Below are 116,666 nucleotides of genomic sequence, written 5' to 3' on the forward strand. Positions count from 1 at the left end.
GCAACTATTGTGCAAAACCACATCAAGAACCACTCTGTGTATATTTACACAGCAGCCTATAAAAATTTATTCTGATCTGACATATGAGTATGTCCTTCATAATCTTCCTGTGTAATTTGAAATTGTAGAAGTACAGTTTAATGTATCTTTTTTAGCCCAGAGAACACATTCTTCTCACAGAATTTTGTAAGTTTCTTTGGAAATTTTCCTGAGATATAACTAAGTAGGGATGGGCTAACCTGCCAAAAACAGAAGAAAATTAAAAAAGAGAAAGCCAAGATAAGCAACTTAACACACTTGTCTTTTAAACAATCTGTGTCTGTTTGTGTATATCGGGAAAGTGTAGAACCTGAACCTTTGTATTAAACCAAACTATAAAAACAGTTGTTTCTTCTCTACAGATACTGTGTTGTTAGAAGGGTCAAGGTACAATGCTGGCTGCCAAATCTTTCATACAGAAGAACAATTTGTTCGACATGCAGAACACAAACAAACTTCTCACAGACTTTCCCCTGCACTTTAACAATGCAAGCTTTTCATGTTATTTACTCAAAAATGTTATTGAGGTCCAGCAGGTGGTTTTCCATGGCTTCACACTGCCTAAGAGTCACAGAATTCTAGAAAAAGAGCAACCATCTTGTTCTGAGCTGACACGGTGATATCTTTTGACTGAAGGAAAACATGGCATCAACAGTCCCCATACAAAGTAACTCAAGCACACTCCTCCACACTTGTCAGAATCTATACAGTTTGGCAGATTTGGATAATTTGCTTTGCTCCTCACTTCAGCCTCACCCTTTCCATCCAAGACTGCAATTTTCAGGCCACTGGCTTGAAAGGCTCCGTTGTAGACCTAACATTTATAGCAACCCTTGTGATATATCTAGACAAGACAGGCCTCTCCTCAGAATCTGTAATCTCTCACTTCAGAGCTCATATTTGAAGCCCTTGATTCATTGTGGTTTAAAACAACTTTAAAGCCAAATGCATTCTTTGGCAATAAGGCAACCCACAGGCTTCTGGCCCTTTTGATCAATCTATCTGCTGCCTGGGAAAGCAGAGGCTGTCCTCCACCTTAATAAGCATGTCCCTGAAATAGCAGGCACAGTACACGTTGACCACCTATTTACATTTCAGGAGGACATCAACCAAAAAAAAAACCAACAACCAGGAGACATTGTTTTCAAAGACACAGAATAAGCTACTGCATCTCCTTGAATACCCCTGTTAAAAAAGGAAGGCATTAGACCAGGAGATGCTCTGGCTTCAGGAGAAACAGCTCCAAAGTATCTGTAGCCAAGTCCTTGTACTATAAGTGTTAAGAAGGTAAGACAGACAAATATGAGAAAGTCAGAACCCAGTGGGAAGTATTAAGGCCTTCCATATTTCCGGATTAATGATCAAACTTTATAAAGCCATGGTTTACAGGAATTCTACCTTGAAGTGCTTTCTTTACTAAGAAAGAATCAGATCTCTCTGGAATCATTACTGGGAATGCTAAATGTATTCACTTACAGTTGATACTGCAAAGAAAAATCCAGTTGCCTGTGCAAGGAGCAGGAGTTCAGATTCCTTCTTGAAATTTTTGAAGTTCTCCTTCATGATACCTTTATACAGCATAGGGCAAATAATGAAATTATTATTTCACCCTCGAATGGTATTTTTTAAGCAAGTTTGACATGGATGTTGTAAGGATCTAAATGACACATCTTATTTTTCACATTGAAATAAAGGATATGAGGATGATAGTTTCAGATGCCTTAGAGATTTCAGCTCTGCCAACAAGGAAAAATTCAATTTTAAGTATCTATTATGCAGCAGGATTTGTACCATTCCTGATGGGAATAGCCTGACCTTTGTTTTCGCTTGTGCCCTTTGCAAGTTCTGACAACATTCTCCAGAATGCTGGTCAGTCAGAATACTGAGCTGTTGATGCATCTTCTCCTGTTTTGGTGTATGTACAGGAAAAAAGATCATGTGTTAATTAGGAAGTATATCTGAGCTGGTCAAGGTAATATAAACAACTGAAAAAAAGTATCACTTTTTAGGAACATAGCATATGATAGAGAAGAATAATTCAAACTAAACTGATTAGTAATTGTTACGAAAAATCACAGTGACTTCTAGTAACAAAGACAAGGGAAAACAGGCATTTCAGCAATTAAATGAGATAGTTACAATGAGGCTCCTCCTTTTATTTCCTAGTTTAGATACAACCCCTGTGGATTTGCTGACCATTAGGCAGACAGCCAAATGAGTCATGTATAGTTGTTGCTTTAGGCACCCCAGTTCTGCTCCTAATAGCTCAGTATGCCTGACCATGCTTATTTTTGGCATGACAAAATTTTTCAAAATTTGTTACTTTGCTTAAATGGTGAACTGAAAAGCAGAGGGTTAGTTAATTAAGTGAACGAGGCAAGTATTGAATCATATTACTAAAGATTAGAAAATGGAGTATGGGGAGAGAAGAGGAAGTAACCAAGTAAACTACACCCTATCAAACTGACTTCAATAATATGCAAGATTTTAAAACACACAGCATAGGAAAGAACAATTAACATATCAAGCTAAATGGAAATTTGAAACACTGAAGAGTAAAAAATTATTTTATGTGAAGCAGACTATGTAAGATCTACCTAGTTGTCTTTTTTTTGAGATAAAACCAACTCCTTTTTCTAGTTAAAATAAGCCAAATAAGCCTATTTTTTATGTACCTCATTAAGCCATTCATACAACAGCCCATCAAAAATTAGCCCACAATTGGAAAAAGGCTTCACCATGAGAGAAAATAAGAATTTAGAGGTAGGAAATTAACTGGAATCAGATCAGAATTACAGAGAAAAACACAAATTCCTTGGTGTTGGATGGATTGTGCTATCTCCACTACGAGGGCAAAAATACAAAGGTTCAACCTGTTGCATTGAAAGGGGAAGTGTATGTTTGGAGGAAAGTTACCAGCAGAATTCTCTAGGATTAGTTTGGACACTAAAAATAGTGGATAGTATCATAGCTAATTTTGGTACAGCGTTAAGTGTGTGCTTATGACATTTTCTGATGACAAAGTCTGGAGGCAGTGTCAAACTAGAAAAGGCCTGGGATATCATAAAGGTCATTGAACTTCAGTTACTGAAAGGGGATGAGGTTAAAATGTACAAAGTGCAAGGCTGCACCCTTTGGAATGAATAACAGGAATTTTCTATTACCAGCCAATAGTTCACAGTTTAGAAAAGACACTTAGGTAAAAAAACCTAGCATATTCATCTGCTGCAGCAGAATGTACTACCAGGGAGATGAAGCTATGAAACCCTCCCCACATTCTTCCTATGGACAGGCAAGTGTACCACCTATTATGTAAGAATTTCTTATAACCTTTTCTAAAACAGTGTAAAATGGGTGACAGTCTTGGTAGAAGAGATTGAAAGGATTTAGCTTATTACCTTATTTCCTTATTTAAAGAAAATCTGAGAAAAGGTTTATTATTGTTCCCCACATGTACTGGGATAAAGGAGGATACGAGAAACACTGGAAAGAAAGATCCCTACTGTAGAACTCAGTATCAGCATAAGATCAGCTGAGAAAATTGCCATGAAAATTTATCATGGAGATTATAAAAGTTCCAAACTGTCAGGAGCATAAAGTACTGCAACAGCTTCCCAATGGGAGCATGAAGGCAAAAACTCCAAACCTGTTTTGAGATGAAAGCTTGATAAATTTACAAATGGGATTATGTGACTTGTTTAGCTGCTGCAGGAAGGAACTAGACTCCATAGTTCATGAAATCTTTTCTGATCCTGTGTTCTATTTAGAAAAAAGCAGATGAGAAGTTTTAAGCAATGAAGGAAGCAAAAGGCAACAAGATTTCAGTCCAAAGATAAAGGAACAAAATGTAAATTAAATGCTGCTGTGATCTGATCACCTGGACCGAGGTTAGCTGGCAGTAAGGCAAACTCTTTTACCTGAAATTCTGGAAAACATTACTATTCTGTTTCTTTACAGCATACCCAGATGCTTTTACAACTACAGGTCTGGGTCATTTCCAAATGCTGCTGCAGGAAATAGATTTGTGTCCTCTCTGAGCAGTTCTCCTTCTGTTTCAGTGACAGCAAATGAGAGCCTATTTTCACTATACTGATAGTCCAGAGCCAGAACCTCTTTTGGTAAGGCTCCTGTATACCTCCCAAAAAACCACTTTGCTCCCCAGGGGTATTCCCTGTCTAGCAACAGCTTTCAAGTCTTAGCCGGAGTGTGTCTGGCAGAATAGAAAGGCGTTTCTGTAATTTATGTACCTGTGATACCTTTCTACAGCTGCACAAGCCTGAAGGTTTTGTTTGACCTAAAGCTTAGCTGGTTTTGCTTTTTATTGGACTAACTGCTCTTTTTGGCAATACTCTTCATAAACCTTGCCTTGAGCTTCTTGTAAACCACAGGGGAAAGTCAAAACCTAAAAGCAGTTCTTGGACCACCTTACTTACAACAGAAATGGTTTTCAGAAGTCTAAATAAACTCATAGCCAATTTTTCACCCTGGTCTTGGGTTCTGCATTTTGGTGTCCTTGTTTGGCTGGATGCTCGTCTCTGGTTACAACCCACCTGCCACCGTCACACTGCCTCCATCACTGCCACAAGTGGATCCATTCCCTGATGACAGCCATGCCCTCACTGGAGCAACCTCCCCTCGGACGGTCTTTTCTCCCCAGCCTGGGTGATCCCAGGGCCAGTCGGTACCTGCCTCAGGCTGGAGCCTCCTGCACTCCCACCCCAGGGGCTCCAGGGATTCCCCGCTTGCCTCTCCAGGCAGCTCTGGTGGGCCACGAGCTGGAGTGAACGGCAATCCCAGCGCCTCAGAATTAGCTCGTCACACCTGTGTTGTCCCCAGGCAAGAAAACCTCACCCTGCCCCTGCTAAGTCCAGTTGAAGCCTCCAATTCAAAAGAAAGTGGCCCCTGTCTCCCCACAAAAACCAGCTAGTGTGTCCATGACTCCCCTCTGGGTGTTCCTGCAATTTACACTTTTCCACAGTGGTATTTCACGGTAAGGTCACAGCTTGTAAACTCTTTGGGTGGTTTCCTCAGGCGGCCGAACACGCAGGCTGCACTTTTATTTTAAGGAGAAATGAGAGAAGCCTTTGATTACAAAGGATGCTCAAACGGGTCTCTATAATTTTGATTTCTTCCCTCTTTAAGCTATAAATATAGCTGAAGATTACAAAGGGTTGTAAAGTAAATACCAAAAGACAACATTTACAATTTTCCACACAGCTACGCCCTAAACCGATAATATAAGGAAATCTGTCCAAAACTTTGAAGTGCTATTACAGTTTGTTATATGACAAAACACCGGGGTTTCTGTGTATTTATTTAGCCACCTACCACTCCCTCACCCAGTTTTTAAATCCATTTGACTGCTATATAGAAAAACATAATATTAAGGGGAGTTGTATTTTCAAGTTACTTGTATTACAAAAACATTAACTGAAAGCAAATTCATGCTAACAATGCATCTTTGACTTGTACTTGCATGATAAAATCAAGATCTGCTTTTAATCTGGTGGGGGGTGTGGGGAGGAAGTTTTTGATCTGATACACCTATTTTCTCCAATTAAGGAGAAAATTTTCTTCCCACTGGATGTTCTTCCTATAATTCTAGCAAGAAACTTTTAAAAATAATTTTGACCTTGCGTTCCATTAAATAAACAAAACAAGCCACAAAAAGACAGATTAGTAGTATTATTTGTGCTCATTTGGGAGTGCATTGAAGGCAGCAGTTGTTACAGATTATCTAAATTATTCAAATGATGTAACAGAGCAATAGTCAGAATTAGGAAGACTTCCTTTCCCTATGTAAATTCTCTATCATCTGGACTATAGTTCTTCACGTCTTCCAAAACCAGATTCTATTATTGCAGCTGATGGAATTGTATCTGAATATAAGATATATGTATTTTTTTAGTATGTCAGGTTGCACTGCCTACTTTGTGTTTTAATCTGTTTTTTTGCAAAGTGTATTGCATCTGCAGTTCTCTGTGATGTTCCCAACCTAAGCAAAATTGCACTCTTGCTTTACATAGGCATCCTACATTGTGATTTCCTTTTAGAGCATTATCAGCAGATTTAGTATGAGTTAAATCTCTGATCTCTTTTCATAGTTTGGTCTACTGAAGTTTATGGCAATACCTTGATGGATCTGAATTCTCTCAACAAGGTGCTGGCTGAAGGTTCAGGATGCTTATTTCTCAGGAACAAATGGTAAACTTTTCCAGTAGGAGTGGACTTAATATTTACTGTGTAATGCAGCTTCTCTTCTTTGCTGCATTTATAAGAAAGCCTTTCAGTTTGTATGGGAAAGCTTGAGTAGAATCCACTGAAGTCATGTGTAATTTGGCTGCTAAAGATTTGAGAAAAGCTAAAATAAAACATTTGGCATAAACACGTGGTGTTTGGACTGCAGTGGTGTGTTCTTGGAACAAGAACAAAAATATTTTGCCTCTAAATGAAAATATTTTTAATTACAGGAGAAACCACACTGAGTCTGTGATGCCTGTTTGAACCCTTGTGTCTACAGAAATGCATTAACAGTAAATTTTAAGTGTTTCCATCAGATGGGTACTAGGCATTGGATGGGATTCTTAGTGCAAATAATTCTACAGTACTATATAACAAGTTCTTCCTAATATTAATAGAAGCTATGTTGCCTCATTTTAAACAGTTCTGACAATTACTCAATTGTCTGTGCATCTAAAATTTGTACTATGCATCTAAAAATATTAAATTGCTAGTGCTATGTGCATAGGTGTGTAGCAGCATTGATAGATATGTGCTCCAGGCATTCTGTATGCTGCAAGATAACTGAAGTTGTAAAGTGTAATTTTTGTGAACTTGCTACAGCCTTTTTTGAAAAGGAGGTATTTATAGGCAAGCTAACCTGAAATTTACTGTTTCTGCAATGGAAAGTTGTAACTAGCAAAGAGCACACAAGCTGTCTCTTCTGTAATTTTAGACAAGACAGGAGTAGTACTAAACCAGTTAAAACCGCTAAGCCAACTCCAATTACTGAAGTAATTTACTGAGATTACTCAAGAGCATAAGTGCGGGTACTTGTGAATATGCCTTAGGATTTATCATACCCATAAGGAGTTCTCACCTCAGCTCTGTTTCCAATGAACAGAGTAGAATTTTCCATTGCTTTCCCTATACCATGTATGTATCAGGCTTAACACTGGTTTAATGGAATTATGGCATACTACTAATACTGCATATCAGTTCACTGCCTAAAATTATTGAGGAATATTTGAACCTTTATGACTGTAGCCATGAGGATTAAATGAAGACAACCTTCCATGAAGCGGAAAGAAAGGCTTCAGGAATAATATTGTCCTTCTGTCTTTCAATGTTCTTTGTTAGATACTGAAGAAGGTAGGTTTTTGAGATGTAATACTCCCCCAAATACTGATCCTGCCTAAAAGCTTCTTGACTCCATCATCTGAGCAGCCAAACATTGTGGTGTGTGTGTGCAGGCTGTATGACTTCAAGAACAGTCAAGAAAAATGCTTTGTGTTGGTTCTTTGAAAAACCACTGACAGCAATCCAGATCATGAGTCTCCTCTCAATTCCAAAAACTGAGTGGGTGCTACAGACTGTGAGGAAAAAAATAAGACTATATTTGAAATGAGAGATTGTTTGTTACAGTTCACTAATTTCAGGGCAAGATTATTTTAATTTGAAGCTGTACCTCATTGCCTCTTTCAGGACACAAGAAAATAAACTGCCTTTAACATGTTCTTTGAAGAACCTAGAACTGTCTGATAGAGTAAGATTCATCTCATTTAACTTTAGCTGGGTATGTATCAGAACTAAGCTACTTGCTTGCTCTTCTTCTATAGTTATAAGAAAGAGAAAAGAAATTATTTATCCAAGCTGCTTTTGAATGGAGTGTGTTAATTCTTGTCTTTTTAGATTGGCTGAAGAAAGCATACATGACTTACCAAAATTTTAGAAAGCCAAACCACACAAGATGAATTTCACAGTCTGCAACTTGGCTGCATCTTTTTCATTTAAGTTAAACATTTTGGAGCACAGCTTTAATTTTTCAAGAGTTATCTGCATCAATGTGTGTGTCTATAGATAGGTATTTATTAATAAATAATAAGTATTTAATATGTAAATATTTAGGGGTTTATAGTGAAGAATATGTGGAATCAGACAATCCAAGGGAAGGTTACAATAGGACATTTAAGTCAAATGAGAAACCATAACTATTTGAATAAGGTTAATCTATTTTTATCTTTATAAATGTGATCTATCTAAAGGCAAGTTACATGAGCATTTTGAAAAACTTCTGAAACAGACAAATGAAAAACAGTGGGCTTTGTATTGTCATTATTAACATAAATTGTATTGGTCTCCTCCCACTTTACAGATCTTTCCAGACATGCTTCACTAAAATGGAGGGTGAACAAATACATCTGGATTTGGTAGAGTAATAAACTGAAATCAAACAGTCTAAGCTGAACTCCCATTTTCTAGCATCTAATCTGTTTACCAATTCAACAATACAGCTTTAATTATAGTAACATGATTTGTAATATGTTAAAGCAGGAGGAAACGCTATGCTAGATCTGGAGCAATACATAACAAGAAATTAAAAAAAAAAAAAAAAAAAAAGGAACAATGCAGGTTTTACTTGCAGACTCCAAACGACTCTCCATTGCACAAATTAAAATCCTGGAATGCCTTGAGTGTTTCTGAGAAGTCAATGGTGTTAAGGCATCTTGAGAAACACCTTTAAATTCAGCTGGTTTTAGCTGCTTTAGCACATAATCCCTTTAGAGTCATCATGGAGTAATTGTGCTTTATATGTAAGATTTTTTTCTCAGTAATATACTTAACCTATGCCTCCAATGTCTTATGTGCTATAGAAAATTAATAGAAAAATTTGAATATTGAAAACTGAAATAATATACATTGTAGAGCTGTACAGTTATGTCTGCAGAGTTTTGAAGAGACGCTCAAGCTAGATTCAAATGAGCTAGCTCAGGACTGGAAGCAGCGTAGCCATGGCAGTAAGCAGTTCAGTGTCAGCTGTAAAATCTGCCTGTAAAGGTAAGTAAATATTTGGAAAACTTGCTGGCACAGAGTTCTTGTGCTACAACAGTTGCACTGCTTAGCTACTTTATAGGCTGCTCAGGATGACCCCAGCTTAAGAAGACAGCGTAGCTGTACCTATTGGCTGCTGAATGCCTTGCACAACAGCCTTGGAAGTGCTCATGGCAAGGAAAATAAATTAACAACTATACTAGTTCTTTATGAGCATCTGTGTAGTAATCTCTTAGTTAAAAGTGTGAGACCATGACAGATGCTTATTCCTAGTCTTGAGCTGTCAGCACCTTTTCCCTCCCCGGTACTCAAGTATCCAACATGTTATAGGGGAAGTGATAATAATTATCAGTGTATTCAATGAATATTACCAGGTTTGGTACGTATATGTTTTCTATAAACAATGTGTTTACATATTCATCTAATTACTCAAATGATCACTTTACAAACTTGTTTTTGTTTCTGCACTCTCAAACTGAGGACTCCAGGACAACTAGTGACTTTGGCCAGTACTGTTTCAGGGTGCCCATGCAAGGCCTGAATTCCATTCCTCTTGAAAATTGCAACCCCAGATCATTATCACTGGGTTGCTTTATAGTGCAGCCGCCATTCTGGGGAATATACATGTGGTGAGACACTATTCAATGTGCTGGTGAGTGTTAGTCTCATGCCTCTAGGACCGATCATTTAATATCCACATGGTTTTGTTTCCTGCCCGGAAACAACACAAGCAGGCTAGCACTTCTGGGGCAAAGAGATAGCCCCTTTTTTTTGAGGCCTGTTATCTAAACGTACTTTGCACCACTGCTTCCATAGCCGGTGTCTGAGCGTGGTTTGTACATGGTGATTGAGGTATTATTAGCAACCAAATGATTGTTAGAAATCACTATAGCTAAGCCAGCTGACTTTACAACTCTGCTGCCCTTAAAATGGAGTTCAGTAAAGGTTTTTTTCTAGAATCTAATTTGGTTTAGACATTAATAATTTACAGGCTTCTTTTACAAGACACCACAAAGGATCAATACAGATATAAAACATACCCACTACTGTATATGCCAACTACTGCAAAATGCCACACTGTTCTTTCCAGAGGACAAACTGCAAACATATGCAGCATTCAATAGAGATTATTTTCTTTAAATCATACAAGCTATCCATTAATTCAATAGCTTATAGTGATTTTTATCTTTTATCTTTCTTCTAATTACAAAGTCAGATACCAACCAAAAAAAAAGTTGCTTTCCAGTGCTCAGCTCAGGGAAAAATAATGGCTATTCATTTCTCAGGATTTATTTCTATTTTAAATCTGTGTATGCGTGCTAATAGTTAGAACCTGTGTTTCCATTATGGGGTTAGCAAGGTGTTTGATACATATTTTGTCATTTATGCTTTTATGTACTTATGCACAAAAGGAAATTGGACATCAGAAAATGTGGTTATTTAGATGGGCTATACTTATTTGGCTTTACAGTTACAAATAGGCAAAAAACTGTATAGCAATGCCTTTGTCTAAGTTGTACAAAGTACATAGATCAGTCTTTATACTATTATAATTAGGCTTCAAAAATTAATATTGATGTGAGTTATGATAGCTGGCTTTGTCTAGAATTATTTGGATCTCATTTGAAAGTTCTACATTTGTGACATAAATTTTGTAACATAACCAATTCACATAAACAGAATCCAAGAGAATCTAGAATGTAGTGATGCCCTAGTATATAATCTGAAAATTTAATTGACATTAATATCTGACTGTAATCTAGTTGGTTGATCTCAAAAAGTGGACAAAAACCAGTGTAAGTGGTTAGCTGCCGTAAACAGCAACATCTTAAGATAGATTACATTACCACAGACCCAGCATTTATGGTTTCTAATGTGAAATCTCAGTATTTTTTCCTAGAATATGTATATGCAGAGTTTACCACCCAGCAATATGAGATAACATCATAGTCAAGATTTTCCTGGTTCCAAAACCAGCATAAAATATACATTTCTTTAAGTTTGAAGAAAATAAATATTTAGAAGTTACATTTAGTTTATAATCAAAAAATATGTTTTGCCAAACTCCCGTCTGACAGGTTTTACTAGTTCTTGTCTTCAAGTTTCAGTGATGAACCAACACAGGATTTACCCTTGGGGTAAGCAGTTTGTATAATGTCAAATATGTGACTATGTGGAGTGTAATACAAACTTACCCTTCCCCAGGTGTGGCCATTATTGTTAAAATTTAAATAACAAAGTAATACGTACCTACGCTTTCATTTGACCTTGGCTGCTGGCAGTGTTTTAAACCACATGCCTCTACTGCCTCTGCTCCTGAGAGATTCTCTAGTGCGTTTTATATTCTGGATTAAAACTAATGTTATCCAGATGCCCTTATGTGGGATATTTTTCTGTATAATATTGGAATGACTCAGCACTCCCAGTGCAGGGTCTTAAAACCTAGGCAGCTACCACTAGTATGTAGTCATGTGTCTAACTTGTGCTTTTTCCTTTAAAACTTAAAAATATCCTTCAGAACCATTTGCCAATTTTACTTGTCTCTATTCCCATTATCTACAGTGGAGGGAAAAATTTTAAGAGCCCAGCCTCACTTCTCTTCACTTGGAATACTTTAGTCTAATTAAAGTGTCTGTCTTTGGAAGGTATTACTTAACTTCTTTTTCAGTGTTAGGGGTTCAGAAACAGCAGCAGCTGTAGCAAAGGCTCAGTGACAGTAGGCCACCACCGGCAGTGGCAGCTCTTGTCCCTGTGTTAGATTCTGCATCATTCTGAAATCACTCACTGACCAAAAGCAGTGCACATACCACAGAAATTTCCATTGGAAACTCCCATTCTAAGGACAGAGCAAAAAGTATGCCTTTTGATGTGCCACACCAAAATAATACCTTTTTTTTTTTCCTATTAAAAGGACTATAAATATTTCTAAATACTAGGTATGATAAGACTGGAAGTCTTCAATTTACCCAGCTAGAGTCTTTCAAGAAGTTCCTTAAATCTCACTTCAGCTATGATAAAATGTATTAAATATCTCTACTGTTGCAGCGTGCTAAACCACCTTCTACTAGGATAGTTAAATACAATGCATATAAGTTTGTTGAGTACTGTTTCTTGATTATCAGGGATAAACAATTTCCTACATTTTCTAATTGCAGTGGTACATGAAAGAAATATAGGGAAATGTTTTAATCATTATTAGGCAAATGGACAATTCTTACACAGACTACTGATGTGTCTTTTCATTGTCTTGAAGTTGAATTCTGCTGTGTCTGTTCTGTTGTGATATCTTAATGTTTTCATAGTCGATTTCCTTTCCATGCTTGTGCTTATTTACAAATTATTGTCTCAATTTGTTCTAACATACCATACTTTCTGTTTCTATAGCAATTTATACAGATTTGCACCTCAGGAACTCCCCTTTTTAGGCACTGTGGAGCAGCATGTCTCTAATAGTTAGCCAATTTCCACAAACTTCAAAATGCAGTTCTAATGGTAGCTCACCTTCAGAAGTGAGCTATAGCATCCTAAACTGTAATGGACGTACGTTTCTGGCAGTGTTTCTGTGAGCACAAAAGCAGCTGATCATATTTGCGTGGGTCAGGTGGACAGAAGAGGTCGACATGTCATTTGTCATATACTAGCCAAAAGCAATGGGCACAAGGAGGGTTTCCACACCCTGGGACAAACTGGAGTTGATTCAGCCACTCATACTCTTGCATTAAAGACTGAAGAAGTTGATAATTTAGGAAAAAAATGCTGGAAATAAACATCAGCACTAGTAACGTTGCTTGTTCTCTGCAAATGTGAATCTTCTTTCCATGAACTTGACTTGGATAGCATAAAAAGTAGTCTCAATTTACTAAAGAAAGTTTCTTCCTTGCCTTATTTTTATCCATTTTCATCACTCTCACAGAGAGAACACGAGTACAACATCCTTCTTATACCCCACTCTTAGGGTTTTTTTTCTGACAGTTTAATGTAGTTTAAAAGGGTTTAATCCAGTTTGAAAGTTTGTTTTAACTTGGATCATTTCACTGAGCTGATTTAAGTACCGACACAAATAGTTTATTGTTTTGGAGTTTTTTCTCATAGCAAAGGAAGTATTACATTGTAGCATTTAAGTAGAAGTGAGTACCAGGGGAGGAGGGCTTTGGAGGCGCAGGGTAGCAAAAGCCTCTTTAATTGGCTTTGTCATTCAAGGAAACTGTAATGCCAAATTTAGTTGATGGTATAAAATGCTAGTTCTTCAGAATAAAAGCATTTTTACCCTTACCTTGCATCCAGATGAGAATGTCTCCAGCAACTGACAAACCCTGAGAAAACTTGACAAAACCCAGAAAACTTCCTTATTGGTCCCATGTATAAGGCAATAATTACTGTTAAAACTGAACAATTAAAAAAGTTAAATTGCCTTTTCCTACCTGTACTGTTATCTGCACTTGATGTGTTGTGCAAAGTATACACAAAGTGCACTCAGTTAGCTGTGCTTTCCATTTCTTTTTTCCCACACATTAACATTTTCTCCTGGTGTTTGGTATATGCCCACTTGAGGAAAACTTAGAATCCAAATATTTTTATTTTTAATAAGAAAGCTTATCGGTTATTAAAAGTCAAAATTGTCTATCAGAGCTCTTTTCTTGGCTTTAACTACCTGACAGTATTTTTATATTGTCTAACACAAATAAATTGATCATCAAAAGTGATTAACATTTTGATCAGACAGTTACTAGAGATTTGACATTGGTTAATGTGGTCTGAGGGGTTACTGCTTACGCAGGAAACATGCATTCCTGGCTTGCTGCAATGTTTAGTAAAATGTGTTTGCATAAAATACTATGGAAGATGTTGCAATATCATTTTTTCCTTCATACTGTAATTTATGGTGACGATTACAAATGGGATTAGAAGTAGAAGAGGGAAATGCCAAATATATAGAAGGAGAAAAATGTCCTGGTGAAGAGATTCAGCACTGAAATTTCTTGACAAAAACCCTACGGAATCTACATTCTTGCAGATACTCAAAACTGGACTGGACAGTCCCAAGCAGCTTGCTAGAGCTTTACATTTAGCCCTGCTTTGATAAAGGGTTAGACTGCATGACCTCCAGAGATGCCTTCCAACCTAACCTCTGCTATAATTTACAGTCAACTGCCTGTGCCCTGAATTAATTACATTTCAGGCAGAGGGAAAGATGGAAATACTCTAGGCCAGACAATTTATAATAGAAAATGAATACCCAGTAAAAATTTATGGGTTTGTTTCCACTTGTACTATTTTAAAACTTACTTTCCAGACTGACTTGTTTGAAATATTTTTAATGTGTTTCTAGGCTGAGCTGCTCCGTATTAACTCTAAAAAAAGGCATTTATCACGGAAAGCTTGACCCAGAATTAATTTTAGAGGTGCTAGCAACTGCTGTTATAAAGCCTCTTTTCCTGTTTACGGTAAGAACAGATCTTCTCTTTTTTCTCTTTTTCTTGTACTTATTATTTTGCCAAAGCCAGAGGTCATTAGCAAGGTGAATTTCTGTTCTTTCAATGCTGCTGTCAATATAATGTTAGGAAATACACACAACTGCTGTACAATACAAGTTTTCAGATTTAAACCTATGAAATTTTCAAATAGTTAAAGAAACAGTATTTTAGTTCACGTTTTCTCCATTACTCTTATTGATGTTATTTGAATTTGGTACGAGGGATGTCAAGTCGTTGGGGTTTTTTTAAGAAACTTTATGGGATGTATTGTTGAAACATCAAGAGGTGCCTGCAGTTTCTCTCACACAGTTAATTTCTGTAGACTAAGAAGGGGCTTTCTAAAAGCTAAAATGGTTGCAACTAATATGAGTACATCCATTAGGGCTTTGGATGCTATGTCCCATATCTTAGCTGGGCTAATAATAGCAGTACTTAAGCAACACAAGCAATGTACCTGTATTTTAAAAAACCCAACCTATTTAGTATATAATCATGCAAAACCTTGAGAATTCAATAAATACATAATACTGACAAATTTAACTTTTCACCCATACTCTGTAATATAAGTGCAGACATACAGTCAGTTTTCCAGGTTTTCACTTTTAGGTAAGGATCTCAAAAGTATTTAAAAAAATGGACAGATAAATGGGGAGAAAAACTAGGGGTTTTTCCCCCCAAATGTATGTATAAACTTATTTCAGGGTTTCAAAATACAGTTCCAACCCATCAAAATCTTTGATAGAAGGGGCTGGTCACAGGTCCCTTGTAACTGGGCTGTCAAAGCCCAGTGAAAATATACACAAAATATAATTAGAAGGAACTTGCCCAACATCATAACACAGAGCTGGAAATAGAATTCCAGTCTCCTATTTAAAAATCGTAATATAAACACTAGATTTGTAGTGTTCCCTATCTTCTATACAGCTTGGGATTTATTTTTTTTTTGGCAGGCTAACAAAGTTTAGCATAACACTGTGGGTTTATGTAGCCTTTTTTCCTTCTGTAGCATTCTTGGAACAATGATTATAATATGGTCATGTTAAAAGGATTTTTCCAGCATTTTCTGACTCTGAAATTCCTTCTCATACTTTATATACCAGAAGCCTGATCTATCTTACGTCTGTGCAAGCACACACACAGCCACTCCCCCTATTACTAATACTGTTGCATTCTGGGCTTATTTCAAATGTCTGAGATTTGTTTATTCTAGACACACTAGATTTCCCACTAATAAAAAACAGCGTGACATTGGCTCACAGTATATAGATCAGTTAGCTGAAGTCAGGAATCCTCATCCTGTTTCTAATGTGCAGCTGAACCTTGCAGAAGCCACCACTGTACAATCTTATTTTTATCTGATAAGTGGGAAAATCATACATACCTTCATTTCTAAAAAAGCCTGGAGGCATATGGATTAAAAATACTGTACATTATATTACTAATAATAAATGCTTAGAAAAATCAAGTGAATATTCATTATATATTAATCTTTCAAGGAGGACTGAAAACATTAAAATCATGTAAAATTTATATTGACACTTAAAGGAAACACCCTTATGGTATGTAAAAAGTAACCATGTCTTTATTTTCTTACTGACTTAAGTGTTTAAGTTATTATTCTTCAACACAGTCTTAACTTTTTGTCACCTTGAGAATTATATAAAGAAAAGAATGCAGGTCATACAAACCTTGAATGAAAGCGAAAATATACAGAAAGCACTGCAGCCATTAAATTGCAAAGCACAGGGAAGGAGTAACAGAGGAGGAGGATGAAAATAATAATGAACAGGGAAAGTTACAGTAAATTTAGGCAGAAGAGAAGCAGTCATAGTGTATATGCCTCAAGACTTTGAGTTTGGTATTCATAACTGGTTCAGATTGTACCATCAGTAAGAATTCAGTTTTTTAGAACAGAAGAGTCAATGTGAAAATGAAATATTTGTAACTATACCTAATCTTGACAACTATATTGTTTTCATACTACAGCTTCTATTCTATGTTAAAGACAATGTAAGTAGTTATTTTAAATTTTGCAGAACAGACATTGTTGTTCTCAACCTTTTTCACATTATGCCGAATTACAGAAAAAGGGATATAGGGCTTTCTTCCATTTCCTTTTGGAACCCCCCTCCTAGATCAATATAAAGAAAGAGCTGACAATTATGACCCATCACCTACTTGGCTGCTAAGGACTGAAGTAAAATATGATTCTGAATTTCTCTTAAAAACGTTAAGCCCACAAAAATATTTCTGAATATTTTATCATACAGAAATTTAGTACAATTTCTAGAATTTTATTAGTGACATGCAGAACATGAATTTATGTTAATATCAAAACTTTTAATCCAGTACCTCCCCTAAACACTTTACAGATTCAGTAGATGGTCAGTTAGAGCAGAGAAACAATTTGTCAGAAGCAAAGCCTTAGTGAGGACCTAGCAGCAGCCTTCCAGCGCTTAAGAGAACGTTACCAACCAAGAGTCTGAAGCCAGGCTCTCTGCAGAGCAGCAGGAAATGAGAATGAGAAACAGCAATCAGAAATTGAGAAAGAGAGTTCCAGCTAGTTGTAAAGAAAACATATGTCACTATTATCATATTTAAGCATTGGAACAGTTTCCCAGAGAGAAAGGTTTTCAAGACCCAGCTGGACGAATCTCTGGACAGCCTGGCCTCAATTCAGTGTTAACCTGGCTTCAAGGAAGGGGTTGCACGAAGTGACCCTCAGATGTCCATTCCTGCCAGATTGAGCCTGATTCAATTTGTAGCTAACCCTGGCACTGAATGTGACAACTTTTTAATAGGCAGCATGCAGCACTGCTTAAGAGTTTAGGACAGAAAGCAAGATGTAACTCTGATGCTCACAAGGAAAAATTAGCTAAGTAAAACAAATGTAAGCAAATTGCAGTCCACTTTGGTCCCAGTAACTGAAGTGAAAACCAATGACCATGCTACAGTTTTCCTTTAAGCCTCTTTGGGCAGTCACATGCAGCAGTCTTTGCAATGCGTCTCATTCGTGCCCTAGTCTGCCTGGTATTTTTGAAAGGATGGTGGCATAAAAAATTCACCATGTGAGAAATCCATTAAAAGGACTAAAATGTAATTCTACAAGTAGCCTTTAAGTATTGTGACTGTTTAAGAGAACTATACAGGAAGCAAAAATTATCCCAGGAGTTGATGTCTGCATGATCATAAAGCTGTTAGCATCAACATGTGGACTGTAGTGATGTATAGAAAAAGTCTGGAATGCAAGTGATTAACACTGGCCGCTGGTGGGTTCCAGTTCTGTTCTTGGACTCCTCAGTGTAAGCTAGATCATATCGGTTAGGCAAGAGCTCTCTGGTTCAAAGGCAGTTAATCCCCAAATGATACCAGAGACGTAAGGAGTATAAAACACTTGTATTCTATGCTGCTTCCCAGATTTTATAATCTGGATATTTTTTGCTGTAGGAGCTATCCCATGCCTACTCTCAAAATCTGGTTTTCCCCTCTCTCTGTAACAGGAGCCAGACACACAAACAAGAACATGTGTACTAGGGACTGTCTCTAGTCTGTCCTTCTTCTTGTCTCCATATGGCAGCAAAATAACATTTCCTCATGATGTAAAGAAAGGCATTTTGAATTAAGTAACAGCAGGTTTTAAAAAGAGATTTTTTAAAGTCTAAATACCTCTAAATACAATGTTTAACTAGCTTACAGAATCACTGGAGCGTGAAATCTTCAGGAATCATTACGTAGACTCCACTTACTGCTCTTAGGTGACTGGAAAATACTTCTCCACTATGCTGTGGATTGTGCCATCCCCAGCCTGCATCCGTTCCAGGCCACAGCAGAAAGGCATAGAAAAAGGAGGTCCCAATTAACTAACTCCCAGTTGCCACAATATCCAGTTTAGCCATGACTGCCTACTATGGCACGGTTCTCTGTTGCAATGTATTTCTGTTATTGTCATTAGCCTTTTTCTCAATATTTTTGTGAAAAAATTAACAAAGTTATAAAATAATGTTTAGAATATACAAATATCAAGCAGAGTAGGAATAAGAGATTGGAGTGAGAGCACATACTAGATATTTACAGTGGGTTGGGGGGTTTTCTGCCTTAGAAAAGACCACAGGTACTGCAGGTTTTCCAGACAGACTAGAAAAATGCTTGCCTGGAGTTATTTCTATGAGGTGATGGACAAAGGCTGCTTTTGGTTCAATGAAACATGTTAAAAAGCTGCTTCTTTTCATTAATTACATTTGACCAGTAATTCACAAGGGATATTATTGTAGGGTTGTGGGTGCCAACAGTTTCTCATAGCAGTTATATGATCAGCGGTGTTTCTACAAGTCACTCAGTTATTCCTGAGTCAGATAGGAGCACCACTTTCCAGTCAGAGCATAATATGCTTTTGCTTTCTTCATACTCTGAAAGGAAGCTAAGGATCCAGTCATACGATATTTCTGGTTCTAGTGTAGTTCCTTCTTCACAGCCTATCACCCTGTAGATCTTTATAGTTTTATACTTTTTCTGCCTGCCTCTGAACTGGCACAATGCCAATTCAGCTCAGCGCATAATTAATCAGTTTCAATTATATTCATACTAGATACAAGATTCCCATCAGCTTCAGCTTGCAGAATACTCTTCCATTGCTATCTTACTTTCTATTGCTTTTCCTAGCGTGTGCAACCTTGGAGACATCTATATTTACAACTCCTTGTGATTTATTTATAAAAGCAGAACAAGAATCTCCACTCTTAACAATGAAGACATCTCAAAGGTCTGCCTGCATATAAATTTGTAGTACCTAAAGTCAAGATTATGCTATGGTGTTTTCCATTGAGACATTTCATGGAAAACTGTAAGCCTCCTTATCTGTTCTGAGATCTGCCCCTCTTTTCAAGATAAAGACTTGAGAAGACTCTTCATCTTTTTCCTCCTCAGGTTATAGGAAGAACCCTTCTCCCTGTATTATGACTCACCCTTTCTGCATCCTCCTCCAAATCAATTAAAAAATGTGAATCAAAGGAAAAGACATATTTTTATGACAGTAAATGTACATTTGGCAGGACAAGACACTATCCGGATCCCTTTACTTTGGCTTCATGCCATCAGAAGCCATCTAGTCATATCTGTGTGATGATACATACAAACTGGTATAAAGACTCATCAGGAAGTGCTTTGCAGTCTAAAAAATCATCCATTAATCAACATTTTCTTGACTGGGGCCTTCATGCCAAATCTCTTGGCCATGACTTACCTTAAGTAGAACCAAGGCATTTTGCTCACACGTAAGAATAAGCCCAAAATTACTTCTGGATACATTTCAAATACAGTGCAACACACATCTTGTCACCAAACTCATTTATCTTTTGATTCTCTGAAAAAGAAGACATGTTAAAACCCTGCTAATACACAGAATATTGAAAGAGGCATGCAGTATTTCAAATTCAGAACTGATGTATGAGTCAGCTCTCTCTTTTGCTTCTTCGTATCTCTGAGGTTCATGACTCATTCACTTGAAGGGTATCTGTCAGAATGCCTTTAGCCATTATTTCATAGACAGAGTTTATTCTACAGCCTTGCATAGGGTAATAGTGAGATTTCATCTGAGACTATTTTGTGTACTTTCCAGTATTTTTCCTCAAACCTTTTTAAACTCTTGGAAAAGCAGGTATGGGATTGTATTAAGATCTTACATATTTAAGAAGCATCACAACCCATATACACCCCCCAAAAAAATGCACCAGAAGTAGCAATCTTTTGGTGTTCAGTGCATAACTTCATTAAGCCCTACTTGTTGATTGCTGGTCCTTTTATTTAAAGGAGAAAAAGCATCTCCTCTTATGCTAGCCAGAAAGAAAATGAAAAGTGAGTACTTTGGAAGAGTAAGTAGATAAGCAGCTAGACTAGAAGGATCCTTTACTCCTTTCTGTCCTTTTCCCAGCTTTTATTGATATTTTCATTGTGCATCTTCTGAAGCTTCTTGCATTGCCTGCTACCAGAGCCAGGGCAGCAGATTAGACAGGAGGTTACCCTAGTATGATAGATCTCTGCATGTTTCACATTGAATTTACAATCAGATAACAGCAGTCACTGTTTGGTTTTTTGTTTTTTTTTTTTTAAGTAGGCCACCTGTCCCTCATGCAATTGTGTCAGCTGCTTAGGTTTAAAAATAGGTTTTGCTAAAAAAAAAAAAAAAGTCTTCATACGAATAGAATCCTAAAATATAAGATAATGAGATAAACTTCAGTGGGGAGGGGTAAACCTTAGCAGTTTTGGATTGCTCATTCACATTTCAGTTTTACTTCCTTTTCCCTCTATTTTTTTTCTCTTTTCCCACCTGAGTAAGATAAAAATCTCCTTCACAGCAAAGCACACACATAGAGACAAGAAGAGGTCATCTAGCAAGTCCTGTTCAGCTACTGTTAGTTTGTATTCAAATTCAAAAATGCTTTTTGTTTTGCACTACTGGGGAAAAGCCCTATAAACTTTTTGTTGAAGAGGACAGTTGTTAGCAGTCAAGCGTTTAGCACAACTACTCTGCTTCAGATGGGCCTGCTGCAAAAAATCCAAAGGCTGAGAAATTAGAAGGAAGCTACACAGGAAAGATGGGATCAGAGAAGTTAGAGAAGAAAACTACTCAGGAGCATGAACAGAAGATAAAGTAGATAAGGCTGAGTAGCAAAGAAAATGGGCTAATTCTGCTGTCAGTTGACTTTCTGATCATTGTTACAGCTAAGCAGTCTTCTCTTAGTTTTCATGCATTTAATGTCATACCCAGAAAGTCTTATAATAACCCTTTCCGGCTGCCTGGCATCATTCTTCTGATCTACTAGTTGTTTCTAAAAATGTTACTTCTTTTCTTAAAGAGGTTGAGAATATTTCCCCATACTTCTGCTTGATGCAGTTTCCTAGAATCGCCTTGATTTTCAAACTTGTAGATAGAGACGATAAACTAGAATTTCCTTTTATTGTTCCCTGATCTCCCATTTCCCCCCTGCACCCTTTGTCAAGTAAGTACCTGCACTCTTACTGTTCCTTTGGAAGCCTTGTTTCGTACAAGAGAAGCATTTTTTCAAACACTGCTGTTATGTATAGAAAGAGTTCTGAAGCTGGAGTCAGTGATTTTTGGAGGCGTACATTTTTAGATAGAAAATCAATTTTTGGCTTCAGTCATAAGTGAAACTGGTTTAAAGAAACTGAACCAATTCTCTTACTTCACATCTTCTAAAGCATGTCTGATTTCAGGTAGTTTGAGTACTAAAAGCATTACCAAAATGAAACAAGCAAATAGTCATGTTCCCCCAAACTCCACCCCACAGTAATATCCAAAAGAAAAAAATAGGATAACTTTGCATTCCAGCTTTTTTTGCTTATGTAAGTGAAATATTGAGAAGAAAGTGCAAAGTTTGTTTTCAGTTATTGCTTTGTTAAAAAAAGAAAAAATCCCTGTAATCTAAATCAGTTTTTCTCTTTCCCATGAGGTTTACCAGGGAGTATAAATTCCACAGAGCTTCAGCATTTTTTCCCTGAAATTATCCAAGGACGTTGTCAATAACGTAAGCCTTTGGGGAAACAGTTTGGAAAACTTGGTATCTCTTCTCAGCTTTTCGTTATGGAAACAGCTAATGTAGCAATTTTTGAGAAACGTTAACTGTATAATGTACCATGATTAGGCAAAAGGGAAACAATAATCACAGGGTTTGTAAGTCTCGGGAAGTAAAAGACAGTAGCTGGAAGAAACCCCTACCCTTCAGGGATGCTTCCAGCAGTCCCGGGCTGGACAGGCTGCTCGCAAGGGCAGCCAGAGGCAGCGGAGCTCCGCTCCCCCGCGGTGGCAGCGCGGCCGGCAGGCAGGCAGCCAGCCAGGCCCACAGGCGGGCCCGAGGCAGGCCCGAGGCGGGCCCACGGCAGGCCGAGCCGCGGCCGGGCACCTGCGGGCACGGCGGGCCGGCTCCCTCAGGCCGCCCGCCTGCCATTGGCCTGCCGCCGCTTCCCGCCTCCTTTGAAAGCGTGAAGCGGGGCGGGCGGCAGCCGCGCTTCGGCAGTCGGGCGGCAGGGCAGGCACAGGCCGGGGCCGCAGGTAACGCCGGGGCGGTGGGGCCGGCTGGCGGCGCAGGGCGCTGCCCGGGAGGCCCGAGGACGGGTTCGGTTGGCTTCACTGAGGCTGCTGTGCTCGTGGGTCTTCGTTAATCAAAGTCCCCTGAGTTTGCGCGCTTGGTCTAGTGGTGCTTGTTTTAGCAGCTTGGTGCTTTACAGGAGATGGTATTCTTTTTCTTTTCATATTTATTTGGGTTTGGCTTCTACTGGCTTGTGAAGGTACACTTGTTATCCAGGCTGCTGAGCTTGCGGTGTTCTGAACTAGCAGCGGTGTGTATGAATGTGTTTCTTAGGGTCCCAGCTCCTGCGGTAGGAGGGTGGCACTGTGTGCTTTTGAACTGAGATGTGTATGAAGTAGTAACGGAAAACTTGTTTTATGATTTCTTTTGTGGATTATCTTTTCATCTGCTTTGTTAAGTTGCCAAAAAGGAGTGACCTTAATGGTAAAGCTATAAGGTAAGCTTTTTTTCCCTGTTCTAAATCCCTTGATGATAAAAAAGAACTTGTGATTTTATTAAAATAATGAGCTGGAGATGTAGAATTCATGTCATTGATGAAATGCATTTAATTCCAAGACTGAAACTTTTTGTTAGGTAGTGTTAAGATTCCAGTGAGTGTATGCTGATGAAGAATCTCTTTATGAATTGATATTCTGCACACATTTGGCTTTAGTGCATTTTATTCTTTTGTAATTGCATGTGAATAATAAATCATTCTGTAGTTGCTTCATCTGTTTCAAGGCTGGAGTATGAACTAGCACCTTTGTAGATATAATAGGGCTGCTGTGAGAACCAGGGTACAGAGTATAGTGTTAAGCCTGTGTAAAAGTAGTTTGCAGGATTACCCTGATTTATATGCTACTTGAAGAACAAGAAAGAATTATGAGGGACTGTACTTATGGGGAGGGGGGATACAGGACACTTCAGTGTAAAATACCAGTGTATGTTTTCATCTGCTCTTAACACAGCTGTAATAAAGGCTACAAATGTGTGTGAGCTTGTTAGAACATGCATACTTATGGTTTATTAGTTCTGAAACTACTTAGGCTGAGCACAAGTATAAGGTTCTTCCCTATCAAAGTTCTGCATAGCTATCTGCTATGGCTTGGCTACACAAGTAGGCTTTATTTTTGAACTGCTCTTTACTTTCTCTATAAACTGTAAAGTCAGCTTGAACTAGAAATTCCTATATGGTTCTTGCCCACTACCGTGCCGCCCTGCCCCCGCCCCCCCCAATATTGCAGCTTTAGTTCTATCCCATGGCAGAACTAAGTAGGATTCTGGTGGTAGCTGCCTTTGAAAACTGCCTGTGTGTCTCTTTAGAAATAGTCAGAATTTTAATGCACAGGCTGGCTGTGTTTGTTTATAGAATTACTGTTTCCAATAATATCCCTGCTGGTCTCATGAAAGGGGGAAAAAATAAACAGTAATGAAAAAGATGCTGGTTTTTTTCCAGCTGAAAGGCACAGTAATATTTCCTCTCCAAAACTCTTGTCCTTCCAGCCCATCTGCCTCCCTGCGAGGTGAGAGGGAATGTGACTTGTATGTTGGTCTCCCCGTGGAATTCTGTATGCATGTGAGGCTTCTGTTTCCTCATAAAATAAGCTGTCATTCTGCAAGTCTTAAATCTGCAAGTCTTCCTCATAATTCCTGCCTAAAAAGGGCCTTGTGAAGTTCATCTAAAGTAACGATAAAGAGATGTGCTAATACCTCTGCCAAGTGCTGCCACTTGCTTGCAAAAGTTTGTTGCTATGCAAGACTTGCAACAGTAGTTAACAAAGTAGTTACAGACCATCTCCTGGAAGCTGCCCTCCATAGATGCACCCCTGAGCTCAACAGGAACTCTGTGACCAAATTCTATACTTCCTCAACAGGTCACCTGTGAGAACAGGCTTGTAGGGTTGGATATGAAGTGTGGCCTTGAAGAGAATGAGCTAACATACTCTTACTTTTTTTGCTCTCTCAAATGCAGTGCTACAAAGAATAATATTAAAAAGATGGTGTTTCAGATGACTGTTTTATCTAACTAATTTAGAAAAATGCCAGTAAATTTTCCCTTCTTTCCTTTTAACCTTCCTTAAATAGCTGTTTTAATTTTTTAAAAAAAAAAAGGGGGGGGGGGGCTTTTTTTAGCATCTGCAGTTTCCCACAGATACTTTTTCTACTTTCACTACTACTTCAAGCCTTTGAACTGTTACTCTGTCAGTCATTAACCTCTTCATGTAACGTCTTCAAGTAAAATGCAATTCTGCAAAGATTTGCATACAATTAAGAGTAAGTGTATGCCACTGTAACCAGTTAAAAGCAAATGTCCAGCCTCACCCATGGTACCACTGTCAGTTTTCCAGATTTGTTTTAAAGGATACATTACCCAGTTACAGGAATTGGGGGTGGGGTGTGTGTGGATCAGAGCAGGCAGTGAAGGCTGCTGTGAAGTTCTAACAGTTTTTGATTCAGCATATGTGCACTCACCTAGCAAGAGGAACAACAGTAAGTCTAGCTGACTTGTTTATCTAGTTAAAATATGCTATTTGTATTAAGCCCGCAGGAGAAAAAAGTTAAAATCCTGGCATCCTGTGGATACCAGTGCCCTGCCTGTTGCTGCTGGCTGAGGGTAGAGTCTCCCTGTCCCACAGAACTGTGAGAGTGCAGAAAATGTTTCCACCCTGTACTGGAATGAAGCAGATTCCCCCTTCCCTTCCCCCAAGCTTTTGTGGAAAAAAACAAAAGTGTGAGCATCCCAAGCAGAGTAGGCAATAGCTGGGTGAAGGGGGCTTTCCCGGCATGTAACAAACAGGGAGTCAGGTGCCTTCCTTGAATCCGGGGCAGTGGACCGGGCCTCCTTGCTTCCCTGTGCCCCGCCCCGCCGGAGCCTGCTGGGCGCCGGCACCTGCTGCCTGCCCTTCGCGCCTCTCACACGGGACGGCTCCCAACAAAATCTGGTTGCTACCTAATGGCGGGGAATTATTTTTTTTTTTTTTAAACCAAAAGGCAGGGGGGCACTGTCCTGCCCTTCCCACGCACCCCACCCCCCCCACCCCCCAAAAAAAAGCAACAAAAAACCCCCAGCAACCACCTCTAGCAAAGCCAAAGCTGGGGTGAAATACCCCGAGGAGCAGCGGTTCGGTGACAGCCGTCCTTCGTTTGAGGATGGAGTTCGGGCAACTCGGTCCCCCGCCGAGCGCGGGAAGCCTGTGCCTGCTGGTGCTGGGGGGGCGCTGGGCCTCCCGGCCCGGCACCTGCGCCGGTGCCGCCGCTCTGGCTGCCGGGCGGGGCAGCGCTTACCTCCCAACGCGTGTGCTACGGGTGCGGAGCCGGTATCCCGTGCTGCCAGCTGGCCTAACCCGTGGCCCCCGGGGAGAGACATGCGTGGCTCGGAGAGAAGGAAGGCGGCGGTGGGCATGGCGGATGGGAGGCGGCGAGCAGGGAAGGGAGGCCGAGGGGACCGCGGAAGGGCACCGGCGCCCCCGCATCTGCCAGGACCCGGCGCGCGGCGGCGGCGGCTCGGCAGGGACGGGCGGGGGCTGCCGGCCGCGCGGGGCGGCGGGCGACGCGCGCGCGCGCAGAGGCGCGGGGGGGGGGGGGCGACGGGACCGGGAGCGAGCGGGGCGGGGCCGCGCCGCCACCCACCACCTTCCGCGGCGGGCGGGGGCTCCGCAGAGGTCCTGCCGGTTTTTCTGGCCCTGCCCGTGAATAGCAGCAGCGCCAGGGTGAGTCACCGTTTGGAAATGGAGTGGGCGGGTGTGCGCGCAGGAGGATGAGTGATGTCAGGGAGCTCCGCGGCGCTGGCGGCGGGCATGAGGCTGGCGGTAAACACGGCCCCGGCGCCCCCCGCCGCGGAGCCGCCCTCCGGCGGGGCAGCGCCTCCAGCCGCGGCGCTGCTGAGGGAGCGGTGCGGGCGGGAACCCTCCCTGGGAAAGTGTCGCCTCCGCTGACGCCCTCAAAGCCAGTCGGTCCCTTTCGCCAGGAAGGAGAAGAGTCTGAGGCTGGGAGAGGAGCGGATTGCAGGGGAAGGTGGAGACTGTGGCAAACTTTCTAGCTGCTTCTGCGTGCAGCTACCTCAGCGGTGGGAGTGCCTGGCCGCAAGGAACCGCAAAGCCCAAACCTGAGAGCCCCGAGGCTCCAAAAATAAAAAAAAGACTTCCAGCTGCCTTGGGAGGAGGAACCGCCAGCAGTGCGGGCTTTCGCGTGTGCAGCCGAGCAGGTAAGCTGGGAGCGGCACAGGTGGATGGGCCGCACGCCCGGCGCCGGGGAGCCCCTCCGGCGGAGACCTCCGTGTGCGCTGGGGGGAGCGACCCCGCGGCTCGCCGGCTGCTCCGCTTGTTTTACCTGTGAAATCGGCTCGATTTTACTCGTGGAGCGGCCCCTCTGATCGGGGAGGGCACCCTGCTGGTTTGGTGTCTCTTGGGAACGTGTAAGGCGTGGGGCAGCGACATGGTGTGTGCCGGGTGTGGGTGGCCCCACAGACTGGGCTGGGCGGGAGGGGGCTTCAGGGCGCCTGGGTTCGGCTCGGGAAGGTGCCGGGCTCCTGCAGGGACCTTGAGGTGCTGTAAAGGTGCATTGCTGGAGGGTTCGTGGGGTCTCTTTGTTGCTGTATGTCTGCTCCCTCGACTTCAGCCTTCAACGTCCTGGAGTGCAGCTGAACTGAACTTCTCGACTTGGTGGTGGTAGAGTACGTTTCTGTTAGCGGTGCGTGGTTTCTGACTTAAGTTGAGCTCCGAATACTTGTGAAAAGTAGTTAACGCATGATCTTCTGGCAAGGTAATACAGTTCCTAGAATACAGTGTAGACGAGCCGTTGTTCAGTTTAATCCATTTCTGATCTTTTGACGTGAGTTTTTTTTAAGACCTCGGGAGATCAAATATCTATCCTCAAACCAGTTAACAGCTGTCAATTTATACGCAGTTAATTATATAGGTGGATGGCTCCATACAGGTGTTAGCATAAACTGAGCAGGTGCACAGTATTTTCCGAGACAGGGGCCTTGCAGGAGGTTTGGCAAGCTTTACTGTAAGTTGCATTGATTAAATGCTTTGCCTCAAAACAAGCCACTTTAAACATTTTTTTGTGTACTTGCTTATGCGTTCATGTATAAGCTTATGTGCTTATTTGACAGGGCAGACTTTTGGTGACTGTAGCTTTAGATACTTTTTCTCTACGAAACTAGTAACTCTACTCTTTATTTTTAACTGAAATGCTCTAGGGCTTAATTTACTGGAAGGTCAATGTGCTTGCTTCCATATTATTTCTTTTTTCCCTTTTTGGGTAGGATTTACTTTGCTTTTCAATAAAAACTTATAATCCATGCCTTTAGAGAAACACTTGGAATATTTTTCTGAAAGACAGGCAAAACTAAGTGTTATCCTGGGTAGTATGCACACTTGCAAGGGGTATTTAGATAAATCAGTGTGTGTGTGACTTTTACTTGAAAATGTAAGGTGGTGCAGTAGTATGTAGATATATTTCTGTATTGTCCTTGAGGTGAATTTACACAATGGAGAAAGGAGAACTTGAAGAGAGCAAAGATGGACATTATTTATTTTCTTCCCCTCTACTCTTAGGTTGGGAACCTGAATCTAGAATGACTTTATGTACCCCTAAATTATAAATGGTTGGCATGTTGATGAGCATCTATTCTTCTGGATCATAAAAGCATCTTGTGATCATAATATTGTAAGACACAAGTGAAGTGATAAGGCTTGACAATCTTATTTTCATATACTAGTGTTCTTCTGAATTCAAGACACTGTTCTAAGTAGACATCAGAAGTGTTATATTATGGATGCAGTATTGTGAAAAACTTTATTGATTAAGAAAAGACACCCCTCCTTCTCCCACCTCACTATCTCTGGGAGAGCTGAATAAGAGACTTAATCTGAAGTATTTTTCATTCTAAAAACCAGAATTCTTTATTTACATTGGTTTAGTATACAAAATAAAAGTATGAAGACTGGAAAGTAGTGTATTGATTTTTATTTTTTTAAGGATTAAAAAAAATTAAAGAATTCAAACAAGTGATTGATTTAAAATAGTAGTTTTTTTAAGGACCAGGGAATGTAAAAGAAGGCTTTTGAAGAAATGGCTCATTACTGTTAAGTCGTCTACTATAGAAATGGGCTTTGAAGATGCAGATATTAGTAACAAAACTCCACACATATTCTGTTGGGATTTTTTCCCCCCCCTAATTTTGATGGGCTGTTGGCCTACAATGTTCTTTGATACTGTTTGTGAGGAGTGGACAATACAGATGCTGTGACAGTTGATTTAGTATGGATATGGTATTGCAGTAGTCTAAGCAGATGCTGGGAAGATTAACGTAACACTAGGTCCACTGTCTTCAGAGATCTCTGTCTGCTGGGAGAATTGTTTGTACCATTGGCACCACTGTCCCCAAAGATGCTGCAGACACTAAGAATGTCGGGCATCCAGGCACCACTGTCCCAGCAGATGCTGAAGACCTTAAGAGCTACTGATGGGAAAGTCTTACGTAACACAGATAGCTCTGTCTTGTCCATTCTGCACCTGTTTAAAAGATATTTCTTAACTATACTGAAATCTGTTACAGTGAGGCTCCAGAACTTTAATAACCACAAGTGCCTCCTATATGAGGACACTTGCTTATGTTACCACAGCTTTTCCCCAGAATAGCTCTTGTGTGGAGATACATGTAATGCAAAGAATGAAGTACTTCTTCCCAATATAGTTGGAAGTCTACTTTATAGCTGTTGATACAAATCTTAATAGGACTAAACTGTATACTAAAATGGCTTTAGGAAAACCTGTTACTTACCCTCTAACTAACATACATGTGGTATCTGTAATATGAGGGGACTGCTCTGCCTTGAGGTTGTGCTTGTGGTTGCAGAATAAAACTTCCTTCCTTACTATGTTAAGTCCCTTTCAAAATATGTAGCGTCAGGCGTGGGTCCTTTTGGTTTTTGTAGTCTGATAGCATTAAAAAAAATATTGAATTCTTGTCTGTTGTACAGATGAAGAAATTAAAATAGTTTAACAGAGTATCTGAAGCTGTTGAGTTATTGTAAATAGAATGGTTCTTAATAAAACAGTGTTCAGGTCTAAATATCAGAATAATTCTTGGGCATGATCACTCAGGAAAAACTTCGTGGTATTCACACTGATGAGACAGTTTTCTGGTTAAAAAAAAAGCACACATTCAATATTTAACTACTTAATTTTTCTCAGATGTATAACCCTAGAAAAAGAGAAGATCCTGTTCGCTTGAAGGTACCTGAACAAAAAAGCAGGTGTCTTGCTTTCACTTACCTTCCCCAGTTCATGTAGGTTGACTTGGAACTGCCATGTTTAAGTTTCAAGGACATCCCACCTAGTCTTTAATTTTTGTTTACAAAGTTTATAAACTGTTGCTGGAACCGTGGGGCTTCCAAAAAGTGAGCTTTGCTGCCACACAAAGCAGTGCCTTGCTATTCCTGACTTACAGAGTTAATTTCTTGCTGATCCTTATGTAGTCTTCTGTTTTCTTTTTGTAATATATTCAGATTTCCTTAGGATTCTAGTAAGATTCAGCCTGTGCAGTGCGGTAAGCTTCATACTTAAGTTTTGCACTGAAGTTTTTGTGTGTCTGTGGTTACTGATGCCAAGTAGACTAAGGTTGTACACCTGTTCCTTGAGGAAAAGATGCTGACCCTCTTGGGGCAGCGCAGAATGTTTTAGTAAGTTGCATCAGCTGAATTTAGGTGACTTAAGCTGAACTGATGCAGAACACTTATGGATGCTTTTGCTTAAGAATGGCTTAATTTAAAATTAATTCAGGATTATTTTTGATTTAGCAGTAATTTGAATCTTAAATGGAGCGTGTGGAGTTGAATTCATTTTCTTAGGTAAGACACAAGCGTATCATGGCTGAAACTGAATAGAAAAGTTTGGAGTACAAATAATGATTTAAAGTATATCTTAATTTACAGTAATGTTACTTTAGTGGTGAAAGAGATGGACATCATCAAAGAAATCAAACAAAGCAAGCAAAATAATAAAAAAAAACCCAGGAAGCTAAATATATTGAAGCTGTTCATTCTAATCCCCTGTCTGAGAATGTATAGACTGCCTGCAGCAGTTCGTAATCACTGGTTTTCAGAAGCTGCCCAGACAGTTGGTAATGTTCTTGGTGAAATACGATGTTTCAGAGGCAGGTTTACCTGTTACTTGTTGTACTGTGGTATGACCCATGTGAATTTGTATAAGTTTTATTTATTTGGGGGAGAAGTTTTTTGCCTAGCATCTCTGATATCTTAGGCCCAGGTTGGTCTTGCTTATATTGTGTTCAAAGGCTGAAGTTTTAAGTACTCGTATGGGTTAGATCATACTAACATGCTTATTTGGTCTTCATCTTTATGCAAGTTCTGATGGCAGTGTTGCTGTGAACTAGCAAAACTTATTGGAGTTTGCATTTGTAGAGTATAACTAATGGGAGGGGTGTTCTGGTTTGGTTTGTTTAATCATAGATCTCTGGTGTTCATGCCTGTAATGGTAGAACTTAAATTTGGTTGGTTGGTTTGTTTTTCTTTTTAAAACCTTGATTAACTGTGAAGTATGTGGGAGTTTGTAACTCCTCAGAGTGCAGGAACTTGTCCAGCCTCAAAGAACAAGCCTCTGGCAGAGCCTATCTAGAACTTAGATCTTTTAAGACCTAGCTTAAAGCCTTAAGCAAAAGGTAATGGTTTTCCTTTATTGAAGTGTTATTACAAATGTTTAGGCATGTTACCTCCCCCGACATATCTTTAATAGAACACTTGCATCTGTAAAAGTCCCTTATTAAGAAGTCAGCTGCTCTCACTTTTTCCTGTTGAAATATGTTTGTATTTCTTAGTTTTTCCTCTTTTTAGTGCTTTTATTCAGCTTAGCTTCCTAAGATCTTAAACTGTTGTGTGATGACTGCTGGATGACTTCACACAGTTTTAGTTATGTGAAATGTACTTAACAGCAACAAAATGTTTACTTGTGCACACACCCAAGTTCCTGCTTATGTTCACTCTAATGCTGGACAGTTGGTTAGTGGAACAGTCCTAAATAAGGAGACAAAGTCTCCTTATTTAGATGACATGATTTGCTAAAGAGAAACAGCACTGGAGAAGGTCATGCCTCATAGTTGTTAATTCTGTCTTTCATATGGAGGGCGTGCTATGATCCTGTAGCTTGTTCCTTCTGAGGTGCCATAGTGAACTTGGAACTTACTATGATGACAGCTTGCTGAAGAGTTGAGTGTTATGGGTTTAAACTTCTGTTGGCTGCAGTGACTGTATCCCTAACTATCTAAAATTCATCATCTTGGCATTCTAATACATTTATACAGTAATTACAGCTGATCTGATTTTTATTTTTACTTCCCCCACATCAACCTTGTAAATGGGAAACAGCACTTGCTGTCTGTACATGTTTTATAAGGATGCCAAATACTACTGCCCATGTCTTGGTTTGAGACTGAACACAGACTGTATTAAAGCACACTGTTCCCTTCACTGCCTCAAAAGGACATTTTAAAAACTGGAATGCTCTATCACTGTCTTAACAGTGCTAAAAAGATGCTTAACATAGAATCCTGTCATTTCATCCTCCACTGGTTATTCTGGTTCAAATTTATGTATTACTGTTTCAGTATCAAACTAAAAGCACTTAAACTGAAATTTTGAAGGCAAATATGGTTGGGTTTTTTTTGTTTGTTTAATGCTGAGAGAAATTAATTGATATGGCTGTAGTTTGGATTAGTTCATACTTGCTAGTTCTTACTGGTTTTTCTGGTAACTTACTTATTTCAGGAGTGTGTGGAAACTACTGATGTGTTTCAGCTTAAAAAGTTAACTCTGGTTACTTCTAGTTCCTGTGTATTAGGAGCCTGACAAAACTGCTACCAAATGTTGTGTTTCTTTCTATTTTTGTAACACTGTACTAATTTGTAAGGATGCTCTGTTCTTTACACTGCTATTTTCAGAAGCATGAACTTGTCTTAGTTTGATTTCACGCTGATTTTTATGCCATCTTGGGTGTGTCACTTGACAAGAGTTTGTTCCTGTCTTTTGGCATACCACCTTGATCTTACAGAGGCTCATGAGCACAAAACTTTGCTCTACTTAATAAGTAACGAGGCCAACTTAAGACATTTGCTCAGTAGCAATTGTTGAAGAAGTGCAGGTGCTCAGCCTGCTGTGTTTTCACAGAATTGTTTTGTTTCAGTGCATATGTATACTTTGCATGCAGCTATAGGGAGAGATTTTGAATATATATTTTTTTTTAAATGAACAGCTCTATTTGTGGAAAATGTTCCAGAAAGCTAAAGGTCATCCTCCAAAATGAAGGTGTGTTTCTTTCCATCCTGTGAGAAAGGATTGAAATGGTTTGAATCCTGTATTGACTATTAATCAATCACTAAATCATGCACTAAAATAGAAAACCAACTCTTTTTTTAGTGTTTTTGTTTTCCTAGAAATATATTTCCATGATGGACTGCAGTCTTGAGAGGAAAGGCTGTGGCATCCTGTTTGGCTCTGAAGCAAGAAGTAAAGGCATTCTGAGGTGCCATAGTGAACCTGGAACTTAATATGATGACAGCTTGCTGGAGAGTTGAGTGTTATGGGTTTAAACTTCTGTTGGCTGCAGTGATTGTATCCCTAACTAGCTAAAATTCATCATTTTAGCAGTATTTACCACCATGAAATCGAATACAACATGTGCTGTATAGCTGAATGGCAGTCTCCCTCCAGTGAGGATAGCTTTTTTGTGTGTGGTAACCAGGGTCATTAACTTCCTCTATGCACTTGTTAAAAAAAGAAGAAAACAAAAAAAAACCCCAAAAAAACAACTGGCTAAGCTATTTTCATGTGCATAAGTATTGTAATAAGTAGTAATTTCTTCTGTGTAGAGCTAGTCTATGTAAAGTAGGGTGGCATAATATGTATGTCTGTGGTAAAAGTAACTTATACTGACTTTTAAGTTAGATGGATGAAATGCATCTCAGCTGACCAACCATGGGACAAGGCACAATGCCTGTCAAATATCACAGCTGGAGTAGTTGGGCTAAAGAAATTTTCAGCTCTAACAAAAATCTAAATATTTACACTTCTTGCTGTAAAAGTACTTTTCATTGATGTGTATGTAGTGGTTTTTTTTAATTCTTTTTTAATTTCTAAAAAAAGTTTGCAGGCAGTTTAGAAAGCAGTGTGCACAGGAAAGTATAGTCATTGGACAATCTGAACAAAGTAACTAACTGCCTGGCTTGGTTTTACTCTGCAGGATGAATGTTCCCATAAACCATTTGTTTCTTTTTTCTCTTAATTTGGACTTAAGAGAAAGTTTAAAATAAACTCTTAAACATCATAGGGTTTGGACTAAACTCTTCAGCTGTCTTGCATTAGAGGAGCTCAGTACTGAAAGGCTGAAGTTAAAATGGAACACAATTCCCCCTCAAAGGCCTGGAGGGCAGAGGAGAGTTGCAGGAAAGCAGGAGCTCTGTTCTGTTGTGCTGCATTAAGGGCACACACTAGAACAATGTTCTTTTACCTTACCCGCAACTTTTTTGAGTGTGCATACATGTGCACTTTCTTCCTATTCTCCCTCTGCATCCTGTTGTAGTGAAATTGGACACAAAGCTTTTAGCACTGCAAGCTTTTCTAGAATATGTGTTTAAGGCAACACAGTTTAGTCAAAATTTGACTGCAATGCATGTAATATGCAGAAAAGGTTGTGGCTTATCAAAGTCTGTATTGCAATTATAAGGACACTACAATAGGAGTATTGTATTAAGGCCTCACATAATTTGCTCAAAGAACTACTATCTTGATTGATCTTCCATAACACTTACTATTATCAAAATGCTTACTCTTGTTTTAATGGTTTGTATTCCTTAGCAGGTGTTAAGGCTGATATTACATAGATTATGATTTGGCCATGCATTGCCGAGAATTGAACATGAAAAATCTACTTACACATGCATTTATAGCATTCTGTAGTGTTTTCACATAGCTTTTTTTTATATGCATTCTATAGCATTTTCAGTTAGAATCATGTTATAAACCTGTCTCCTGTCATCAAAAGGCTTGTAAACTGCAGGACGCAGAACTTCTGTTGTTGTGTATTTTGTAACAGTGTGATTCAATGGAGTAAAAGATAGTCTTAGTTGACAGAAAATGTATTATTTAGGATGACTTCTTTGTCTTGTTGCTATTATGACTGTTTTAAAACACAGTTTCCACACCTTTCGTCTCCTCTTTTCATGAGTCCTATAGGTTTAGGACAGTTTGTAGACTGAGTTTAAGAGCAAAGGCAGCCTCTGCTTCCTTTTCTTTTTTCCTGCCAGTGCTGTGTCACTTAATAATTCCAGAGATGTGAATTGGCAGTATATGTACATCTAGAAAACCTCTCCAGTTTGTTAGTTTAGAATTTCCTGGGCATTTTTTTCCACTTATGAAGTGGCTGCTACTTGTTTCTCTGCTAAATCTCACCATGTTTGACACAAATTCATTATGAGCAAAATGTCAGACTTGGTCCAAGGGAACAAATTGAAATGTTTCACCCAAAGCAAGTCTGTCTGGGGAGTTGAAGACATGTAGACCAGATGTACTCATGAATTGACTGCTACCTTAGCTCAGTGGGAGCTTCTTCCTGAGAAGATCAAGGCATCAAAACTTGTTCATCAGTTATGGCCTGAAAGAAAACCTCTGACTACTGAAGTCAAAGTTTTAGGAAGGGGGGGGAAAATAAGTTCCTTGGTTTTGTTTTGTTGTTTGGTTTTTTTTTTTTAAAAAAAACAACACACAAACAGAAACAAAAAAATCCCCAAACCCCAATAACAACAAGAAAACAACCCAAACCCAGAACAACAAAACCCACCCAATACACGAGTAACTTATGATCCGCAATTTTTCTCTATACAGATATGCAAAGGAGATAATTCTATTTAACTGCATGAAGTACAGTTAACATTGACTTTTAATAAGAGTTAAAATGGCATGGCCTAGACTGTTTGCATGAACTAACTCTAATCATTACTGCTGCACTGAGGGGAGTGGAACAGCTTAATGTGGGGTGAGACTTGCTAGTATCCCAGCTGGACTTCTGCTTCCAGCTAAATAAAAGATGCCCTTCTGGGTGGCAGCTTGTATGGCAAGTCCTGAACAAGCCCCATCTTTGTATCTTGTCTTGATAAAACAGTTCTAAGAAATTGCCTGAGCTGGGGTTAGTGTAGAATGTTTCAGGACATCTTCTTGGGCTGCCCCAGCTGTCGTTAGCATTTTAGCACAACTTGGATATTAGGGTTGTAGCTTAATGTACATGTGGCTTTAGTTTTCTTCCTCATGCGTTTGCATTGGTCTAGAGGGCTTTTGTGTCTCTCCTTTGCAGTTCTGTAATTGCTGCTGTGGAGGTATTTCTTATTACACAGTATCTGTCATGCAAGGCATGGTATCGACATGCTTAATATTGTCCTTGTCTCATGAGAGTGTTATCCTCTGTGCTTATTATACAGCTATGAAACTGAAGTTACCTCTTTCTGAAGTAGTGACTACTCAATTGGCATGGTTGACCTAGATCAAGTCCCTATGAGCATTCGCTTCGTGCCCTTTGCTGTCTCTAGAATACGTGTGGTCTTGGGTGCTAGAGGTGATACTGGTACCACAGATGATACTGGATGCACTGGCCTACTCCTGGCAAGACCACACTCTCCTTGAGGAGAGTAGTTAAGCGCAGAGTCGTGTGCAAAAGGCTCTAGCTGCAAAATGGCCGTGTAACAGCAGTTTGTGGAACACCTGATTTTTAGCAGAGGCAGGATTCTGCAGGCCCTTGTGCCAGGCTGTGTTTAGCTAGGTAGGTACCATCGCAAGTGGCCTGGATTGCTGCAGTGCTATGCTGATGAAAGCACTTGAAATCCAAGCAACTATTGTGTCTAGCTTTTAAGTTCAGCTCTAAACAGTCATTTTCTTGGATTATGTCAATTTGCCCTAAAGTTACAAGGTCACTTCTAAAGCCAGTACATGAACTGTCCTTGCTGATACATGCAAATCTCTTTTGGCATAATTGATATTTCTGGGGAAGATTTATGCAGGAGCACAGCAAAAATAGCAAAGTGTAATCGAATCTCCTTCTTCACAAGAAGACACCAGTTGGTAGGCTACAATAATTTTTTACTGTGCCCTAATTTTGCAGAGTTCTGTGTTCCCTTCTTTTAAAACTAATTACATTATTTCCAGTCAACACTTCAGTTCTTACCTTAGACTTTTGTAACTGATCATGTGGAGTTAGTTGACTCACCACATATTTACTGTACAACATGGTTACTTAGCACATTCACAGCATCCCTGATCTTGGCGAGTCTACAGATCAGACTGACTCTACTCTCTTAAACAGTTTTCATTTTTGTTTTGTTGCAGTTCTGGCTGCTACAGTGTGTTTTGAGGGAACACTTCGTAGAATCTGTTTGTCACCTTGTAGTTAGTCTTTCCACATTTCAGCTAGATTGTGATACCTCTTCCTCTTTCCTTTCCTCTCCCAAAGCAGTGTGTATATATAGATGTCTGGTTGAACATGGGATAAGAATGCTATTAAATGCTTATTGAATATTTCTTTATAAAATGCTTTCTCTTTAGTAAACCAGTTTTAGAGCTCTAAGACCACACATGGAAATGTGACTGGGAACCAAGAAATATGTTTGGAAATAACGTTTTCCATATATCCTTTCTAAAACATCTTGTTTGATCACATATTCTTTTCTGCACCATCCCCACCCACCCCCAGTTTCTCATGGACAGTAAGAAAAATGTTAAACTTGGACATTGGTTCCATCTTGTGTTTTTTGCTGCAGAAATAGTATCTTGACTCAAAACTCAGTGTTAGGAGTGTTGGCTGTTCAAGTCTTTAAATAAAGAAATGGAAAACAATATTTGGTTGCAGCACACTGGGCAACTGATACAAATGCCATTTAGCAGGCACTTTGATTGACCAGCTTGTGTTTCCACTTCATTCATGCTTGTTTAGTTTGAGTGATCATTTACTTTCCTATACTTCTAAAGATAACAGGTTCAGTGATGGCTAGAAGCCTTCCTTGGCCATAACAGGTAGCTTACAGAGTGGAAGCTGCTACCTGAGGTATGTGATATTGTGTATTATAAAAGCATTTTATGTAGATGCAGAGTAACCTCAGTACTTTGACACCAGATTTCACCAAATGGTAGGATAAGATCAATGTAACTCTAGTGATTGTGTTACTACTTTCATTTGTACGTTTTTAGTCATGCTGTGTGTGCGTGTACAAGATGTAGATGTTACAAAGCAGTTGTCTAATGCTACAGCGAGAGAATCTAATGATGGCTTTTCTAGGAGTGATGCTGTAGATGGTACTTCGCTGTTTTCTTGCAGGAGTAGTTTTAATACTGCAATTTTAGCAAATGGGAATTTAGGATAAGCACTAACTTAGTTCTTTAAATCCTTTCTGACTAACTCTGTTCTTTAGATCCTTCTAAAAAGCTTTAAAAAAGCAATAAAAGAAACTATTGTGAATGGTAAAAGCCTCTGTACCGAGCCTCATGAGAGCCTTGGCTTAAAAAGATGTTATTGCAGTGGTGTTCAATGCAGAGTTGTTAAAATGCTGGAGGATAGAAAATATTTTTTTACCAAAGGCTGGAGTTTAGCAGGGAATAATGAAGAAAAGTTTGAATTATTTTGGAGATGTTTGGTAAATAATAGCTCTGTGAGAGGAAGTAAAAACACATTAATAGTATCCTTGGCCTCTTCTGACCTGTATGGTGAGGCTCAAATGGAGATAGCAAAATATCTGGGAAAGGTATTAAAGAACTTTGGTGGTATTTGTAATTATTTTCTACTGCTGGCCCAGTGTTAGCATCCTTTTGAAACTTTTATTTAACAATAATACCCAGTGTTGTGGGGAGTGTGCCAGGCAGAAGACGAGATAATAATGCTAAGGATATGTGTGTTCTGTTTGTCAATCTGTGGCAGAAACAAAAATGAGGATGGAAGTGCTGAAGTGCATAATACTTAAATGTGTAGTATTTAAAGCTAGATTCATCTTTCCTAACTAATTAAATAATATAAAAAAGAAACATTTTTTTCTTGTCAGCGTAAGTGGAAAATATTTTTTTCTATCAGTGGAACACCTGGAGCTTACGGAACACTTGAACAAGTTTAAGGAAGACCATGGGACTACATTGGAAGCTTAGGTTGTGATGACTTTTTTTTTAACAGTTTTAACTGTGTAGTGCTTAAACTTGATGGGTAGAATTTCAATGGAAACCCCAGTTACATATACAAAACTTGATGTAATTTTGGTTATTGCAAACTGGAAGCTCAAATAATATACTGTGAGACAATTCTGTGCTGTTGTTCTAATCCCCTGCGTAAACACCTGTATGGAGTTGATCATGGTAGTTGCTGAAATGGCTTGCTAGTCTTAACTTCTTGATGTTAGAATGAAAATTACCTGGGTTTACATCTGAAAATAGCATGAAAAGCTGAGGGGGGGGAAGGGATGTGGCGTGGGGAGAAGGAAGCAAATATTCAGTTTGTGAGCTGGATGTAGGTTTGAGTGTCTGAGCCTGTGAACAAACAGCTTGGAAAAGAGGTCTGAATATTGCTATCTCTATTTCACTGGAGGTGTTGGTTTTGATACCAGAGCCTTGTGCTGTTGCTGTTTGGTAGGTGGTGTTATGAACCAGTGGTTGTGGCAAGAAGGTAGGGGGGAAAACAAAAATAGGGAGCAGATCATATTTCATTTGTGTTTACTGTCAACGATAGAGGATGTGTTAAATCTGTATCATCCTTCATAACTAATATTCATGAAGCTTTCCAGGCAGCTGCATCAGAGTTGAGCAAGCTGAAAACCATCTCTTAAGTTTTTAGGGGGAAGAGAGGAGAAGGTATTCAGTACTTATTTCCTGATTTGTTTGACAGTGTCTAGTGTGCTAGATTTTTAGTGTTGGCACAGAGGGTAAAACATTGATCAGGATACATATACAGGACACCCTAAGGTAAGGGTAGGGGATAGAGATTGGTGTTCCTGAAAAGAGGTTTCTTACTGCTTGAGCCTCTGAACACAGCAAGTGTTGCTCCCATGAAGAGATCTGTAATTTGTCATGTGCCACTCGAACTGAGGGATATGTGAAACTGGCTTATAGGATGATACTGATCAGTTTTAAATATGTCCTTCCTAAGAATTCATGTGGTGTCTTTCTGCTGTCACTAGATGAGGACTACAGTTAACAGTTGACTTTTTAATGTCATGCCTTGCAAGGACTAATGTCTGTATTAGACTTTTGATAAATGTGATTTATGAGCTATGAACCTCTGTGTATACTTCAGTGCCAAAATAGCTTTTGCTTGAGTTGTGCGGCTTGTGCATGTATTCCTTATTTATTATCTGGTAATGTAAAACACTGTAGATTTACACAATTATTGTCTTTAAACTTGTAGGAGGAGGATTCATATTGCTGCAGAAAAGATCGAAGAATGTTCTCATAAATGTGACCTCTTATTTAGGAGTTGGCTCTACTGGGTTTTGGGAGTAGTACAGGGGAAAAATTCTACAGACATTATCTTCTTAATTACTCAAATATTTTTTAGGGTGTATCACTGGTAAACTTACTGTAAGTATGTGACTTCCTCTTCTAGTGACCTGATAGCTGATAAGCTGTAGCAGAGTCACTTTAAAGTACACATTAGTCACCCATTCCTCACCACCCTGTACTGAAAGTGGTGACTAATCTCTGGGTCTGACTTTCCATTATGAAGCAGAACCTTTACCCTTGGTAACTAGGTGGAGGATTGCACAAAACTGTCTAGAAAACATTCCCGCCTTCTGTGCCAGCTGCCACCCCCCTGGCCCCGAGCCAGTAATCTGCAACTTTTGTGTGAGCTAGAAATGGTGTAGGGCATCAGATGTGCTGCTAGGGTCTTTAACAAACCTTTAAACCTTGCTGTCTCTTTGAGAAGAACCTTGCTCTGGATAGTGGCTCTTCAACAGTGTCTGCAAAGCTGTAGCAGAAAGAAAGCAATTAGCAGTGAGAAGCTAGAGACGCTCAGACAACAAACTACATAAAAGCCTGATCCAGAGGTTTCTTTTGGCACTCTTTCAGAATTATTTTGCCTGATAAGACTGATTTAGTACAGTGACTTCCACTCTTTGTAGAATGTTTGTAATAGTCATTTTCTAATGAGTGGAAAGAGGGGCATAAGCCCAACATTTCTTTGCAATGTTACGAAACATGCAGTGCTACAGCACCTTTTTTGCCTTTATTCTGAAACAGAGCTTAAGTATCAATTTAGGCTGGCAGACTTCTCTGTCCAGATGTGAAATACTGAAACAGGCTCATTTTTGAAAGTATGGATTAAGTAGGAAGAAGGCTTATTTTTAGTCTCATTTTTCTGGAGTTGTTGTTCTGAAGAAGTTGTGAAGGGAGTCTTTAGCCTGTTGGAAGAAGGTCGATATTTCTTTTGGCTCTGTTGAGAAGGCTGTTAGCAATGTGCCTTGGCAGTGAAGGCAGCCAACACTGTCCTGAGCTGTGTTTAATAGGAGCATAGCCAGTATTTATAGGGAAGTGATTATTCTTCTCTGCTCAGTGCTTAGGTTTATCTAGAATACTGTTGTCTGGTTTTGGGTCCTCAATCCAGGAGAAACACAAACTTGGAGGCAAGCCCAGTGGAGCAGCCATCAGGGTAGTCAGCAGGCTGGAGCACAGGCACCGTGAGAGGCTGGGGGAGCTGGGTTGCTTCAGCCTGGAGAAGGCTCAGGGGGAGGTCATCAGGAATGTCAAGGCCAGGCTCTTCACAGGGGTGAGAGGATGAGACACAAGGGTATAATTTCTAATAAATAGTAGAAAAAAAGTAGATTTAGAATAAGCCCCAAACATTCACTGTAAGAACAACCATGCAGTGGAACAGGCTTCCTGGAGAGGTTGTGTGTCTTGAGAGTTGTTAAAGGTACAGCGGGATGGAGCACTGAGCAACCTAATCTGATGTCATGGCTCATCCTGGCCAGAGGCCCAGGCACCTCTTGAGGTTTCTTCTAACCTGAACTATTCTGTTGGCACTTCTGATTCTACAGATACGACGCTGACCACTCACCAAACCTCTGTTTTAGGAAAGACTGTTAACCTGTCATAAAACTGTCTCATGTTTATGCCATGTGTATGTGGATTATTGCCATAATGAGTTACTCTAGCACTAAAAGGTAAAAAATAACTGCCACTTAACAGATATTGTGACCTTGGGTCCAAAAGATAAGGGTAAATAACTAGGAGGAAAATCTAAACCTGTCAAGGTGTCAGGATATGAAGTGCTTTTAAAAGGAATCAGGCTCTTAGTTACCAAATATGGTCCTTTGGAGCACGGGGACCAAACAGCTGAAGAGTTTGAAGACGCCTTCACGTGATTAAGGCAAACCTACTCAGCAGTGTTCAGAATAAGGGTTCAAAGATTGGTGGGGTTTTTTTCTTGCTTAGGTCATCACTGGGGTCCTGGTGAGTGCTCTTAAGGAAAAAATGTCCATGTTTTATTTATAATCTGCATATTTACACGTGTTGGTATGAATATTTTTTGTGCTTTTGGGGACTGACTGTTTCAGAAACATGGCACTGTTGTGATGAACACAATGGATATAAATGCCAGGAAAACGGAAACAAATCTTTCTTACTACTAAGAGATGTGAAGAAACAGAATTCCCCAGAACTGGTAAAACTTGGATTGTACAAATAGATAACAAGTAACCTTGAAGCTTTTCCTGTCTATCTGGGTAGGTGAAGGGATTTAGTCCTTAAAACAGCTTCTGTTGGTACATCGGTAATCCGAAGTAAGAGACTTGCAAAATCCTTCTCAAGAGGTAGAGGGAGTATCTGCTCAATTTCTACTACTGAAAACTACTACAGGGTAAGTAGCTAATGCTTTTTATAAAAGTTGAGACTTATTGCAAGTGACTGTATGATGATAATATCAGTTCTGAGAGCATTTAAATAAAATGGTACCTCTGTAATACAGCTTTTTCTTACTTGCACTTCTTTAGCATCACATGAGCAAGAAATGTGTTGGTAGCCTATTAGAGAATGTAGATAAACTTGTAACTGTTAGATAAACTGCAATCCACTTTGTGCATGTATTTATATATATTGTAAGCATAAACATTGTGCAGCTGAAAGATGGACACAGCTCTGAAAATACATTTACTGTAGCGAAATAGTAGTGATGAGCAAACCTATTAAACTCAGTCGTGTTTCTGCACACCTGAATGTACTTTGCATAGATCTGCAGTTGGGTTCTTTGTTGTTTTGTGGGGGTTTTTTTGGTTTTGCTTTTTTTTTGTTATGTTTTCTTTTCTCCTTCTCTGGTGGTCTATATGCTGTGAGGCTAAAATATAGTGTGGAAGAAGGAATACTGTAAAAACAAACTGTGGCCTGGAATGCTTTAAAAAAAATGAAAATTAAAAAGAGAAACTCCTAAAAGCCAGGTTTTATTCATTGCTGTCAAGGTAGCAGAGGCTACCCAACTTCTTTTCTAGTTCTTGTCCTATAGATAGTCCTAAAAACGAGACTGAAGAAAATACAAACTAACTAAAAGTTGTTTCCTGCTAACTGTGATGCAGTCAATGATAGTATAACTTCCTTTCATGTAATCTCAAATTCTGTAATTTTTTTCTGCAGTACTTTATATTTACAGACCCTCTTTCTGCAGCTACCAAATACTAGAATGTATTACAGCTGTATCAAATGTTTGAGCCAACCTTAACAAAAGTGAATGAGATTTAAAAATACTTCTGCCTAGAAACTTTTCCATCTTATATATGAACGTGTAACTTACAGTAACACTGATCACTGACATTTTTAGATGCTCTTGTCACAGTGAGATTGTTCATATTTGGAACAGCAGGTTAAGAACTACTTATTTGGGAAGCCTGTGCAAATTGTGACTATTCACTCCTTAATAAATTAGAGAAGATAAAATATTTTGAGAAATGTTACAGAAGTTCAAAATACTGGATGAGAAACACCAATTGTAAGCTAACTTTATGTGAAATGACCTTTATTTTGAAAATCTGATGACTAACAAGCTAAATAATACTACTTCTTATTCTTAAGTTCTAGCATGAAGAGACAAATGTAGATGTGCGTTCTTAGACTTGTTTCAAAGCTGTATGTGGCCCCCAGTCAGCTGCTTCCTTTTGAATGACTGTCAAATGGGGATGCAGAAAATGAAGGAGCTGTTTGCATGGGAGCAAGTAGAAGCTCAGGATAAGCAGTTAGGACCCCTGCTCTTTTTGCATCTGTTTCACTGTTAATATTTTCCTTGAAATATGTTGTTCCTTGTGGCAACTATGAGTTCTGCTGTAATATTGCTGGTTAAGAAGCTCTGCTCCTTGATGAGGGTACATGTCTATTTTTAGAAGGTATTAAAGTGGTTCCAAAAAGAAAAGTTGTTCTAAAACCTGGATGTAACCCTTACATCCTTTTTCATTTATCCTTTTGGGTTGCTTGGCCAATTTCATGTGAGTCTTTGAGATTTCCCCCAGGGCATGTTCCGTAGCTTGGAGCAATTGGGTTTGATTTTCAGATCCCTACCGCTGGCAAGATGGCTAAGTCAGAACATTGCTGCATGGTTACTGAAGAAGTCTAAGGCTTACTACTAGGCTGTTTATGAGCATCTCCTGTTTTTGGTATGGGGGCATTCCAAGTTCAGCAGAAGAAGCAATAGGATATTTTGCCTAAATTAATGCAAGGACAACATGGAAGCTGAAAGGAATACACCCTTCATGAGGACTTGAATGGATATGTGAAATGGGGACAGGGACTTGGCAGAAAAACCTGCGTACTTCTGAGGAGTTCCTTTTACAGCCTGTACCAGAGGATCATTAGGCTGTTGGTACTTCATCACTTCTCTGGCCAGTCAGATAGGCAGCAAGGGACTGAAAGCTTCAAGCAGAGTATCTTTGTCTTTTTCGTCAATAGAGTTTCTGCTTTCTTATAGAACAGGGGAGAAATGGGTTGAAAAGGTATTATAAAGGAAAACCTTTACATTCCTACAGGTTGCTGATCAGACGATAAGTAGCACCTTGAACTATCAATGTAAACAAAGTTTTGACCACAGTATGCACTCTGCTTGAAATAATCTTGATGAGCCATCAGAAATGGTAGATTGATATGCCTTACAATCCACTTAAAATCAGGAAGGAACAAAACGTTTTCTGCAAGTTGTCAGTATAATTCCTTTGCTTGATAAGTTAATATCTAAACCTGAGTGCCATTCTGCTTCTAGCTTGTTAGGTTGTTGTTCATCTGTAGTTCAGATGCTCTTTAATCTTTAAGGCTGAAATACCTGAACATACCTGAAACCAAAACCTTTTACTTATGTTACTAGCAGTGCTAGGTATCTGTGAAGAAGGAAATAACTGAGGCTATTCCTTGCTGTGATGCTTTCTGTTTTTCAGTAGATGTGTAATTCTAAAAATGTTTCATCTGTGCAAGATATAAAATGTATCAAGTTTTGCTGGTTTCTACATCAGTGACTTATGTATAGCATGATGTTGAGAAGGGGGTCTTGACTTAGTAGGTGAATGCTAGGTAGACTTGACTTCCAAAACTTGAGCAATTAGACTGGTTCAAATCTTTTTATACTGTCACGTGCCTATGTTTAGTAGACAGGGAATAGAAGAATGTGTGCGTTAAGGATTTGAAAGTTGAAATGCTATTCTACTACAGGCTTAAGTAAGGCTATTACTTTTGCAGCTGCTCTAAAAGAATATTGCTAGTTGTATTGAAGCATCACTTCCCATTCTCTTAGGGAAGTGGAGTTTACAGTATGATTAGTAAAAGGGAGAAAAAGCACCTGAAATCACTTGTTTTCTTGGCTGTTGGGTTTTTTGAGAGAGAGTATTCTGAATGTGGTATGTATGTGTAGTTTTCATACACTTGTTGATCAGGGATTTAGAAAAGGTCAACTGATTACAGTGGATTTCAGAAACACTGCTGAGAGGTTAATTTAGAAATGCATAACTACTTCAGTATTATTTGTATGAATCTCACATATTTGGGATCTGAACCTTTACCCCCTTCTCCCTTTCAGCAGTAAGGGCAGTAGTTAGGAAATCAGTGGGACTTGCAGGCTGACTATGTTAAATGTCTTCTCTGTTTGGGGGGGGGGAGGATAAAGGGGGAGGGATCAAAGCACAAATGCCCAACTTTCCAAACTGTTTTAGTTTTAGTTTATCCTTGCTATCAAGAGATCAGTTACTCCACAGGTTTTTCCTGAGCAGGTTGTTTTTCTTTAAGCCAAGTTCTGTGACATGTGGTTAGGGAGACTGGCAGCTCCGGTTTCTGTCCTGATGGCTTAATTGTACATATAGCAGGGCAAAAAGGAGATATCTTTTATTGCTTAGGGGCATTCCATACAATTCAGTATTGCTGCAAACATTAGTTAGTCTTAATTGTGACAACTGCTAAAGCAAGTGCTGTCATGACTGTTGAAGTCTGTGGATCTTGTCCTTTGGTTTTGTGTGGTTTTTTTTTTTTTCCCAAAACACCACACCCAAAAAACTACAAACAATCAAACAAAACCCCAACCAACACCCCCCAGCACCCCAACAAAGCAAAAAAGGTACTAGTTCCCGAAGTTATTCAGTAGGAATTGGCTTGAATTATTTCATGGTACCCACCTGTCTCTGGTTCGCCTTTTGACTGTTTATGTAAGTAGACCTGGATGGAACTTAGAATAAGCATTTTCAAGTATTTAAGAATAAACATTTTGTTCAGTGTCACATTACTATTTCTGACGGTCCTCAGTATCTGTTTTGGTTTTTTTCCAGATGATACAGCTCTAGAGGAAAGAAAGATTTGTCTTCACGATTTGCTTTACAGTATCTGAACAGCAGAAAGCACAATGGACACATTTTAGAGTTGCACAGAAATCAAAAATTATCTAGGAACAAGAACATTGGATTTCCAGGAATAACATACTTCAGAGAGCCCAGAAACTTGTCATTAGTTAACCCAGTTTGGCCATACAGCTTGGGAATGAATACCATTGAGACAGCAAAGCTCGAAGAGCATATGGAGGGTCAAAACAATGACACTTCTAATGGCTACTCACGACCTACTCTCTCAGTCAGTGAAGAGAACAAAAATGGCACTAGCAAACCAAAGGGCTTGTCTAATGGCTTGCGAAAAACAACAAAGAAGTATCCGGATTACATCCAGATTGCTATGCCTGCTGAATCTAGGAACAAATTTCCTCTGGAATGGTGGAAAACAGGCATTGCCTTTGTCTATGCTCTCTTCAATTTGATTCTCACAACTGTGATGATCACTGTGGTCCATGAGAGAGTACCTCCAAAGGAGCTAAGCCCTCCCTTGCCTGACAAATTTTTTGATTACATTGATCGTGTGAAATGGGCTTTTTCTGTATCAGAAATAAATGGAATAATACTACTTGGATTATGGATATTCCAGTGGTTGTTTCTTAGATATAAGTAAGTAGCTATATTTTTCCCTCTGCTGTATGTTTTCAGAATGTGGATTTCAATTGTTCACTTAGAGTAGAAGAAATCTTATATTGCTGCAGGTTCTACCATTGTAGAATTAGGGCTGGCAGTAAAATGACAAATTATTGTTTAGAAAATGCTCCAGTGTCCATGGTGGATACAGAAACACTGGTTTCTCCTGATTATTAAATGATGTTTTTTACATCTGAACTTGACACCTACATTGTACTAGTGAACTTTAATCTGGGATTGGGCTTTTCCAAGTGTATTCACAGATATGACTGTGTTTAAAGAGGGGAAGTCATGATGATGTGAAAAATCTCATCCAGATTTGAGAAAGAACCTCTTGTCCTCTGTAGCTAGACTAGAAGCTATTTCCTTTGTCTTCCTTTGCTTAAACTAGATATATTTAGCTCAAGTACATGGTTATAATATGGGACTGAAAAGAGAAGCTCACTGATTCAAACTGGCTACTCAACTGAGGCCACACTAAATTGATGGGAGCTTTGTGGTAGTTATGTACTATTAATGAGCGAGCAAGACTAAAACTTGAAAGCCTTTTTGCTGTTTGATTTAGAGAAGTGTGTGGTGAAGAAGTGGGCGGTGGGGAGCTGCTCTTTAATTCTAGGGATTTGCCTATCTAATAAAGCTAGAGCTCCATAACTGTTATGTGTATCCTGCATGTGAACTCTGTACTGAATCTTTTCCCCCTCTTCCCTTACTTTCAGATCAATAGTGGGACGCAGGTTCTTTTTTATAATAGGAACTTTGTATCTGTACCGCTGTATTACCATGTATGTTACCACCTTACCTGTGCCTGGAATGCATTTTCAGTGTGCACCAAAGGTAAGAGCTTTTGCTCCCTAATTCTTGCCTGAGTCCTTATGGCTCATTAGAGCAAATAGAACATAATGTTCTAGATGGGGTTAAATAACACAAATTACTTTCAGCTGATGTCTTCAGAAACATAGGTTGTGATAAACCAAAATTTGTGGCATATAGAAAGGGCCTCAAGTTGTTGCTGCAGTTAAGGTGCTTTCAAGGAAGATACCTGTTTTGAAATAGTGCTGCTACCAAATTGGTAAACTTGCTTCTAAGGCTCAAGCTGATCGCTGTAAGCCTGCAGCCATGTTTTGTTTTTTTACATGGTGGGATATCTAAGGCCAGTATTGTAATTCATAGGCTGATAAGCAAGTTTGTGTTGCAATATTTTTTTTTAAAAAAACCACAGTGTTATCACATGCTTTGTCCTCTTTCTCACACTGTTTTGTCAAGAGCTATTGTAATACATGTAGTCAGCTGCCTGTCTCTGCTTCCAACCTGCAAAAGGTATATAAATGTGACTAAAACAAGTCCAGCTATTTAAATGAGCTGATACATGTAGGAACATGTACATGCTAATATTTCTACAAGAATATTTTAAAAATATTGTGACAACTTACTTAGTGACACAAAGGAGTTTGGTTACTGCCACTTCTGGTTACTAATAAAAAGTTGTAGACATGTATTTGCCTTGGAACAGCATTGTATTGTGTTGGCTGTACTGAAGGAACAGTGCACTTGAAAGTAAGAAACAATTGGTTGTGCGCTGAGAAGATAAGCATTTTGAAGCCTAAAAATATTGCCAATTTACTTGAGGGATAAATTTGTCACTTTGTGGCTAGGACCTCATTGGTCTTGAGGTACAGCTTAATGTTTGTTCAGAATTATTCTTTCACATTGAGGCAACTTAGGAACATAATGGATAAACTACTTATGAACCGGTATCGATTTGAAAAAGCTTCATTTACATACGACTGTTGTAAAGACTTAACTGTTTTGTTCTAGTAGCTTGAGGAATTTGTGTGTAGTAGACTGTATCAAGGAGTGGGAAAAGGTAAGCAAAGGAAAACTTAAATACTGAAAGAGCATTTTGCTAGCGTTAAAACAGGATGAATTACTTGAACTCTGGAGAAAATTGATAGCTCTTCTGGACAGTTTCTGTCCTATGAGTATTTTTCTGATTATGGAAAACTCAGTTATCCCTTTATCTTGTTTGTTTTTCCAGAGTTAATCTTTAAACAGCGATGTGAAACTGATTTCTCCTAGATAGTAGGCAAACACTCAAAAGCTGATCTTAATGCATGTTTAAAAAAAAAAAATGCCTCTAAAACTGAGTAAGTCCTGGCTGAATTTGTAACCAAACCTTAAAATTAAGCAAGTTTGAGGTTCTTACCCCGTAAAAACATTGTTCAGGTCTGAACAGAATAACAGAAGCTGTACATAAGGCTGTATTGTATTGCAACCAGTTTTGGATGGGTCTTACCCGTTCTGTCAATTGCTATCGTGAGATACCTGACCTTATAAATTCTGAATGTTTACTTTTCCAGTATATTCTGCAGTTTGTTCTCATACAATGCATATTTTAAAATAGCCTGGGAAAACACAGACAGAATGCTAGTGTTATCAAGGTGATCTTTAGCACCTGTCAACTTTGATACGCATGCTTATTTGTTTAAGAATATGTGAAAAAAGCCAAAGAAAATGAAGACAACTTGTGTCCTTTTCTTGTCTCCCTGACTCTACTTATGTTTGGGCAAGAAGTTTACTCAAGTAACTTATGGTGCTGCTTAAGCTTTTTTTGTACTTTTTTTTTTTTCTGGTGTTTATAGTTGAACGGAGATTCTCAGGCAAAGGTTCAGAGGATCCTGCGACTGATTTCTGGTGGTGGTCTATCCATAACAGGATCACACATCCTGTGCGGAGACTTCCTGTTTAGTGGTCACACTGTGGTACTAACACTGATCTACCTGTTCATCAAAGAGTGTAAGTGATAGTATTTCATTGCACATTTCTTGTTCAGATTTGTTGTACTGGGAAAACACATGATAGAAGTGAATGTAAAACTACTGCCCTCCAAAAGTTACTAGTCAGTCATACACAGTTTGCAGGTTTGAAATATTATAATCGTTTGTTTGAGCGAAAATGGGACGTGGGGTTAGAAGAAGTGGTGTGGGCTTTAATTAAGGGCCAGATGTTACTAGACATGTTATCTTTATATATCTTTATATATCTTGTATCATGTATCTTTATATAAAGTGCTTACTGGTTAATTGAAGCAAGCTAGCTTTTACTTATTTATTGATAGGCTACTCAGATTTTGGGTAAAACATACTGTAGTTAACTATGCAAATTAGCTTTGTACAAGGTGGCTGATATACCCTAGATTTTTAAAGGAATTTTTATGGCTTTAGGACAGCACCATTGCACAACTATAATCCACCCAGAAGCAGTGGTTGGTTGGCTGTACATTAGTTACTGCAAACAATGAAAAGTTGATTCATGTTCCTTGGATGTCTTCTGCTAGTTTCCTACTTGTGCCTCTTGGAGTTGATAAGAATTTGGCAGGCATGCAGAAGATATAGTTGAGGTTATGGTTTCCCCCTTGCTTTACATAGCTTTTCCCCCCATGCCCCATAGCAATCTATGCTGCACAGACAGCATCGATGGAGGCTTTGGAGAATAGCGCCAGCTTCTAAATTTGATGTATGGTAAGCAGTGCTTCTACCCTGGGAACTTGGCTGCTCATGAATGTGTAGTAGGGAGTTCCCTTTCCAGTTCACATGTTTGGAATTGGAATATTCTCTCCTACCGTTGTATCCCAAACTATGCAAATGCTGGCTTGGCTCATGGGAATGTGTAATTCTCACTGAAAGAAAAATAAGACTAGTCAGCATTAGTTGAATGCATTCCTCTTTATTAAAACATAGAGGGAAGGAAGTGTTGCAGCGCTACGTTCTGCCTTAGAAAGGGCTATATAAATATACCTGTTTAATAAGACAAACTTGAAATCTGCAGATGTGAGACAATCTTCGGTGATTTGAGATGTTGATTGTAGTCTGCTGATTCTTAGGCCTAGGTGTCTTGTAAAGTGAATGTTACAGGGGGAATGGCATGTGTAACTCATCACAATTACCAGAACTGTGTTAGGAAAATAGCCTAAAAATAGATTTGCCATTTGCCTCGTGTTGTGTGTTATTGCAGCTTCATGCTGGTCACATACTCTTGAATATCTTTAGTATAAGAAGAGATGTAGATAACCCAGCATTTTTGGGTCTAGTATAGTTCGTTGTTTTATTATAAGGCGTTGGAGGAGTTGTCATACAAATTCTTGTAAAAAGCCTTTTGACTGCTACCTAATTAAGCATCTGTTTTAGTAGAATTGTGTTCTACAAGAGATGCATAGTTTCCCTTTTTCTGCCTCCCATATAATTAGCAAAATGTTACCTGAGCAAGGGCTTAAGCCCTATAATTGCGCTGAATTAGAGGTTGCTTATAGTATTCCTTTCTCTTCATGACATGTCTTCAGTACAAGATGCATTCTGAGGTTTTCATTGTCTCTGGTTTAATGGTTTATTTTATTTTTGCTCTGTTCTTCTCTTCCTTTAATCTTTTGCTGCTGCTTTGCTTATTCTCCCCCACTCCAGTTTTTTTTGTCCCAGAATAGTTATTTACATTTTTAGACTTGGTATATCTGTCTTGCTTGGGGCTGTTTTCACCAGCTTCTTGAGACGACTTGGCTCCTTTTTATTTATTTTCTTTTTCATAAGGAGATAACAGGTTTATCTGCAATGTTTTGGGGAGTGTTAAAAGAATTTACTGTTTTGACACTTCCACCAAAATCTTAGTTGTCCTACAGGAACTATTTTGCACAGGCTTCTCAGACTACTACTGGGTAGGCTTGTTGAGATCAGTAACTTTTCTGCTGTTATTGTGTGAAAGTAAAGGCTGACCATTACCCCACAATGCAGTGTGTGCCAAAAATGTCCCGCTGCGAGTGAAACGGAGTCCATTAGCCTGTCAGAAGTTATGAATGGTCATTGTGACACCCAAGGCGCTTTTCAATGGAGAAAGAAGGGCAGGGAGACTTCCACTAAAATGGCTCAAGTGCATTTTGAAGAATAGCTTCACTCCCATTTGTTAATCCGTAATTAAAGGGTATAAATTCACATCCTGTACTTCCCCATACAGTGTATTGTTTCACAGAACAGAGGTTTCATGAAGTAATTAACTAGAAATTTTAAAAAGTGTCTTTTCCTGTTTAATCTGTGATCTCTGCTCAGGTTAGATAAAATCTAGACATTTGACTTGAGCGTAAGTTTACTAGAGCAGAGACCATAAAAAGAACAGATATTAAATATGCCAGAGTAAAATAATCAGTGTGCATCTTGCCTCAGTTCTGTCTCTTCCCCTGTACCCCATACCCTAGAAGTGATTTAACTGGAAAACTTACTTAATTTGACTTGAAAATGAGAGACAGTGCTGCCTGTTTCTAACTGAAAGCTCATTTTGTGTTCATCTTACAAAGTAAGAACACAGAAACACAGAATGGTTTGAATTGGAAGAGACCTTTAAAAATGATCTAGTTCCAGTCCCGCTACCATGGGACACCTCAGTGAGTTTGCATAATTCTTTAGTCTTGTGTTCTGTGCCAAAACAGGGTTCTTGTATCAGTGTGGTATAAATGAGTTATTTCAAAATTTGTAGCCTTTCTTTTATCTTGTCCCCTTCCCTTTGTGGATTGCTCTGATAACGTGTATGGCTTTGTGTTCCCCCCCTCCCCCCATGTCTCCATTTCACAGATTCACCATGTCATTTCTGGTGGTATCACTTAATCTGCTGGCTAATGAGTGCTGCTGGCATAATTTGTATCCTTGTTGCTCATGAACACTATACTGTAGATGTCATCATTGCTTACTATATCACTACACGGCTTTTCTGGTGGTATCACTCAATGGCTAATGAAAAGGTGAGTGGCAAATACCTTTAGAATTTATGTATAGCTTCCGCTTGTAATACTGCTCAAAATTAGTTCTTAATTTTGAAATAAAAATAGAGGTTCCATATTGAAGTTTAAACAAATTGGGCAAAGAGTTTCACTTCACAGTGGTTTAAATAAATATTTAATGGCTAAGATGTTCTTTTTTGATCTGTGCCTGTTATGAAGTTATTTCAAATCTTTTTTTATAAAGCTATAACTTTGAAATTCCTGATATTTTGGCTTAAAGTTTTTGAAATGAAATTGCTGTAGTTAATATATAGAATTTGTTTGTCTGAGCTTATGATCAAACAGTAGTTCAATAATAAAATTTCTGACCAACCTAAACTACCTAGACCATCATAAAATTCTAGTAACAGTTCTTCTGTAAATGTCACTAAAAGTATATTGTTCAGAAGGTACCTGCTGCAGTTGTTTCAAGAATACTTTCAAGCAGGATAATGGTGCTCAAGCAATTTTAATCTCTTTTTCAACTACTAGTCATCAATGGAATATGATATGCCTGAAAGGACTCGTGTTCAGAAAGACTTGAGTGCACAGTCTTGCTAAACTGTACAGCAATAAAGGATCCCTCTGTGTTAAAGATGCTTAGATGCTTAGTTTGTAGTATACATTTGGACTATGAGGTATATGCTACCTCAGAACTCTGGGTTTTTACCAGACTAAATGCATCTCCTCTTTGCAGAAGTGCATGCAAATACATTGCATTTTTCTAGTTGTCTTGACTCAATGTAATTGACTATAATGCTTGAAACTGATTGTCTGTTTCCTTTTCCTCTTTACCTGCTTGCGCCAATACAGACTTTAAAGGTCTCTTCGCAGACAAATTTTCTCTCTCGAGCATGGTGGTATCCAATATTTTATTTCTTTGAGAAGAATGTGCAAGGCTCTGTTCCTTGCAGCTTTTCCTGGCCAATATCTTGGCCTCCCAGCTGCTTCAAATCTTCATGCAAGAAGTATTCACGGGTTCAGAAGACAGGAGAGGACAATGAAAAATCTACCTGAAGAAGGAAAGCATCTGCTCTGGTTTTTTTTTTACCAAAACATTAATGCTGTAACCAAAGCTCTTAAGAGGACTACACTGTAACTGAAGAAGTGGACCAAGCTTCTGTGCAATTGATTGGAAAGACAATTGTAGGCACACATATTGCCATTTCATATGTTTTCCTATCATCAGGCTGTACAGACATATTCTACTCTTCAGTGCTAACAGAATGCACCACAGATGGGATTTTTTTATTGAAGAAAATGGAGCAGGACTTTGCTTTACTAATGAGATAGAGGTGCCAAAGACCACATTAACACTTTCATTAGTAATTATCACTCATCCACAGAAGCACCCAAAAATCTCATCTTCAGAGTTCTTGAGTGCGTAAGGGCAAAACCATGCTAAAATGTAAAGGCATGATATTGGCGTATTGAGGTATATATATAAAAAAAAAAACCAACCAAAACACTTACGGGAAGTGGTTTGTTACATTATTCTTGCTAATGAAGGTAAGGCCTTTGCGTGACTGCTACAGCTGGAAGAGAGTCTTGACTTTTTTACACTCTGTGGGTATGAATATCTTAAGACCCTAAAATACTACACCACCATTATCTCCCATATATTCTATGATATACCAATTTTTACATTTTTATTAGTAATTTTATATTTAAACTGTTGTGCTACCTGATGACTTTGCAAATTAGGACTAGCTGCTAACATAAGAGCTCAAGGAGCCTAAAACTTTATTTTTAAAAAAGGACACAGTTTCAAAGTCTAAGTCTTCTTGGCCTTGTGCATATAGCTATACAGTGCCTATCAGTGTATGTACATGCATATACACACAAAGCACACACTGTTGTGTAGTTGAACACATTAAAACTGCTTACTGGAAAGAGTGATCATATGGTTCTTAATTCAGGCAAAAGTCCTACAGATCTCACCTGCTTGAGGAATGCAAGGCCAGGTCCAAAATGGGGCTATATTTAAAACTTTTTAATTTTAGTAGCTATCTCTTGCTGAAGCTATGTATAGCAAGTTTGCTTGGGAGCCATACTTCTGCATTGAATTTCTTTTTTACTTGTTGGCATGCATTTCTGTGACTTAAAAAAAAAAGTGCCAAGGTGAATACCTTCAACAGTAGCATTTCTTTAATTACCTAAAACCATTTCATATTAAATGACAGTGTGGTAGGAGTCACATGTGGATTCTTTTTTTTCCTAGGGTTTCAGTCCAACTAAAATACCTATTTCAGCAAGCTGGCTGGGCATGTGGGAAACTACCATGGCATAAACATGTAACAAACCCACAAATTAACAGCTACCTGGTTCTGATGTTTTTTTATTGTTTTGTTTAGCATACCATGTTTAACCCTTTATGCTCTGTGTTAAGTTCTGCAGTTAACTGAATTTTATTTTCAAATCTTCAGTAAAACTTGATAGAAAAGATAAAACTGCATTAAGTGTTGAGGTGATACTAATATAAAGGAAATGCTGCTTATTTTAAGAATGTCTTGAACTGAGTGACAAGTGTGAACATAATTTAATAACTTGTTTTTAAAAAGCCCAGTTGTAGTTATAAAATGCAATAGAGAGTATTCAAATAGGATTTTTTTTTTCAGTTAAGGGGATCAGTTGCTATGAGTTGTACATGAAAATATTATTGATGTGCATTTCAAATATTTTTGTGCATTATCAAAGTAATACAATAAACAATGTTCTTTACAATACATCCTTGGTAAAACTTAGCTAAGAAAAAAATTCTGCTGGTGTTTGGTTTTGTTATTTTAATTACACTTCTTAAATCTTATAACATGCCCCTATAAGTTGTGTGTGTGTGAGCATACCTGTATTTTCATTTGCTTGCTCCTGGCAGACCTTGAGCAGCTAAAAAGCCAGTATCAAAACACTTATGTGAAAGTCCTTTTTCTGTATCATATAAATAAATCTGTTCAATGTCAGTCTGTAAATCTCCCAAGATACTTGTTATATCAATATTACTTCATAGAGCATAATTTTTTGAAGTTGAATTCTAAGATTTGTGATACCTTAAATATCGTAATGTTAAGCCGCTTATTACAATACCATCTTTTAGAAATCGTGAATGCATTTCACTAGTGATAACCATGCCTTGAAAATATGATGATGAAAAGTGTTCCAGTAAGGAGCTTAAACAGTGGTTTGCATCTGGTGGCTGAATAATAAATACTTTGATAGTTTAGATAGCTAATTGTCTGCATAATCACCACTGAGTCTCAGTGGGATTTCTGTAATGTATCTGCAAAGGAGAACTTCTTCATGCAGGATGAGCTGTTTGGTGTTTTTACTTATTCCTGTTTCTGGAAGGAAAAAAATAAGTGATAAAATAGAAGCAAGTAGAGATTATGCTCTTGTTGGGCAATATGAGCTTTCATTCTACTGCTGAATTTGATAGAAACTATTGTAATATAAAAGGAAAGTTTAAATGGCAGCCCTAGCTCAAAATACCTAGCTTAAAAAATTCCTGTTCTGGCTCAGCCTTACCTTAAGTATTTAAATTTTCTCCATTTTATCAAAGCCCTCAAAAGGGTGTGTGTATTTGATTAGCAGAAAAATCCTACTTGTCAACTTCCAACAGGTTTACATTGCTTTTGCAAACTTGGATGCTATAGATGTATTTGAAGACTCTTTAGGCCTATAAGTAAGATGATGAAATGGGGTAAGCAATGGTATATGCTAGTGCTTACTGCTATAGTAGTTTATCCAATACAAACCACAGCTGGTACATAAAATTATTAATTTTAAGAATGTAGTGATCACTGTATATAAACACTACGAAGCTGAAAACCTGGCTTCACCCTAAGGAAAAAGGATTGCAGTGGGTAAAAGAACAGGAGGAACTCAGACTTCACTTTAATGTACTGAACAAGCCTACTGAGTCCAGGCTTATTTGGGCTGTATATGCCCAATGTTTTGCAGTATGCCGCTACAATTACTTTTCCTAGAATTACAATAACAATCTTTCTTACAGATGTCATATGAGCTGCACTTTTACTGTTAGTAGAGAGAAAGAGCATTTTATTTATACTGAAAAGCATTTATATGTTGAACTTCCCAGACACTTAAAAAAAAAAAAATATATATAAGGCACTACACTTGCACAGCTAGTGTATCAGTATGGCTTAGATGCTGTTGGGTGCTTTGCATTTATGAAACAAGCTTTCTTAAATGCCTTTCCTAAATTTAAACCTGGTTTTAAAAGGTTAACTTGAACATTTAAAGAAATGTTCTGCTATGTAGTCATGCTACAGATGCTTCATTCCAATGCCAGAAATGATTAACATACACTTGAAACCACTGTGAACTGACTTTATGGTATGTGCTCAGCACTCCCATGTGGACATAAATGGTACTAAACGTTAATCGTTCTTACTTGCTGTTTTCTTGGAAAGATAACTAGAAGTGGGGCAGTAACATCACTATGAACTCTGGTACTGGATTTGCTTCCCCCCTTTAAAAGAATGGGGGAGGAGAGAAGGAAGAAAAATAAAGTTAAGACTATATGTTAAGATACACTATCTTCACATAATAAATAAAGCTCAGACACAGAACTGGGAAGTATTTTAAGAGATAATTTTCTTAGATTATTGAAAAATCTACTTATCTGTATCTTAAATCAGAATCTGTTCAAACTTTGGCTTTCTCTTATTGTTAGTATCTGGCTAGACGATTCATCCATAGTTGTCTGGTACTAACACAAAACCTTTTTCTCACTTCAGTAGATATGAAGTATGATTTCCATTTCTAGAGGCCAGATCCATTAACTGCAGTGCAAGGTGAATTCTTCCCATTTAAATGAACTTTCCCATGTTGTTTTTTTTAACTTTAAAAAAATACTGTTTTTGGTTGTGTCCAATGAATCTTTATCAGATGTACTGAAATAGTTCTTAACTGGCAGATTTTAAAATCATCTTGATATTTTTGACAAGTATGTGTTTTGGCATCACCTAGAAGTCTTCTATAGACGCACAAAATTAGAGTGATACTGTAGGATTGAACACTTCTGAATGTAAATGTTTGATTTTACAATGCCTGGTATAGATGTCTTTAATTCAGTTATTAAAAAAAAGTTACTCAAAAATACTGCTGTTGGATAACTTTCAAATAAGTGTTGCTGCTGAAGTGCACACAAGAAAAATATCCTAGTGTGCCACTAAAGTAACTTTGCTTATAAGTTACCCTTCATATGCTACTCTGTGGTGCTTCCCAGTGTCCAAAAAAAAAAAATCGTGCTGAGAAACTGAGAATGAAGACAGGCTTTTATTCTAGTATTGACAAGAAAAAGGAAGGAAGAAAAAAACATTTAAGTAGATGGTGATCATATATTGCTTTTTACACGGAACTGAGCTAAAACTACACCTAACTTCTGAGTAATGTAGAATTAAATTGTTTATGTGTAATAGCGCTGCAAATCCTATAAGGAAACAGGCAGTAATAAGCACTTAATTCTACAGTACCGGTGTGTGTCTGTGCTATGGACTGTGCTAGTTCTTGTCCATAACCTACAATATAAAAATAAAAGTCAACGTAGTGAGAGATGCTTGGAGATTGTAAAATATTTTAATATGATTAGCAATCTTCATAAGCTGTTCCTCCAGGCTGTCACTAACAGCTTCTAAAACAAGAACGATGTGTTTTTTCTAGCTGGCTCACGTTTCTATGAATTGAACCACTTGATTACATCTTAACCCAGAAAGATGCACATAAAAAATTCAGGATAGGTAGAGGCAATTTAAATACTGTAGGAAAAAGTGCTGGTTCTGAACTCATCTTTTATTTTGGCAGATAATCTTTCCTAACAAACACTTAAATACCTGAATGATGTTTTAAGGTAAAGTAATGATATTGTGTGGTCTCTAGTGTGTATCTAAAATACTGGTGTTGAGGATTCTTTCTCTCCTGGTGAAAATTAGCGCTTAAAATCAGGAAGATTTGACTTGTTTTTGACAAATATTTTAATTCCTAAGGACCTGGAGTTTAGTAAATACTATAAGAAGTTTGTTTTCTGTGGCTCTTTGCTGTGGGCTGCCCTTTAAGTTAAAGAAACAACCCAGGTAGAAGGAGAGGGCAAACCAGTCTTGCTGGAAGTAGTTGTTTGAATTTTTGAATTGAAATTCTATCCGCTACATTCTACAGGTAGTCTTTTACATACCACAGTGGAAAAAAGATGCTGTATTACACTATTATATTTAGTGTTCATTCTTTTTCAAATGATTCTGTATTGGTTGGCCCAGTCCTTCCCCTAGATGAGCGAGTGGTTTTGTTCCTTACTTGCAGTATGGTTAGTCATAACTGGATTTAGTTCTGGTAAATTACAATGGATCTACATTTTTTCCATTTACTACAGTGCCTAAAGCCTCTATGCATGGGTTTCTTCTAGCAGAAATACTCTTCTTTCAAGCTATATCTATATAATATTAATTCCAGCTTTTGTGTTAGCCCTCTGCAAAGTAAGGTCTTTAGGAGGTCAGCATTTGTGAAACTCTATAAAGACTTATTACAGAAGAATATCCTTTGTGCCAGTTCAGATTAATTTTCATCAAATAACTTTGAAAAGTTTGGAGGTGACTTTTGCTGTTTGGTTTTTTTTAATTAAAAGAAAAGCTGGTCGGAAAGTAGTCTGAAGTAAAAGCATCTTGATCAGCTGGGGGACCCAGGCACCATGCACGCACGTGTGTGCAGAGAGGTTCTCTGGCATACACAATGTTGGATGCAGTACACAGAGGCTTCTCTGGGAAGATAAACTAGGTTGTACTTACATAGCAGGCTGTGAGCCATCTTCACTTGTCCTTTTGAGCTCCTTTCAGACTGAAAGCACAGTACCAAAGGTGGCAATAGCTAAGAAGTGCAGTGAAGATCACTTCCAAAACCAGAAAATTAAGAAAGTGGCTTAAAATGCAGACCACTGTAAAACCAGTCAGACAGCAGTATTCTAATTCAATGGAGTATATAATCTGGTGGTACTTCAAGCATGTGAGTTGCATCTAAAATGAGTGGGTCTGTTTTCCTTTTGAAATTATTATTTATTTTTAATTAGAGATGGTAGGACTACTGAGAATATAAAGAGTATCAGTATCTGCCTGCTTGCTTTTACCTCCACCAGTGAGTTGTTTGTATATGGACCTTAAACAATATTGCTAAACTCCAGCTTCTCTTTCATTTTGAGTAACTTATTATCAGTGCTTTGTTACTTCTGTAAAAATTGGGTTTGCATTCCACTTTTTTCATAGTTTGTTGCCACTTAGAATGCTGCTTTTACACTTTAGCCTAGGCTGCTTTGGGCTCCTGTCTTACTTAATCTGCTTCTATTAACTGCCTTTTCTAAATGGCTCAATACGGAAGAGTAGGATTTACATTTCAGAAGGCTCCAAAACTAACACTAAAGCTAGAACGCATTCTCATCAGACATATCTTTGCACAATTTGAAACTTGAAATTATTTTCAAGTACAAAACCTAACATTCTAAGTGCATACTTCTTATCTCAGGAATCAATTCTTGCTCTTTAAATGTTTAGAACATTTGTTTGTGTTTATCTTCCTGATTCAGGAAAGCATGTGTGAGGTGTAAAAAAGATACAATTCTGGCAGTTTTATGAAGTCAGGGTCACACCGAGGAACCTGAAAGTAAATGAGGAAATAATGGTTTGATGGCTGTGGTTCTCCTTTCCATGTGATTTTGAGAACTCTAAAGGTTTCTGTAAAAAAACAGTACAGGCGCAGTTGCTTTTAACTGCAATGTGGTTTCATCCTCACTGGCTGACAGCTTTTCTTGTGTGATTTCTCCTAGGTTGAATCTGTAGCTCTGTACATTAATTGGAGCTACATATCCAACCTGGGAAAAACTAGGCAAGAAAAAGTGTTAGCTGCTGAGGAACTCTAAATGGTAATGTAGGAATGCTGTAATGCTTGCATGATAAAGAGCTAATATATGCCTTTAGGGTCCAGTTCTGCAAATGCTGTAAAGCATAACGCTACAAGTGTTACTACTTAAACACATTTTGTACTGTTTTCTAGTTTCTAGTAATGTTTGCAAATTGGGCCTCACTTTTACATAAATTGCTCATAATTAGCAAGAGTTAGCTTTTATGTTGCGAAACTTTCAGGATGACACTTTTTGTAGCATGTCAGCAATTTTGGTTAAGTGGAGACAACTGAGTATTGTGGTTTGCTGTACACTATGAGATGATACAAGAATTCTGATTTGTAAGATGTTGTCTATGTTCACTGTGTTTAAAAAAAAAAAAAGCTATTGCACTAGCTGTACTTTAAAAAAAGCAATAATGTGAGCATCTTGTAGCTTTTCTCTCCAAAGGTGCTATCTGTCATGATCACTTGCACTGTTGACCATGAATTTGGTAAAAACATGTTAAAGAAATTGTCCTGTGTGGTTTACTCAGCACATACAACTTGAAACTTTTTATGGTCAGCCTGTCTACTAACAAATTAAATACTTTGTACTACTTACGTGACCACACACATCTTTAAAAATCAAAAACCTCTGTCCCTTATGGTGCTAATGAACTCTTAAAAACTATCAGGAGCTGATAATCCCTTCTTACCCATTGAACCACTAAGGAAAGCTGTTGTGACATCTTCTCAATAAAGCAAATTTTCTCTACATTTTAAACCTGTTCCAAATGCTTTTTATATAAATGACCCTTTTTATTTTTGTTTTATGTAAAAACTGAAAAATATTATAGTTAGTATTTTTAATGCAGGAAATTGTTAGGAATGTGTATGGGTCTAGGATTAAATTTTCATACATGCTTAGGGTAGCTAATCTTCTGAAACTAACACACAAGAATTGTACTGGGTAGGATTAAGGCTAATAAAAAAGAAAGAAAAAAAATACCTGGCTTCATTATCATTGAAGCCTTGGAGACAGGATGTGAAATCGACAAAGCTGTATGAGAACACTGATTATGTAGATCCATCTTTTGCTAAAACTTCTGAAAAACTAGCTCGTGAAGGAACGTGACCACATAAACATATCTGAAGAACAGAAGTGAAACCTGACAAAATTATCAAGGCAATTCATAGTAGGACATCATAAAAATACATGAAAGAGCCTTAAACTAGGATTTGTTTAGACTTTGGAACAGCAAAGTAATTTTCTAACTTGGTTGTAAAGCTTCACAGGCAACTTTCTCTTCAGACGAAAAACTAACTTGTGTCTTTGGTCCCCAGGTTATTATTCAATGTTGCATATAATAGCAATGCACTTCCAGAGCTTTTCAGGAAGCATCTTTGGGCAGCAGTATCTATGCTTTCTCTCCATAGAGAATACGAAGCCTTTAGTTCTTGTTAAAGGCCCCTTCTCAACTTGCAGTTGTAAAAGCATCTGTCTGTTAAGACATTTGGAAATGCTACTATAGTCAACCCTGACATAAGTATTGCTACAGACACGTGAACGTGCAGAGTGCCGTGTCCAGGTACACACTGGTGAGTGTAGGAGGGAGTACAGTCTGGATAACACTGTGGCACACTTCTGTGCTCTAAAGTAGCTGCAACCTGAAGTTTTGGTCACTAAACTGCTATCTTTCATATACTGGAGTAAGTTCTCTTGAATCAGTTGCTAGTACTTCAGGAAATAAACAGGCTTCTCTGAGATCTATTTTATGGAACTTCTGTGTCTGTGCAAAGAATATTACAGGTCTACAGTAACTTAGAGCAGAAACAAACCGACCATCTAGAATAAAAGCAGGGCTGGCTGTGGTTTTTTTGTTGAGTGAAGACGGATAGTCTAGTAACAGTAGTCTATTGTGTTTTGCTACTTGTCTCAGCACTTGCTTTAATAGTAGGACACTTGACTGTTCTACCTTTCACGGCTCTTTCATCCATGACAGTTCTAACTCACACTGAAATACAGCTTTCCTATCTTAATTACTAGATGCTTCAGAGAAAAAGGGTTGTGTTTTAATTTACAAAAAAAGGCAATATTTACAAAAACAGGTAAATGGCTGTATGCTTAAGTGCCCTGCAAAAACAAAACCTTTGTAAGCACGTGCACTTGTGACGTGAGTGGATTTTTAGCATTAGCATCTGCTGTGAGTTACAGGAAGATGTTTGTCAGTGCACTAGTCTAACTCAGAAGTTTCAAATATTTTCAGTATTCTCTTGATAAAGATAATATCTTTTCTGAATAAAGTGCCTGTGAAAATAAAAATCCCGAAGTTGCCTGCAAACCTAAATAAAGCATATATAAAACACAGCCCACACTTGAAGAGAAGGGGTGCTAACTACATAAAATAACTGGTCAATAGTTGTTAAGTGTTGATAGGATTCAAAGATTAAGATAAAGTTTGAGAAATGAATATTATTGCTTTTGAGAGTTTACTGTGTTAATTAAATTTCCAATGTTTCTGCTTGGGCCTTAATTCTGTAACTTGGTTATCTTTAAAGAAAAATGAGTTAACTTGAACTATATTTTTTAACACTTGTTTTAATGAGTCTTCACTCTGCGTGTTTGCTTGTTACATGGAGGTTTTGTCATATTTAGAGTCACAAAATGCTTTGATTACATAATTTAGAGCAAAATAGTTTCAGGAATGGGTTTTCCTTAAGTGCAGGTTTAAATGTTATGTTGGGGTTTTATTATTATACTCATACTAGAACAGAGGAGGCAATGATTTCCAACGAAGCATTATAGTGCTAAAACTTGTTATGTAGTTATATGGGGTATACAGAATATTATTAAAGTGCTTGGTGATGTTTTGCTGTTAATTTTATGCTTTAAGAAGACGTTATTTCTATAATTTCAACTGGGAAGACTGGCTCTAATGTTGCAATAACTCCCATTATTTTTAAGTAGAAACATCCATTTAATGATACTGCAGAGTAAAGTTTACATTTCATCAGCAAACTCACTTAAAAATGGGAAAGTAGTTTCATTTTTATCAAAATTAGTGTGAAATGTAATCGTTGGGCAACCTAGAATTGGCCATGTGCCACTTAAAGCCAATCTTTCAACTGCATGTGGAGGCAAGGAGAGAATTTCTTTATCTAATGCTGCTTCTCAACTAGACTGAGAAGGAAGTGAGGCTGGATGACTCTTCTATAAAGAAAATAAGCAAAAAGAGTAATGGGTTTCAGCTGTGCTGAATAGCTTAGCTTAAGTGCAGAACTTAAACTCTCCTTGAGACCCAGATTTAAAATGTCTTTTGTTCAGATAAATTTTCAGCTGACTTTTTTCTGTACTTTTCTAATAGATGCATTTTTTATTGTTGTATGTTGTAATTAACCACTGCATTTTTGCCAGATATGGTCACAAAAAAGCTGCATTCTGTTCTGCCAATTTAAATCTGTGATCTTAGTTTTTTCTACTTTAATCCATGGCTAGTAAAATATCCATTTGCTGTTTGTTTATATTAAAGAGACATTGCAGCCAGTTGCCTTAATTGCTTGGAAGAAAACTGACCTTCACCATTTGAAGCTCTATGTATTTCTAAAATTCCTGTAACTTCTGTGTAATTGCAATAAAACCTTTCTAATATAGTTCAGCCAGTATTTGAAGAGCCATTTGTCAGTATCTTTACTGAATGTTCAACTATTTAAAAAAAAAAAAAACAACAACACCTAACATCTTTTTAATGGGTAAGCACAACCTGTTCTTTGCATTTTTATTTGGTGGTCACTTTAAAGGTGGTGTACTTCTGGTTTTGCCCACAGTGCCTTTTCTGTCTTGTTGAGGGAGTATCAAGAGCACTTACTGAAACGGCCGATGCTGCTGCACATGGTTTGGAAGACCGTGCAGCAGTAGTTTAAAACACCTAATTCCCTTTGTGGAGGGATTAATTTTGAGGTTGTTGATCAGCTGGAGGAAGTGCCCTAAGGTGTATCTCTCGGGGAGGGGGAAGTTACCCTCAAAACCAGTTAGCGGTGGGATGGGGTTTTTTGGTTTGTTTGGGTTTTGTTTGGTGGTTTGTGTGTGTGGGGTTTTTTGGTTTTTTTTTTTTTTTTTCAGTTCCTATCCTTCCCTAATGCAAATAATAATTTTAAGCCATCTTTCCTCTAAAGTTCCGAGGAGCCTCCCTGCAGTTTCTGCATTTGCCAAGCAGTTCCTGAACCCAGAGCTGGGCCCTTGTTCCAGGTTAGTCCTTGTTTATGAGAGCAGAGCGCTCCGGTGTGCTCCCTGGAAGTGATGGCTCCTGTGTTCGGAAAGGGGAAGAGGGACCCTGCGCCTCCCCTTCCCCACGCCGGGAACAGCAGCTGTTTGCGTGAGGGGCACTCGAAAGTAAGCCCTGTGAGGAGCACTCGCTTCCGTACCAGCTGGGTGTACGTGCTGATATCTAACGAAAACTTTTACACTTGCTCAGCCCTCCACACACACCCCCACCCCACCCCCTAAAAAAAAAACAACAACAAAAAACCTCCAAAAAACCAACCCCTACTCACCCCCAGCCCCGCCCCCTGCAAGAACGGGCTCGGCGTGTCACCGGGCGGCGCGGTGCGGGGCGCCGTGCCACGCCGCCAGCGGCCTGCGAGCAGAGCCCCGGGCCCCGGGCCGCTTTTCCTCCCGCTTACCTCAAGGTGGCCCCGGCCCCGGGGCGGGCCGCTGCCCGCCCACACCGCGGCGGGGACGGGGTCAGGGTGCCGCCGGGCCTCGCCTCCCGCCCGCCCCCGCCATCTTAAACCGCTACGCGCCGGGAGGGGGCGAGGGCGGGGCGCGGCGCCGCCGGCGGGGATGGGGGTGACTGCGGGAGCTTGGACGTGGCTGCTGCGGGCCCCCACCGCCACCGAGCTGCTGCTGGCGGCCCTGTGCTGGCTGGGCTGCTACTGGCTGCTGCGCCGGCCGTGGCCGCCGCCGGGGCTACCGCCGGGCCCGGCGCCCTGGCCGCTGGTGGGCAACTTCGCCTTCGCCCTGCTGCCGCCGCCGCTGCTGAGGAGGTGGGCGGTGGAGGGGCGGGGAGGCGGCCGGGGGTCCCCTGCCTTCTCCCCCCACATTTTCCTCACCGGTCTCACCAAGATGTACGGCAGCGTCTTCCGGCTCTTCGTGGGCAGCCGCCCCTTCATCGTCCTCAACACCTTCGGGGCGGTGCGGGAGGCGCTGGTGCAGAAGGCGGAGGTGTTCAGCGACCGGCCCTCCGTCCCCATCGTCCTCATGATCACCCGCAAGAAGGGTAAGCGCCCGGGGGGGGGGGGTGGCAGCCGGGCCTGGCGGGGCTGGCTGGGTGCGGGGCTGCCGGGGCGATGCTGGGCGAGAGGATCGAGCGGGAGCCGGTGGCTGCGGTGCCGGCGTTGGGAAGCAGGCGCTGGGAATTGCAAGGCTGGACCATCTGCTCGCATTTTGCTCATCCTGCGTGCCCCGGGCCCAGCCGGTGACAGAAGGCACGCGGGGAGAAGCGCGCCCTGCGGTAGGCGGGCGGGCAGCATCCCTGCGCACCGGGCAGCATCCCTGCGCACCGGCAGCGCGGCGACAGGCCACCGCACGGCCACCAAGATGCCTGGCCCCTTCGCTTCTGTCGACAGGGGAAGGAATGGTGTTTGAGCAGGGCTTTAAGGAGCAGCTAGTCTGTCAGCTAGCGGCTGATTTCTGATTCCAGCTGTATCAGGAGAGAAGACTGCGAAACGTTTTGGTAGCCGCGTGAAATTGTGCGTGTCCCCAGCCCCTGCCGAGGCAGCGTGCAGGCTCCTGCGGAGGCTGGCAACTGCAGCCTGCGGGTGGGCTGCCCTTGCTGGGATGTTTGCAGGTGCGTTATTCAGCTTGTCAAAAGTTACTGAGCATATTTGAGTGTCTTTCAATAGGTCAAAGGAGAGTTCACTAGATTTTGCAAGAAAAGGGCACAGAGAGGTTAAACACATGGTGGCAGTACCGCAGTTGGAGTTTCTTCATGTTTAGTCTTCAGGTCCCTTACAGACCTTGGTGTTTGTGGAATATTACCTTTCCTTTTTCAGTTTAGGAGGTGTAGCCTAGGAGGCTTGTTAATGTGCTAACTGTATTTTGAATCTTGTTTATCATTGCCCGCCCCGCCCCCCCCCCCCCCCCCCGGAGAGCAAGGAAATACTATTAAGTGCTTCAAACTCTCTATCTTCAATTTTTTACACTACCAAAACTACCCCAGTAAAGATAATAGGCAAGCAAGGAACCTAGGTAGTGTTTATTAAAAAGCAATCAGATACTATTGTTGTAATTAGTTTAAAGGATAAAAAAATGATTAATGATACTGGTCTGGGACAGATCTTACTGGTACGTAGTTGTTACCATGTGTGATTTAGTGCGGTACATTTAGCAAAGGCTAAGGGAGGAAAGGGGAAGAGCAATTAGACATTAGATTAATTTTAGCAGTGCTGTAAAACCGTGTGTTCAGGCTTTATCAGTGGTGGATTTCTTTTTCCTTGAAAGCTGTGAATTTTTTATGTTTCTTGTTTTCTGCACACAGTTCTTTGTTAGACTTTTTGAAAACGGTGACACAAGAGTAGCTAGGGCAGTTAGCAGTTTCCACTGGTGGATGCTCCAGGGGAGTTGTAAGTGTCAGGAGCCTGTTGTCTGGAATGTGCTGTGGCCAAGTGCAGGGGCTGTGCCTGCCTGCGTTGCAGCGTGACAGGGACTTTAGGTTGCTTTACATCTAGTTTTATCTGGAATGTCACCATAGCTGCACTCAGGCACGAGGGCTGTTACATGAGGATTGGCCCGATGTCCGTAAAATGTATGTAGCTGTTATGTATCGCTTATGTTAGCTGGCGCAGCAGGTGGGATTGCTGCAGATGTGAGTATTGTAGAATGAACCTCAGGGGTAATGTGTTTTGACTACACAAAGGGAAAAGTCAGTGGATATGGGCAGTGTGGGTCTGCCTGGCCCACACAAGAATGCAAGGAGGTTCTCCCAAAGCTATTGGAAGTCACAGCTGTTCTCAGTGGGCTGTCTTGGTTTAGTGGTGGCATGTAGGAGGTAACTGAACCTCTGCGGTGCTGCATGTGTGGTGCTGGGAAGGCAGTTGCTGTAGAACCGCTGGGGTAAGAGGTGAGCGGTATGTGTTTTCTGAAAGCTTTGTGGGTTTGGGTTTCTTTTTTATGGTGTAGGTACAAGTAAATCTCTAAACTCAGTTTTCAGATATTGTCCATAAGAGCTCTGGGCTAACAAGTATTTCTTTTTTTTGTGTAGTTCATGGAGGAGGTGGATAGGTTACAACACTCAAACTGTAGGTCTCTTTTAATCTTTGATCTGAGAGTCTCCGCTTAGTTTCAGGAGTTCGTGGGTGAGGCTTCACTGCTGCTCAGGGCAGCGACAGTTGCATTCATATGTACTAGGAAAGGAAAAGATAAAAGCAGGATGACTGTGTAACTTCAGGTCTACTTCTCACAACTTGGGTACTACAATGCTGGAGCGCTTTGCGTCAGTAAGTATCCATTTCAATTCCTACATCTTCATTCTGTAAACAAACTACCTGGTCTAAACTTCTGGGGTTATTTTCTTCTAAGCTATGTTTTCTGTTGTAGTTTTGTCTTATACCCAGCAGGTCAGCTCAGGGTAGTTATGGAAGAAAGAAGGGCTTATCTCAGCTGTGTGTGGCTCTATTGTGTGTAAGATGCACATAAAATACTGTTCCCTGGGGAGAGCAAGTAGGGGAATCGGAAATAGCGAACACTGCACTTGTAACAACTGAGTAGCAAAGAAGGGAGGCTCCCTTGGCTGGATGAGAAGTGCACTGAGAGCTTCAAGGAGAAGTCAGTTCTTAGTTGAAGGCTTCTGCACATACACCTGCAGAAAGAGAAATACTAGACTGGAGGGAAAAAGTAGGTTTTGGTATTTTTGTTTTAGTAAAACATTTTTGTTTTCTCTGTGAGAGGTAGGAAAGACTTAATCTCTGGAGTAGATGGAGCTTGAGTAGTCACCTGCCTTTATAGTCCTGCCCAGTGCACACTCAGATGCGGACATTGAGAATACGGAAGTTAAATGTTATTAAATGCTGTGAATTCTGTGTTTGTCGATGTTCCCACTACTGCAGCAATGCTAAAGCAATGAGAAATTTGGAGTGGGAGTTAGCCTTTGCTAGAAGTTGATCCCATAAGGATTTGAATTTTTTCATGTATAAAAATTTTTTCATGTATAAAAAAACCAAACAACTTTCTGTTTTTCTGTGTGTTTGCTGCTTTGTTGGTTGTATTTAGAGGTTCTCATTATCGGTTCATAGAAATTAGTCCTCTCTAATGAGCATGAAGGCCTGGTTATTCTGGGGTTATGTTGCTTCAGAATTTATTCTACTATCTTCAGGGGGGTTGTTTTGTTTGTTGTTGGGTATGTGTTGTTGTGGGTTTGGGTTTTTTTTTTTTAAGAATACAGTTGTCTGTGCTGCGTACATTGACTTTTCAGGTCCTGCAGAGATTTTCTTTGAAAACAGTGAAGTACTATTTGATTATTATTGCCTGGCAGTGAAGTAGTTGTCATTTTTCTTTCTTTTCTATTTTAACTTAGTGCTCATCTTCCTCCTTAATCTGTCTCCTATGTTATTCTTTCCCAATTTGCAAATCAACTATTAGTATTCTGCCGTAGTTTGGGGTTTTGGGACTTCAGAATACGTTGTGCCATGCAGCTGTGCCCAGTGCGGATTGCTGGAGAGGCTGTCTGCGTGCACGGAGGTTTGTGGTTGCTGTTGGCCTTCCCATGTGGCTCGGAGAGTATTTTTACATTCAGGACAGTAGGTCTGTTTTCTTTTATGAAGGTATTTGGATCCTAGAACTAGTTTTCCTAATGACAGAAAGGGGAAGAGGTTGTGGATGTGTAGTCTGTTCTGGAGATACTTCTTGTGGGATGGAAATAGTGATAATGTTGTTTTGTTCCAAGAAATGCACATTCTTTTCCACGCCCCAGCCACAAACCTTGAAAACCCAGGCTGGTTCTTGACTAAATGCAGTCCCTAATAAGCCTGGTTTTTCACCTACCCTACCTACTTGAGGACACCAGTGCTACCAGGAAACATTACTTGAGAAAGGGAATCTGCAAAGTTGTTGGTTCTGTTTTTAAAGTGCCAGGGAGTAGACATTTGAATAGATTTCCTAAGGAATGTCTTAATGCAGAGAAGATGAAGTTCAGCTGATTCTCAGCTTCTTCTGACTCTTCGTAATGTTCTGCTTATTTTGTTTAGGGTTTTTGAAACCAGGTCATGTGTTTGTGTTCTTCTTTCTGTTGTTACTACTATGAGTAGATAATGTAATCAGAATATCTGGCTACAAAGATTACCAGCTTTATGTTATGCTGAACTATTTATACCATTGGTATTGCAGGCCCTTCTGGGTAGTTGTTTACAGATCTACGGATTTCTGTTTCTAGCTATAGATTTTTTATTTGTTTATTCTCCTTTTTGCATTAGGAGCTATGAGCATTATGTAATAATAGAAATGTAGGTAATGCTAAGCATTGAAACATGGTGCATCTTTCTATTGTTAATTTCTTATGGCCATTTCTTTCTTTTAATTTTAACATTAAGATTTTCAGTTGACAGAATAATGGATGTTGCTTTTATAAAGTAACTGTTTCATTCCAGAAGAAAACAGATGTGATGTCACTTTACTAAAAGAACAAAAGCACAACTAGCCCGTGTTTTCATGATTTTAGGTTTTCTCAGGTTAACTATGAAGTGCCTTTAGAAATATAAGGTTGTGTATTTTGTTACCCTGATATCTTTGGGGTGGTCTGTTAATTCAACAAAAGAGATGTTTCTGTTTCTAAGTGAGCAATATTTATAATTGAAGCTAAGGGAGTTAATTTAAGTGGTGTTTCATAATGACACAATCATGCAGAGCATGTGCCTGGAGGCATCAAAAGTGTTGAGATGGAAATCCAGCAGGTTTTTGCCAGGTGGCTCTGAATCCATCTTCACCTTCCCAGTTTGTTTGCAGCATGCCTATCCTGTATTCTGATTATAGAATAAAGAAAAACATTGCTTGTAATAGAAGTATGTACACATGCAAAAAGTATTGAGAAGTTTGTTTAAAATGAAGGGGGAAGTGTTTTAATATCTTCTGTTGTGCCTTGCTGAAGTAATTAATGTCTCAGGACATTGAGGAGGAAAGGCTATAGTTAAGATATGTCCTACAGTAACCGTTCCTATGAAATTGTTATAATTTATAATAAAGCATCTACAGTACCTTTTCTCCATCTATTACTGTCTTGCAAAGACTAATAAAACTCTTGGTGTGACTGTTCCATTCATTTCACTGGTTGGGAAAAGGAAGGACAGGATTTCCCAAAGCTATTATAAAGAACTTTGTGTTCTTCCTTTAGCTCCTAGCCCAGTGCTTGGGACAAACTTGCCATGTGTTGTTTCCCTCTCTTCTGGCTCTTGGGTTGTAGTAACTATTTCTTCTTGAAAACAGAGAATTTTTGTTTCAGACTCTCCCTTTCTCTTCCAGGTGTTATTTTTGCACCTTATGGCCCTGTCTGGAAGCAACAGAGGAAATTTTCCCTCTCAACACTGCGTCATTTTGGAGTGGGAAGACACAGCTTAGAGCCTAAAATCATTGAGGAGCTGAAGTTTATAAAGGAGGAGATGCTGAAGCATGGAAATAATTCATTTAATCCCTTTCCAATCATTCGCAATGCAGTATCCAATGTGATCTGTTCCATGGCCTTTGGCAGGCGTTTTAACTACGAAGATGTTGAGTTCAAGACGATGCTGAAAAACATGGCCCGTGCGCTAGAGCTAAGCGTGAACAGCTATATGATCCTGGTCAATATCTGCCCATGGCTGTACTACCTTCCCTTTGGGCCTTTCCGGGAACTTAGGAAAACAGAATTAGATATTACTGCTTTTCTAAAGAAAATAATTGCACAGCACAGGGATACACTGGATGCAGCAAATCCCAGGGACTTCATTGATATGTACTTCATCCACGCGGAGGAGGAAAAGAACAACAAGGAGAGCAGTTTTAATGAAGACTACCTGTTTTTTATCATTGGTGACCTTTTCATCGCAGGCACAGACACTACTTCCAACACATTACTGTGGTGCCTGCTCTACATGTCTCTCTACCCAGAAGTACAAGGTAAGATTATTTTTGTTTTGCTGTTTTATTCCAGGCTGTAAAGGTCTAGATAGATGTTCAGAAACAGAAGCAAACAGTGACAACAGAGAAGTCATTTTGAATGCAAACAGTACATGTGTATGTGTCATTTAAAAGGTTTATATGTAATCAGACATCTTCTCTCCTGCTCTGCTATGATGATCTCTAGGTTAGTGCTATATGTTAACTATTTAAATGGTCCTTTAGTCTATGCATTTCTTCTGTTTTGGGACAACTTTATCTTTTTCCAAGCAATTCCAGGAACCTTAGCACATTTCAAAAGCTTTGGCAACTGCGGCACTCCAGGCCTATAGCAGTGATATAAAGTATGTGGGATGTGTAGTGGTAAGGTCTGCTTTTATGCCTCCCTGAGCAGGGAGGTTCTGGAGCCTAGCAGCAGTCTGGGGAAGTGAAACACATTGTAGAAGAAGATCAAATTAGAGACAGCTTAAGCAAATTGGACTTAGAGAAGTCCATGGCACCAGCTGGTCAGTGTCATTGCAAGGCCTCTCTCTCCCGTCAATCTTTAACGGTCATGGCAGTTGGGTAGGTTGATGATAATGAGGGTGGGGAAGACACATAAAGCACATGATCCCAAGGGAGAGGCAGGAGGAACTGCGCTTGTTTGGTGTTAGGGAAAGATGACTGAGGAGAGGGACCTTATGCTGTTTACAGCTAACTGATTGGAAGATGCTAAGAAGATGGAGGCAGTTTCCTCTCAGGTGTGCAGTGAAGGGAGGAGAAGCAGCAGAGACAGTCTACAACAAGAAAATTCTGATCAGATACTAGGAAAATAAAACTCTGTGGGGTATGACCCTGAGAAGTCTGATCTACCCTCAGAGTTGCATTAGGTCAGATGACCTCCAGAGTTTCCTTGCAACCCAAATTATGTGATGGTGCTATGGTCTGGTTCCTGTTTGTGACAGAGTTCTAGAAAATGACTTGTAGATTTTTGTGGGTATAAAAAAATACCAGTGGTGTTGGAGAGGTTACAATATTAAAATAGTACTTGCTAGAGTTGTATTTCAGGACTTCTTAGGATAAATTTCCATCACCTAAGACTTAAAATGAATTTTAGTTAAATATTTTTCTGTATGGAGTCTTGTTACAGTACACGTGGTTGCAAAGCCAGCATTTTCTTTAGTGCTATTTAACAAATTTAGGTGGTTGAATTTGATGAAAATTAAGCAATTAATTAATTTATTAGCAGCTTCTCCTGAAGTTCTACATAGCAACTGATTTCCGCTAGAAAGATTTTTGGGTATATGCCGATTGGAAACCTTGGCGGGATGGACAGATTCTACTTTGGTAATTCTGCCTCAGCTCATAGTAGTGAAACAAGTCCCCAGGAGACCACTCCTTTGCTCAGACTTGTTGCTAACCTGGGATGAAGAAGGGTAAACCTGAAGTTATCTAAGAACAATAAAAATTGGAATACTTTTATCAGGTATTTGAGATTTTGAGGTTTACATGTGCTGCAGCTGCTTTGCAGATAAGCAAATAGATACTTGTTTACAGCACCTATCTCTGAAATAATCTCTTTAAATAGGCCAAGATCATAGTTTATTGCACAAAGTAAACCAAATTGTTGAGCAACGGTTGCAAAATAGGGCATCAGTCCAGTACATGGGAGAGTCCACCAGGGACAAATGTAAAATAAATTTTGTTGCATAGGCTGATTCTTCTGGTTTTAATGGTTGTGTGTTACCACTGCTTGACTTGATATGCAGTTGCATGAATTAGATTATGTTCTAAATAACACAGATGATATCTAGAAGAGGTCTGTGTTTGTGGTGTTGTTTTTTTTTTTTTAATCCTTTCCCTACTGCCTGGTACTGTCCCGAGTATGTGCTAGTCAGTTTTCTCTCTTCTGACCTCTTAACAGTTTTACTGCCTCTCTGATTTCCCCTCTCCTTATGCTGTGGCTGTTGTCAAACAATATAAATAAGCTCAGTAGTTCAGAGTGTATCACTTAGCTATGCAGTGTGATTCTCTTACTTCTAGTATCCCATTCTTTATGTATCCTGATTGCCTGGGAGTCATGTATGGGCTTCTTTTTTTTTTTTTTTTTCTTTTCTTGGTAATATGTTTCTCTTATCCCCTAAAGGAAATACCTCAATTGCATAACTTTTAGCCATAGCAAATGTTGCAGACACAGAAAGACAAATGAAGGGCTATCAGTGAGAAAAATGAGAAAGAATGTTATTTGCCTGTGGAAAGCCAGTTTTGCTTTTTACATGGAAAAAGAATCATAGAACAGTTGGGGTTGGAAGGGACCTGAAAGATCATGGGCTTCCACCCCCCCTGCCATGGGCAGGGGGACCTTCCACTAGAGCAGGTTGCTCAGAGCCCCATCCAGCCTGGCCCTGAACACTGCCAGGGATGGGGCATCCACAGCCTGTTCCAGTGTCCAGCCATCCTCACAGTAAACAATTTATTGCTTGTATCTAATCTAGATCAGTCTTCTTTCAGTTTATAAGCCATTCCCCCTGGTCCTATTGCTACATGCCCTTGTAGTAAGTCCCTCTCCAGCTTTCTTGTAGGCCCCCTTTAGGTACTGGAAGGATGCTGTAAGGTTGGGTGTGTGCATGTGTGTGCGTGCGTGCATATAGGGAGGCAGTGGGGAGTATTTGGTTTGGTCTGTTCCCTGACTTGGTTTTGGTCCTTGACTTAAGATGATCTGTGATATTTTTAAATATATTAAATGTAGCGGAGCAGTTCAAATAACAGGCTGTTTGCAGAGAACTCTCGAAGTCGATGTTTTTGCAGTTGGTAATGTGAGCAGCACTTTGGCTGCTTTCTGTGTAGTTCCACACATCTTTACAAACTCAAAGAAATGTTGCTCAGGATAAAACGCTGGTGTGACATTTGGCATGAGACAGTCTCCGTAATTACTTTTTCTATATTGAAAACTTAACTCGTTTAAATTATTGTGGATGTGCATATCTGAGTACAGGGCTATAATGTGTCATTAAAAAAGTAGCAAAACCCCACAAAACAGGTAGAGAGTTGCATCATTAGCAAATCTGCTGGTGAGGTATTTTTCACTCTGTTCCTCATATGAGAACTTGTTTTCCTCGCAAATCCAATAGGTGGCAGCAACTGTTCGTTCAACACAGTTGGCAGGGTATTTCTGAATGTTTCTCTGAAAACAGGAAAACTTTTTTTGCATTGAGTTTTTATTTAACGTTGAATCGGTGCTAAGGAGAGAAAAGGGCAAAGACTCAAGAGTATCAGCAGCCTGGATTCTGAAGCTTGGACAAGGCAAGCAAGAAACCATAAAATAGTCAGGATATCAAGGGTAAAAAATGAAAACTGACTTATTTTTGATTAAAAGCTAATTTTGAGGTCATGTCTTTCAGGATTGGCTTTTGCTGTGTAGCCATATTCCAAGTTACCTGGAGGAAAAGGCACATGATCCTGTATATGAATGAAGCAAATCTTGTATCTCAGAAAATTCAGTGAAGAGAATTACTTCTATGTTGAGCCTTTAGGGAGAAGAAAGGGGCAAACAAATATCTTGACACTTTGTGCCTCATGTGAATGAGGCGAGAGATAAGCTCATTAACTTCTGGTTTTCTTCTGCAGAAGGCCTGTGTGGGGGAAGGAGCATGTGCTGATTCCTTTTGGGGGAAGTAGGAAATAGCAGAGTTTAGGTTTTGTGAGTAGAAAGTAGGAAGTAGCAAGAACAAGTTAAATGGCTTCAATGCTTGCAGTAACAGCAGCAGAATTCCTACTACAGAATGAAGTATTGAAAGCAGCTCCATGAAAAGCTTTCCTGTCTCCTCACCACCTTTCCTGGTTCTGAGAACTGGATCTCCCCAGGGACAGAGGCCATTTCAGGCACACACTGCTTGCAGTCTCTTTTTGTTCCTTTTTTTTAATGCAGGCCAGAAGCTTGATGTTTTCACCATTCTAATCACTGTGTAGTTAAACTCTTAAACTAAGATTATGAATACATTTGGAACTGGAACAGAACTTCTGTACTTCTCCAGTACCAAAGTGCTAGCAATGTCTGTCATCTCAGTAGCTTTACTCTTGACATCAAGATTGCGCTTGGTTGTTTTATTCTTAACTGAGTCCGTTCTGAAGGCTTACGTTCATGTAGTTATTTCAGCTGGGAATCACGTGCCTTGTAGCCATTTTTGACAAATCTATGTAAACAGTGAAGCATAGGCAAGTGAAATTGAGATGATGTCTTCTCACATATTGTGTATCTTTTATATTTTTTTCTTTTTTCTTGCTCCCTTTGAATAGAGAAGGTTCATGCAGAAATTGAAGCAGTTCTAGGACGTGACAAAGTTCCCTCTCTTACCCACAAGACTCAAATGCCCTTCACAGAGGCAACCATTATGGAAGTGCAGAGGATGACTGCAGTTGTTCCCCTTTCTATTCCTCGAATGGCCTCAGAAACTGCTGGTAAGCATTTATAGAGACTTGATAATACAGCGTTTGTTGTGTGGATGGAGATCTGATGGGACATCTAGTAAGAATTTGCAAAGACTTCATTTATGTATTATACGTATAACCCAGATATGTAAAATGCCATTCGTAGAGAGTAGGCGGCCTTGAGATATGCCTCTATTTGATATGCCTCTATTTAAGCAGCATGTCTGACCTACCATCTAGAGGTGCTCTAATTTAGAGTGGTTTCTTTTCTGGAGGTTCAGCTTGTATTGACTGATGTGCTTAGTGATAGCTGGCAGCTGAGACTCCACCTTTGTACCTGAAACAGCAGAGTTGTTTTTAGCCATCTGACACAAAGGTCTGAAAACACCAAGTTGGAGCAATTGGTTTGCTAACGCTTGAAAGGCTTATACCATTGAGCTCCACCTCTACAGAAAACAATAGTAAATATTTTTCTCCGAGTTGTCTTGTTGGGTGTATGTTTCCATAAACATAGCTGAACACTGGCTACAGTGAGTGGGAGGTAGCAATACTTGGCATTCAAACCCAGTGCTGAACTGATCTGCTTTTTATAACGTTTTAGCTTGCAGGACAGTGAGGGGCAGCAAGCTGAAATGAGACTAGTCGCTTCAAAACCTTTTTGACAACAGTTCAAAACCTATCCCTCTTCCTTACCTTCACTGCGGTGGGGCTCTGTGACAGCACAGGAATGCGAGGAAGCTGGGTAACAGCAGTTTCATACAGCACAGTGCATTCCTAATGATTGCTGCTACCTTTTCCCCATGGGGAGCTGTTGGGTTTCCAGCTTCACTGGCCTGCACGATTCTGACTCAAGCAGGCTAGCAGAGATCCCCTTTGCCTTAAGTTCTTCCTACTTTTGCAGCCTGCAGCTAGGGATCTGTATAATTTTTTTGTGACATTTTGTAGTCGTTTTCTTAATAGTATAAGTCTCCTGTGTTTACTTCTAGTAATTGTGAGGTACTCTGTCTCTGTGCTTTTGTTTAAAGTGCTCCAGGGATATACTATTCCTAAGGGCAGTGTGATCGTGCCCAACTTGTGGTCAGTACACAGAGATCCTAACATTTGGGAGAAACCAGATGAATTCCAACCATCAAGATTTCTGGATGAAAATGGCCAGCTAATTAAGAAAGAGGCGTTCATTCCTTTCGGAATGGGTAAGATATCCACGTGCAGTCAGTAGCTGGTCAGGGGGCTGGTGGTGTTTCAAGTGTAGAGCCTTGAAGGAGTGAGATGTGGAAGTTGCACATAGGATCAACTGCAGAGCTTGTTTTATTATTAGAGTTGGTGACTTGCAAAACAGGGTGTGTTCCTGAAGTCTCCAGTTGCCAGGCAGGAAGGAGAAATCATGAATTGTGCTGAGAATACTTTTGCTGTTGATGTAAATGCTGTTAGTATGAAGTAGTAGTAGTACAGCTGAGAAAGGCTTAGACTCAAATAGGGAAGACCAAAGCTTTGGAGTTCATAGCTTAATAGTAACTTGAGCTTTTCTGTTTGTGCTGTGCTAGCATAGGAATTGCATGCGTGTTAACAAATGGATCAATAGTACAAAACCAGTAATATGTCTCTTCTAACTGTTCTTCAGGTAAACGTGTGTGCATGGGAGAGCAGCTGGCAAAAATGGAGCTGTTCTTAATTTTTGCAAGTCTAATGCAGAGTTTTACCTTTTTGTACCCTGAAAATGCTGCACAACCATCTATGGAGGGAAGGTTTGGTCTAACGTTAGCTCCATGTCCATTCAATATAATAGCTTTGAAGAAATGATATGGCACCAAAAAAGATTAAACAAAGAAATACTGCGCTTTAAAATGTAGCTTTATTTTGTTTCCAGCTTATTTTGTTACTTTCCAGAAAAACACCAACTGCATAGGCTTTCATAGTCAGTGAAAATGATCCATTTACACTTCTGGAAAGAGAAGATTTTTTTTTTTGGTCAGCTGTTGCATTCCACTAATGAACAGACAGCATAGTTCACAATTTGATATTAAAATTTGCTGGACATAACCCCTCTGTCTATAAGCTATTACTGTCAGTTTGTCAAATGTTAATTATGGGAGAATGGTCCAAAACATCTGTTAATGCTTTAGAAAACAGTAATTGTTATTTTGGTAAAAGCAGTATGTAAACACATAATTTACCAAATGACTGAAGGATATCATCTAATGCCAAAAGGATTAATAAATGAGAGGGTATTAGTATTTTCTGTGTAAAGAAACATAACTGAGCTTAAATAATGACAGATACTTCTGGAAAGTGACTAAATGACACTTCTTGTATCCTTGAAGGATTTTGTCTTGTGAGTAACTCATAGGTGTAGATTGGATTCAGTCTGGATTCCTGGATCCAAACATTCTTGACTGTCAGGGCTCACTATAAACAAGCAGGTACCAACTCTGAAAACCTAGGCTTGGAGGCCAAATAAATCCTTGGATATACCATGTTCTTAACATGAAAGGAGTGTGCAGCATCTGGATGCAGATGTTTTATGTCAGAATAGAAATGAAAGCAGATTTCCCTAACAAGAAACAGCAGAAGTCTGTTCTCTCTGGTGCCAAACAGATACTCAAGGTGACATCTGTGCTACCGCTTTGCATTCACCGTTTCCCCCACATCAGCCATGGCTGCAGTGTGGATGAGACCAACAAGCCCACTCATTGGGGGAAACTCTATGTGCATAATCCTGAAGCGGGGGATTGAACTCGGGTTTTTCATTTGCAGGTAGTGTGGACAGTACTGCCACAGCCTGTTTGGCTTTGGGAACTTGAGGCTTACTTCAAATATGGCATCAATATGGCGCTACAGATGTAGGCCTTATACATTTAGGCATGGAACATGGGTAACCTGACAAACTCGACGTTTGAGTATAAAGGTTTTATCTTTTTATCTTCCATATGGAGTAAAAAGATCTGTAGTTCATACAGTATCAGTACCTTACTTTTCTCACGTGCAAAATGTTAGTGCTGTTTACCCCTGTCAAGCCAATTGCCAAGGAAACCTATTGTTACGTGTTTCAGAAGGGGGCACTCAGTCTTGCCTTTTATTTGAAAGTTCTCTCAAACATTGAAAGCAATCTTTTGGGGGACATGTAGCAATTTAACCTTTAAATAATTGTCCTTAAACAGCCTTAAATCTCTATACACCTTTTGATCTAGCAGAATTTCATACTGTGTGAAATAAGTACATATGTACTCTTTTAAGGACTTTTTTTTTTTTTTTTACCTCCCTCATTGGAGATCTGGAGAATACTAGCAGTCTTCCTAACATCCAATTTACAAGACTGGAATGTGTAATTGACTGTAGAGTGGAATTGGGTATTCCACAACAGAAACTAAACATCAATTGTGAAAGAACAGTCAACTCTTCAGCTTTATATTAACCTCTGGTTGGGTCACTTTTTAACTTGAAGTTTTAAAAGCCAGGTAGTACCTAGCAAAGACTTGCAAGACAGTTATTTTGGATTTAGATTGAGGTTTTCTGTTACCTGTTTTGAATAACAGAGTGACTTAATTTCTGAATTATGTATTTGGTTGGTCAGACCATGTTGTTTGTGTGAGAACTTCCAGTTCTTATATAGGCTAACTTTTGACTTTATAGGCTGCCCCATGCTCATGTTAAATTTTTCCTTTGTATGAAATTTTTGAAAACCCCATAGCACAATAAGAAGTTGAGTTTAATAGCAATGCTAGTAAACTTGCACTAAAAGCTGAGTATTAGAGTAATAAGCACTTATTTCTTTAACTTTGTATTTTCCAATAAATAAATAGATTCTGGAGAGTTGGGATTTTTGTCTGGAAATCCTTGAAATGGTATATGCTTAATTGCAAAAGTAAAATTAAGTGCTGATAATATTTATCTTTCTGTTGAAATGTCTCTTTAAGCAACATAATATTGGTGTGTGGCTGATCACGTATGTGAAATACCTGTCCTTTTAATCAATGAGGACACATTTGAAAAGAACTTCAGACAAATTCCAAAGAAGACACAATTCACTTAATACCCTAGTATGTGAATTTTACATATTTGTCCTTGTTTTGCCTGCTGGGTTTAGTTAAAATGTCACCTTTGAAAACTATCCTTCAAAAATTACCCTTCTACAAACAGTACTGCGAGAATGCGGTTTTTGGTGATGCCTATAATCAAACGTTGCATGATGCGACAAGCTAAAAATACTGATGTGGAGGTGCAACCATGTCAGCGTCTGCCAGAATGCAAGATGCAGTTGGAACTGACAATAAAGACCTGCCTTTCATGCCTTCCAGATGCACTGAAATTTTCACAGGATGCTGTGAAAGTAACTAAACATAAGCATAAAAGCAACAAAATGTTTGTGGTTTTAAAAGTGTGTTACCATCTTTGGTAAGTAAAGTGGTAGCAGATTTGGTTTGTCTTTTTAAATGTATCCTTCCCCTCCCCTTTTTTTAGCAGAGGAAGCATCTCAAATGCCTTATTGAAAAATGTGTGTTTATATAAGTAGATGTTTTTTTCTGAATGCTGAAAATATCCTTATTTCTAAAAATTACTTCAGAATTTGCTTCAGTGTAATTTTATTTTTAATAAAGTAATTCCCAAGTAAGTGCTTGACAGCTTGGCATAGTCATTTTAATGAGTTCCACTTGTTGGCTAAGCTGGTGGTGTGCGGTGTTTTGCATCTTACAAAGAAAGCTTTTGAGTGAGAAGATGTTAAAAAATATTTTTGGATGAGGAGTAAGGAGGTGGAGGAATAAAGTGAGATTGGGAAAATGCAATGCCAGGCATGTCATGATCAAAAGATGGAAAGAGCATGTTTTAGAAACACTGTTACTCAGAATAACAGGGGAGGGGAGGGATGAGGAAGATAAAAAGGACGAATGACTTGTCTCTAAGAGGAGATGTGCGGTCTGAGGAGGAATGAGGTGGGAAAGCAAGTCGCGGGCAGAGTCAAGGTGTATTTGTTGGACTCCTGGTATAGAGGGGGTCAGCGTGGAGGGCAGAGAGGAGGGGGGTGCCCAGGGAGACCCTGGGGTGGGGGGCAGAGAGATGGGGCCTCTGGCCTGGAGGGGGCCCAGGGAGAGGCAGGAGAACCTTTGCACGCAGGAGGGGAGCGCTGAGCAGGAGGCAACTGAGGTGCTTGCAGGGAAGGAGTGGGTGTGAGCGGCCGTGCGTGTGGGGGAGCAGCAGCTGTATGTGGAAATCCTGCTTCTTGCATCCTGGTGGCTCAGGATAAGTTACAAAGCAGGTATGTTTATTGCGGCACCAGGTGCAAGGGGGATCGCTCCTCCTAACTTGCACACTTAGTTGTACTCACAATAGGTATTTATACAGTGAAGTTGGTTAGTTCTGCCTAAAGTCTACACCCACTTATTATTGGTTAGTTGCTTTCTCGCTTCAATGTAAAGGTACAGTTCATTTTAAATTTACTGGGCATGCTCCCAGAGCGGGGCATTCACTCTCTTGGGGGGAAGGGGGGGGCATTTGAGTAGGAGGTGTGATCTCCCACTACCACAATTTTATCCTAGTGTCCTTGAGTCTTATCACTTCAGTAGTTTTTCTTTTAGCAATTAGCATGTCCTTGTCAGAAGGCTACTGATCGACATCCTTGTGGAGCTCACCTACATCCATACGAACTGTCCCTTCTGAAGTGCTGAGCGGCTCAGCCCCAGACCTTCTCTCGAAGCCAGTGAGGCTCCTGCCTGCCTGGTGGTGGTTCATGTTATCTATGCAACACCTGCCTGCACAGTTTTAGGTTATAATATATATAAAATACAGTGATGCTGTATTTTCTCATGTCACTGGAGTTAGGCTGCAGGTGACTCGGCACAGCAGTATTTTTTTTAGGGAATTTAATTACCCACTCAGCTGTCATTTGTGTACACAAGGAATAGTAACTCCCAGTAACTGAGTCTTTGGGTAAAGCCGTTTCCAGCAGCCACTTAGTGCTCCTGAGTAAGTCCGGCTGTCAGATAAGGCTGCGTGAGGGGCGGGGGGATATTTTGCATTGTGCTTCTGGTACAAAGTGCAGAGATACGAGGATACTCGTTTTCTTCAGACTCCAAAAGGAGAATCCTCTACATTAGGAGGTTGCTTAACGTTCACCCCCGATGGTGTCCCAGGTGGAACATGCCATAACTGCCCTGCTTGGCGGCTGGAGGTGCTGGGCGTCCTGGCGGGAGAGGAGGAATTGCATGGAAAATTATTGCGCTTTGCACCTGGTGTGGTTCAGCCGTTAGCGTTTATAAAGGAAGGATTTTATTTCGTTTGTTTATTTGTGTGTTTCATAGTTTGTGCCAGCCTGAAAATGAAAACCCCTTCTACTTTGGAAGCACTCGGCTCACGGAGCGCTTCTGGGGCGGAGAAAACAAGCTGCGGCGGCAGAAACGGGGCGGGCCGTGCGGTGACCGCCGCCGCCAAGGGCGGCCGTGAGAGCAGCCAGGCGCCAGCCCGCGGTGCTGCCAGCCTGGCGGGGCCGCCGCACTGCCCCGGCTCCTCTGAGGGGCGAGCAGCAGCGAGGGCGGAGCACCGGCGGCGCGCGGCGGGGGCGGACCCCGGGGCGGAGCGCGGCCCCGCCCCGCCCCGCCCGGCCCGGCCCCGCTCCGCCCGGCCCGGCCCGGCCCCGCCGCCGCCCTCGCGCTCCCGCTCCCCGCCGCGCGCCTTCGCCATGGCCTTCGCCACCCGCCAGTTCGTGCGCGCCGCCTCCGCCGCCGCCGCCACGGCGGCCGCCAAGAAGCTGGTCGTCAAGCACGTGACGGTCATCGGCGGCGGCCTCATGGGCGCCGGCATCGCCCAGGTGAGCCCGGCCCGGCAGCGCGGCGGGGTCAGGGGGCGGTGGCGCCATGGCGGCCGTTACCGGGCGCGTGCGGCGGGAGGGAGGGTCCCTTCAGCCTCTCCGCCGGGGCCGGTCGCCTGAGGCGGGGGTCGGGCCGCGCCGGCAGGGGCCGCCCTTCGTGCCCTTCCCGGCCTGAGGCGCCAGGAGCAGCCCCGGCTCCAGCCGGCCCCCCTCACGCCCCCGGCCCGCCTCGCTTTCCGCTGCGGGCCGGCTGCGCCTTGGCGCTGCGCGCTGCCCTGGGCGGGGGGCGCGGGCGGGGCGCCCCGGGCGGCCTCCGCGCCGGCTCCCCGGGGGCGCCTCACGGCCTGGCCAGCCCCCGCGGGGCGGGCCGCCGCTCGGGTACGCTCTCCGAGCTGCGGGGCGGGAGCTACGTTACAAAAAAAACCCACAAGCTTCTCCGAAGACGCCGTTGTGTGCGTTCAGGTTACCGTGCGCTGTGCGTTGCGGCCCGCCGGTTGCGTGAGGAGCAGCCGGGGGGGCGAGCGCTGGGCAGCGCCTGAGGGCCGCGGCGGGCCGGGCCGGGCCGGGCGGGGCGGGGGCAGCGCCGGGGCCTCCGCGGCAGCTCGGGGGGGAGGGGGGGGCGCGCCCCTCCGCCGCCGTGGCGGGGCCTCGGCGGGCGCTGGCTGCGTTGTAGAGGAGCAGGAAGCGCTGCTGCGCCCCGCCGCTCAGCTTCCAAACTCGTTGTTCTCTTGCTAATCCACACGGGCCGCCTTCAGGTCGGACGGGTTGGGCAGGAACAACCGAGGCCAACGTTGTAAGTCGTTCAAGGTGGTTCTTAAGGCAATGTGTGGGCTATTCATAAACCAGGAAAACACTGGTCTGAGAAAGAAGCTTTTTCTTCTAACTTGCCAAGGGAGCAGACCAAGTGACGTTCTGCAAGTTGTTAAAGTATAACGCAGCAGCTAAAATGACCGTTCAGCTGTCAGTCATCTGCAGAATCATGAAGTGGTTAATATTTAAATAGGACTTATCTTCCCAGTGTTTAATCTCAGGCCTTTGGCTTTCAAGTTCATCTTTAACTTGATAGCTTTGGGACAGAATATTGAATAGCTCTGTTAGTGATTTAAGATTTAGATATTTATTTAAATCACAGGAAGAGCCTGCTGCTGAAGATACCAAGGTAGTTCACAAACTTCATGAAGAGTAATTGCAGTATGCAGGCATCCGAAAGCAGAAACTGACGGTGAGGTTGGAGTTTGTAAATGGCAATTCTCCATTTTAATAAATGAATGGGTTTTCTTCTCAGAACTGAAGATTCCTCACACTCCTGGCAAATCTCTAGCAGGAGGAATACAGGAGATACTCTTTTTCCCAAGGAACTAGCTAGTTTTTTATTAACTTGTCTGGTAAAACCACTCCTCTGTACCTTGATACTACAGCTTGAGGTTTCCATGGAAGGCACTATCAAAGAACAACTTTGAAGAAAGTTGTTCACATATTTGAGGAAGGTGCACACTATGCAAAGGTTATACTTCTGCAGGGAAAGAACTGATCTGCATATTCTTTTAGACCGCACGTTTTCAGACAGCAGCTTGTCAAGAGAGACATGTCTGGTATTTGGCAGTAACATGGGTTGCATTCTTCCACCACTGTTAAGGACCAAGGATGGTTTTGCTGACCATCTGCCTCCGATTTATCAGTCCAAAATTATCTCAAAGTTGATCACAACACTGAGTGGGGTCTCCTCTGTACCCTATTAATAAAGCTTGTCCTCCCTTTTAGAACACTTAAGAAATTCTCTCTCCTTTTCCTGTGCTTTCTCATACTGTCAGGAGAAGCTAACCTCTGCTAAAATGTATGGCCTAGAGCCATACATAATTTCTGATTCTGCCATGTGGAAAGCACTTCTGTATGAGAAAAGCATTATCTGACTCTCCAGTATTCTTGTGTTTCTTATTTAGTATTCTTAAGATTGTTGGATAGTAGAGTCTGAGCAACCATGTGTTTGAATTGCAAGGAGATAGTATGACCTATTGCCATTTTTTTTCTTTCCTGTCCCTGTAAATATGGTAAAAATGAGGTGGGAAAAGGGAAATACTAATTTTTCTAGGATTTTTTGCCACCTGGTCAGTGATGGTGTAATCATAAATGGGTAATCAGTGAAGCATCTGTTACACATGTGCTTGGTATCGATTTTTTTCTTCTGAAGAGTAGAGGGTCTTGCTTTACCATTGCAAATTAACAGCAACAGATTGGGAATGCAAGTCCAAGCTTGCATTGTATGATTCAGTTGTTTTTATGAAATGGCCTTAGTGAAAATAATAATAAAAAAAAGATGGATAAATAAATGTCCAGCTGCAGACTGACACCTTGTTAAAGCTATACTGCTGCTGCCCAGAGACAGTCTCGCATTTCTTTATTTGCTGGATGAGTGAGGCAGCTTACATGAGAACAGCACCATGCTTTTCTTCAGGAGATGTCTCTATTTTTCATTTCAGCTGTCTCTGTTAGATTAGGTCTTGTGGGCGCAGGAGGAACTTTAGTGTCCAGGTGCAAGGTTGTATGTAAAAGTTTGCAGAAGTGAAGCTCCTGAGTTGTGTGACTTTAAAACCATTGGTGCAACCATGTTTTAACATCTGTTTTCCACAATTATTACATCACAACTCAATATAGTAGTTCAAGAATTCTGAAAATGAAGATAGGTTGTTGCTAACTAGCAAGAGAAACATAAATTAATGAACAGTGAAGTAAAAAATAATCAAAAGCTGATTTTTAACAGGCTGTTGCAATGTGAGAAAGTGACATTGTATTTTTGAAGTTGATCAAATACTGACCAAAAAACCAAACCAACAGTGCTGTCTGTAGCTGAGCCAGTGTTTGTACTGGGTACATTGTAAGGAGCCATACATAAGTGGGCCATTCAGGTGTGTGCAGTGTCCTGGAGCAGCCAACGTTTCACTGCTACTCCCAGCTTCACTGTCACCTTCCTGTTGTTGCAGGGATGTGCTCATGGCCTAACAGCAGAGTTGTGCTGTGCTGTGTCTGGGGAACCCAGGGTTAGCCATCCCTTATGCCACCTGCTCACCCTGCCAGCATTCCCGTTTTGGTCTCCACAGCCCTTTTTCCTTACAAGATCCAAGGATCACAGCTAAGCCAATTGCTCTTTTTGAGGCAGCCATTTGTTCTTTAGCCATAGCCACAGAATTCAGCAGCCTCCAGGTGCAGGTAGCATTCTGCAGACAGCACAGGGGAAAAATGGATTTGTTCTTCCTTTTCACTCAAGTTGTTTGAGACCTTTATCCTTTCCCCTCCACCCAAACTGTCTGCAGGTTTTTGTGATTTTTCTAGTAAAGTGCACAAGCCTCTATTCAGTGTTCTTTAGCTCTCTTTTTCTAATTCATTGCCTAGTGTATTGTCTGCCTCAACAAAAACTGATATGGTTGGTTGTTTTATGATATTCATGTTGATTCTGTTTTGTTTTTTTTAAAACTTCCAGGTTGCAGCATCTAGTGGTCACACTGTGGTGTTAGTAGACCAGTCAGATGAAATCCTTAAAAAGTCTACAAGAGGAATTGAAGAGAGTTTGAAGAGAGTGACAAAGAAGAAGTTTGCAGATAAGCCTGAGGTTGACATCTTCTTTATTCCTCTAGGAAAACTTAAGAGAATAAAGATTACTGTACTGAAGTTCTGGTATTGTTTACAGTTATGCATTATAGAGCATGTTAAAAGGCATGTAAAAAGAAAACTTTTTACTGTGTGCTGAAGAACTTGGATTTTCTTTTTTTGATTCAGGGAGGTTGGAAGATGTCTTACCATGATTTCTTTCCTTTGTAGGCTTCAGCCTTGAGATGAAGATTTAAAACAACTTGATGGCCTTTTAGAACAGATGCTAAATGTGAAATGGTGCAAAAGTATTCATCCTAACTTAATAGCAAGCTGTCTTGAGCGCTTACATGGGAATGCACCAATTTTGTTCAAAAGCAAAGCAAAAAAATTATCTTAATACCTTAGCAAGGAATCTTCCCCCTGCCCCAAGACCTGGGCACAGGGTTGTAGCAAAGGAAATAAAGAGTGCAAGTTTAACTACCCTGGGGTAACGTGAATTAGATGTATGAGATACTTTGTATTTATGCTACTAAGTAATACTTACAAACAGCAAGTCACTCTGGAGCAGCTGATGCATCTAAGTTTATATCCTAAGAGTTAATTGTTGCTATGCTTGTTTCTCTAAATGCCACAGCAGATTCAATTCTTTTTACACTTACTACATGTGTAATATACGCTGGTATTGGTGATTATCAGCATGAGTGATGCAGCAGACAAAGGAAATGGAAAAGGGCTTATCTGCATGAGGGAGTACAGAAGAAAAATTATAATAATTCCAGGATAACAATATCTTACATGCATAATTATGGGGTCTTTTAATCCAAAAGAAAATTGTCCACATGATGCTTGTATTTTATATATAATACGTTATATTCTGGCATGCAGGTATGTTTTTACCTGTACTACATCTCCATTTACCCTTGGTTCAAAGTCTTGCAGTTCTGTTTGATTTCTGTCCTCACAAACTATGTCAGTGATTGGCAGATTTACTAGGCAGAAAACAAGAGTGCTTTTTCCCCACATTTGTACTGAGGCTATAGTGAGTGTAGGCCATTTCATTTCCTGAAGTATTCACAAACTAGTGCATACCTGTTCGTAGGAGTGAAACCAGATAACTGCTGAATAAAAACAATGGAAAGGTTTGAAATTGGAAAAGTTCCTCTTTATGGAAGGCAGGTCCAGGTTGTCTCAGAAACTACTCGTTGACTTAGTTGTTCACTAAGGCTCTTATGCTGAAGGTTGGACTAAAGCAAATACTCTTCCTGAAAGAATGAATTCAAAGGTCTCCTATTTGCTCCAAAGCAGATTTGATTGGGTAGAAAAATTTTGTCAGTGAAAGCATGGTATCTGCACGTGCTTAGTAGACCTTTCTCACTCATTTGCAAATGTGGCAGATTGCCTGAATTTCTGAGGGCTCAAAAACACTTCAGAGCACATAAGGAGATTTTAATGTAAAAATAAATTAAATCACTGTAAATAGACATTGCAGCTTCTTGGAAATGTTTCAGGCTGGTGCCGAGTTCATTGAGAAGACGTTGAAGAACCTCACAACAAGCACAGATGCAGTAGCAGTGGTCCACAGCACGGATCTGGTGATAGAAGCCATTGTGGAGAATGAGAAAATTAAAAATGAACTCTTCAAGAGGCTGGATAAGTTTGCTCCAGAGTATGTATATTTTTCCTGTTACACTTTGAAACTTAGACCTTTGTATCTTCTACTTTTATTGTTACACTGTTAGTTCTGTATTTCCTTAGCTGCTTTTTTTAACAACAGGATTTTTTCTCCCTTAGGCCAACTTTGGACTGTCTTGTAGTATGGAATAGTTGTGCTAGGTGCATATGTTTCATACACTTTCAGATGTGTTCACCAAGTTTATTTACTTGTTGCATTGCTTCATTTGATGTGGTTCCTGGTATGTTTAGTCATAAAGTTTGTCCATCTGCAAGTGCAAATCTAAATCCAGATGTAAGTGTGCAACAGTAGAATAAGCTTGCACTGATACACACAGGGTATAGTTAATGTACATGTTCCCATATTTTCATACAGAGTTGGGATGATAAAATATTTGTCTTCAGTGCACCTGGCATGAACAAGTTTTGAGAAGTCCCAGCCTCTTAGCTGTAAGTCACAGTCAGCTCAACAGCGGCTTAAGTGAACTAAGTTTACTTTGTATTACAAGAGTTTGGAAATAGTTCATTGCTAGTTATTGTGTGTGAGATAAAAGTGTAAATGACTCGTTAACATGCACTCAGTTACTTACAGTCCCTGGAACTGTCTTTGGAACTACATTTAATAACTGTTGGCAGTTGCTGTTGGATTGTATCCAAACCCAAAAATGCTGTTAAGCTCAGCATGCCATCTCAGAAGCTTGATCCTTGTAGTAGATGACTCAGGCTCCCAAGACCTTGACTGCTTGCAGGTTGAGGTGGTAACTAGTACAGCTAAGTCTGGGGGTATTGGCTAGGAGGTTTCTAGACTGTCTAACTAAAGAACTAGGCAAGCTGCAGCCTGAGTCTGTCAAGGGAGAGAAGATGTTGTCATTAGTTGACTTCAGCCTGGGGAGATTTTGGGGCTGTCTCATATGGTCGGTAATCAAAACTACCTGGTACTTCTGAAAATAATAGATGACAACAAACAGCTGTGCACCGAGCACAGGATAACTTGCCATTACCTTAGTCTGACAGACAAAAGTAATTAGCTGCCTTCAGCAATTATCAGGGTACCTTGTCATGATTAGATTGTACTTTTTCTGTGAAAAGAAACCATTGGTTGCCCGAGTCTTTGTCCATATTCAGCAGAGAAAGCTGATGAGCAAATTAGAGTGTACTAAATGGTGAACTGTATAGAACTAGTCAGAAGGAAAAGTGGGCACAGGGACTTGGAGCCTTACTTAATAATATACATTTTTGGAATATCTGAGGCTTTTTTTTGTGAGACTGAGGTGTTTATAAGCATAGCTGCCTTGAAACGTTGAATTGTACATTACAGAGTGTTAAAAGATACTGGGAGTTGTTCAGATATGCTCCTTCCTGTAGGAAAAGGCATGATTTTACAGGGTTGGGAAAAATGACATTAGATAAGAAGTCTTCTTTTTTAAGAGGAGAATTGGAAATTATAAACATACATGTTTATCTTACGTGTAGGATAAAGAAAAGGATAAAGAAAAATTACATTTATGATAAAGAATTATAAACATACGTGTTAATCTTACATGTAGGATAAAGAAAAGGGAAGTGAATGCTGAGGAGCATGGGCTGCAGCGTGGAAAGTCTGGATGAAAAGGACAATCAAGTAAAATAGTGAAACTTAGTAGCCAAGTGTTTAAAGTAGTAGCTATTAGATATACAGAGTAACTTGTAATTGCCTGAGGAGTATAGAGTTGCAGATAGTGACTAGCATGGGGAAAGAGCAGAGAAGACTAGTGGGTGTTTTTCTGTGCATTAGAAGGAAGCTTTATTCATCCTGCGTGGCACTGCAGTGGAATGGAAAGCTCTCCCTGTCAGTGCAGGCATCCTATAGCCTTTGCTAAAATTCTAAAACTAATATATGGACTAACTGATGCATCACCTTTATGGGGGTGCTGGACTTGTGATTGATTGGTAACAAAAGCAAGATCTGTTTAAAGATAGCTTTGAGTCTTGGGAGAAGCTTTGCTTCTGTGGGGCCTTGGATGTTGATGGCACTGTGAGGTGTATGTTACAGGCAGAGATCACGAAAGACCAGGCTTCTCAGGAGGGAGGGCTTGTCTTAATTCAAGTCTCGGGACGTGCTGTGGGGTTAGCTGATAGCTGATCAAAACTAAAGCGGCTCTGTATTATAGTTTCTCAGACAAGGTAACAAATTATGCTTTTGGAACATAAGCTCTGTGAAACCTTGCATTTTTCTTCTTTTGTACTGTATCCCATGTCTCATGTTTCCTCAGCTGCAACAGCTACATGTTCATCTCCCATTTTTGTGCTATGATGACCTCTTCCATGAAGATAAGTCTGGGGACAGCACACAAGTAGAAGCATTGCATTAAACCCACAAAATATAATGAACTTAATTCCTCTTCCTTTTTATCTATAAAAGAACTGTAATTCCTCTGAAAGTGGATCTGTAAATGGAGGGGAGTGAGAAAGCTGTTCTTTATTGAGAGAAGTTTTATTTGGGGGTGTGGGGTGAGTTTCTGTAAAGTTTTAAGAGAAAATGTAATGAGCCAAGAGAGTCTGGCAGCCTCAGAGAGCACTGGGAACTCAGGGTATTCCTCATGTGGGTAACTGTCCAGGTGAGATGGTGAGTGCTGTTTCTTGGATGCCATCAGTCGAGAGCGTACTGGTTCATTACCTTAGAGCTTTGCAAAATGCTTGTGTCTGTTATATTCCTCTCAGTTTTATACTCATCTTTCTAATATGGTAATCATTACTGTGTTACATGGTCATCTTCAGAGCAGGTGATAAAGCGCTGCTACCCACTCTTCAGTTTTGTGTTAGTTTTCTTAACTTGAATCAGTCTCACGTTGCCATTTTGAAAAGGTCAGGCTAGGGTTTTTGTAGAATATCCCCACATTCTTTGTGGCTTTTAAGCGTTTAAACACTGCAGCACTTTTCCAAAGAGGATCATAATGAACATGAGAAAAGAATTTTTGGGAATCCACTTCTAAGAGCCCTTGCCTGCTTGCTTTCTGTTTGTTTCTGGGTGATAGGAGTGCCTGTCAATATCTCTTGGATTTATCTTTAGATGTGGAAACTTGGCTAGGAACTGGCCGGTGGTCTTCAGCTGTCCACTATGTTAGAACCAGTGTGTTACACAACTGTTACAAAAAGAGTGTTCTTCAGCATTCATGGTGCGATAGAGCTGAACAGAGGAGTCAGTTCGGTTTGGGCTCCGGTTTTAATGTCTTCTCCTGACCCACTAGATGGCTCTAAGGGAAAGCACATCGTTGCCTGGAAAACCATCACTAGGGCTTCGCTAGTACTGTTGCTTTCAAAAGCTTCCAACTCTGCTGTCACCTGAAGCATGGATTATGTAATTCTAAGTCACAGAGGCATATAAATTCTATTTTAAACTCAATTTAAATCAATTGATTGGTCAGAGCAGTAAATGTAAATAAAATGCCCTTGTACACAATACAAATTTAATGCTTTTTTTTCCCCGAGGCTTTATGTTGTGTGAGGCTACAGTATTCACCCACAGAAGTGATGCTGAGATAAAATCTCAGAACAGATATAAACCTAGCAATGTTTACATCTCACAAATCAATGTGCTTATTTTTTATGTGGCTATTTGAATTCTTTGTATACAGTGGCAGATTTTCGGTGAAGATAAGTGTCTTTTGTATGCATTGTCCTTCCAGAGTCAAAGCTATGAAATGTAGAATACTTTTTTTAGTACCTCACCTCAGAACAATATAAGGCCCACTTTTTGGTGGGAAAATAAAATAATGTGTGTAAGAAATGTAAATAGGAATTTTAATGATTTTTTTATTTCTTTCTCCATAACAAATTGTGAAAAACTGAGAAAGCGTAATAAAAAATGGAAATCAGTGTGGGGTCTTTTATCCCCAAATGTTTTAATGCCACTATAAGATATCCCCATGACTTGAACATAACTCTTCTGAAAGCTCTGTTGCAAAGCTTAGTGATGTCTTAGCTAAATGTAAGCAAAATATCTATCTAGATTAACATTTGATGAGTTCAGTGGGATAACTTTTTGAAAAGTCAGCAGGATACAGCACAGAATGGAAGATAGGGCTTAATCTCTAATTCAGTTTCTGATTTTTGTGGTTTGAAGAAAAAGCCGTTTCTGTAAGTTTTCAGTGTGATGTCAGTACAGCAGGGCTGTTGAGGTTTTGAGATATTTCTGGAAAAAAGACCCACAACCAAATCATTATGAATTGTGATTAGTAAATCTAGTTTATGTCTGGAAAAGGACTTCATATATGTCTTAAAATTCTTGTGATTTTGTGTGTCCTTTGCAATTTTCTATGCATGGCAGTTTTTATCTTTTCTTTGGTTATTCCATCAGCTCTTTGGTCTTTGATAGGTTTGCTTATCACCATTGATCGTTATTAAAAAAAAAAAAAAAAGATTGCAAATTTTTATTAAGGCTTCAAAGTGTATTTTTGATGTGGCAAATGATTGGGTTTCCATAGATGTGTAAATGATTAACAATGCAAAATACTGTTAGGTTTCCAGGATTGCTGAAGGAATTACCTGGAATAGTCTTGGAGAGTTTACGCAGATTTTCTACTTACAGAGTCTTTTTTTTCCATCACCTAATGTAAGTATTCAACATACTGACTGCCTACAGGGTCAGAAACTCATACAGCCCTTCCAGTGGTTATTTCATCATTGCTGCATTTACACCTCAGCAAAAGTACCGTGATAACCTGCAGGGATGTTTCTGAGAACTCTGTGGATGGTTAGCCAATGGGTATCTATTTACATTTAGTGCACCAGTCTCCTACTGTCAGAAAAATAGCTGTCATTTATGTAATCAATATGTTTCTTTTTTCCCAGGCATACGATATTTGCAAGCAACACTTCGTCCTTGCAAATCACGCAGTTGGCTAACTCAACCACCAGGCAGGACCGATTTGGTGGTCTCCATTTCTTCAATCCTGTGCCTATGATGAAGCTTGTGGAGGTAAGTGTCTTATCACAATAATAAGCACTGTAGCACAACAGCACAGTTGTCATCGCTGAGAATTCGATTAGATGAAAGAGTAGATCTCAGTTTGCTTTTCTGATACAGAATAAGCTGCCTCTAGTGACAAGAGGGTGGTGCAATCTCTGTTGAGGGGCGGGTTGAAGAGTCAGAGGTAACTCCTTTGGTCACTAGGCTCTGAAGCTTCCACCAAACTGCCAACAGAGGTGCTGTTTATAGTGATCATTTCAGGCATGCAGGCAAGCTCGTTAATAAGAACTACCGACAGCTTAAACAAAATCATCTAATGACTGACAGAAGAATTTGATTGTTACCAGTGTAGAAATCAATAGAAAATGATGTGAGATGAAATTTTACTGCCTTGTGACTTTTGAAAAAAAGTCACAGTTGTTTCAATGTTTGTTTCAGTGTTGCAGATTATTTGTTTGGAAGTATTACAGTATTTCCCAGCCTTTAAGGAAGTATAAACAAGTTTTTACTTAACTCTTCAGACATCTTTTCTAAACGCACTCTCTTTGGCTATGTCACGTGGTTTATAGTAATGCTGCAGTGCAGAGCAGAATAAGAAGTAATCTGATACAAGGGTTTATCTGAGCCTCCAAAGTAAAGGTCACATTGCAGGAAAAATGACAGGTCTCTCTTCTCTTTTTTTTTTTTCTCACCTTCCCTTGTTATGGCTGACCTTGATAAGCTAGAACTTATAAACTTTTGAATAATGAAAATAAACTTTGCATTTTGGCCATTCTTCCTCAAAATTTCACGTACTTTGTACCTGTAAATGCTTTCAAACTTTTTCCTCTGTCCCATGAGTGATTAGTTCTGGTATTGCTTTGGTGACAAGCACTTCAAATATGTTGTGCCTGCCTCTTGAATCCTGAGGTTCACTTTAGATTTTTTGCTTGTTTCCCAGTAAAATATATATTCTGCAATTGCTTGCTCTCTGTCTTTGAATGTATCATTGTCTTCCTCCCCTTTTTAAATATTTGAATCTTTTGGGTTTTTTGATTCAGAACATGGTTGACTGATGCAAACTTGGACACTTGCAAATTCTCTCTCACTAACCTCTGTACCCATGTGGATTTTTTATTTTTTTAGTTTAATATTGCATCCTGTATATTGTGACTAAATGCTCTGGCAAAATGTAAGAAGAGGAGGGAGGAATTTTATAGGTGTTGTCAGAGATAACAGAAAACTTCAGCATAATTCCTTAGGCTAACATAGGCTTTAGTGATTTCTGTGCTAAGAACCACTTGTTGGCAGTAATTTATTTCTGTGGATGAAATGTTTTATGCCTTATCTCAAGGCTGAAACAAATCATAGTCTTTAGAAATCTAAGCTATGCCTCTGTGAGATTTGAAAAATACTACAAGTATCTATTATTTCTAAAAAACAAAACAGAACATTCCCTGTCTGATTGCTGTGGTTAGTCTTTTTAATTTGTGGGTTTCTTCACCTGACTTATGAATGTCCTTCCCCAGAGCCATTGCAGTTGATGAGTACTATTTGAAGAATAAACCACAGAAGCTGTGCTTTTAGTGGGCCGAGGCCAGTTGTATGAGGTTCAATGAGGAGAAGTGCCGGGTCCTGCACTTGGGTCACACCAACCCCACACAGCGCTACAGGCTTGGGCCTGGGGCAGAGCGGCTGGAAAGCTGCCTGGGGGAAAAGGACCTGGGGGTGCTGGCTGACAGCCGGCTGAACATGAGCCAGCAGTGTGCCCAGGTGGCCAAGGAGGCCAACAGCATCCTGGCTTGTATCCAAAACAGGGTGGCCAGCAGGATAGGGGAAGTGATTGTACCTTTGTAGTCGGCACTGGTGAGGCTGCACCTTGAATCCTGTGTTCACTTTTGGGCCCCTCACGGCAAGAGGGATGTAGAGGTGCTGCAGCGTGTCCAGAGAAGGGCGATGAAGCTGCTGAAGGGTCTGGAGAACAAGACTTACGAGGAGCAGCTGAGGGAACTGGGGGTGTTTAGTCTGGAGAAGAGGAGACTTGGGGTGGGGGAATCTTACTGCTCTCTACAGCCATCTGAAAGGAGGTTGTAGGCGGGTGGGGATAGGTCTCATTCTGTCGCTTGTTATCTGGGACAAGAGGAAACAGTCTCCAAGTTACGCCAGGGGAGATTTAGATTGGATATTAGGAAAAATTTCTTCCTAGAAGGGGTGGTCGAGCATTGGAACAGGCTGCACAGGGAGGTGGTGGAATCACCATCCCTGGAGATGTTTAAAAATTGTGTAGATGTGGTGCTTAGGGACATGTTTTAGTGATGGACTTGGTAGTCCTGGGTTAGTGGTTGTACTTGATGATCTCAAAGCTATTTCCAAGCTAAATGATGCTATGATTCTATGATCCTGAAAGGTGGAAATATTAGTAAATAAACACACTTCTTAAAGCTTTGCTTTTGTTTCAGATCTATGCTGTAAATCAGGGCTGGCATTGACAGTCACTGTAGCACAACATTTTCTATGTAAAACAGATGTTTCCATTCAAAATAATTGGGAAAATCAAGAGAATTGCCAAAAGTATGAGATATCTCACTGAAATTGCCAGTCATCTGCCATTGAGACTGTCCTTTATGGGTCACAAATCTGCAGTGCCTTTGAGTCTTATCTGCTCTTTTCATAGATTGTTGATGTCAGGCTCAGAAGCACATAGCTTTGAGGGAATTTCCTTCTCTAATTATCAAAAAGGCTTGTGGTAATGTTTCAGAATTCTGAAATGTATATTAAAAACTCATTCTTGAAACTGTTGCAGTCTTATGTAAGTATCTCAGATATTTTTATCCAATATCAAAGAACACTATTTTTTCTGCTGAGAAACAAGCCTTTTCCTCAGCCTGAGCAGTGGTTTTTTTGTGTTGGCCTTACATCGATTATTATGATGGGGGGAAATTTCTGTGTGACTTAATAGTATGAACGAGGAGGTCAGTCTTAACTGCTTATGTATATCAGTTTTCAGTTACTGCACATAGAGGTCAGTTTCAATACAAGTATCACCACCAGCTGAGCTTCTGCAAGTCTATTTTTCTTCTTTTCTTTTTTTTTTTTTTTCTTGGGGGGGTGGGGGTAGGTTTCTAATAAATGACAATGCATCTGAACTGCAATGAAGTATAGAAAATACATGTAACAAAAGACTCAGTTGTGAAGAAAATCACCATGGAAATATACTACTCAAAAGCTACGAAGCTGTTACAGATTTTCGAGATAGATTTTAAATTTTCTTTAGAATTAAATGTCTGTGTTGTGTTTACATTGGGCACATGGTAGGTATTACAACCCTTTATATCAGGAACTATGTCTGTTAATACGGTTCTCTAGAGTGATGCCATGGTGTTTTCCAAGGCAACAGAGACTATGAAGGTTTTAAAGTTGTTTAGTTATACTGTATTCTCTAAATGTGATTCCAAAGGATGGTCCCTTTTACATCCATACTGCCTGAGTGGGAAAGCGTCTTGAAGAAACACGTACTTTACAAATGTGCAAAATGCTGTATCTATCTTTAAAACAGATTTTTGTTTCTGTTACAAATATATCCACTGAAATTATTTTTTGCAAAACAAGTGTTTTTTGAATTTCTGGAATGGTGTTCCAGATTATAGTTTATTCGTTGCTGTACTGGGAAATGAGAGACATTCTGATCATAAACGTGCTTACGCTCTCCCTACCTTCCCTCTGCCCAGGTCATCAAGACTCCAATGACCAGTCAAAAGACCTTTGAATCACTTGTGGATTTCAGTAAAGCAGTAGGAAAGAGTCCTGTCAGTTGTAAGGTGAGTGCGTTTTGATTGTATAGTGTTCAGAAGGTCTGTTCTTCAAACCTGTTAATTTTAAGATGGTAGGTTTTAGTAGGTGAAAGAGTACTTCAAGAACTTCCAGGGTGCTTTTTGTCCAGTTTCTCTTCCCTATTAAAAGCATTTTGACAAAGAAAGCACCCACATTTACCACAAATTCCTCAAAGTAGAGTGACTCTAGACATCTTCTCTAGAGCAGCAAAACACATAAGTATCAGAGTTTACAATTTTTGGTTTTTCTTTTCCAGTCCTGCAGAAGCCTGGACTGGAGAGCTTAAGCAGGAGCTCATCTTTAGCTGTGCTAGAGACAAGACTGCTACCTCTTGTACTATAAGGCAGTTGCAAGAATCCTTCATGGTGTGTGCTCATTGCAAGTTTTTCTTGAGACTGTGGTAGCTAGACCCACATTAATCTTCATTGCTTTGCCGCTTTGGTTTTTTTCTCTAGAGAGACACCCTACTTTCTAAGCACACTTTTTCCAAATTAGTCTAAGTTGTGGTCTGGATAACTTTATGCAAGCTATGGCCTTGAGTTTTACAGCCCCCAGGAGATACTTGGTCATAAAAAGAAGGCCCTGCAATCTGGTAGTTGCCAGTAATTCAGTGTCTGAATGCTGGACTCATATTCTGTCTGTTCTGCTAAATTGCTCTGAGGCCTTGGTTGACTTTTTTCTGGTTCTGTCACGGTTTTGTAGTATGTAATATGCAGAGTGTATGATGAATTATTGTTATAAATTAGCTTGGGTAGAGCATAATGCAGTCTCCATGACTGAACCTCCCACCCCGTCCCTCCTTTTTTTTTTTAATTCCACTTTGTAGAAGAAAAGTTGCTTGGAATTCTCTGCATTAAATACTGAGATAAAATGGAATGAACAATAAACATAAGCAACAGTAGTAGTATACAAAATAATACTGTATTTGCAAAGCTCTTTCTCTTTGTATTTTTGATTCTGATTAAAGTTTGTGTAAAAGAAGTTCTGTTTCAGTTTATCTTCTTCTGACAGGATGTATCTTTATCTTTTCGTTGATAATATTGGTGTTTGCTATTGAAGTGATCCTGACTTTCAAAAGCATGGCTTACCAGTTGTCCTGATTTCAGCTGGGATAGAAGCTGGTGCAGTGCTGTGTTTTGGATTTAGTATGAGAACAATGTTGATAGCACACTGATGTTTTTAGTTGTTGCCAAGTAATGTTTATACTAAGTGAAGGACTTCTCCATTTCTTAGGCCCTGCCAGCCAGAGGGCTGGAGGGACACATGAAGTTGGGAGGGGACGCAGCCAGGAGAGTTGACCCGAACTAGCCAAAGGGATGTTCCATACCATAAAACTGTCATGCTCAGTATCTAAACCAGGGGGACTTGGGTGGAGCCTACCGATTTTCTGCTCAGGGCCTGGCTGGGCATCAGTGAGCAATTCTATTGTGCATCACTTGGGGTTTTTTCCCTTCCTGTTTGATTTTATTCCTCTTCCCTTCTCTCTCCCTGTTGTTATTATTTTTCTTCTCATTTTATTTCAATTATTAAATTGTTCTCACCTCAACCCTCAAGCTTTACCTCTTTCCCCAATTCTTTTCCCCATCTCTCTGAGGGTATTTGGGGGAGTGAGTGAGTGGCTGTGTAGTATGCAGGCTGGCGTTAAACCATGATACCAGTGAGTAGTTAGCCAAAAATGTTTCTAATACTGAACACAGAAAAAAAACTGTTAGGGAAGAGCTGCTTGTCTCATGTCCTTCAGGAAATTGTATCAGCAGAATTACGCTAAAGGCATTTGTCAGCTGACCACATTAAATTTTTTTAAGATTGAGTGGGCTTGGAGCGGTCTTATTGTTCTTGGTCATAATGAACGTTTGTGCACCATTCCTTGTTTGTGAAATTCATCTTATGTGTTTTAATACCTGGCAAATAAATCAGATGAAAAATACAGTTTACAGAGTACCAGAAATGGATGATTCAGTGTCTTCACTTAGTTTGTCCTGTAGCATTTGAGTAGTACTGGTAAAGTATGTTTATTTAGAATACCTATTTTTCTTCTCATAGGATACTCCAGGGTTTATTGTAAACCGTCTCTTGGTGCCATATATGATGGAAGCTGTTCGACTTTTTGAGAGAGGTACTTGTTGGGATATTGACTTCAGGAAATGTTGACGTATAACACTGCTAAATGTTATATCCCTTCAGAAAAGCCTTGGGATTTCCACAGAACTTTCCGACCTTAAAGGCTGGAAGTGAATATTGAACATCAAATATGAGCCAATGTGTGTAGTTGGAAAGACCTTGTCTTCACTTTGAAATGTATGCAGAGTTGGAAGGTACTAGTTAATTGTGTGGGAAATGTCTGGTGGTGGAAAATGTTTTTGGTTTGGAGATGACAAGGTGAGTGCAGTGCCATTGTAAAAATATCCTCTGCCAAATAATTGGGAACCTCCCTCTCTCCATCCCAAGAGATGTTAATGAAAGGGGTTGAAAATCCCGTAATGGGACTATTAGCAAAATTCTCCTGAGTTCCCTTATATTGGGCTTGTGAAATAAAACACCAATTTTCAGCTGAGGTAAGTAGTATAATGCTCTGTGTCATACTATGATACTGGCATACAAGTGATTCAGGCTCAACTATTGCCCCATAAAACCTCCTGTTTCTCTTCTATGTCCTCTTTTTAGACATAGGTTCTTTAGGAACTCCCATCTCACTGCTGTTTTCTTTTACGTTGATACTGAGAGTAGATAGAAATAATCACAAATTCCCAAAGAACCGCTACGTTTTTCAAATTAACAATTGTTGTGAAAAGGCAACAAGCCAATAATGTAGTAGATAAAGAGGAAATTACAGAGTATAATTGCTTTTATTTCAAGTGCTCTGCTCATAGCTCCATGCTACTAAGAATGTCATTTGAAACATTTTGTTTTTCAAATCACTGTTTTTTTACAGATGAAAGCACTCCATTATCAGGACTCCAGCAAATATGCTTTAAATATTAAAAAATCTCTTTTATAGCACATGGAAGGGATGGTTTGATCTCTAGAAAAAAATATAAACCAACATTACTTGTTTATCTATCAACAGATGTACCTAATTACATCTCAAAGGGAGAAAAGAGCAAATTTAGTGACTTGAAAGGCAAAGGCATGGATGCAAGGGGGCATTATTCTCTTAGAAAAAGTCACAATTTTAAATAAAGTGTATGGGTGTTCCACTGTGTGTAAAAGGTGCCTTTGTTAAGTGATATGTGTCATCATGCATATTTCAGGAGACAATAGAACTTTTAATTAAATGTAGAAGGCGGCAGTCACCTGCGGTTGTTAAAATTGGCTGTTTTCTGCCTAAGCAAAACAATAGCTTGATTTAATCTTTATTTCTGTTTGCGTTTTGTTCAAGAGTATGATATTTCCAAACTTTAGGTTAATCTATGATTTTTTTACTCTAATGAAATCTATTTAAAAAGCTGGTTAATGTTTTGAAAGCCTGTCTTCTGATTCATATTTTCCATTGAATCACGTTAAAATTTTGTCATATTCTTTGAGACACTTGAGCCAGATTGTCATCCGCATTAGTATGAAATTGCATCTCTTTCCTGGCAACCCCAGGCACTGAAATACCATTTTATTGGGTCAGTCCTTGAGTCTGTCTTTATGCAAAATGTCCTTGAGTTAAATGGGTGCTTTTGCATAGGCAAAATACCTTTAGTGTATTAACACGGATTTAAACAGGGGCATATTAATTATTAAATATTAATGTATGGTGGTCTGTACTACCCTATTTTTAGTGGAAAAAAACCCCAGCAGTCAATCGGGTTTCTGTGGAAGTCTGCGTGATACTGGAAGACTAGTATGAACTAGGGGTCCCTAGCAGTATGAATCCTTGTTTGCCCTTTTAGTATTTTTCATTGTAATGCAACTCTGTACTGTCAGGTGGCCAAGTCCCAAGCTTGAGGAAGTGGGACGAATCTGTTGATAAAAGAAATATGTGCATCTGTATCAACTTCAAATGAGTTGAGGATTTACATGTGTTTGAATCTGGGGAACTGAAATTGTTAGAATTAAGTAAGGCTGATTTTCCCAGTTCATTTCTGAGAAATAAAATATGATTTTAAAAAAAATTATTTTTTTAAAGAGTAAAAGGAATTATATAAAAAATATTACTTCATACAGATCTTTCATGGAAGTTGTTGCCTTTACAAGAGATTTTAAAAATTTATTTCTAAGATTCTCTGATCTTAGGTGTATGAATCACATAGGCTATGTGTGCCAAGTTTTTGGACATTCTGAATGCTGTACACATTGAGCATGGAGGTTACTTAACAGGTATCTCTGGGGTTTGTATAATTTCATCCTTTTTATAGGATCTGCAAAGAAATGCACTACCTTTCTCAAAATAAGTATTAAAAATAAGCAGTAGTGGTGCATCTGCTTTCATGACAGTATAAAAATATGTATTCCCAGCAAAAGAATGAGGTGAACATTAACTGTGACAATGTGGTAATGCAAGATTTGTATTTTTATAGGCACAGGCTGAAGCAGAAGTAACAAATTTCTGATAATGTTCATTATTTTTTTTAAAAAATCAGGAATTCACAAATTTAACTGCACCTGCGGAGCCTTTTCATGTCACTCCTATCTGCCATCTCTGATGCTGATGGATATCCTTTAGTGAAAGCTGCTGTAACTAAGCATGTTACTCAGCTGCTACTGCTCCACTCCCAGTGCCTGCCTTGTCCATCAGCTGGGTACCATTTGCCTTCTGGCTGTTGTAGACTAAGGGCAGCTCTGTCCTGTGCATCATTCAAAAGCTGCTGCTGATCTCATGAAGCTGAAACTGAGAGCTGTGGCTCCATCAATAGCATAGTGATCTATATTGAAATGCAAGAGGAAGCTAGAAAAATGGAAAGCAGGCCTGCAGGGCTTGCTTTTTTTTTTCTTGTGAGAGATTCAGCTTGTGTATGCTGACTCCAGTTTTTGTGGTTCTTGCAGACATTTCTGTGAAGAGCTGCACCGGGGTGAAATAACACCTTGTTAATTATTTATAAGTGGTGCCAAGTAGATGCGGTATCTTCTCTGTTCATCAAACTGTCAATCTTTTCTCTAGGAGATGCATCAAAGGAAGATATTGATGTTGCTATGAAGCTTGGGGCTGGCTATCCCATGGGTCCATTTGAACTGCTGGACTATGTTGGGTTGGATACCAGTAAATACATTATAGATGGTACTGCATGCTTAATTTTCTTCTTCTTTCCCCCTTTTTAGCTAAATTGTAGATGAAAGTTCTAATGAAAATCTGACTGTTAATTAGTGTAAACTGAATGTTTACAGCATAACCTTTTAACTGTTGAAGTGAAAGGAGTAAGAATTCAGCTCAGTGCTGTATGAGTACAGCATTTCTACTGTATGCCTGTACTGTATGTACGTGGGGACAGAGCAGTGGTGGTTTTGCTGACTTCATAAAGTTTGAGTGGAAAATAGTAATAATATTAGTGGAACTTTATGTAACTAAAAAGAATCAGCGGGAAGAGAGACATGTACTAGAGGGCAGGAATTCTGATTTAAAAGCAACAAATTTTGAGCCTCCCTTTCCTTTTTCTGCTAGCCGTGTTTTCATTCTCAATTAATAGGAAACCCAGTAAATACCTTAAAAGATCCAAGTAGAATGTCTCCCTTTCACTTCAGTTGATAAGTGGATGAAAGTCAGTACAATAACAAAAAGACATAATTGTTGATGGTTCTGTTATTTGGAATGAGCAGCTTAAAAACTCTATGAGACAGAATGTCACTTTCAAAATGACTTCTTCAATGAAACCTCTTTTGCTTTTAGCCAGTACTGTGGAGTAGTGTTACACTGTTCTAACTGACCGTGTCTTTCACAGGTAGAAATTCAAATTGGAATTTCTTTGCACTTTAATTTCTTTTCAGCATAGCCTTTGTTTTATTTCCTTTTACTTAACTATATTTTAGAAGTGCTCCTTAATATTTTTTTAAAGTATCAAAACTCTTCGGTCATGGGATTATAAGGTGTTCAGAGTAGACTATGCCTGAAGACTAATTGCTAGATTTGCTCACAATCATCAGTACTGATCTGTGTTTTCTAAAGCTGTACTGAAGCATCTCAGGGAGTCTAAAATCAGTTCCTGACCTGCTTCAGTTTTCTGACCTCTTAATAGAGATATGCATCTCCTTAGGAAAATACTGTCTTTGCATATAAACAGAACTGTAACTAATTCATCCACTTCTCTTCTTCCACCAGGATGGCATTCATTAGAGCCCAACAATCCTCTTTTTGCACCCAGCCCACTCCTGAATAAACTGGTAGAAGAAAAAAAGCTAGGCAAGAAGACTGGAGAAGGATTTTACAAATACAAATGAACTTCGAACCTCGAGAGGTGTTAGAAGTATCTGTATATGCTATTCAGCATTGACATATTACAGGTGAATTCTGATTAAACCTTCCCAAGGATGGCAGAAGCTGCTTTTAGAACATAACCCACCTCTGAACTGAGTAATTGCACTAGGTAACAGTTTCTCTGGTGAAAGCTTGATTTGGTAGATTATTTTTTTCTTGTAATTCTGAAAAGCTTTATATGTACAGTGCCTTCATGCAAATGTGTATTTTTCAGGTGCAGAACAGAATGACAAGTGAATTTATGTATTTGAAACATTATTATATTAACGGGGAAAATCCTAAAAATAACTGCACTTCCTTAAAAATAAATTTTTCAATTCTGTGTTGAACGTCACGGCTTGCAGTTGATGTACATGGTTGTGGTCCACTGGGTGGCAGTCTCTTTTCACTCTGGTAAATGTAGCCACCGAAGGCAGCTGTTTTGTTGGGATTTTTCTTAAGTGCAGTGCTAATCTGTAGGTGTAAATTACAGTGCCTTAAACAACAATTTTTTGAGGGTCATGTTGTGTAAAAATAAAAAATAAATTACAAAAATTGCACAGTGGCAGGCTGTCATCTGGACAGAAGGTTCCCAATACACCATTTAAAAGCAGAACTCACGATTTGTGTTGGGATTTTTCTGGCACTTTCAATTACTGGTTGCGGGTCTGCTTTTGATAGGCGTTGTAGAAACATAAGGAAGAGGTGGTTTCTATTCTGAAGGGCCTAATATATAGATTTGTTTTTTATTAACTAAGCTAGGAAGCTGGTGAAAGCTTCCGTATGCTTTCTAGAGTCCTGTAGATTGGCTTTATTTACTGGCTGTTCATTTTAAGTGTCATTTTTACGCACTCCACCACAACGATAGTTGTGTAAATTGGGGGATTGAAATTGGAGTCAGTGCTGTGTAAACAAATAGGTATGTCTGGCTGAGGCACCTTCAATTTTGCAACTATTACCTTGGGCCTCAGCAAAGCCTGAATTTGTTCATGGCAGGAGTGTTGTAAAGCCTGCCTTTTCTCCAAATTCTGCAGAGCAGGTGGGCATGAGGTTGGAGTTCCAGTTCAACTGAGTAGTAGCTTTGTGTATTTTGGATCTGCAAACTGAGTGCTTATGTATATTTTTTTTTAATTAAAGAAATTACGAACAATTACTTAACTCTTAAGTCCCTCTTCCTCACCATCTAATTCAGATTGCATATAAAGAAGCTGAGGCTCACACTTGTTAATTTCCTTGCACATGATCACACAAGAAATCTCAGAGAATAAAAATCATTGGGTTATTGGATCCTGATTCCTAATTACAGTTTGAGTTGCTTGTCTTGAAAGAAGAAGGTTAAAGGAAAGAAATGGTACTGTAGACAGTCTCTTTACTTTACTAATAATATATTGTTAAATTGATTTGGTTTTCCTAAAATGCAGTCAACTTCTTGCATCTGAAGCCTGTTTCACTTGAAGGTTTTTAGTGCCTGTTATGCAACTTAGTGATTTTTAAGTGCTGCAGGGTGAAGTTAGCTTCAGGGCTACCGTTTTCAGTAGAAATGGGAACATGAATTACTCTTGTGTCTTAAAAATGCGATTTCTTTTTTACAGAAACATTTGGCAGAATTAACTTGATGCTGCTGCCTTTACTTGGAAGATCATCTTTATTTTTAATTTGGAAACATTTAGGTTTAGAGCAAGACATAGGCTATTTACTATTAAATGTGAAAAATATTTTCCACTGTTAAATGTGATATTTTAGAAAAACAAACTTTCTGGAAAACAGCGGTTTCCTTTCAGGAGCTCTAACAGGTACAGTATGTGTATACATAATCTATACAAGAAACCTGAAGAGGGCATTTGTAAGTTTGGCTTGCTATTTCAGAAGAGTTGTCTTTTTCCCAGTAGCAAATAGGCCACGTGGAGGTACTTTACTAGCAGGTAGGGGTGGTTTATTTTATCAGCATGTGGAGTGCTATGCCAGGAGAAGCAGAGACGAGGTAAAGGGCCAAAACTTAAAATACTCCCCCTTCCATCTAGATCAGAACACATAGTGGTAATCGAGTGACTGAGGCCATTGAAGCAAGGTAAGCCTTTTCTTTTGCTCCTCAGTGAGAAGGCATGGAGGATGTAGAAGTCCCTTCTACATCTACTTGATCCCATCTACTTGGGGTGTAGCAGTCCCAAGGTCATGATTAAATTGGTCAGAAGTAGCATACTAAATAGTCACTCCTGATTTGTACAAGAATTTCTGCAGCTTTGAGAGTTTAAAGATTTCTAGGAGGCTTAAAGAATGAGTAATGAAATAAAGGAATTGTCTGTCTTCACCTTTCCTGCAATAAAGATTTCCCAGCCCCTTGCTATGCATGTGACTTGAGGCAGAGGTCCATGAGTCACCTTCCACTACATGTAATGTTGACAAGTGAAGGGGAATCTCCTGCTAGTCAGTACCTGAGACTAGGACATGCTACATTAGACCTGCTTTCACGAGTCAGCTCTTCCTGGGTTTTTATTAATACGGGAAAAGAGATTGTGGGGAAAAATGATGGACAGAAGAGAAAGGAGGAAGGGTGTTTGGTTTCCCTCACTGCCTACTTTTAAAACCTTTGGTCTTTGTTATCCTTTTTGTCAGCAGGCCTCAGAGATTTAGAGCATTTGCCCCACTTCAGTCAAAGCTTTGAGATGTACACTTGGCACAGCTTGAGGGCAGCTTGACAGCCAACAGCTGAGGAGTCGGATGTGAGCCCAGCTACTGCAGCTGGGAAGATGACTCCAGATTCAGCATCTGGGTCATTTCAGCTGCCAAACGTGCTCCATCTATGGTCATCCTAGCTGCTGATGCAGCTGGGGAGAAGATGGGAGTGCAGAAAAGTTTACAGAGTTGAGAGAAGAATCTTAATTGGACTGGAGGAGGATGCTCTGCATGAGTGGCTTATGGAGTATGAAGTGCAAGAGGTGGCAATAAAGTTTGATCTGAAGAGGTATTTAGTGTGTGGAAGTTAAAATTTACCTTTGTTCTAACAAATGAAATATTCCTCATTAATGGCACTGAGCACGATAATGCTTGTGTGTGGGTCAGTAGTAACAGCTGCCTGTGTGTTGAATGCAGATGTCCTGAAGTTCTAAATCTGCATCTATGTTCGCAAGTCATTGAGTTTTTCCAGTATATTATTGCAATTTTCTTAGACAGCAGGGATATCAACTTGCAGTATGGGTTTGAATCTGGAATAGAAAGTGGATTTCATTGCTTCCTCCTTCCTTCACTGTGGGGACTTGCAGAACATCGCCTTGGTAGGAATTTAGTTGGGAAAACAGTATTGCCAAAGAATTTAATGTATGTTGACTGTCTGTTGATGAAGTTTAGCCCCTGGAAATGAGTAGCTGCCTTGAAATGAACAGTCCAGTTCTGTCCAGATGGGAGTTTTGTGAACCTATGCCTTATTTTACACAGTAGGAAGAAGGGTTGACTGAGCAACTGCATAATACAACTTGGAAAAAATATCTTTTTTCTTTCTTAGACAAGTTCTGTTTTGCCCCTAAACCATCTGACCCAAGGGTTTTGAGGTGGTAATGCAAATGTCCTTCAAAAACCAGTTGTTAAAAGCAGCAGGCTATTGACAAGACAGGAGTTAACTCCGGCATCTAGCGTGAGCTCTTCAGAGCCATGAGATCCAATACTAACCACCCCAGTGCTCCAGCAGTGAATCAGGCCTCTGAAAAGCATAGTAGCTGCTTTGAAATGAGATTCAGAGTTTGGGTTTTGTTTTGTTTTCTTAACGCTGCATTTGGTGGTTGTTCTTCCAGTGTTTGTTCTGTGGATAAGGCTCTTATCACATTTTCCGATATCTGTGAAACTTTTGACGTTTGTCAATCGGTCTCTTCTGTAGATCCACTTAGTATAAAATAATGAATGTTTATCAGGCTGGAGAATAAAGAAAAAAAAAAAGAAAATTGCTGTATAAAGTTAAGTGTAGCAAGATGTGATTGGCTGGTTAAATTTGTACTTGATATTAGAGAGAGAAGGGTATCTGAAAAAGATGTAATTCCGATTTGCCTGCCCAGAAGCTTGTCTTGGTGTGAAAAGGTCTTGTGTATTCCTGACTTTGTGCCAGGCTTTGGTAAAGTCTGCAAACGAGTTAGGTGTAAGCTAACTCCATGTAACACATTCCTGTGGTCAGAAAGGTAGGTGCTAGAGGATGTAGGTACTAGCAAACAACCTCTGTTGTGTTACTGCATACTTTAATTGCAGTGCAGTATTAAGGTCTGAGGTCCCTGAGGATAGTCCTTTGGGGGTGTGCAGTGTAGTAGCATAAAGGTGACAGGATTGCATTGTTACTGGGGGGGTGGGTGGGGAGAAGAGTATCGTCAGCCACGAGGAGGTATGCTGTTTCTGCTGCTGCTTTGGAAATGCACTTCTGACTTCTTTTATTTCATGAAAATTTTTTCTCCTTGCAGTGAGATTGGAGAATTTGTGTGAAACTACAGATGCTTGCTGTTCTTTAGTGAATTCTTTGTGTAAGCATCCACTGTGTAGCATCTTGAGATACACAGTGTTTTCCATGTCTCAGGGTATTGCTTTTCAAGCCTGTGTCCATTTTGATAGATATATAGCTGATGGTTATTAGAAATGTTCATAGTAATAATTTTTATTAAGCTGTCAACGCATAACTGTCAAAGTTTAATGCATGCCTGTTATTCTTACATCTAGAGAACGCCACTTTACAGTACCAAGTGGCTTTAAACGTGTGGGCAAACCAGAAGAAGCTTTTGTAGTTTGTAGTGACCAACTTTCCCTAAAAATGTACCACTGAGGGTTTTGGAGCTGATAGCACCTGTAGCTATGGTGCTTTGTCCGTCCTTTTCCTACTAGTATCACTGCAGTGACTCACATCTCAGTATTTTTATTCGCTACAGTCTGCAACCACATAAGCAATTATAAAACTGACCTGAATGATACCTATTTCCCTGTGCTCTTTGGAAGAGCTGAGACCAGGAACAAAAGCAGATGTTTTGAGAGCTACATCTTTTCATCTTATATGTACCTTCAGTAGCTTTTCCTGTTGTTCACAGCCAGATGGAAGTGCTTCTGCCGAATCCTGATAGAAAAGGGTTAAGTAGAGCCACAGTCTGGTGACTGTAAAGGCATTTTGTAGAATGGTCTGTCTTGAATTTTATGATCTTCTCAAAAGTTCATGTTAAAAAAAAAAATATCCCTTTTCATGTACCATTTGCTATCCAGTATACTTTTCCATTTATGAATGTAGCGCTATGCAGAGTCTTAAATTAATTGTATGTCATCACAGAACAGTATGTAATGAGGTCTGGGGTTGTTACTGATAATATATTAATCAGATTTAGGTTTGTATGCCCATGGAGCAGCTTTGTACTTTTTCAATTCACTCTTCTCTTTTATTCCCTTAGGGGCTTTCTGTTTGGTTTTCTATAAATTGCGAGTAACTCGCAGCAGTGCATTCTTTGCAGAAAAACCAGCACCGTAAAGCTCTAATGCTGGCTGGGTGTTTTGGTTGCTTCTGGGGCAGGAATAATACAAACCACCAAACCTAGTTATTAAAGGAGCTGTTTCTTTTGTCATGTGGTGGCATGAGGCACTACAGCGCGGCCTAAGGCCAAGTTTTGTTTCCAGCCTTGGGTCAGATGCTCTAAGTTGGCCAGGGCACAGGAGGGTATTTTAGCACAAGGCTTTTGCTTGGCGAGCGCTAAGGAACTTGTCACTCACTTTGGCTGTTTCATGCTGCCAGATATCAGGATTTTTTTCCCAGCCTGTTGTTCATTGCTGCTGTGCTTGGTGCATCTCTATCCTGCCTGGTAACAGCTTCTTCTATTCTGGTCCCATTTTTCTGCCAGCAACCACTTCTAGGGTGGTTTTCTGTAAATGGACAAACCCTTACAGTTTTTGCTAGTTAAAGAATGCAAAATTTTTGTCATTAGTAACCTAAACCCCCCATTTGGAGTCTTGGCTTCAGCAACAAAAATCTTGTGGATTAACCACTTTCACCAGCGAGAGGCTTTCTGACGAGCTGTGGGAAGAAGTGTATGCTTGGTGGTAGGTCTGCAGTAAACAGCTGGAATTTGCATGTGGTGAATTAGCACCAAATAAAATCCCCTTTTTGTTGCTTAATTATCGTTGCATACTCAAATGGATCTTTTAAACAGTTGTGTAATAGAAATTGGTAAACCCCCACTTTTACAATAAGTGGGTTTTGATTGTGCACAGACTGAGATTTGTCTGCTCTGCTGGTGGCAGGGCCTGTGTAGGTGACATAATAGTCTATGATCTGATGAAAGGACCACTCAGTTCCCTGACTCCTCCTCAGCATGCAGTGGTGCCCTGAGCGGGATTGGAGCGCTGCAGCCGTTAAAGTCCTTGCTTCAACTCTGAATCTTCAACTACTTTACATTAACTTTGTTTGAGACCTGCTGTTCTGAATCATCCTACACAGCTGCAAGCATAAGCAGGTGTAAGATACACTGCATTTATATTTCACAGGCTTTTTAGTTGGCTTTCCCTGAAGAGGTTCTAAAACGTAAAATGTTTCTGACAACTGCTTGAACTCCTTATTTCTCTGAAGATGACAAGAGGGCTAATGCGTTCCTTACAGCTGATGTCGCAATTCTTTCTTCTTTGCAATTTGGGGTGAGATTTCTAAAAGCCTTTTGTTTCAGTTGGAAGCCGAGTGATGTTTTCCAGAGTGTCTAAGCAGGTGAGGCATCTAACTTCCAGTGATTTCTTTTCAGCACTGAAATGCCTCTCAGAACTTAAAGAAGTATTTATGGAAGAGTGTGATTTTGGGGTTCCTAGTTTTATTTAAATCTTGAACTTAATTTTCATATGAATGGGAAATATTCGAAGAGAACTGGTGTGGATTTTAATGACAAGTCCTCCTGTGCTTTTCAGTTCTTGAGAGAATATGAAAGTAAACAGCAATTTTCAGCCTTTTCCTCTGCTGTTTATCTACTTTCTTGGAACAAAATTGGTTGCAGGAACAAAGCTTGGCTGCTGCTAATTAGTAATTTCAGAAAGCAGCAATCGGACTATGCTTCTACCAGTCGGAAAAAATAACTGCTGCCTAATTTCTTCACCCTCCCACTTCACTTTCTTTGGCGCCAAAGGGTTATCGCAACTGCCTACAAGTTGATTTCTGGATGCTATCATGACATCAGTGTCAGAGAGTGACCAGTGAAAGTTAGGCACCTGAATAATGTTTTAAGTGCCAAAAAAAGTTTGTGTGAGTGGGTGAAATAGGCTACAGGGAAACACTTCACTGAGAGCGCCAAGTTGAATGAGGCTGTGGATTCTTAAAACCTTGTCAGGGTGCTTTTAGGAAAATGGCAGTGTCTGTGAAGAGTAAGAACTGTGATAAACATTTAAATAGCTTACTTTAGAGTAGGAGACAGAAGATACTTGGAGAATTTCATTCATTTGGTACTAGAGAGATGAAGTTTTTAAAGAAGGGGAGGGAATAGGAGGAGGGGGAAAAATGCTGTAAATTTCACGTAACTGGTTTTCCTGCTACCATCTTTTTTATTTCTTTAAACAAAAGCATTAATTGGAACTCAGGAAGGAGTCTTTCTCTTTCTTAGAGACTTGGCATTTTATTTTTGGCTGAGACTGAAAGCTATTGTTGCCTAAGTTGACGCTAAACTGGCAAATCTATGAACTGAAGCCAGTATTGTTACTTGGATCTAAAATTGTAAGGACATTTGGTTGTTTTAGAATAAAAGTTGAGCATATAGTTTACCTTAAGGGCAGAGTTATACTCTAAAGATTATTTGCACAGGCTCACAGATGAAAACGTTTCTTAGATTATTGACACGTGACATTTGAAGTAGCATGCTGATGGAAAGGAATAATAATGGCAAATGACGATGAGTATGTCAAATGATTGTACAATAGACATGATCTTCACCCACAGGCTCACTGCTTTTTGGCAAAGAGCAGAGCTTTCCTACAGTGGCAGCTAACTTTACAAGGAATAAAGTTTCCAGTGAAGACTGATTTTGAAAAATCCTTTTATTGTGGTTTTAGGGAATGAACTGTTTCAGTGACAGATAAGACTGGGCTTAGTTACGTCTGGTATCAGTTTGACTTAGAATTTCATTTTAATGCATGTTATGAGAGTAGTGCAAACCCGCAGGCATCTAGCTCAACTTACAACTGATTTATATTGAAATTGGGAATTTAAAAATCAATCTAAACAAAAGCAGTGCCTACAGAGCAGGTTATTCTGATTTAAGTATAGCAGTTTGCTAAGGCTTGCTTGCCCACAAGGCTTGCTTTCTGTTAACTAATATTCTATGTGCATTTTTGGCTACTGACAGGGAAGGAGATCCACTTTGTCCGCCTTCTGGGCAGAAGGAAGTTCTTTTGGAGAACTTGGTGGATCTGCCGAGGAATAGAGAGAGAAGTAACAAAAAGTGGTATTTTCATATGGCAGCTGGAAATTCAGCATGTTAAGGGACTTGGAGATACCTTTGGATAGAACTGATTTCAAGATATGAATTAGCAAGGACATCCTTCAGCCCCAACTGGTGAACTTTGCAGGCTTTCCTGTCCTGTTCAGGAGTTGTCGTGTCTATAAATTACCTAATTTAACTAAGTATTGGCTGTAATGTCTGAAAAAAAATTGGATGAAATCTGGTAAAGGGGCAGGTGAGAAGGTGCTGCCTAGTCTTTAGTGTTCAGAAATTGTAGTAGCAGTGGGTAGCTGGGACTGGTGTTAATGCTTTTCCATTTCATCTTTTCTGTGAGCTGTTACTTCTAATTATTTACAACCCTAAATGTAAGTCTCTCCATGCTTCCATGGGATCATGGAAGGATAATGCTACAGTAGTGCACAACACAAGACAGTTCAGGTGAAATATTTAAATTCACTCTCATCAACTTACTGTGTTGTGTTACTGTTCCTCGAGTTACCATTGTCTCTGAAAGTGAGGTGACTCCCAAACAAAAATGACAGGGGGTGAGTGCTAGCAAGGGAGCTGTTGGGGTAGGGTAATCTGAAGAATTCTTTGAACGCTGGTTGATAAATACAGTATAATCCATGTTTATATAATTGTGTGGTAGCAGTTATAATAACTATACCCATAGTGTAGGTGTATGCATCTCACTTAAGATATCCCTTAATTCTTTTGTCTGTGGTTATATAGTCATATATAATTGTATCTGATCCTCACAACAGATCTGTGAGCTAAGGAAGTACATCCCTGGAATGCATTTGGGGAACAGATATACAAGGAAAATTCTTCCTTAAATGGACTTGAAAACAAGTCTTTTCCCACCATTCTTTTTTTTTTTAAATGGTATTTATTTCCAAACTGGACTGAATGAAGGTACAGTATAGGTGTTAGACCAGTGCTAGTTTTAAGCCCTATCTTTTTATGTTCATAGCAAATCCAGCATCAGGCCATTGGCAAGGGGAGATTGCTTAGCAGTGTTGTTCCATCAGCAGGGAAGCCCCAGCTGCCCAGGAGGACAGGGCAAGAACAGAGTTAGTCAAACCCGAGAGACGTGGGAGGATAGAGAAACCCTAGACCAGGAGTGAAAACAAATGGACCAGAGGAAGAAGGGAATAAACTGTCTGGATATTGAGAAATTGCTTACTATTCTTCTTCAGTAAATTCACACTTAAAAAAAAAATAATAAAAAAAAATAATGAGGGGAGTAACTGCTTTAGAATACCAGTATAGGCAAAACTAGACTGCTCAGTGGTTAACTGAGTGCTGTGTCATTTGATTTCTGAGTCATGTTGTTATACCAGTCCCACACAAAGGGAAACTTTTTGACTGTATGTCAAAATCTTCCTTATAAAATCTGAATTTTCAAACAGTCACTAAAACCACTTGTTAAATTTGTTGAGGGGCTTTAGATTAAGATGTTTTGATTATGAATTCTTTCAGGACATTGTACTAAGAAGTTGAGTAGAGTTTGAGCTAGCAGGTTTTTACAGGAAGCAAGAAGTGGCCATTCTACCAGATGGTTTGTTTGCAAATAATCGCTGCCTATCTGATGTAGGATTGAGTGGAGAGGAAGAAGTTGTTGCTGATGATGTTTGTCATGACAAGATAAAACAGACTTCACAGGAGAAGAGGAAGAAGGAAACTTACTTCAGGGTAGCAAAATCAGCAATTAGGTTTTAACAATCTTGTCCATCTTGGGTTTTGAAACTTTGACTCAGTCAAGGGGTGTAGCCGCTGCCATGTTCTGGTGTGTACTGTCTCCTCTTCAGTTACCCAGCACTTCACTTCCACAGGCAGGTGCTAAGAAAAACTAACCCTTACACAGCATTTTGCTCTGTCAGGATTGGAGTCTTTGTTTCTGTGGCTTGTTCCGTCTTAAAAGACAATGCAGAGATGGTCCTAACTCAGCCTAATCAATATTCTGCAGGGTTTTTTTGCCACTTTTCTTAGCTGTAGGAAATCAGTCCAAATTCAAAGAGTCAAGAGTTGCCTAAGTAAGTGTCTTGACCACCATTAAGCTGTGGAGTATGTTATTGTTCTTATTCTGCTGAAGATTTTATTTTCTCATAGTTGCCTTTTCTCAGCACAGTGAACAGGACAGACCAGTTCTTGGGTAAGTTGCTTTTCTGGTATGAGGCAGATGGAAATTTTTCTCCTAGCTTTGCTGGTTCATGTTGGAAAACCATAGCTGAGAGGGTTGAACAAACCTGTCACTTACTTATATGTGTTGGGTTTCTGGGAGGTGGGATGCATGAATTTATTGAAATGCGTTTTGTAGAACATTATTCACAGGAAGAAAACCTTGGTATCGCAGACCTCGACCAAGCAGACGCTGCTTCTCTAGCTCAGTGAAGTTATGGTTATTGCAGGAATGTGCCAGCCAGAGAGAAGATGTCATTTAAAGCCCATGGCCTGAAGGTATATTTACCTGGGAGGATGGGGAGCAGAATTTCAGTCTTTGCTTTGACCTGGCTGAAAGCTGGTGATTAAGATGTTCATTTCCCATATTTCTTGCAGATATGTCCCTTTTTCTGGGGCTACAGATGCTTGTTTGCTTGCTTGCTCTCTAAAGTTGATAGTTGTATCTGAGAGGAGGCTTGCAGGGTAAATTCATACGTTAATCCAGAGGTTTTCTTCCTGGCCTGTCATGTGGAAAAATGAATGTGTTTGGGCTTACTTTCTAGGTTTTTGGCTACAGCTGGGAATGTCTGTGTTTACAGCAGGCCATTTTCCTGTTACAGCTGCCCTTCTTTTGGCTAACTTCCTTCTTAGCCCAGTAGTTTTGTCACTGACCTGACTCAGGAGAAATATGTTCATAGCTGACAGGTTTCTGGCTATTTGTGGAGTCATTTTGCCCCCCAAATGTCCTACTTTGTATTAGGTCCTTATGCTGGAGGAGAGGTTTCATCCTGGCACGTTAGCCCCGTTGTGAATGCAAGGGAGCAAACTGCAGTTGCACTACTGGGGAGGTCAGCAGGCATTTCTTGTTCTCTGCAGTGTCCTTCATTTTCTGCCTGCCTTGCTTTAGCCCAGTCAGCCACCGTGTAGGTCAGAGCAGGAGGCCATCAGGAGACGGAGCGGTTGCTTCAAAGCCTTGTGCACTGTCATGGTTTCAATCGAGTGCAGATGACTGATGCTCTGGATTCTGCTGTCCTACAGCTTGCAGCAAGTACTGGGTCCTTAAGGTCCCACATTTGCTGCAAATAGAGCTAACCATCGAGCTGTCACTTGTACAGCTAACTCACTGCCTTTTCTGTTAGCTAATCCAAAGCGGAAACTACAACAGAAGATAATTCTCCAGAGCTGGTGAGCCCCTATAAGCACAACTAGTGAATCTGTCATCACTTGCTGTGTAAGAATCCGAAGTTAGCCTGGAGCATTGTTCTTTTATGTAACAGAGGGGAAATGGCTCTGGTCCAGGCGATCCAGAAGCCTGAGGAGCCAGACCATCCTGTGGTGTTGGCCTGATGAGCTGTAAATAATCCTGGCTCAACTGCCCTGTTCTGTGTCTTTGCCCTCTGTTGTTTTTCCGTGAGGGGAGGGGGAAGCACGCGTGTTTCCCAGCTGCTAGGGGATCTCCTGGGTTTAGGAACGGGGCTACCTGTACCGTGATCCGTGCACAACTGTCTCTGGTGCACGCGTGGGATGAAGTATGGAGGGAGAGAGTGGGTTTATGAATGCTTGTACAGAAGTGTCTGGGTAATTAACTCAGCCGTTAGGTAGGAGCATTTAAATCCTTAAAGACATTTTTTTGTGGGAAATACAGGGTAATCATCTCCTCAGGCATGCAAGACAGACATGGTTAAAGGCTGACTTCTGCCTAAATTGCACATCAGGAATTTAGGTGTCCTTTTTGAGTCTCAACTGGAATAATTTATTTAGTATCACAAGGATTTAAGCCTGGTCTTACTGCCAGGGTAACACCATCATCAGTAGGCCGTTTTTACCAGCTCATCTGTCCCCACTGACAAGCTGGTGTGGTACAGTGAGGGCCCAGGTCGCTTTGCTCTTTTGGTCCCACCGGAACAAATGCCAGTTAGTGGCGGGAGCAGGAGCGGACGCTGACCCAGGCCACAGAGGGTGTTCCAGGATAGCGTGGTTACTGTTTCAGGTGCTCTCCTGGGAGCATCCTAAGCGCTGTGTATTAGTTAACCTTTCCCATAGCTGCTATATGTGAAAGGTCTTCAATCTATGAATGAACCCAACACACGGTGCTTGCTCACTGTATGTTAATGGCAGAGATGTTATTTTTAGCTCCTGAATTCTTTTTCTCCTTCACTATTAGAGCTGAAAGACCTTTCGCCCTTAAGACAGGCAAATACATAGTGTGTTTATTTGGGACAACATAAGGTTAACACATCTATTGGGAACAGTTATTTTTTTTCAAAATGAGTAAAAGTGGCTTTTTAAATAGCCATTAAAAGATCTAAATCAAGTAACTATGTTTTAAGTTTTAAAAAGAACTGTTATCTTTGGACCATGTAATTTACAGAACTCGCTGCAATAATCCTTGATTTAGAACAATTACTGCACTAAAGTACTTGCTTTTTTCCCCTTTAAAAACAAAACCAAACCCCAAACCAAAAACCAGACAGGTTTCCAGCAAAGGCTGGGATAACTGACTGGAATGGAAACACAGCCAAGTCTTGCAA

At 39.9% G+C, this 116,666-nt stretch overlaps 3 protein-coding genes and 1 long non-coding RNA gene across 8 annotated transcripts; 3 read left to right on the forward strand and 1 right to left on the reverse strand.

Moving 5' to 3' along the window:
- The first annotated feature begins 3,252 nt into the window (after positions 1–3,252).
- Positions 3,253–64,478, forward strand: SGMS2 (sphingomyelin synthase 2). Of its 5 annotated transcripts, XM_056328157.1 has the most exons (7): positions 13,702–14,534; positions 42,412–42,541; positions 46,464–47,126; positions 47,867–47,984; positions 49,790–49,943; positions 52,760–52,926; positions 53,758–64,478. In XM_056328157.1, the coding sequence occupies exons 3-7, from the start codon at positions 46,672–46,674 to the stop codon at positions 53,959–53,961; spliced, it is 1,098 nt and encodes a 365-aa protein (XP_056184132.1). In that variant the 5' UTR covers positions 13,702–14,534; positions 42,412–42,541; positions 46,464–46,671; the 3' UTR covers positions 53,962–64,478. The 5 variants fall into 5 exon arrangements, with proteins under 5 accessions (XP_056184164.1, XP_056184132.1, XP_056184142.1 ...); XM_056328189.1 differs by lacking the exons at positions 13,702–14,534; positions 42,412–42,541 and adding an exon at positions 3,253–3,351; XM_056328167.1 differs by lacking the exon at positions 42,412–42,541.
- On the reverse strand, positions 53,803–65,448 carry LOC130144473 (uncharacterized). Its single transcript, XR_008820142.1, has 2 exons — positions 65,374–65,448; positions 53,803–53,957 (listed from the first exon to the last, which is right to left on the reverse strand). It is a non-coding gene; the product is annotated as an uncharacterized LOC130144473 (long non-coding RNA).
- A 61-nt stretch (positions 65,449–65,509) lies between these two features.
- LOC130144452 (cytochrome P450 2U1) lies at positions 65,510–80,986 on the forward strand. The gene is made up of 5 exons (XM_056328144.1): positions 65,510–66,098; positions 71,330–71,962; positions 76,238–76,399; positions 77,395–77,562; positions 77,991–80,986. The coding sequence occupies exons 1-5, from the start codon at positions 65,663–65,665 to the stop codon at positions 78,167–78,169; spliced, it is 1,578 nt and encodes a 525-aa protein (XP_056184119.1). The 5' UTR covers positions 65,510–65,662; the 3' UTR covers positions 78,170–80,986.
- Positions 80,987–82,993: 2,007 nt separating this feature from the next.
- HADH (hydroxyacyl-CoA dehydrogenase) lies at positions 82,994–103,910 on the forward strand. Its single transcript, XM_056335457.1, has 8 exons — positions 82,994–83,168; positions 86,644–86,772; positions 88,262–88,419; positions 93,255–93,381; positions 97,080–97,169; positions 99,226–99,298; positions 102,269–102,385; positions 103,421–103,910. The coding sequence occupies exons 1-8, from the start codon at positions 83,040–83,042 to the stop codon at positions 103,537–103,539; spliced, it is 942 nt and encodes a 313-aa protein (XP_056191432.1). The 5' UTR covers positions 82,994–83,039; the 3' UTR covers positions 103,540–103,910.
- The last annotated feature ends 12,756 nt before the right edge of the window (positions 103,911–116,666 follow it).

This window comes from Falco biarmicus, chromosome 1, assembly GCF_023638135.1.
Source record: "Falco biarmicus isolate bFalBia1 chromosome 1, bFalBia1.pri, whole genome shotgun sequence".
NCBI lineage: Eukaryota > Metazoa > Chordata > Aves > Falconiformes > Falconidae > Falco > Falco biarmicus.

Coding starts and splice junctions, on each gene's coding strand:
- SGMS2 (XM_056328189.1), top strand. CDS start 46,672: ATGAATACCATTGAGACAGCAAAGCTCGAAGAGCATATGGAGGGTCAA. Junction 47,985..49,789: donor ATTTTCAGTGTGCACCAAAG/GTAAGAGCTTTT, acceptor TGGTGTTTATAG/TTGAACGGAGATTCTCAGGC. Junction 49,944..52,759: donor CTACCTGTTCATCAAAGAGT/GTAAGTGATAGT, acceptor TCCATTTCACAG/ATTCACCATGTCATTTCTGG.
- LOC130144452 (XM_056328144.1), top strand. CDS start 65,663: ATGGGGGTGACTGCGGGAGCTTGGACGTGGCTGCTGCGGGCCCCCACC. Junction 71,963..76,237: donor TCTCTACCCAGAAGTACAAG/GTAAGATTATTT, acceptor CCCTTTGAATAG/AGAAGGTTCATGCAGAAATT. Junction 76,400..77,394: donor AATGGCCTCAGAAACTGCTG/GTAAGCATTTAT, acceptor TTTTGTTTAAAG/TGCTCCAGGGATATACTATT.
- HADH (XM_056335457.1), top strand. CDS start 83,040: ATGGCCTTCGCCACCCGCCAGTTCGTGCGCGCCGCCTCCGCCGCCGCC. Junction 83,169..86,643: donor TGGGCGCCGGCATCGCCCAG/GTGAGCCCGGCC, acceptor TAAAACTTCCAG/GTTGCAGCATCTAGTGGTCA. Junction 93,382..97,079: donor CTATGATGAAGCTTGTGGAG/GTAAGTGTCTTA, acceptor CCCTCTGCCCAG/GTCATCAAGACTCCAATGAC.